General features: G+C 38.8%; 1 protein-coding gene across 2 annotated transcripts; it reads right to left on the bottom strand.

Moving 5' to 3' along the window:
• Positions 1–49,200: 49,200 nt before the first annotated feature.
• CASD1 (CAS1 domain containing 1) lies at positions 49,201–103,312 on the bottom strand. 2 transcript variants are annotated; one of them, XM_052638644.1, is made up of 18 exons: positions 103,180–103,312; positions 95,454–95,550; positions 94,799–94,919; positions 83,067–83,111; positions 81,810–81,872; positions 77,011–77,055; positions 76,442–76,565; positions 75,056–75,270; positions 72,846–73,268; positions 71,721–71,810; positions 66,360–66,479; positions 64,824–64,980; positions 63,348–63,427; positions 60,763–60,864; positions 59,685–59,825; positions 58,884–58,961; positions 56,775–56,867; positions 49,201–50,679 (listed from the first exon to the last, which is right to left on the bottom strand). In XM_052638644.1, exons 1-18 carry the CDS (start codon positions 103,310–103,312, stop codon positions 50,413–50,415), a joined length of 2,394 nt encoding a protein of 797 aa, XP_052494604.1. In that variant the 3' UTR covers positions 49,201–50,412. The 2 variants fall into 2 exon arrangements, with proteins under 2 accessions (XP_052494604.1, XP_052494605.1); XM_052638645.1 differs by lacking the exons at positions 63,348–63,427; positions 64,824–64,980; positions 103,180–103,312 and having other exon boundaries at positions 95,454–95,541.
• Between the last annotated feature and the right edge of the window lie 22,237 nt (positions 103,313–125,549).

Genomic DNA, 125,549 nt, shown 5'->3' with positions numbered 1-125,549 from the left:
TTACCCTGACTCTATAATCACCTATTTGGTTTTAGAAGCATGCCAGGAGTTGTTGCTCAAAAAGAGAACAGTTGCCTGCTGCTGATGACATGAATTAGCTCCAAAACCCCAGGATCTCCTGTGGTAACACTAAAGGCTTAGCGGAGTGTCTTTATAACATATTGGCCTGCTTCATGCATTGTGGACACTATTCAGACCAGTGTGTCCATCAGACAAGCTCAGAGGCTGTCTGGGAAACCTTGTGGTCTAGACCATCTGGAAAATCTTCTCTTAATCTGCTCTGGGCAGATTTCTGTATTACCTATTAATTAATTGCTCAGAGTACACAAATGCTGTGTAAATCTGATTCCAGAATCCAAAAAGATTCCCTGTCAGTGTTGTGTGCAACGACTTGTCTTCCGCTTAGGGGGGCATACTCTATCATGTCCTTGACATTGAAGGTTCTCCTCCCAAGCACTCCTTCCTGGGACTTAACAGAGAATGTGGTGGTGGTGGTTTAGTCACGAATCATGTCTGACTCTTAGAACTCTATATGGACTATAGCCTGCCAGGCTCCTCTGCCCATGGGATTTTCCAGGCAAGAATGCTGGAGTGGATTGCCATTTCCTTCTCCAGGGGATTTTTCCTACCCAGGGAGTGAACCTGCATCTCCTGTGTCCCCTTCATTGGCAAGTGGATTCTTTACCACTAGCACCACCTGGGAAGCCCTGAACACTAATGAGTCAGCTACAGTTTGTGTTACAGTTATCCCTCCAATGGCTGGCAAAAGGGTAAGGTACATAAGGTTGAGTGTTCTCCACAATCTAATGGACAGAAAAAGGCAGGAATGGTATCTTATTCACATTTCACAGAATTAAAATGTTACTTATGTTTTATTGAAACCTTACCACATTATTAATAAATCTCATGTTTTAAAAGGTTGTACATGGGCAACAAGGATTTCCCTGGTTAGATCATCTCACTTTATGTTCCATTAATAGGCTGCAGTTCATTGTAGGTAATTTATCACGTTTTCATGTTGATGTTTATATTTGTTAATATCGTGGCAGCGATGGTGGCATGCTGCTTGGATCTTCTTTCAGGAAAGAGTTTGCCATTCAGCTGCGAGGAGAATGGTTAGCTGAGAGCTTCCAGTTGTTAGCACCTTCAGGATCCGCTTTTGGCCTTTGAACAAAGGCAGAGCCTTCCTGGGCAGCTGCCCTCCAGCCATGACTGAGCATGGTCTGAGTCCTAGGGCCTGGTGTGTGTGTGTGTGTGTGTGTGTGTGTGTGTGTGTGCGTGTGCGTGTGCGTGTGCGCGTGCGCGTGCGCGTGCGCGTGCGCGTGTGTGTGTGTGTGCGTGTGCGTGTGCACGCTCAGTCATGTCTGACTCTTTGCCTGCCGGGCTCCTCTGTCTATGGGTTTCTCCAGGCAAGAACACTGGAGTGGGAAATCTTTATTTTGGAGCTTTCTATTGGAGTAGCAGTGGCTGTCAGATGTGTGTTGTGGTCAGATGCCCTCCTTCCCAATCCTGCTTCCTCTCCACCCCCTTTCCTTTCAGAGATGTCAGATTCCCATCATTGGGTTCAAGATTTTCCCTGAGGTTGAAGATTTTCCTTGCCCAGTTCTGCTTCCATCCCCTCTTAACTGTCACAGCTTTGGTCCTAATAAATATTTGAACTTGCAATTCCATTTCAACATCTACTTTCCAGAGGCTCCAACTGATCATTATAATACTTCTTTACATTCCCAATCACAAATGTGAATCAATGGTTCAAAAATGGCTCACTGAAGAAAAAAAGTGATAAAAAAAATAAGCACCTTATGCCAATAGGTACACACTATAATTCAAAACAATGCTGTGAACGTAAGAAATGATCAGGGCTCCCATTGAAAATATAGACTATAAGTCTCTACTGGAATACATGATTTTTGGTGTGGATTTTGCATCAAAGAAGCCCAAACAGAAAAGTGCCAGCCTTAAAAGTGGATTTTATTGGGTCAGAAATCTGTTCCCTAGTACCTCAATAACTAGTTTGTTGTCTCTTTTGACTAATGTCTGTTTTTGCATCCTTTTCAAACAATACATAATTCCTTTTTAATAAACCAATTGGGAATGAAACTGATTGAATTTATAGATAAATTCAACACAGAAGTAGTGAATTAGCTTGGTTCTCCCCAGAACAGGCCATTCATTTTGGGAGGTAATCCCAGGAAGCCAGAGTATAGAAGCAGAAAGGGTGAGGAGGTTAGGAAGACAATGAAGGGTATGTCATTGAATCTGGCTATTCTCCTGGAAAGCGTAACTCAGTCCTACTGGGATCCTCTAGTGAACTGTGTAGTGTGAACCTCGGAATTTTCCCGCCACATGACAGAAGGTTTAGACTTTTCATTCACTGAATCACCATCTTGTAGTTGAGTTGCTCGGGAGGGGCATTAACTCCCCTGCACTGGTGGGCTCTGGCTGGGTGAGATGCTGGTGTTCTGGAGAAAAACCTGGGGCAGAGCAGCTCAGAGATGCTATGGACACTGGAGGTGAGAAACTCAGAAAGCTGAATGAGCTTTTAGCAAAATGTCTTGATCAAGGATTGTTGACAGGGTTTAAAGGCAGCTATTATCACTAGTACTTATTAGCTGACACTTCAGTCCACAGTCTTGCACGACATGCCAATTAACTTGTGGTATACATGAGACTGTGAGAAGGGGACGACCCAGGATGAGATGGCTGGATGGCATCACGGACTCGATGGACATGAGTCTGAGTGAACTCTGGGAGTTGGTGATAGACAGGGAGGCCTGGCGTGCTGCGATTCACGGGGTCGCAAAGAGTCGGACAGGACTGAGCGACTGAACTGAACTGATACATGAGAGTCATATGTAAGGGAGAATTGCCTGGTCAGGTTTTGCTCTATCTTTGAGGTCTCATGCCTCGATTTTCATGTAGGATTGATTTTCATGTAGAGAAGAGATTACGTTGTGAATTGTGTTGATGTAACAAACATATCCCTGAAATCAGTGTCTTAACACTGTGAAAGTTTACTGTTCAGTCACATCAGAGCCCACCACCCCTATGTCAGCCTTCTTCCATGCATGTATGGTTTGGAACACGTGATATCCAGGACTTCTACAGACTAGGAAATTACAGCCGAAAGGTCTCGTGGATTGTTTGTAAGAGATGGGCTTCGAAATGGCGTCTATCCCTCTTATCTGTACTCTACTGGCTGCTAATATCTTATTACCCAGACATAATCGCCATGGACACTGGGAAATACAGTCTTCCTGTTTACCCAGGAAGAAAAGCTGATGTGGTAAACACAAGCGCTATCCCACAGATGTGGACTGGACACAGCATGTGATCAGTGCTTATGGACTAACAGCTACATGTGAAAATGAAGGACCCATGCAGGTAAGTGGTTCTGTCATCCCGGTGACCTAATTTGTCAAATAGCATTTTTAATTCAGTGGGATTAAAAACAAGAAAGAAACTGCCTAGGTATAAAAATCAAGCTTAAAAAAAACACATTTTGGAGAAATACTGCATTGAATTATTGTAGAAAAATGTGTGATTTTAAGTTCACAGTCCTTATCTGCTATTTCCAAATCCAAAGATATCAATTTTTTAAATAGCTTCATAGAAAATCAATTTAATGATAGAACTTGACCTGAACACAAGTAGGAATGCTTACCCTTCTTAATCCTACTTGGTATGAGTGTTTGCTGTAGGAAGTTTAACATTTGTTATAGGGTATTGCCCTTACCCTATTGACTGTGTTACATAATATAAGGAACATACCTTATATTAATTGTACTTAAAGAATCTTAATATTAAAATATACCTCTTCTCAAGAGTTTTCAGTAATGTATTGTGGACTTACATCAGTAATTTTATAAATAATATATTTACTGACTTTTGTATGACAGGCTTATTTTTATTGCCTAAATTTGGGGGTCCATGTATGTGTCTAAAGCAAATTAAGTACTAAAACAATAAGGCACGATGGAGATAAATTTGTCTAACAGAATAATATATTTTCCTGTTCCTTTTCCCTCCCCCCCCTCAAACCATCTCAAAATTTCTTATTGGATTTAGTATCAGGTCATTTCATTCATTCATTCAGGGAATATTTATTTAGGATCTGTTATGTTCTGGGCATTGACTTATGCTTGGTAAATAAAACGGACACAGTGTGTTACAAAAGACAGTAAACAAAGCCTAGTACACTGTCTGGCGCTAGTTGGTGTTAAATAAATATTTGTTGAGGGAATTAATCTAATGTTAATAAGTAAAGGCTATGAAGGTTAAACGAGTGTTGCAATAGGGAATGAAGAAGGGAGATGCTTAGATTAAATGATGAAAATAGGTCTATCTTAAGCGAAAACATTTAAGATAAAATTGGAAAGATGACATGCCAGTCATGCTTAGCATTTGTATCAGATGAAATAGCATGAAAATGGACCCAGGACACCTTCTTACGCCAGAAAATTTTTAAATGTCCAAAGAATAATGGAGGTTTACCAAAGAGAAATCAGGAGCCAGCTAGAAGGGGCTCACACTGGCCATATATAGGACCATTTGGGTAACAAAATTAGTATAGTAATATAAACTATAGATCAGAGTCCCTGAATCTATACTGATAAAAAATGAGTGAATGCATGCATGCATGAATGAATAAATGCCTCATTACAGTAGAATACCAACTAATGTAGAAGATAATGACGGCATTAGCAAGTCATCATTGTGGAACCACCACAGAGGTAACTGTTTAACACAGGAATCATAGATAATTAAGTAGAAACTACGATCTGCTGCTGCTGCTGCTAAGTCACTTCAGTCATGTCCGACACTGTGCGACCCCACAGACGGCAGCCCACCAGGCTCCCCCATCCCTGGGATTCTCCAGGTAAGAACACTGGAGTGGGTTGCCATTTCCTTCTCCAATGCATGAAAGGGAAAAGTGAAAGGGAAGTTGCTCAGTTGCATCTGACTCTTTGCCACCCCATGGACTGCAGCCCACCAGGCTCCTCCGTCCATGGGATTTTCCAGGCAAGAGTACCGGAGTGGGGTGCCATCGCCTTCTCCGAACTAAGATCTGGAAAGTAGACATTCTAGGGTATCATTGCTTCTGAGTCCTCCCAGTGAACACAGCTAGGAAATACGTAGATGTATATAGGTACCGACGTACATCTCTATCCTCACAGTAAAATAGGATGCTTACATAGTCTCAAAATATCTCCCTATAATGTAATGATTAAGTATTATATTAGTTTCCTGGAGCTGCTCTAATATAGTATCAAAATCTGGGTGGCTTAAGAAAACAGAATTTTCTGCAGGCTAGCAGCTGAAATCTACATGCCAGCAGGGCCATGCTCCTTCCACAACCTTAGGGGAGAATGCTCCTTCCACAACCTTAGGGGAGAATGCTTTCCTGCCTCTTCCTAGTTTCTGGTGGTTTGCTGGCCCTCTTGGCATTCCTTCCTTGCAACTACATCCCTTCAATCCCTGTCGTCACATGGCATTCTCTCCTTCTGAGTCTCTGTCTTTTCTACTCTTCTCGTAAGGACACCAAATCGGATTAAGGGCTGACTCTGTTTCAGTGTGACTTCTGAACTATTACATCTGCCAACAACCTGATTTCCAAATAAATTCGCTTCTGAGGTGCTGGGAGTTAGGACTTCACCGTACCTTTTTATTTCCCCATATTTCATGTGTTAATTGTCAAAATGCTTTCAAGAAGGTAAGACCAAACTATGTTTGTTGTTGTTTAGTTGCTAAGTCGTGTCCAACTCTCTGCAACTCCATGAGTTGCAGCTCACCACGCTCCTCTGTCCTTGGGATTTCTCAGGCAAGAATACTGGAATGGGCTGCCATTTCCTTCTCCAGGAGATCTTTCTGACCCAGGGATCAAACCTGTGTTTCCTGCATTGACAGGCAGATTCTTTGCCACTGAGCCACCAGGGAAACACAGCCCAATACCAAGCTATACTCCAATAAGAAAGAAAAAGATTATAATATCAATTTACACCCTAATCCATGCAAAGGCTGGTTGGCAAAGATGACAATAATGATAATATTCATTGCTACTATTGGTTCTAATTAATATATAATTTTTACACATAAGATTGTTTGTTGCAGCAAAATTTTGAAAGTATTTTTAATACCACAATTAAGAGATTGAATAAATAAATTGTGGTACTTTCCTACAACCAGAATGTAGATTGACAAAGCAATCTTCTTAAAAACTTCTTTTTAATTTTGTATTGGAGTATAGCAGATTATCAACATTGTGATATTTTCAGGTGGACAGCAAAGGGACTCAGCCGTACATACGTATGTATCCATTCTCCCCCAAACTCCCCTCCCATCCAGGCTGCCACATAACACTGAGCAGAGTTCCTGTGCTATACAGTGGGTCCTGTTGGTTATCCATTTTAAATATGGTAGTGCGTACATGTTGATTCCAAGTTATCTAACAATTCCTTCCACCCGTCCTTCCCCCCAGCAACCTGTAAGTTTGTTTCCTAATTAATATTTGCTTAATTACCATTAAAGGTGAACATTTTTTACATAGTGTTCTGGCCATCTTGTTCTTTAAATTTGCAGTCTTAACTCTTTCTAACTGTACAGTTGAATCATGTTAACTGTATTCACATTGTAGTGCAACAGATTTCTGGAACTTTGTCATCTTCCAAAATTGAGACTGTATAATCATGAAACACTCATTTCTCCTCCCCTTGTCTCAGTCTTGGCAACTACCTTTCTACTTTCTATTATGATTTTTTGACTGTTTCATGTGAATGGAATAATATAACATCTGTCCTTTTATGACTGGCTTATTTCAGGTAGCCTAATGTCCTTGAAGTTCGTTCTTGGTGTAGCATATGACAGGATTTCCTTCTTTTTTTAAGGCAGCCTAATATTTCATTGTATATCTGTATCACGTTTTCTTTATCCTTTCATCTGTTGATAGACATTTGATTTGCTTCTACCCCTTGGCTATTGAAAATAATAGAGGAGTGAATAAGTGAATATGGACGTGTAAATATCTCTTAAATATCCTGCTTTGATCAATATATCTTAACAATAACCTTGGCAAAAAGCAGTAACTTTACTGTAAAAAAAAGTCTGAAAGACACTATTTGAACCAAGCTATTAAAGTTACCCATCACCAGTAATTAATGGGGCAAGTTGATACCACATGCTTCCTGAAAGACTGCAACAAAAGAACCACCATTTCTGTGATATTCTTGCCAGAAATGCCTATCCTAAATTTAGAAAAGAAGAAACATCTGATAACACCGAAATGAGGGATGTTCTATGAAGTACCTGGCCTTATTGTTCAAAAGCATCAAGCTTATTGATATATATATCTGAAGAACTCGAGATTAAAAGAGACTAAAGAGACATTACAACCAAATGCAATGTGTGTCTTGAGCTGAAATTCTCAGCTCTTTTAGAAAATAAATTTTATAGCTAGAGAGATAGATATATAGATAGAAATAAAAATTCAAGTGTGATGAAATATTAATGTTTCATAAATTTGAATATGTGGTAAAGTTATACTGTATTTAAAATGCTTTGCAAATCTGAAATTATCTCAAAAATTCTTAAAGATAGCACTAACTAAAATGTTAAGAACGGATAAAAGAGCAAGGGGTTAAATGTAGAGGAAAGGGGAGCAACTTTTGAGAACGCAGATGAGGAAGAAAAAACAGAACTATTTGTCTTTGAGGAATAATTTTGTATAAAGAACTGATGGGATTTGTTGATGACTTGAAAATGTGGGGAAAGGAGGAACGAAAATAATTTCCGGAGCTTTGTCCTAGTTCTTGGGTATATTTTTTATTTACTGAGTTTGAAAAGGTTGAGCAAAGAATATATGTCAAGGATAAAACCAAGAGTTTTGTTTTGAATGTTTTTTTTCCTAATTACAAAGGACAGACAGGTCTTACCAGTGCAAAGAGCAAGGTTAGACATGCTGTCTCAGGAATTTTCTATGCCATTTGCCAAATTTTTGTGTATATAAGTTGGTGGTAAGCCTCTGAAACAAATTCTGTTGGCTATCACAGATAGTAAAACGTTAACTGGACATGTATACTAAAGTGTGGTAATGTCTATTTCAGTGCAAAGTGTTCAAAGGTTCTGTTTTGGATATAGATAATGAAGTCCAGGGGTCCTGTTTCAGGTGAATGTATAACACGGGGCTATCTTAGACAAACCTAAGGAAGAACAAACACATTTCAAAAGTAAATAGTTATGGCTTAATTTATCTGTGGGGATTCCTCATCTGTGAAAATTATTGACAAATTGAAGTGAATAATTAAAATGGATTCCTCTTTGTGTTCAGGGATCTGAATATTAAGATCATGAACCACAGGCCAAGCTAGATAGTTAAGGTCATCTCAATGAATTATTTATTGACTGGACATGGAATTTCTGGAGAGACATACCAGTGCCATTGGTGATACAGCTATCACATAATCATGGATTAGATATACATATGAGGTGTTTCTTAAAGGAGCTTGGATCTATCATGATGACAAATTCTGCATCAGGGTGACTCACAAGCCTATTTTGTGAGAAATGACAAGTGCCTCAATTTTTTTCAACGAGTTGGAAGATGTCTGCTTCAACTGGATTATGCTAAGTATCTGATTTCTTGGTGTCTTTTATCTACTGCTACAGTTCCGCTGTGTAACAAATTACCCTCAAAATGATAAGCGTTTTGGGGCTCACTTTAAGTCAACCATTTAGGCTGGCTTTTATTAGAAGTTTCTTCTAGTCTCAGTTAAATTTCCTCATGTGTTGTGGTGCTGACTGACTACTAATCTAGGATGGCCTCAACTGGTATGGTGGGAACGCTTGGTTTCCTCCAAGTTTATTTCATTTAATTGGGCACTTTTATTCATGGGCATTTTCTGATAGCATGGCAGAAACACAACGAAGTTAGCAGAAAATCTACTTCTTTCAAGCCACACTTTGTGACACAGTTTCTAATATGTCATTTGTCAAAGCAAGTAAACTGATTGAGCCCTAAATCAGAGTAGGAGAAGAAAAGGATTACCCCTATAAGCTTACAGGCATACTAAATATGGTACAGTTATTAACTGGGGCCATTAATATAATCAAGCTACCATAGCCTGCACACTGGCCCTGAATGTTCATGTTCCTTTCACATGCAAACTATACTAAACACCTTTCCAGGCTCCAAATTCTCATCCTAATACAGCAGCAGACTTGAAGTACAAGATTTTATGAGCTACATCAGATGTAGATCACATCCTTGAGTGTGGCCCCTCTTGATATGAAGATATACTAAACTGAGTGATTGGTCTCATTTCCACAGTTTCTCATAGTATGATGAGATAGAGACTTGATAAATACAGTGGGTACTTCTTTTTAAAAGAGGGAAGCATTGGAGATGTATAATAATCAATGGTTTGTTTTCAATTGCTATATAGAAATTATACACTTAACAGCTTAGAATAACACAATGATTTCACAGTCTCCATGAGTCAAGAGTCTGGGTATGGATTAGGTGAGGCCTCTGCCCAGGGTCTCACCAGACTGAACTCAGGGTACTGGCCTGGCTATGATCTCGTTTGAGACTCGGGGTGCTCTTCCAAGCTCATGGATTGCTGGAAGAATTCAGTTCCTTGTGGTTACAGTACTGAAACCCTGCTCTCTTGGTGGGTGTAGGTTGGAGACCCCCTCACTTCCTCAGTTTTACTCCCCGTTCCTTGTCCCTTGTGTAGTTATTCACAATGTGGTATTTCCTTTTTCAAGGTCAGCAGGAGAACCTCTCTCATTTTGAATCTCTCTCTTTAGAAATGGCTCAGACATTATTTTAAGGGCTCATTTAATTAGGTCTGACTTGAGGACAATCACTTTTTCAATGAACTGAAAGTCAACTGGTTAGTCATCAAATCACACCTTTTCCTTAGTCCCCTCTATACTCAATGAGAGGCGATTATACAGGATATAATTATACCAAGTATGAATAATGGAAAATTCTACGTATTACAGTCCTTCCACTAGTTCCCAAAGATTCATGTCCTTTCCAAACATTTGCTTCTTTCCTAGGGGCAATATTCCCGGGAATATCATCCTATTATAGAATCTGTTTAAAGTAAAAAAAAAAAAAGAAAAAATCTCATCATCTAAATCTGAATTTCATGATATTATCAGCTCCAAGTCCAAAATTCATTATCAAACATTATTTTTAAAAGATGCAAATAAGGCTCCTGGATATCATCTATTAAGTGAAGTTCTTGAAGTCTGATTTCTCTTAACCTATGACCCTGTGAAACCAAAGAAATAAGTTATTTTCCCCCAACGCACCTTGGCTACAATGATGAGCAAACTGTAGGATAACAGTTATCAACATTCTGGCTCAAAAGGGTGAGAAAATAGTAGATTAAAAGGAAACATTGGTCCATTAACAGTCCCAAAATCCAGTTGGACAAATGTTTTTTCTTATATTACGTCTCAAGGCTTGGGAAAAATCATATGTGACTCTTGCTTCCATCTAAAAACACTCATTTGAGTCACTCATTCTAATTTCATGAAAGATATTTGAATCACTTATTCTAATGTCGTGAAAGGTAGCATGTATTATCCAGAGAAGGCAATGGCAACCTACTCCAGTACTCTTGCCTGGAAAGTCCTGTGGATGGAGGAGCCTGGTAGGCTGCAGTCCATGAGGTCTCTAGGAGTCGACTGAGCAACTTCACTTTCACTTTTCCCTTTCATGCATTGGAGAAGGAAATGGCAACCCACTCCGGTATTCTTGCCTGGAGAATCCCAGGGACAGGGGAGCCTGGTGCGCTGCCGTCTATGGGGTCACACAGAGTCGGACATGATTGATGCGACTTAGCAGCAGCAGCATGTATTATTAGCCTGCTTCTTGCCAGTAGAATTTGGGAGAAGGCGATGGCACCCCACTCCAGTACTCTTGCCTGGAAAATCCCATGGACGGAGGAGCCTGGTAGGCTGCAGTCCATGGGGTCGCTAGGAGTCGGACACGACTGAGCGACTTCACTTTCACTTTCCACTTCCATGCATTGGAGAAGGAAATGGGAACCCACTCCAGTGTTCTTGCCTGGAGAATTCCAGGGACTGGGGAGCCTGGTGGGCTGCCGTCTATGGGGTCGCACAGAGTCGGACACGACTGAAGTGACTTAGCAGCAGCAGCAGGGAGGTATTAAACAATTTCCTTTAAATTTTATCTTTACCTTTTCTCAAGAACTTAATGGATTTCCATGGATCTCATGGAGATCAGCTTCAGTAGACAAACACCAGATCCCTAGACTCTTTTGAGCTAATCCCTTCTCTATCTTTGATAAAGATAGCCTATCTCATTTCCTGCTGAGATGGCCAAGGGACAGCGCTTCTACGTTTCTTTGAGGCCCTGTGGTTTGATTGGAAAGATCTGGGAGGCACACCCTTAGTCTCTTGCAGTGGTCATTTATGTGACTGAATACATTTAAATTTTTAAAATTTTTTCTTTTTTAGAAAAGCAAAGGGTGTACAGTATAGGAGAGCGCAAGACTTGAAAGTAGACGCATGAGTTTAACTCTGTTTTTACTCTCCTCACTAGCTGTGTGAGGTTCTGTGAAATAGGGGTCTCTGTTCCCTTAGCCATAAAAAGGGCAGGATGAACATCCTCTGGGGTGGGGAGAGGATGCTTGTCATGTGGTGGTAAAGAGTATAGAAACTGGTTCCCTGAGTTCAAATCCCAGCTCAGCCACCTATTAGCCATGGGACCTCAGTTTCCTTTTTTTTTTTCCTTTGCCATCTTTAAAAGAAAAAAAAATTTTTTTTTTTTAAAGTTGGCTGAGCTGAGTCTTATTGCTGTGCATAAGCGTTCTCTATGTGGTGAGTGGGGGCTGCTCTCTAGATGAGCTGGCTTCTACTGTTTGGAGCATGGGCCCTAGGGTGCATGGTTATGGGGTCCAGGCTTAGGTGCCCCATGGCGGGTGGAACCTTCCTGACCAGGGACCTATGTCCCCTGCATTGGCAGATGGATTCTCAACCACTGAACTACCAGGGAAGTCCTGTGACCTCAGTTTTCTTACTTGAAGGGACAAGAGGATATGGCAGTAATACGACTTTAGAGGACCAATTGTGTGAATCAGAGACGTTTGACCATTTGGCTCATCCACCTCTTTCCTTCTGCCACACTTTTGGTAGCCATTTCTGTCTCTAGGCCTTATTTGTCACCTAGAGAGGCTAGAATTTCAAAAGTTAACTTTTAGTATATACTGTATATAATATTTCTTCCCTCAATTTCTCCTTGCTGTCATATTTAACTGTAGGCAAATCAGGAGTATCTCCAACAATTTTTCTTGAAAATCTCCTTATCTCTATATGCAAATTTGTTGCTTGTGAGTTCCGTTTTCCACATTAGTGCAGGACCCAATTTTTCTAAGCTTTCTGACACTGCACAACAAGAATATATCTTCCTGTAATTTCAAATAATCGATTCCTTATTATGTCTTTGAGCTCTCTGTAAATCCAGATTTACAGTAGCTGTAAATGGCAGTTTTGTGAATCCAGATTTCTACTAAAAATCAGTTCCAGGAAGTTGAGTCTTTTCCTATCATGTTCCTCATAATTCTTTCTGCCTAGAAAAAACTTTAAACAGAGTTCTATACCCAGGTTTTAAAAAATGAGGATGTAATCGAATATTTCCAGATAAACAATAGCTGGGGGAGGCCTTTTTTTCTTAACCATTAAATATGCCTCCCTGGTGGCTCAGTGGTAAAGAACACTCCTGCCAATACAGGAGACCAGGATTCAATCCCTGGGTCAGGAAGATCCCCTGGAGAAGGAAATGGCAACCACTTGCCTGGGAAATCCCATGGACAGAGGAGCCTAGTGGGCCACAGTCCATTTGGTCTCAACTTAGCAAGTGAACATGCACGCACATAAGAATGCTGAAGGGAATCCTTTGGGGTGTAATGAAAGGACATTCAACAGTAACTTGAAACCATACAAAGAAATAAAGATCTCCAATAGAGGCAAATACATGGGCAAATTTAAAAGCCAGTGTTACTGTAATTTTGGTTTGTAACATAACTACACTTTTTATTTTTTACATGATCTAAAGACAAATCCATAAAAATAATTATATAAATCTGTTATGTGACATAATAGATAAAACATAGTTTGTCTCGTCAATAGCATAAAGGGGGGGTACTGCTATATAGTAGCAGAATTTTTGTATGCTACTGAAGGTGGTATCAATTCAAATTAAAATGTTTAGTGTGAGTTCTCTTGGTGGGGGGGGGTGTGTGTGTATGAGTGTGTGTGTGCTTGTGTGTGTTAGAAGTTTAGTCTTATCTGACTCTTTGCAACCCCATGGACTGTAGCCTGCCATACTTCTCTGTCCATGGAATTTTCCAGGCAAGTATACTGGAGGGGTTTGCCATGCCCTTCTCCAGGGGATCTACCCAAACCAAGGATCAAATCCAGGTCTCCTGCGTTGTAGACAGATTCTTTAGTGTCTGAGCCACTAGGAAAGACATGAGTCCTATGGTAACCACAAGGAAATATTTATACAATGTACACAAAGTAAATGAGAAGGAAATTAAAGAATTTCACTTCAAAAAATCAACTAAGCACTGAAGAGGGCAGTGATAGAAGAATGAGGAGATAAAAGGTACATGATATGTTTAAAATAGTCCATCCTAAAGGAAATCAATCCTGGATATTCATTGGAAGGACTGATGCTGTAGCTGAACCTCCAATACTTTGGCCACCTGATGCAAAGAGCTGACTCATTAGAAAAGACCTTGTCTCTGGGAAAGATTGAAGGCAGGGGGAGAAGGAGACTACAGAGGATGAGATGGTTGGATGACATCACTGACTCAATGCACATGAGTTTCAGCACGCTCTGGGAGTTGGTGATGGACAGGGAAGCTTGGCGTGCTGCAGTCCATGGGGTCGCAAAGAGTTGGACACTACTGGGCGACTGAACAACAACAATATCTAAAACAGTGAACAAAATGTCAGAAGTAAGTCCTTTTATAAGTAATTGTTTTAAAAGTTAAACGGATTAAACTCTTCAATCAAAAGTCAGAGATTGGCAGAATGAAAAATATTATTCAACTCTATACTGTATACAAAAAACTCACTTCAGATCTAATGACACACATAGGTTGAAAGTTATCAATTGATTTGCAGTCTGGGTGCCAAGAATATTTAATGGGGAAAAGGACAGTCTTTGCAATAAGTTGTGCTGGGAAAACTGGATGTTCACATGCAAAAGCATGAAGTTGAACTCTTACTTTATACCACATACAAAAATTACTTCAAAATGAGTCAAAGACCTGTAACAAGAAGTATACTTTCATTAGATTTATCACTATATTATTTTATAACATATTATGACATAATATAACATATATTAGAGCCTCTATAATTAAAACTACATAGGGCTGTTGCATAAGTAGCTAGTGATACAGAGTAAAAAGTACATAAATTATTACATACACATGAATGAATATACTATACATTATAGATAACATTCAGAAAACTGAGATCATGGCATCTGGTTCCATCACTTCATGAGAAATAGATGGGGAAACAGTGGAAACTGTCAGACTTTATTTTTTGAGGGGCTCCAAAACCACTGCAGATTGTGACTGCAGCCATGAAATTAAAAGATGCTTACTCCTTGGAAGAAAAGTTATGACCAACCTAGACAGCATGTTAAAAACAACAGACCTTGCCAACAAAGGTCTGTCTAGTCAAGGCTATGGTTTTTTCAGTGGTCATGTATGGATGTGAGAGTTGGATTGTGAAGAAAGCTGAGTGCCAAAGAATTGATGCTTTTGAACTGTGGTGTGGAGAAGACTCTTGAGAGTCCCTTGGACTGCAAGAAGATCCAACCAGTCCATCCTAAAGGAGATCAGTCCTGGGTGTTCATTGGAGGGACTGATGCTGAAACTGAAACTCCAATACTTTGACCACCTCATGCGAAGAGTTGACTCGCTGGAAAAGATGCTGAAGCTGGGAGGGATTGGGGACAGGAAGAGAAGGGGACAACAGAGGATGAGATGGCTGGATGGTATCACCGACTTGATGGACATTAATTTGGGTAAACTCCGGGAGCTGGTGATGGACAGGGAGGCCTGGTGTGCTGCGGACACTGAGTCGGACACAACTGAGTGACTGAACTGAACTGATAGATAATATATAAAGCCAATGATGGAGAAAGTGGACTATTCAATAAATAGTACTGGCAAGTAGGTAGTCATTTGAAACAAAATTAAGTTGGAGCCCCTTTTCATGTCATAAGTAGTAGGAAAAAAATACAAGAGATTTCCTTTATTAGTTTGGAGTGGATAAATCTTCTTTAACTATTCAAAATACAAAAGTCACAAAAGAAAAGACTGACAAAACTTTATATGCTTATAAAACGTCTACAAAACAAAAACACCATAAGCAAAGCAAAAGACAGACTGAGAAAATTATCTGTATTTTACATCATAGGAACATGTGAAGAATTCCTTGAAGTTGATAAGAAAAAGACCTACAGTACATTAATGAGTGAACAGTATAATCAAAGTAGTCACAGCAATTGAATTAGTAATTGCTTTCAAATATATGACTAGATGGGACTTTCCTGGTGGCTCAGACTGTGAAGAATCTGTCTGCAAAGCAGGAGACCCAGGTTCAATCCCTGAGTTGGGAATATCCTCTGGATAAGGGAATGGCTACCCACTCCAGTATCCTTGCCTGGAGAATTCCATGGACAGAGGAGCCTGGAAGGCAACTGTCCTGGGGTTGCAAAGAGTTGGACACGACTTAAGTAACTAACATTTTCACTTTTTTTTCACACTGTATCTGGGGTGTAGGCTGTGGGCGACAAGCATTGATGTGTTGTTGTTTGTAAGTATAAATTGTGAGGGTCCCTAAGGAAAGCAATCTGGTAAAAATATCAAAATTGGAAATGCATATATCCTGTGACCCAGCCATCCCACATCTGTGAACTTAACTTTTATACATAGATTCCTATTGGTAGAATCAGCTCAGTTCAGTCACTCAGTCGTGTCCAACTCTTTGCAACCCCATGGTCTGTACCATGCCAAGCTTCCCTGTCCATTACCATCTCCTGGAGTTTGCTCAAACTCATGTCCATTTAGTTGGTGATGCATTCCAACCATCTCATCCTCTGTCATCCCCTTCTCCTCCTGCCTTCAATCTTTCCCTGCACCAGGGTCTTTTCCATGAGTAGAATATGACATATAAATTAGTCTATTCACTATAAGTATTATTTGTAATAGCAATTTGTTGAAACTAATTAATAAGAGAATGGTGGGAGTCGGTAAAGGAATGGTAGGTTGCTGTTGCCATATAGCCTTACTGGGGGGTTACAAATAGTGGGAAAACTATACATGAATAGGGAAGGATCTGCTAGGAATATTGCTAAGTGGAAAAAAAAAAACTACAGAAACCTGGATAGTATATTTTATGTTAAAGAAATGGAAATATGTATTTCCTTGTGCTATATAAAGGGACTTTGAAAGAACACATGAAAATCTACTGAAAGTGGCTACATGTAGTGGGGGAGAATTAGATGAGGAAGAGTGGAGTTAAAAACATTGGGTTGGCCAAAAGGTTTGTTTGGGTTTTTGCGCCATCTTACCAAACACCCTGAGTGAACTTTTCAACCAACCCTAGAAAACTTCTCTTAATATATATATATTTTTATTTTTGAGCCATCTAAATATATTCTCTATCCAAAAATAAATAAATCAAAATAAATAATGCAGGACGTTGACCTTGAGGGAAGATGCTAGGGACATGGTTGGCGCCAGGATACATTCCTATTTTGCTTATCGACACATATCTCCCCTGGTATTTTAAAGACGAGCAGAATGCTTAGAGAGAGGCTTACCAATCCTCTGGTGTCTTCTTTCTGATATCCCCTTATAACTCCATTGGTATTTTCAAAGAGAGCGCCTTGCCAAAGATGAAGTGTACACATGTTTCATGGCGGAAGTGATGGGCAATTTTAATTTTTGTTCCAATAATATGCCTGTTCCTTTTACATGTCTCCACTCAGATAAAATTAGAACTCTGAGAAAAGAATTAAAGATAACCTCTGGTCTCGTAAAAAGGGGATATCAAAGGTTTAAATCTGTAGAAAAAAAAAATTTGGACAACTGTAATTGGTTAGAGAAAAATAAATCACAGCAACAGAAAGTAATCAAATAATATAAAACAGGATGGAGGTAATAAGACTAAAAATTTACAGTTAGCAGTATAAATCAGCTCAGTCCAGTTCAGTTCAGTAGCTCAGTCATGTCCGACTCTTTGCGACCCCATGACTAACAGTATGCCAGGCCTCCCTGTCCATCACCAACTCCCGGAGTTCACTCAGACTCACGTCCATTGAGACTGATGCCATCCAGCCATCTCATCCTCGGTCGTCCCCTTCTCCTCCTGCCCCCAATCCATCCCAGCATCAGAGTCTTTTCCAATGAGTCAACTCTACCAATGAGGTGGCCAAAGTACTGGAGTTTCAGTTTTAGCATCATTCCTTCCAAAGAAATCCCAGGGCTGATCTCCTTCAGAATGGACTGGTTGGATCTCCTTGCAGTCCAAGGGACTCTCAAGAGTCTTCTCCAATACCACAGTTCAAAAGCATCAATTCTTCGGCGCTCAGCTTTCTTCACTGTCCAACTCCCACATCCATAAATGACCACTGGAAAAACCATAGCCTTGACTAGATGGACCTTACTTGGCAAAGTAATGTCTCTGGTTTTCAACATGCTATCTAGGTTGGTCATAACTTTTCTTCCAAGGAGTAAGCGTCTTTTATTTTCATGGCTGCAGTCATCATCTGCAGTGGTTTTGGAGCCCAAAAAAAGTCTGACACTGTTTCCACTTTTCCCCATCTATTTCCCATGAAGTGATGGGACCAGATGCCATGATCTTCATTTTCTGAATGTTGAGCTTTAAGCCAACTTTTTCACTCTCCTCTTTCACTTTCATCAAGAGGCTTTTTAGCTCCTCTTCACTTTCTGCCATAAGGGTGGTGTCATCTGCATATCTGAAGTTATTGATATTTCTCCTGGCAATCTTGATTCCAGCTTGTGTTTCTTCCAGTCCAGCGTTTCTCATGATGTACTCTGCATATAAGTTAAATAAGCAGGGTGACAATATACAGCCTTGACGGACTCCTTTTCCTATTTGGAACCAGTCTGTTATTCCATGTCCGGTTCTAACTGCTGCTTCCTGACCTGCACACAGATTTCTCAAGAGGCAGGTCAGGTGGTCTGGTATTCTCACCTCTTTCAGAATTTTCCACAGTTTATTGTGATCCACACAATCAAAGGCTTTGGCATAGTCAATAAAGCAGAAATTGATGTTTTTCTGGAACGCTCTTGCTTTTTCCATGATCCAGCGGATGTTGGCAATTTGATCTCTGGTTCCTCTGCCTTTTCTAAAACCAGCTTGAACATCAGGAAGTTCACGGTTCATATATTGCTGAAGCCTGGCTTGGAGAATTTTGAGTATTACTTGACTAGCATGTGAGATGAGTGCAATTGCGTGGTAGTTTGAGCATTCTTTGGCATTGCCTTTCTTAGGGATTGGAATGAAAACTGACCTTTTCCAGTCCTGTGGACACTGCTGAGTTTTCCAAATTTGCTGGCATATTGAGTGCAGCACTTCCACAGCATCATCTTTCAGGATTTGAAATAGCTCCACTGGAATTCCATCACCTCCACTAGCTTTGTTTGTAGTGATGCTTTCTAAGGCCCACTTGACTTCACATTCCAGGATGTCTGGCTCTAGGTGAGTGATCACACCATCATGATTATCTTGGTCTTCAAGATCTTTTTTGTACAGTTCTTCTGTGTATTCTTGCCACCTCTTCTTAATATCTTCTGCTTCTGTTAGGTCCATACCATTTCTGTCCTTTATCAAGCCCATCTTTGCATGAAATGTTCCCTTGGTATCTCTAATTTTCTGGAAGAGATCTCTAGTCTTTCCCATTCTGTTCTTTTCCTCTATTTCTTTGCACTGATCACTGAAGAAGGCTTTCTTATGTCTTCTTGCTATTCTTTGGAACTCTGCATTCAGATGCTTATATCTTTCCTTTTCTCCTTTGCTTTTCGCTTCTCTTCTTTTCACAGCTATTTGTAAGGCCTCCCCAGACAGCCATTTTGCTTTTTTGCATTTCTTTTCCATGGGGATGGTCTTGATCCCTGTCTCCTGTACAGTGTCATGAACCTCCATCCATAGTTCATCAGGCACTCTATCTATCAGATCTAGGCCCTTAAACCTATTTCTCACTTCCACTGTATAATCATAAGGGATTTGATTTAGGTCATACCTGAATGGTCTAGTGGTTTTCCCTACTTTCTTCAATTTAAGTCTGAATTTAGCAATAAGGAATTCATGGTCTGAGCCACAGTCAGCTCCCAATCTTGTTTTTGTTGACTGTATAGAGCTTCATCTTTGGCTGCAAAGAATATAATCAATCTGATTTCGGTGTTGACCATCTGGTGATGTCCATGTGTAGAGTCTTCTCTTGTGTTGTTGGAAGAGGGTGTTTGCTATGACCAGTGCATTTTCTTGGCAAAACTCTATTAGTCTTTGCCCTGCTTCATTCCATATTCCAAAGCCAAATTTGCCTGTTACTCCAGGTGTTTCTTGACTTCCTACTTTTGCCTTCCAGTCCCCTCTAATGAAAAGGACATCTTCTCTGGGTGTTAGTTCTAAAAGGTCTTGTAGGTCTTCATAGAACCATTCAACTTCAGCTTCTTCAGCATTACAGTGTTGGGACATAGACTTGAATTACTGTGATATTGAATGGTTTGCCTTGGAAACGAACAGAGATCATTCTGTCGTTTTTGAAATTGCATCCAAGTACTACATTTCGGACTCTTTTGTTGACAATGATGGCTACTCCATTTCTTCTAAGGGATTCCTGCCCACAGTAGTAGATATAATGGTCATCTGAGTTAAATTCACCCATTCCAGTCCATTTTAGTTCGCTGATTCCTATAATGTCGACATTCACTCTTGCCATCTCTTGTCTGACCACTTCCAATTTGCCTTGATTCATGGACCTGCCATTCCAGGTTCCTATGCAATATTGCTCTTACAGCATCAGACCTTGCTCCTATCACAAGTCACATCCACAACTGGGTATTGTTTTTGCTTTGGCTCAATCCCTTCATTCTTTCTGGAGTTATTTTTCCACTGATCTCCAGTAGCCTATTGGGTACCTACTGACCTGGGGAGTTCCTCTTTCAGTATCCTACTTTTTGCCTTTTCATACCCACTCCAGTATTCTTGCCTGGAAAACCCCATGGATGGAGGAGCCTGATAGGCTACAGTCCATGGGGTCGCAAGAGTTGGACACGACTGAGCGACTTCACTGTCACTTTCACTGTTCATGGGGTTCTCAAGGGAAGAATACTGAAGTGGTTTGTCATTCCCTTCTCCAGTGGACGACATTCTGTCAGACCTGTCCGCCATGATCCACCCATCTTGGGTGGCCCCATGGGCATGGCATACTTTCATTGAGTTATACAAGGCTGTGGCAAGAGAAGAGTCTACACATGGACATCACCAGATGGTCAACACTGAAATCAGATCAATTATATTCTTTGCAGCCAAAGATGGAGAAGCTCTATACAGTCAACAAAAACAAGATTGGGAGCTGACTGTGGCTCAGACCATGAATTCCTTATTGCTAAATTCAGACTTAAATTGAAGAAAGTAGGGAAAACCACTAGACCATTCAGGTATGACCTAAATCAAATCCCTTATGATTGTACAGTGGAAGTGAGAAATAGGTTTAAGGGCCTAGATCTGATAGATAGAGTGCCTGATGAACTATGGATGGAGGTTCATGACACTGTACAGGAGACAGGGATCAAGACCATCCCCATGGAAAAGAAATGCAAAAAAGCAAAATGGCTGTCTGGGGAGGCCTTACAAATAGCTGTGAAAAGAAGAGAAGCGAAAAGCAAAGGAGAAAAGGAAAGATATAAGCATCTGAATGCAGAGTTCCAAAGAATAGCAAGAAGACATAAGAAAGCCTTCTTCAGTGATCAGTGCAAAGAAATAGAGGAAAAGAACAGAATGGGAAAGACTAGAGATCTCTTCCAGAAAATTAGAGATACCAAGGGAACATTTCATGCAAAGATGGGCTTGATAAAGGACAGAAATGGTATGGACCTAACAGAAGCAGAAGATATTAAGAAGAGGTGGCAAGAATACACAGAAGAACTGTACAAAAAAGATCTTGAAGACCAAGATAATCATGATGGTGTGATCACTCACCTAGAGCCAGACATCCTGGAATGTGAAGTCAAGTGGGCCTTAGAAAGCATCACTACAAACAAAGCTAGTGGAGGTGATGGAATTCCAGTGGAGCTATTTCAAATCCTGAAAGATGATGCTGTGGAAGTGCTGCACTCAATATGCCAGCAAATTTGGAAAACTCAGCAGTGTCCACAGGACTGGAAAAGGTCAGTTTTCATTCCAATCCCTAAGAAAGGCAATGCCAAAGAATGCTCAAACTACCACGCAATTGCACTCATCTCACATGCTAGTCAAGTAATACTCAAAATTCTCCAAGCCAGGCTTCAGCAATATATGAACCGTGAACTTCCTGATGTTCAAGCTGGTTTTAGAAAAGGCAGAGGAACCAGAGATCAAATTGCCAACATCCGCTGGATCATGGAAAAAGCAAGAGCGTTCCAGAAAAACATCAATTTCTGCTTTATTGACTATGCCAAAGCCTTTGATTGTGTGGATCACAATAAACTGTGGAAAACTCTGAAAGAGATGGGAATACCAGACCACCTAACCTGCCTCTTGAGAAATCTGTGTGCAGGTCAGGAAGCAGCAGTTAGAACCGGACATGGAATAACAGACTGGTTCCAAATAGGAAAAGGAGTCCGTCAAGGCTGTATATTGTCACCCTGCTTATTTAACTTATATGCAGAGTACATCATGAGAAACGCTGGACTGGAAGAAACACAAGCTGGAATCAAGATTGCCGGAAGAAATATCAATAACCTCAGATATGCAGATGACACCACCCTTATGGCAGAAAGTGAAGAGGAGCTAAAAAGCCTCTTGATGAAAGTGAAAGAGGAGAGTGAAAAAGTTGGCTTAAAGCTCAACATTCAGAAAATGAAGATCATGGCATCTGGTCCCATCACTTCATGGCAAAGAGATGGGGAAACAGTGGAAACAGTGTCAGACTTTATTTTTTTGGGCTCCAAAACCACTGCAGATGGTGACTGCAGCCATGAAAATAAAAGACGCTTACTCCTTGGAAGGAAAGTTATGACCAACCTAGACAGCATATTGAAAACCAGAGACATTACTTTGCCAAGTAAGGTCCGTCTAGTCAAGGCTGTGGTTTTCCAGTGGTCATGTATGGATGTGAGAGTTGGACTGTGAAGAAAGCTGAGCACTGAAGAATTGATGCTTTTGAACTGTGGTGTTGGAGAAGACTCTTGAGAGTCCCTTGGACTGCAAGGAGATCCAACCAGTCCATTCTGAAGGAGATCAGCCCCTGGTGTTCTTTGGAAAAAATGATGCTAAAGCTGAAACTCCAATACTTTGGCCACCTCATTGGAAGAGTTGACTCATTGGAAAAGACTCTGATGATGGGAGGGTTTGGGGGCCGGCAGAAAAGGGGACGACAGAGGATGAGATGGCTGGATGGCATCAGTCTCAATGGACGTGAGTCTGAGTGAACTCTGGGAGTTGGTGATGGACAGGGAGGCCTGGCGTGCTTCGATTCATGGGGTCGCAAAAAGTCAGACATGACTGAGTGACTGAACTGAACTAAACTGTGGTCCTAGTGTGATTATATTGACTAGTTTTCTGTGATTATGTTTTCAGTGTGTCTGCCCTCTGATACCTTCTTGCAACACCTACCATCTTACTTGGGTTTTTCTTACCTTGGACGTGGGGTATCTCTTCACAGCTGCTCCAGCAAAGCGCCGCCGCTGCTCCTTACCTTGGATGAGGGGTATCTCCTCACTGTTGCCCCTCCTGACCTTGAACGTGGAATAGCTCCTGTAGGCCCTCCTGCGCCCGCGCAGCCTCCGCTCCTTGGACGTGGGGTTGCTCCTCCTGGCAGTATAAATAGGAAAGAGTAAAACCCCTCTGGCAATATCTGGCCTACAGCTATTCTGTTTGGTTGATTCAGAGTGCAAATTTACACAGTACCTTGCAGGGGACCAGGGTTAAGGAAACATTTTCTCTGTGTCTTGAAAACCAAAAGAACCATCATTCTGGTGTGCCAGGAGTGGCTTGGGGGAGTAAAGACCACGCCAAGATGCTCCTCAGGAACAAACTTGAAATTTGCTCTTAATCACAAAAAATGGGCCATTGAGGACCCAAGTTTCTGCTCTATATAGTACAGACTCAATAGTTTTATTCTGTAAAATGTTTAAAGAAGGTGTAACCAAAAGCCCACTGTGGCACATTGGGGAAAAAAAGAAAAAGGAAAAACTCAATAAAGCTCCCATAGAATGACCAGCATTGAGCACTGTTGTTTCCCTATGTACCCTCCAAGGTAAATTGTTTATGTAATGTAGCCAAAGTAATGGAATGAAGTGATTTGGAATCGCAAACTACACACCAGTCATAAGTGGGAGAAAATCTTGCTTTAAAAAGTAAACTGTAAGAGTTTTTTATATTGCTAAGTCACTTCAGTCGTGTCCGACTCTGCAGCCCCATAGACGGCAGCCCACCAGGCTCCCCTGTCCCTGGGATTCTCCAGGCAAGAACACTGGAGTGGGTTGCCATTGCCTTCTCCAATGCATGAAAGCAAAAGGTGAAAGTGAAGTTGCTCAGTCATGTCCGACTTAGCAACCCCACGGACTGCAGCCCACCAGGCTCCTCCATCCATGGGATTTTCCAGGCAAGAGTATGAAAAGCAGGTCTATTTATTTTTAAAATACTTTTAAATTTGCCTTTTAAGTTATGTATGGCATTTCTTTTGACCAAGAGAAATCCTCTTCTTCTTTTTTAAAAAAATAAATTAGTATCCTAATTGTGATGGGATACTTCGATGCTGGGAAAGATTGAAGGCAGAAGGAGAAGAGGGTTACAGAGAATGAGATGGTTGGATGGCATCACTGATTCAATGGACATGCACTTGGGCAAACTCCGGGAGATGGTGAGGGACAGGGAAGCCTGGTGTGCTGCGGTCCGTGGGGTCTCAAAGAGTTGGACACGACTTGGTGACTGAACAACAACAGTCTCAATTGTGGGATTCCAAGGTGTCTCGGGGGTAAAGGGTCTGCTTGCCAATGCAGGAGACTCAGGTTTGATCCCTGGGTTGGGGAGATCCCCTGGAGAAGGAAATGGCAATCCACTCCATTATTTTGCCTGGGAAAATCCCATGGGCAGAGGAGCCTGGTGGGCTACAGTCCCTGGGGTGGTAAAAGAGTCAGACATAATTTAGTGACTAAACAACATCAACGATCCTAATCCTTTGCATTTCACGTTCTTCTTTTGGCTGTATGTTTAAGCTATTCTTTCTGTATTAGAGATTACATTGAAACTAAGTTGTATTTTTTCCCCTCCTTCCCTTGCTTATGTAAAATTCTACGTTCACTATATTAAGAATTATTCCATATAAGACTCGATTTCCAACTTTTTCTTCCACTCTTCTGCATGTAGCACATGAATTGAATTGTAATCGTCTGGGTTTCTTCATTCCTGTTGACTTCAAACACTTCCCTCATTATTTGCTGTGGTTGCTCTGGAGGTGTGCTGTTCAAGTCTCCCCTCAAAACATATATGGGATAAACCAGTACACAAGAAGAGGAGCTGCCATTTTGGAAGGGGCAAAAGAGCCTGATCAACAGTAGGAGGTGGGGCTCCTTTTCCATGATGGCAGATGGAAAGGACGTGTGTGACGCCAAGGTGACCCACCAGGGTCCCACTCGTTCCTCGCTTGTCCTACTGGAGCGGCGAACGAACATGTGCATCAGCAGTGATGCACTAATAAGGGTATGATTGCCAAGAACTCAGACCCTGCCAGAAGGGGAGTTTGGATCACAGCTCCAGGTAAGCCACCGAGAACTGCATGGCTAAGGGCAAAAGAGATTTCGAATTGGTGGTGGAGAGGGGAGATGTGAGCATAAGCTGTGGCCCAAAGGCTAACTGCAGTCACAAGGACTGTAATGTGTCCTGTTCACTTCTGTTCTGAAAATTCGTCATCAGAAAAAGTGGCCCATCGAAATTATGTAGGACAAATGTGTGGGTGTGGAGGATTCGTGTCCACCACCAGTGGTGAACTGTGGTGGCTGTGGAGGTTCCCTGTTCACATCTCCCTTCAAGAGAACCCGATGTGAAGAAGGTCGTGGTGGATGGTCTGCAAATACAGCTCTGATGTACCTGCCTTATTGTTCAGGCTGAGGTCTTCATTTCCCTGGGCGGCCCCAAGCCAGTAGTGAGCATGATGGGGGTCCATTGGCCAAGCTATTCCCCACTCGGGCAGAATTCCTCTGAATGGGGGATTTTTGACCCAGGGCTCCTCAAAACAGCCCGGTTGAGACTTTCTTAGTGTTTCATACACGCTAACACTCCTCTTACTCAAATTTCTATCCCTTCCCCTTTCCTTTCACAAATATCACAAATACATCATTATTTGAGGGAAAGAGAGTAATAAAAATGGTATAAATTAGATTACTGAGAGAGAGGCAAACTTTTAGTCCCATATGGATAAAGGAAATGAGTAAGCATTTTATTAAGAAAAAAATTGAAAAATGAAAATAAATAATTGTGACTTAAAGGCAAAAAACTCCTTCTCTTGAATTCTTTAGCTATGTATGAATTTGTGTGCTAAGTCCTTTCAGTTGTATCCAGCTCTTTGTGACTCTATGAACTGTAGCCTGTCAGGCTCCTCTGTCCATGGGATTTCCCAGGCAAGAATGCTAGAGTGGGTTGCCATTTCCTCTTCCAGGGCATCTTCCCAACCCAGGGATTGAACCTGTGTCTCTTATGTCTCCTGCATTGGTAGGTGGGTTCTTTACCACTAGCACCACATGGGAAGCCCACGTACGAGTTTCCCAGAGTCTAAATATGATCTTCTCAGAGCACCCTTTCTGACCTTTGAGTGGAAGCTGCTGCTGCTGCTGCTGCTAAGTCGCTTCAGTCGTGTCTGACTCTGTGCGACCCCATAGACAGCAGCCTACCAGGCTTCCCCATCCCTGGGATTCTCCAGGCAAGAACACTGGAGTGGGTTGCCATTTCCTCTTCCAGGGGATCTTTCTGACCCAGGGATCGAACCTGGGTCTCCTGCACTGCAGGCAGATTTTTTACTGTCTGAGCCACTGAGTTGTTACGGTGTCTCAAGTTTTTCTAAAGGGCCAGGAAAATCAAAGCTGTGAGAAACAGAAGAATTTTCCTGACTCCTCCAGCATCCTCTGGGATACAGGAAAAAGGGGGCAGTTGAGACTGCATTCTAGTGGGGAGAGCGTGTTTTAAAATGAAGCCACTTGGCTGGGGCCAGATGTGATCAAAGCAGCAGCATAATGATGTTGCCATGAGAAGCACGTGTCCACAGAAGAGGTCACTGCCCTTTCTGGAGGGCAAATGTGTACCAACATCTTGATGCAGCGGGGTGGCACCTGGTCCTCAGAGCAGTAACCTCCAACGGGAAACAAAACTGGGAATTAGAAAAGGAACCAACACGGATACTACTGGAATTTTTGGTAAAGAAAGAAAAAAAGGAACCAGCTTTGACCGAGAAGGAAGAAGCAATGTAGAGAGAAAGGAAGAGAACGCTTGGCCTTGTTTGTATGAAGAGTTAAGTGGAGGACTCTGCACGTCTGTGGGATATTTTATGAGCTACTCTGGGGATGCCTCTGTCGCGATGCTGGCGTGGTCTGAAGACACTTTATGACCACCGCATTGCCTTGTTCCAAAAAAGGCTGTAAGATGGCTTACAGCACCAGGCAAAATGGAGCCAGATAATATCAAGGGAATCGCTACCCACTGCAGTATTTTTGCCTGGAGAATCCCATGGACAGAGGAGTCTGGTAGGCTACAGTCCATGGGGTCTCAAAGAGTTGGATATGATTGAGTGACTAACACTTTCACTTTCAACATCGTTTGAAATAGGTGAGAGGGGGATAAAGGGGCGAAGAGTGAGGCTGGCATAAGTAACGAAGACCAAAGTGCGCTGTATTCTGGGATGGAGCACAGACTTAACTCTAGTTTTTATCAGCAAGTTTGAAAAGCCCAACTCACAATGTCCATAAGTTAGTGGCAAGTGAACTAACTGTTCAGGAGAAGCACAAATATCCAGTGCGAAGGGCAGAATGAAATAACTCTTGAGAGTCCACATAAAGAGGCCATTGTGCAATGTAATCAACAACATTCTTACAGGGGCACAATGATAAATTTCATGGAACCATTTTGCAGAATGTCCTGCAATGCTGACCAAGGACGATGCAAACCAAGGATGAATCCTGAGGGTACAAAAAGAATTTTCTGGATGCCTGCCTGACTTTAATTCTGAGGTACATTTTAAAGGATCTGAGGAAATAGTAAAAACCAAATGCTTAATGTTCCTTTATACATTTGGCCCAGGGTAAACCCATAGCTGATAGGTAGCTGGAAGTTCAAAACTGGATATCTTCCACATGGAGTTCTACTATTTCAGAGATCTAGGAGGGACGTAGTAAGACAATGGAACGTTGAGTAAGTGTAGGAGTGACACCTTTTGGGTAAATTTAGTAGTCTCAATAATCAGGAGTTTCTGTGGGAGTACTCTAGTGTTTGGCCAAGATTCTCTTTAGGGAAAAAAAAAAGTGGAATATGTACTCTCAGACAGATGGGCCATTTAGGTTCCAAATTTCTGCTCAGTATAACCTAGTCTTAATTAATATTAGTCTGGAAAATGTGTAAGAAATGCAAACTAAACATTGTGGCCATTAAAATTAATCCTCCCCTCCCCTAAGTCCTGAAACACATCCATAGAAAGCCTGGCTTTGAGTCCTGTGATTTCCTGATGTTCTTCCAAGTTAAATGATTTTCGTAATGTACATCAAGGTATCTGAATGAAGTGGCTTCTGTACAGAATGAATCAGGAGCCAAGTGAAATTCAGAAAATACCTTAGTTTACATTTTTGTCCAGTACTCATGTTCTAAAATTTTCTGGCTTGTAGTTTTCCTATATAATATCTTCCGGCATATTGGTTTGACATTTCTATGTAATGGACTGTAACAATTCGGGTTTTATCTTTTGCCTAGATCTTCAGTTCAGTTCAGTTCAGTCGCTCAGTCGTGTCCGACTCTTTGAGACCCCATGAATCGCAGCACGCCAGGCCTCCCTGTCCATCACCAACTCCCGGAGTTTACTCAGACTCCCGTCCATCGAGTCCGTGATGCCATCCAGCCATCTCATCCTCGGTCGTCCCCTTCTCCTCCTGCCCCCAATCCCTCCCAGCATCAGAGTCTTTTCCAATGAGTCAACTCTTCACATGAGGTGGCCAAAGTACTGGAGCTTCAGCTTCAGCATCATTCCTTCCAAAGAAATCCCAGGGCTGATCTCCTTCAGAATCTTAGTAGACCTTTTCTCATCTTGAAATATTTACTTGCAATAGGGAATAACCTCTGTCTTCTGTTACCAGTTAATCACTGAAAGGATATTGCCTATAAGTTTAAAATATACATAATGGCGCATCTCTGGGAACCCTGCCTACCAGGTAATGAGAATTTAGCTAAAGTACCTTTGATTGGCTCACAGGAAACATCCTGACCAGGCCCACCTGTGAACAGTTAAAGGAAGGGGAAATTAACACATCCCCTCTGGGGTTTGGGTGGAACCAGAACTTTAACACCACCCTCTTCAGTATAAAAGAAGGCTGAGTTTTCACCAGGAAGACGGTTTTTTGGGATACTAGCCCACCATGTTCTTAGTCTGCTGGTTTCCAAATAAAGCTATTACGTGCTCAACAACTCTTGATTTACTTGCCTGGCTTTGGTGGGAAGTATGAACTTGGATTTGGTTAACAAATTGACAAAGCCAGTCCGGAGCCTTGCTGCTGGTGGGCAGTCATTCTCAGTTGGGGGATTTTCAGGTAAGTCCTTAATCAGGGCTGCTTGCCCTAAGGGTCTTCCCTTCAAGATCACCAAAATGGACCTGGCAGCCCCAGGGCGTGGCAATGGGAGCCGGGAATCGATATCTAGGAACGGATGGACTCAGTACAGTAGGGTAGGTCACTCTGATATGTGAAAATGAGGGAAGTTCTTTCTCTTCCATTTTGGGTTTTCTTTTCTGGAATAAACCAAACTCGTTTTCTATTTGAGTGGGGTGCGTGTGTGCTGAGTCACCTCAGTCATGTCCAACTCTTTGTGACCCTATGGACTGTAGCCCACCAGGCTCCTCTGTCCATGGAATTCTCCAGGCAAGAATACTGGAGTGGGTTGCCATGCCCTCCTCCAGGGTATTACCTGACCCAGGTTTTGAACCTGCGTCTCTTTCTTCTCCTGCACTGGCAGGCGTGTTCTTTACCACTGCTGCCTCCCGGGAAGCATTCTGTTGGAAAGGGAAAACCGTTCTTGGACTTTACCTGACTTGTGAACAGGTATTTTGTTTCTTCAGATGCCAGCATGTGCATGCTGTTTATTTTGTTTGTCGTATTTCTGTCTTTTAAAAATGGGGAATGTTTCCACTATTCCTGGAGCAAGGTCTCTGAAGCACATTTTGGGTAAGTGACTACAGCTATGAGCCCATGACTGAGAGGAAGGTTTTAGTTGTAACAATGTGTGGCAACAATACCTGGCAGGCTCTCAACAAGGGATTGAGGCATTGTTACCTTGGAATCCTGTGCACCTTGTAATGTCACCCTTGCTGGTCAAGTACATTATTTGTGGCTTCTTGTTTCATTGGTGTGGATCCAGCAGCTCTCCGAGGAGTCATGTTGCCTTGGGGTTAATGTTTCTTGCGTTATGTAAAACCGTGAGACCAAATTTGAGGGTTTATTTAGGGTTTTCTGTTTGGTCTTCAGGTTTTTCATTTTGTCTTGATACCAGTTTTTATTTACAGACTAATGTCAAATGGAGGAAAGGAACAACAGCAACAACGAAAAACCTATCTGTTCTTGTCCGAAAGCGCGGTATTCTCAGGGAGAAGATAAAGTTTCCACTTGGTTCCTAAAATCACCCATAATCCCATCCCAGATTCAGCCTGGTTGGCTAATGTCAAGGCAAAAAGGCATTCTTTCAATGGTTAGAGATGATCAATTGCTCTTTATGGTTTTATAGTGGCCTTTGAATGGCTCTATAGCTATTCTTTGAAGAAACAGGGAAGAAGAATGATGAAATCCTCTATGTGTGGCATTTGTGTTACTACATCAGAAAAGCCAGACAGTCGTCACCTTTATGGTAAAAGAAGTGAAGTGAAGTCACTCAGTCATGTCCGACTCTTTGCGACCCCTTGAACTATAGCCTACAAGGCTCCTCTGTCCATGGAATTCTCTAGGCAAGACTACTGGAGTGGGTTGCCATTTCCTTCTCCAGGGGATCTTCCCAACCCAGGGACTGAACCCAGGTGTCCTGCATTGCAGGCAGATGCTTCACCATCTGAGCCACCAGGGAAGCCCCAAGGGAAAATCTGTCATATATGAAAAAAGAAAGGGTGGGGGGGATGAGGGTGAAGATATGTTGCTCCAAGCTCCGGCTGAGCTGACTGTCCCAGCTCCCCCAGCTGTTATGCCAATATACCCACCCCTTCCAGTGCCTCTTGTTCTTTGTTCTGTCGTTTAGTTGCTCAGTTGTGTTTGACTGTTTGCGACACTGTTAACTGTAGCCCTGTCAGGCTCCCCCATCAATGGGTTTTCCCAGGCAAAAATACTGGAGTGGGTTTTACCTCCTTTTCCTGGGGATCTTCCCGACCTAGGTGTTGAACTTGCATCTCCTACATTGGCAGGCAGACTCTTTACCACTGAGCCACCGATGAAGCCCTGCCTCCCGATCCTGTCCAGTCCCAGTTCCCTACACTGGAGATTAGGAAGTGGTCAGACTGGCTCCACCTCCTCATAGAGTCAATTAGAAAATCCTGTGTTAGTTCCTGGGGCACAGAGACCTAGTCTGGCACCACCTTTAAATGCACCAGGCACTCAGTTTGGACCAGGAGCCACTTTGGAGCAAAGCAATTTCCCTTGTGCTGATATTCTGCAGGAGGTCTTAATACAAATGGCAGGCACCCGGGTTTCCATGAATCCATGGTCCTTTCTCCTTCTCAGACTTGTTTAATTGGAAAGATGGCAGCCCTTCTTAGAGGGAGGATATGCTTATAGGAGCTGAAAGGTCATCAATAAGGCCAGGGAAGAAGTGTACCAGCTCCACCTAATAGACCCAAATGGCACACTGGAAGCGCACTTGCCAGTACCCTTGACCAAGCCAAATCGGAACCCCAGTGAGTGAGGAATGCCCTTATTAGAGCTCTGTCATAAGTTCATCTTGGCAGGGCTTTGAAAAGAGGTACCAGAGCAAAATGGTTTGAACAAAATTCAGGAAATTCAGCAAAAAAACAAAGATGCCTCATTTTTTTTTTAAGCCAGCATAAACCACTTTTATTGCTATAATAAAACTTGAAACTCATGTGTGTGTGTGTTGAAGGGGAGAATGTGTGTGTGCACGCGTGCACTCATGCATACTGTCATGTCTGATTCTGCAATCCCATGGACTGTATCCTGCCAGCATCCTCTGTCCATGGGATTCTCCAGGTGAGAATGTTGGAGTGGGTTGCCATCTTCCCGACTCAGGGATTGAACCTGCAGTGGCAGGTGGATTCTTTACCAAGGTGCCACTTGGGAAGCCTCTGGGGACAGGGGGAGTAGACAGCAATTGCTCTCACCAAATCACTACACAGGACAGCAAAAGGGTGGGGGGCAAGGAGGAGCCAGGGAGCTCTGAGATCAGTAGTGGTTGCTGAGCATAAAAACCAAGAGATGCTGAAGCTATGATGACCAACCTCATTTTCTTGAGGCAATAGGATTTGTCATGATGGCTGGGCTTTCATGGGTATTAAGTGTCTACAACAACACCCTCAATTTAACTTTCAATTAAAGTTTTTAAAATTTAAGAAGTGGTGCCTGGATGGTTATGAGATTATAAGAGTCCCTGAATATCCGTTAGAAAAACCAGGCTATGAAGAAGGCTTCAGAGGTCCCTGCTGGCTTGGGGACAGATACAGGGGATGGTGGGGGTGGGACAGTAGAGGCAAAGACTCTCCCCTTTCCCATTTTAGTTTTGGGTTGGGCTTCTAATTCAACCCAAAGACATCTCTAAACTTGGAGAATAACTTGGCCCTCAAAAGCACCTCAAATCTACTATGACTTTGCAGTGCAACAGCAACAAGAGTGTTTAGAATGTAATAAAACGTTCATCCAAAAAAATAAGATACAGATTTTTGCATCACCTCCCCCCAGCCCCATACACACACATATACCGATTCCTGTTCTAAAGTTAACCCATAACTTGTGCTGTTAATACTTGACTAAAACCTAACTGGAAACTTAGATCCAAAAGACTGAAACTCAATCTTCAAAATGAAAACAGATGAAAACGAGTAACGAGATTTATGGCCCATAGTTCAGGTCAATACCCATGTGAGGAGAAAGGGGATGAGCAAAGCCAGTGACAGAACAGAGTCAGCCAGGGAAGATGTTTCTACAGAGAGTAGTGGAGCATCAGGAGAAGCTACCTGCAGATTTGCTGTGCATAGCTGGAGGAACCAGATCCTTCTATGGCACATCCAAGAATGGGGAGCCCAGGAAGGAGACCATTCCGGTCATTCCAGGTTTAGAAGCTCCCACACAGATCAGGTTGCCATTTGGGGCGATGATGCCTGGATGCTCAGCGGAACCGTAGGCATAGTCTGGGGAGATGGCTTGGCCCTGTGACCCAAATGCATCTGAGCAACCCTTTCATTCCAGCTTTAGGTCACTTCCTGCTCATTCAGTACCCAGCACAAACTTAAAGGGCTTGTTTCTCTCTTGGGAGGAATCAGATTTCTTTCCATCCTCAAGTGCCTCATGTAATGCACCATGCAGGTCTGGCTGCTTTTGGGGAAGGAGGGCTGGGCTCCAGGAAGACGGGGTCTCCACCTGCACTCCCGTGGTGTCGGGACGCAGGCACACTGGGTGGGTTGGTGCTGCAAAGGGTCATGTGGCCCAAGAACGGACCTGCAGGCAGTTCCGCTGCTCTGCCTCACCTCTGAATTTTTGAAAAATATTGATCAGGCTACAGACACTATCCTGATATAGATCCCGAGACCCCTGAAAATACGAAAATGGTAAATTTGACTGCTTTTTCGGGGAAAGTGTGTCAGATATCAGGAGAAAGTTGCAAACGTTAAATGGTGCATTTGGAGTGAAGCTTTCTCAGTTGGTAGACGTTGCTTTTAAAATGTTCAACAGGGAACAATGACAGCAAAAGGAAGATGCAAAGCTAAATGCCATCTTTTTCTTTCATTACTTTCTAAAAGCGAAGTGTAGTTTGATTTACAATGTTGTGTTGGTTTCAGGTGTATAGCAGTGATTCAGTTATACACACACACAGTCACACACACACATATATATTCTTTTTCAGATTCTTGTCCCTTATAGGTTATTACAAAATAATTAGTATAGTTCCGTGTGCTATACAGTAGGTCCTTGTTGGTTATCTATTTTATATAAAGTAGTGTGATTATATGTTAATCCTAACCTCCTAATTTATCCCTCCCCCTCCCATTTTGCTTTGGTAACCGTGTTTGTTTTCTGTGTGAGCAGGTCTATTTCTGTTTTGTATATAAGTTCATTTGTATCTTTTTTTTCCCCAGATTCCATATATAGGTTATAATATTTGCCTTTCTCTGTCTGTTATAGGTCACTTAGTGTGATAATCTCTAGACCCATCCTTGTTGCTGCAAATGGCATTATTTCATTGTTGTTTCATGGCTGAGCAATATTCCGCTGGGCTTCCCTGGTGGCTCAAAGTTAAAGAACCTGCCTGCAAATGCAGGAGATGTGGGTTCAGTCCTGGGGTTGGGACGATTCCCTGGAGAAGGAAATAGCAACCTACTCCAGTATTCTTGCCTAGGAAATCCCATGGGCAGAGGAAACTGGCTGGCTATAGTCCATAGGGTTGCAAAGAATCAAATGTGATAGAAAGACAGCAATCTACAAAAGACCATCAGGGAGTTACTCAGAATTGCATGAAATGTGCTTAAAAATAACTGAAGACTGCTGTCAGACCTCCCCAGATGAGGACTCAACACAAAGGAACCTGCCCCACTGGGGACTGGCAGGTAGACTTTACTCTAATGCCTTCAGCTGCAGGAAATTTCATAGACTTGCCAGTGTTTTGGGTACTTTTTCAGGCTGGTGGAGGCATATCCCATCCAGACAGAAAAAGGCTCTGAAGTGGTTAAAGTCCTGCTTAGGGAAATTATTCCCCGATTTGGATTGCCTCATGCCCTTCAAAACGACAGTGGGACTGATTTTGTCTCCAGTATAATTAAACAGGTGTCTAAAGCGCTGCAAATTAATTAGAAACTATGTTCATTTCAGAGACCACAATCAATAGAAAAAAACCAAGAAAATGAATCATCTGTTAAAAAGGAGCATTGCTAAAATGTCAGGAGACTAATTTAACTTGGCATAAGGCCTCGACAGTGGCCCTGCTATGGATCAGAGTGGCTCCTAGAAGTGGGCTTAAATTAAGCCCCTTTGGAATATGGTATGGTCAGCCATTCCAGGTGTCTGCCTGGGTGGGAGAATCTCTACATGCTCTAAAGACCCAGAAATTGCCAATTATGCTAAAACCTTGGACCCTATAACAACCCCTGCTCATGAGTTTGCTTCCACCAGAAGTAGCCTTTCCAGCTGAAGTTGCTTTACACCCTTTCTGACCTGGAGGCTGAGTCCTTCCTAACACCCGGAGAGAATAAGGGCCTGCACATCAGTTGACTGCAAGGTGGACAGGGCCACACATGCTATTGTTTACCATGTATTCATCTGTCAAGTTGGCTGGAGTAAGCCATGGATTCATCACACTGGGATAAAAAGCAGTACCACTATCGTCCAAAAATGACCCTATTTCTGAGAGGCCTGGAGAGCAGTGGGTTTGTGAACTCTTAGAAGACTACCTTGCTCTCTCTCTCAAAAAAAAACAAGTGTTCATTATAATTTCACTGTAGCTAGAGAAGGGTCAGCATATTTAATTTTGTCCAAATAAATGGCATAGGAATTTATATGTGTTGGGACCACGAACCAAAACCCAAAGTTCGATTAAATTAGACAATAAAGTGCTAAGAGCTTAAACCAGATTCAGATAGTTGTAGATGAAAAAGGAAATAGGGTGGTACTACTGGTCATGTATGGATGTGAAAGTTGGACTGTGAAGAAAGCTGAGCGCCAAAGAATGGATGCTTTTAAACTGTGGTGTTGGAGAAAACTCTTGAGAGTCCCTTGGACTACAAGGAGATCCAACCAGTCCATTCTAAATGAGATCAGTCCTGGGTGTTCTGTGGAGGGAATGATGCTAAAGCTGAAACTCCAATACTTTGGCCACCTCATGAGAAGAGTTGACTCATTGGAAAAGACTCTGATGCTGGGAGGGACTGGGGGCAGGAGGAGAAGGGGACGACAGAGGATGAGATGGCTGGATGGCATCACCGACTCGATGGACGTGAGTTTGGGTGAACTCCAGGAGTTGGTGATGGACAAGGAGGCCTGGCGTGAGGCGATTCATGGGGTCGCAAAGAGTCGGTCACGACTGAGTGACTGAACTGAACTGAACTGATCAAAAGATTCTAAGGAATATTTTCTGTTCAAGGCTGATCAGTTGCATTCTGTAATCACCTCTTTGTCATCCCTTTGCAGCTGGAATTAGGGAGATCTTTGTCCCTTTTCCCACAGGATTCTGAAATGGATCATTGACAGTGGAAACTATAATAAGGAAGAAACTCTGTTCTATTACAAATTAACCACTAACGGGATATTGCCTATAAGCCTAAATTATACATAATGGTGCATCTCTGGGAACCCTACCTCCCAGGAACTAAGCATTGACTTAAAATAGTTTCGTCTGGCTCACAGGAAACATGCTGACCAGGCCCACCTGTGAACAGTCTTAGGCAGTAAGAAATTAACACACCCTTTCTAGGATTTTACCTCCCCCACCCTGTTTTAATATAAAAGAGGCCTGAATTCTTTTTTCTAAAACACTTCTCAGAACTTTAATGGGTTACAGAAAGGAGCAGAGGGTTGTTTGGAGGGGAATGGACTATGCAGGTTTCAGTGAGGCATGGAGACCCTGGGAACTCACCCTCCCTCTTCACAATGTGAATACCTTCTCTTCCTGATGATCTCAATATTCCTTTCGCCTCTCTCTGAACTTAAAAAAACAAAAACAAAAAAAAAACACTTTTATATTGGAGTATAGTTGACTAACAATGTTGTGATGGTTTCAGGTGAACAGTGAAGGGACTCAGCCATGTATACACAAACTCCCCTCCCACCCAGGCTGCCACATAACATTGAGCAGAGTTTCCTGTGCTATAGAGTAGATGCTTGTTGCTTATCCATTTTAAATACAGCAGTGTGTACCTGTCCATCCCAATTCCCTAACTATCCCTTCCCCCTATCAAAGAAGCCTGAGTTCTAAATCAGAGAAGATGGTTTTTTGTGACATTGGTTCATTGACAAGTAGTTTATCATCTTCTCACTTTGCTGGCTTTCCAAATAAAGTCACTATTCCTTACCCTAGCAACTCATCTCTCAATTAATTGACCTGTTGGATGGTGAGAAGTATGTGCTTGGACTTCTTAATGTACGTTTTCTACTCTTCTTTTGTATGTCTTTAAATCCTTTAATCACCTTAAATATCTTTTGACATATGGAGTTGTTATTCAGTCACTCAATCATGTCCAACACTTTGCAACCCCATGGCCTCCATCACCCCAGGCCTCCCTGTCTATCACTAACTCCCAGAGTTTGCTCAAACTCTTGTCCATTGAGTTGGTGATCCATCCAACCGTTTCATCCCCTGTCATTCCCTTGCCCTCCTGCCCTCAATCTTTCTCAGCATCAGGGTTTTTTCCAATGAACTGGCTCTTTGCATCAAGTGGCTAAAGTACTGGAGCTTAAGCATCAGTCCTTCCAACAAATATTCAGGGTTGATTTTCTTTAGGATTGACTGGTTTGATCTCCTTGCAATCCAAGGGACTGTCAAGAGTCTTCTCCAGCAGCACAGTTCGAAAGCATCAGTTATTTGGTGTTCAGCCTTCTTTATGGTCCAACTTTCACGTCTGTACATGACTACTGGAAAAACCATAGCTTTGACTATATGGACCTTTGTTGGCAAAGTGATGTCTCTGCTTTTTAATAGGCTGTCTAGGAACAAGCATCTTTTATTTTCATGGCTGCAGTCACCGTCTACAGTGATTTTGGAGTCCAAGAAAATGAAGTCTATCACTGTTTCCATTTTTTCCTCATCTATTTGCCATGAAGCAATGGGATTGTATCCCATGATCCTAGTTTTTTTGAACGAGTTTTAAGCCAGCTTTTTCACTCTCCTTTTACCTTCATCAAGAGGCTCTTTAGTCCCTCTTTGCTTTCTGCCATTGGGGTGGTGTCATCTGCATATTTGAGGTTACTAATATTTCTCCTGGCAATCTCGATTCCAGTTTATGCTTCATCCAGCCCAGCATTTCACTTCCAGTCTGACATTTCGCACCCAGCCCAATATTCTGCATATAAGTTAAATAAACAGAGTGACAATATACAGTCTTGAGTAAGAAAGTGAATTTATTGCCCCCACTCAGACTCAGGTTCAATCCCTGGGTTTGGTAAGATCCCCAGGAGTAGGAAGTGGCAACTCACTCCACTATTCCTACCTAGAGAATCCCATGGGTAGAGGAGCCTAGTGGGCTACAGTCCATAGGGTTGCAAAGAGTCAGACACGACTGAGTGATTACCCATGCATGTACACACTCCCATAATTAAGCAGTTGTCTCTGGACTATTTAAAGACTATGTCTATCTCTCCTTAGCAATGTGAAATCAAATATTACCTTATTCTAATATTTTCTGAATTAAAATATTTGTTTTATATTCTATTAATCTATATAGTCCACATTAATAGCTAGAGCTTAATGTGTCTATACATCCAATTGTTTCAATACAATTCCTACTCCTTCCACTGTATGTGTGTGTTCCTTCCATTATTCTATGTAAATTCTTTTTTGGATAGCCATGCCCATACATTACTTTTCTACAGTTTCCCTTTAAACTTTCATAATCTCTAAGTGCTCCAGCTCTATTTCCCTTGTGCGTGAATGTGTTTTGAAAGTGCTGGGCCTTTTGGTCTTCAAGTAAATGTTTTTCCATTATTTTTTCTTAGTGATAGTGTCCTGAGGTGAGGATGAGATGGAAGGAGGTGAGGTGGGTTCTTAATTCTAGTTTACCCTGTCTACATCAGAGATGGCTGTCACTATTTTTCTCCTGAATCACTTAGGAAAAAACTCGTCTTGCTACTCCAAACCTATCTAGTCTAGTCTCACAGAGTACAGTATGATCCTGTTAATCAGGGCTTCTCTGCTGGCTCAGATGGTAAAGAGTCTGCCTGCAATGCAGGAGACCCAGGTTCAATCTCTGAGTCAGGAAGATCCCCCGGAGAAGGGAACGACAAACCGTCTTGAAGATAATGAAGACTTTGTACAAAGACTGGCAAAGACATTTGAAATTTCTCCAACACTGAGTCTCAGCCTAGCCACATTCTACAGTATGTGGCTGCAGAACATATAAGAAATACTAATCTTCATCTACCCTATGAGATTTTAATTTCATTGACCTCATTGGCCAGAATCTGATTTAATATGCAACAGTGAAAGAGAAAGGAAGAAGAAAATGATCTAGATAATGATAAAAGCAAAACCAGATATTTCCAGATTCTAGAGGGGAAATAAGAGCCTGAAAAGAGGCGGTAGCAACGAGAGAAGAGAAATATGAGGACTGAAAAGGATTTAAGAAATGGATTGCATGGAATGTATGAGAAAGAATCAAGAGTTAGATGATTCCTAGGTTTTCCACTGCAGAGAAAGAAGGACGGTGCTACCTTCCACTGAAGGAGGAAACACAGGAGAAAATGTTGGCTGCTGTTTTCTGAGGGGAGGTGAGGAGAACATAGAAGATGCTCTCAGTATTATTTACCTTGTCTGGAGAATCCCATGGACAGAGGAGCCTGGCGGGCCACTGTTCATGCAGTCACAGAGTCAGACATGACTGAGCGACTCACACTGATCCTATGATTTATGAGACAAAACAAAACATACTGACCTAGTTATGAAAAAACTACGGTCAAAAATCAAGTACTTTGATTAGAGAGTAAAGAAAGCTAAGAATTAAAGAAAAAAAAGACCCACAACTACCAGATAACCTTTTTATTTTTAATGTAAGATGGTGTAAGCCTTTAATATAACATATGTTTATAATATTGGAGATATTTTAAATTTGAAAATAAAAAATGCAAAAGTTTTTCTTTGTTGGTTTACCTCGAATTTGGAAAAAGAATCTTGGTACCATTTTTTCTTAAGATGTAAAAATGTCAGATTTTTTTTCCATTATGATGTTTAGTAAAAATTTTATCTTTGAATCCTTTAAAGACAAAGCATTTCATTTTATCCTGTTTCATATTTCCCCAAATTCTTCATAATGGATAAGATACCTGTATAACTTTTATATTTTAAAGCAACTACTCCTGGTGTTACCTAGAATTCAGGTATTCCGATTTTGTTGTATTTAGGGTTTGGTACCATATTGAGTGGCAGCCATATAACTTGCACTTTTCCCTCATAGTTCACTTGTACTATCACTATTAATATGAAAAGGAAAATGAATAGTGCTTTTACATTTTATAAAATTTAAGACAAGAAAGAGTTTTCTAGAATTTAGTCTTCAACCCTATAATTTTGGGAAGGTAGGTGCCAACTGTTCCCTCTGTAGTAACCATTTTTAGTGTAAGAAAATGAACCAGAATAAATATGTTGCCAGATACATTTCTCCAAATCTCAGCTATCCTGAGAATGAACAAATCGAGTCATATATTCAATCAGTTTTGAATGTCTTTGCAGAGAAATATTCAAACTGGTAAGATGAGTTGAATAGCCAATCAAAACAGGCCATCTTTATTCCAGTCTTTGAAACCAGGCTAATGGTCATTTTCTCTTGAATTATGAAAAAATTTTAATTTCTTTCGATAGTTCTAAAGAACTCTAAGTACAATGCCATGTAACCTTTTTTTATATAGCAGGCTCCCATATGATACATCCAATTTATCAAAGAAAACACTGACTTGTCCATAAGATAAGCCACCAAACACTCCCAGTTTATGATATCAGTGACTGTATTCATCCTATATCAAATTTTAGGATTTCCTCAATCAATCAGTATATCATTTTCTTATAATGAATAGGACATTGGTATATTTCTGAGTTGGTTACATTAGAATTCTCAGTGTAAGCACAAATATAATTAGGTGGCCATATCTTGATATACTGAAGGAGATAAGTTTTCCTCATTAGCTTTCTATTTTCAAAGCTTATTTTTTGGCATGTAATTTCTGGTACATTCAATGGATATGATTTTAAAACTTACCATCTGTTACATATTCTGATGTAATTTTTTCATTTAATATATACCTGAATTTTGCAGCATGTATTATTTAATAAGTTTTCATTAAAGTCCAGTTGAAATTTCAGGCTTTCATTTAATTCATTAATCTGATTTTTACTTATACTGGCATCCACATATACATTTTTATGTACTGGAAATAATTTTTAGTAGGGTTGATTTCATAATGGTTTTTGAAGTGGCATTTTTAAGTAGTTTTATGACACAGTCACATTTTGTCTGAACACAGAAGAATATTTTTTACTTCCACAAAAAGCACAATCTCTTTTTAAAATACATAGCCTTCCTAGTTTATCTTTTCATTTTCCACTTTTGGTAGAGATAGGATTCCAAATAATTCCCACTACTATAACAAATATAATAGCATAAGTACAATGACAGATTGCAATTGACATTTTTCCCAGCATAAAGTAAGAGAATGAAAAATAGTAGAATGCACAGCAAGTCAGAGCCTGTTCTACCTAGTATGGCTAGCACTCAGGAATGCAAGTGACTTCCATCCAGGCCGCAAAAACCGTTAGGCTCATTTGTTCAGTTCTCTCAGACTCTTTGCAGCCCCACGGACAGTAGCCCACCAGGTTCCTCTGCACATGGAATTTTCCAGGCAAGAATGCTGGAGTGGGTTGCCATCTCCTACTCCAGGGGATCTTCTCGATGCAGGAATCGAACCCAGGTCTCTTGTATCTCCTGCTTTGGCAGGCAGATTCTTTACCACTAGTGCCACCTGGGAGGCCACACAAAGACCCTTATTTGCTGCAGAGTCACAGGTTATGTGCCGTGTGACTATTTGCACTCATTTTTCATCTGACCATGTAAGTGGGTTAAATTTTTTATAACAGTATTCAAATCAATATCCTAAAACTCAAATAAAGCATATTTTTAGCCTCTTGTCCAAATCACTAAGAAGGCAGCTGGGAAACTAATTTTCCTTTTCATCATTTTGCAGGGCTGCCCACCTGCCCTGTATGGGATTAGTACTTGATACTATTTCTGTAGCTTTTATTAATTAGTTCATTTGGCAAGTAATTATGAGGTATTATTCTAGGAGCTGTGGATACCATAGGGAGTAAAATAAAAACCTTGTCCTCGAAAGATTATGTTCTAAGGAGGGGCGAGATGGAAGCTGAGAAGCATAGCTATGTAAAAAGAGGAAGTATGGCAGACCTACAAAGAAAAAAGCTGACGGGTACCATAATTCAAGAAAGAGCCAGCAGACTTCTAGAACAGGGTGATCACATTGGAGATGATGAAACGTGGTTGAATTACTGAATTATGGAACTATTTTGAAGATGAAAATAACAAGATTTACTAAAGTATAAAACAAAAAGTCTAAGAGTTGAAGTGTTTTGAACAATTGAACAATGTAGTTGCCATTTGCTGAGAAAAAGACTGGGTGTTTTTGTGTGTGCTGCAACTACTGAAGCCCGTACAACTAGAGAGACTATGCTCTGCAATAGGAGAAGCCACTGCAATGAGAAGCCCCCACTCGCTGCCACTAGAGAAGCCCCCACTCGCTGCAACTAGAGAAAGCCCGTGTGCAGCCATGAAGATGCAGCACAGCAGAAAAGGAAAAAAAGCCAGGCCTCTTAAAACAAACAAACAAACAAACAAAAGACTATGAGTGTTTTTGTTTGCGGCCAGTAGTGGAGAAGCTTAGCTTTAGACCTGTTAAGTTTGAGATGTCTTTTGAATATTCAAATAGAGATATTCAGGTATCTAGATTTGAATTTCAGGGAAGAAGTTCAGACTAAAGACATAAATTTGGCTGGTAGACATCAAAATACATCCAGATATAATGTTTAAAGCCATTTGACTATTTATACTCACTCCTTGGAGAAGGCAATGGCAACTCCAGTGCTCTTGCCTGGAAAATCCCATGGACAGAGGAGTCTGGTGGGCTGCAGTCCATGGGGTCGCTAAGAGTTCGGCACTACTGAGCAACTTCCCTTTCACTTTTCACTTTCATGCATTGGAGAAGGAGATGGCAACCCACTCCAGTGTTCTTGCCTGGAGAATCCCGGGGACGGGGGAGCCTGGTGGGCTGCCGTCTATGGGGTCGCACAGAGTCGGACACGACTGAAGCGACCTAGCAGCAGCAGCACTCAATCCTTAGGTAATATCACCTGAAGTTCTGAGGACTGAGCTTTGGGGAACTGGAGTTCAGAGACTGACAGAATGAAGAGAGTCTAGTATCTAGGACTGTGAAGGAATGGCTGCGGAGGTAGTGGGGAACAGGAAATGGTGACATCCTGGAATCATAGTGGAGGAGCGGGCAGTACATTGTGTCAAACATAGGTTAAGTAGGGTGGAGCCTAAGAACTGATCAATAGATTCAGCAATATGCAGGCTCTTGGTGATCTTGACAAGAGGCAATTCAGGTCTGTAGGAGAAGATAAATGAAGCTGTAGCTTTGGGAATGCTAGAGACAGAGGAATTTTGTTTTTAAGATGGCAGAAGTAAAACCAGAACTCCTTAACTGATGGCCAAGCATTTCTAGACCTACTTTGGGTATAGCACATGACTGTATCCATCTTGACACTGGAGTTGCAATCTTACTGAAGGAGTGGAAAAAAAAAGGACAATATAATGGAACCAGGTAAATAATGCTAGAATAGTTGAAAAGAATATAAACTGTTGGTTTCACAGAGGATGTGGAGTTTAAATTCTATGTTAAAAAAATTGGATTTAGGTGGATGAGAGAGTGGGGACTAAGGAATAGTACATTTGGGGAACAGTAAGACTGGTCTGGCTGGAACGCATATTAAGAGATAAACATGGAGAACTTTCACCATCAGCTAAGTTCTGGCTTATTATTTTGGCAGTGGAGATTAAAAAATTTAAATAATCCATCTGTGGTAGCTGTATAATTTTTAAAAAATTCTTAATACTTTTATGATCCTTTTTAGCAATTTTCATTATTAAAAAATCCTCTCAACAGACTTCCTTGATGGTCCAGTGCTTAGGAATCCGTGAGCCAATTCAAGGGACTTGGGTTCAACACCTGGTCTGGGAAGATTTCACATGCCGTGGGGCAACTAAGCCTGTGAGCCCCAACTACTGACTCTGGGAGGCATAGTGAGAGAAGCCAGCACAATGAGAAGTCCACACACGGCAAGGGAGAGTAGTCCCCACTCACCCAGCTAGATAAAATCCCCAGTGAAGCGCTGAAGACCCAGCATAGCCAACAAGAAATAAAATTAAAAACCAATTCTCTCAAATATCTTCTATGGAATAGGACCACTAGGTATTAGTGCGTGCATGCTAAGTCGCTTCAGTCTTGTCCAACTCTTTGTGACCCTACGGACTGCAGCCCACCAGGCTCCTCTGTCCATGGCATTCTCCAGGCAAGAATACTGGAGTGGGTTGCCATAGCCTCCTCTAGGGGATCTCCCCGACCCAGGGACAGAACCTGCACCCCCTGCATTGGTAGGTGGATACTTCACCACTAGTGCCACCTGGGAAGCCCAGGTATTAGTGAAGTAAATGATAATACAATCAGCTGAATTTTAAAATATTATGATCACCCTTAAGGATGAAGATTTTGCCTGCACATGACAATCACTTCCAGGCAAGCATTTCCTTTTAAAATGTTGATCTACTCCATTTTTATACTTAAGAATGGCATTTTTAAAAGTGTTTCATAAATAATTTTTCATAAAGTTTTGTATAAAAATAAATTTTGTATAAAAACAGTGAGTTTTTTAACTTTTTAATTTGGATCCATTTTGTCTTTCTTCTTGAATTGCTGTTGCTAAAACTTCCAAATATGTTGAAAAAAAGTGGCAGGGAATGGACATTCTTGTCTTGTTCCTAGTCTTAGAGGGAATGCTTTCAGCTTTTCACCACTGAGAATGATGCTAGCTGTGGGTTTGTTGTATATGGTCTTTATTATATTAAGTTCCCTTTATGCCCACATTCTGGAGAGTTTTTATCATAAATGCGTATTGAGTTTTGTCAAAGTTTTTTCTGCATCTATTGAGAGGATCATATGGTTTTTATTCTTCAATTTGTTAATATGGTGTATCACACTGACTGATTTGCAGATATTGAAGAATCCTTGCATTTCTTGGATAAATCCTGCTTGATCATGGTGTATGTTCCTTTTAATGTGTTGGTGGATTTGGTTTGCTAGGATTTCGTTGAGGATTTTTGCCTGTATGTTGATCAGTGATACTGGCCTGTAATTTTCTTTCTTTGGTGGTATCTTCGTTTAGTTTTGGTATCAGGGTGTTAATGCATTTCTAAATGTTTCATACAATTCACCTGTAAAGCCATCTGGTCCTGGACTTTTGTTTGGAAGTATTTTTAAGCACAGAAATTTAAATCTTATTTCTTAATCTATTAGATAATTTATACCTCATAATATATTCAACTCTACTCTTAGAAAATAGCCTCTTACTTATACTACCTTATCAATCTAACTTTTAAGCAAGTCTTATCATTCTAATGTGTAGTATATAGGACACTAGAAGGGATTTCATTAAAATATCAGAATGGATTTAAAGTGTGAGTGTATCTAGAATTTTGGTGTCAAAATCAATTCTGCAGGTAACTATCCAAGTTGTTTTAATCAAGAGAAGCTGTTGAGTCCCATTTTGTAAGTCAAAATGATAGTGTACTAATGATTTAATACTGCTAAACAAAAAAAATTCCAATTTGGCTCTCAAGCTTACTAGATTGTCCCTCCCATTTGTATCCATCTGCGGCAGAAGAGGCATTCTCCTAGAAGTTGCATGTTCCTTGACAAACTGTCTTTTATTAAGTCTGTTTTATGAAGGTTCTACTCTAGGTCCTATGGTTATTTAATAGGCTTAATAGTTCACACATATATTGAATATTTTTTACAATCTAGTTAAAAAATATAATAATCAAACATATATATGCTTATTGTTAAACTTAATTTTACAATGCTTAAAAGCCTCCTAACATTTGAAATAATATTCACCCATTTAAAAAATTTTAACTGGCAACTTGTCTTACAATGGAATGGTAGGGTAGAAATGTTGTATTATACTAGCACCTACAGTAATAGGATTCACTTCATAGGTACAGTGAATGGTTTTATGTGAAGGCTTTGAATATTTTTAATAATTTTTTTATTGAATGATAATTGCTTTATCGAATTTTGTTTTCTGTCAAACCTTAACATGAATCAGCCACAGGTATACATATATCCTCTCCCTTTTGAACCTCCCTCCCATCTCCCTCCCATCCCACCCCTCTGTGCTGATACAGAGCCCCTGTTTGAGTTTCCTGAGCCACATAGCAAATTCCCGTTGGCTATCTATTTTACATGTGGTAATGTAAGCTTCCATGTTACTTGTTCCATACATCTCACCCTCTCCTCCCCTCCCCATGTCCATAAGTCTGTTCTCTATGTGTTTCTCCACTGCTGCCCTGTCAGTAAATTCTTCAGTACCGTTTTTCTAGATTCTGCATATTTGCATTAGAATACGATATTTCTCTTTCTGACTTACTTCACTCTGTATAATAGGTTCTAGGTTCATCCACCTCATTAGAACTGACTCAAAGGTGTTCCTTTTTATGGCTGAGTAATATTCCACTGTGTGTATGTACCAGGACTTCTTTATCCACTCAACTGTTGATGGACATCTAGGTTGCTTCCATGTTCTATTGTCAATAGTGCTGCAATGAACAATGGGATACATGTGTCTTTTAAATTTTTGGTTTCTTCAGGGTATATGCCTAACAGTGGGATTGCTGTTTTATTCCTACCTTTTAAAGGAATCTCCATACCATTTTCAATAGTGGCTATATCAATTTATATTCCCACCAACAGTGCAAGACCAGTCCCTTTTCCCCACACCCTCTCCAGCATTTATAGCTTGTTGACTTTTTGATGATGGCCATTCTGACTGGTGTGAGGTGATATCTCATTGTAGTTTTGATTTGCATTTCTCTAATGAGTGATGTTGAGTGTTTTTTCATGTTTGTTAACCACCTGTCTTCTTTGGAGAAATGTGTTTTTCTGGTATTGAGTTCTATGAGCTGCTTGTATATTTTGGAAATTAATCCTTTGTCAGTTGTTTCATTTGCTATCATTGTCTCCCATTCTGAGGGTTGTCTTTTCACCTCACTTATAGCTTCCTTTTCTGTGCAAAAGCTTTTAAATTTAACCAGGTCCCACTTGTTTATTTCTTTTACTCTAGGAGATGGGTCATAGAGGATCTTGCTTTGAGAGTTCTGCCTACATTTTCCTCCAAGAGTTTTATAATTTCTGGTCTTACATTTAGGTCTTTAATCTATTTTGAGTTTATCTTTGTGTATGGTGTTATGAAGTGTTCAAATTTATTTTACATATAGCTGCCCAGTTTCCCCAGCACCACTTATTGAAGAGGCTGTCTTGGCCCCATTGTATATTCTTGACTCCTTTGTCAAAAATAAGGTACCCCTAGGTGCATGGGTTTATTTCTTGGCTTTCTGTCTTATTCCATTGTTCTATATTTCTGTTTTTGTGCCAATACCACATTGTCTTGATGACTGTAGCTTTGTAGTATAATTTGAAGTCAGGGTGGTTGATTCCCCCAGTTCCATTCTTCTTTCTGAAGACTGTTTTGGCTATTCAAGGTCTTTTGTGTTTCTGTATGAATTGTAAAATTTGTTGTTCTAGTTCTGAGAAAAATGTCATTGGTAATTTGATAGGGATCACATTGAATCTGCAGATTGCATTTGGCAGTATAATCATTTTCACAATATTGATTCTTCCTACCCAGGAACATGGGATATCTCTCCATCTGTTTATGTCATCTTTGGTTTCTTTCATTAGTGTCTTATAATTTTTTGTGTACAGTTCTTTTGTCTCCTTAGGCAAGTTTATTCCTAGATATTTCTTTTTGTTGCAATGGTGAATGGGATTGATTCCTTAATTTCTCTTTCTGATTTTTCACTGTTAGTGTATAGAAATGCAAGTGGTTTCTGTGTATTGATTTTGTATCCTGAAACTTTGCTAAATTCACTGATTAGCTCTAGTAATTTTCTGACACTGTCTTTCAGGTTTTCTATGTACAGTATCATGTCATCTGCAAACAGTGAGCGCTTCACTTCTTTTCCAATCTGGATTCCTTTTCTTTTTCTTCTCTGATTGCTATAACTAGGACTTCCAGAACTATGTTGAATAATAGTAGGGAAGGTGGACACCCTTGTCTTGTTCCTGATCTTAGGGGAAATGCTTTCAGTTTTTCACCACTGAGAATAATGTTTGCTGTAGGCTTATCACATATGGTCTTTACTATGTTGAGGTAGGGTCTTTCTATGTCCATGTTTTGAAGAGCTTTAATCATAAATGGGTGCTGAATTTTGTCAAAGGCTTTTTCTGCATCTATTGAGATTATCACATGGTTTTTATCTTTCTATTTGTTAATATGGTGTATCACAAGGCTCTGAATTTTTAATGCTATTTTGGTTATTCATACAAATGGGAAGGTTTGACAAAGGCAACAGGGGAGGACTGGGGTAGACTGAGTAAGGCAAGTGCCTTTTGAAGCCAGAGGACAGATTTTTCAACGTGATGTAATTTATAGAAATTCTGGGTTTCACAGAACCTGTGATTTTCTCTAAATTTTAGCATATCTAAATATTCTGTTAAACATCTTTCTCTGCAGAATGGTATGATTGAGTAATGCACACAATCATTATGTGAGTCAATGCAGAAAAAATATTAAAATATACCATACATAGATGCTAACATTGTGGCAACTTAGAGCACAACAACCTCTTATCAGTAAAGACTCATTAAAAAAATCAAATACAAATAGAATATTTCAATCAGAAATGTAATTAAAAAAATTTTTATCTGTCACTGTTTTATTTTATATATACATTAAATGAAAACATGTGAAGAAATAGGGCTCACCAGTTAAGTTTTAGGCTTGAGTTCAAATAGGGAAGAAAACTTATATTCACTTGGGTATCACTATTAGAAGATATAAATGCTTCTAAAAAACAAATACTAGTCATCATTTTTTTTCAGTTGTTTCATCAGGAAGAATCTTTCTCAGGTGATGAAACTTACAAGCTAAATTAAAACGCACTCTACTCACTGGCAAGCCACACTAGCAAGAATGATGTGATCACAGTACTTGGAAGTTTTTGATTTATAACTATACTATTCTCTACTTATAAGCCTGCGGTCTAGGAAGCAGAGCAATGAATCATTACAATTGTCTATCTGGGAAATGTCAAAAGACTAAGTAAGGGCAGAAGAAGAGAGAAAAAGAAAGAACACACATCTGTTTGAGAGACACTCCTCAATTAATGGAAATATATCATTAACACATAAATCCAGTGCTAAAGAAATACTCCAATTTTTAAATCTTCAAGTAACATTACTAATAAAACAATGTTTTAACTCATGAGTAGAAAGGGCAGATTACCCTCTAAAGCACTGATAACTAAATTATTCTTTAACTATCACTGTGACTTACCCATATATGCTCAGAGGTTAAAAAAGTAAATTTAAACTGAGGAAATGAATTATAAGACATTTGAACCAATCATTAATGGATCCAGCTTTTAAAAAAACCACATAGTTTAATTGATACTTTACAATACAAAAATAAGCATCCACAGAATGTTTATTTACTGTTTAAATTATTCCATATTTTCATATACCATGAACAAAAAATATTTTACCCCATACACAGTAACAGCAAACAAGTGCAATTTTTAAAACATTAAAATCTATAATCAAATCTGTACAACAGATAAATAAATTTATACCTCTAACAGTTAAGCCTGTAACAGAACCAAAAACAAACATTGCCCAAGGTGACCAGTTTACTTAAAATTCTACTTATACATCTCAAACATATCTTGAATCTTTACTACACTGCACACATTTAGATTGATAAATATTTTTTTAAAAAATAGGAGGGAGTAATAGGAAATACCAAAATGTTATAAAGAGCTTCCAAACATTGGAAATAATATACAAAAACTAATTAGATGGGGGAAAGCATATGTGATGCCTCCACAGGGTAACTGGCATTACACTGGTGCAGCTTAAGGAAAGGAAACAGGTGCATGTTTGGACTGGAAAGAAAATTTGGCTTTTTATAAAAAGCTACAATAGCATCAATGACAAAACCCTGTCATCAAGCCTAGAACAACTCTGGGACAAAGTGTACAAAGATTTTAGGCTTATATACCTGAAAACCACAGTTAGGAAGAAAAATCATATCAGGAAACATAATATCAGAACATGAACAATAAAAGATATTGTTTGTCATTCCACATCATTGCACATATAAGGAAACAACACTGCAATCTTTCTTGAGTAAGAAAGTTTTCGATGAAGTAGGAAGTTCAATGATGAATATAGGTGCATATAATTTTTATTACCATAAATTTAGTAAATATCAAAACACTCAGTGGTGTTACTAAGCTAATTAAATTATCTGTATTTTTTACTGGAAAGGTAGTTATTTCCCTGCCTTCATATGTTGACTTAAAATCACTTATAAATGGAAATGCAGATCCAGTAGGAAAGACTTTTCACATGCAATCCTATACAATGCACTCTGCTTCAATCTTCTTCAGTATTTCACACTGTATATGTACATTTCCAAAATATACAACCACACGTGTTCAACAGATGTCACTGAGCTATCTTCTTGCCACACAAATTTTATTTACATATACATTTACAATACATCTCCAGATAGATGCTGTTCTCCTCTAGGTAGATTCAAAGTTAATCTGAAGAGTTTTAAGTTCTTAGAATCCTAATGTCTTGATTTATCTTGAATGGATGATAAGACGAGGAGTCCACAAAAAAATGCAGCTATACATGCCAATCTTTTGAACAGAGATGAGTTATCTTTAGGAATAATAATCTGTGCAAGATCATTAGTGATCTGAGAAATTTCATGTGCCACACAAACAAATATGAAAGTGCTGACAATAATGTTGAGCATAGGGTTTCCAGGTATGAGTACCAAGATACCCCTTGTGTCTGCTGCCAGCCATATGTGATATTGGCAAATAAACAGCTGGAAGGAAAAATATTTCGAGTTAGGTATTTTCAGGAAGTCCATAAATATATTATAGATTTTCCTAATTAAAACATATGATAGCATAATTATTTCACTATTGGCCTTGAAAATCTATTGTCAAAATGCCTATACCACAAAGTAAACTACAGATTCAATGCAATACCTATCAAGTTACCAATGCCATTTTTTTTGCAGATCTAGAACAAAAAAAGATCTTAAAAATTTTATCGAAACACAAAAGACCCCAAACAGACACAGTAATCTTAAGAAAAATGGAACTGGAGAATCAGGCTCCCTGATTTCAGACTATACGACAAAGATACAATAATCAAAACAGCATGACACTGGCACAAAAATGACATGACAGTGGCACAAACACAGAAATATGTATCCGTGGAACAAGACAGAAAGCCCAGAGGCGAACCCACACCTACCGTCACCTGATCTATGACAGAGGAGGCAAGAATACACGATGGAGAGAAGAGACCCTCCTCGGTAAGTGGTGCTAGGAAATCTGGACAGCTCCATGTACAAGGATGAAATTAGACCACAAAAATAGACTCAAAACGGATTAAAGGCCTAAATGTAAGATCAGGCACTATAAAATTCTTGTAGGAAAACACAGCAAAAACACTTTGACATAAACCACAGCAAGATCTTTTTCAATCCACCTCCTATAGCAATGAAAATAGAAACAAAAATAAACAAATATGACCTAATTAAACTTAAGAGCTGTTGTACAGCAAAGGAAACCATACACAAAATGAAAAGACAACCTACAGGATTGGAGAAAGTATTTGCAAATGAAGCAACTGACAAGGGATTAATCTCCAAAATACACAAACAGCTCATGCAGCTCAGTATCAAAAAGCAACCCAATCAAAACACAGGCAGAAGATCTAAACAGACATTTCTCCAAAGAAGATATACAGCTGGCTAAAAAACACATGAAAAGATGTTCAACATCACTAATTATTAGAGAAATGCAAATCAAAACTACCATGAGGTATCACCTCACAACAGTCAGAATGGCCATCATCAAAAAAAATCTGTAAACAATAAGTGCTGGAGAGAGTATGGAGAAAGGTGAACTCCCCTACACTGTAAACTGGGTACAGCCACTATGGAGGAAGTACGAAGGTTTCTTAAAAAACTAAACACAGAGTTGCCATATGATCCAGCAATCCCACTCCTGAGCACATATCCAGAGAAAACCACAATTTGAAAAGATACATGCACACCAATATTCAGCACTATTTACAAGAGCCAGGACATGGAAGCAGCCTAGATGTCCAGCAGAGGAATGGGTAAAGAAGATGTGGTGCATATTCACAATGGAGCATGACTCAGCCATATAAAAGAATGGAAAAGCACCATTTGCTGCAACATGGATGGACACAGATGGACTGATACTGAGTGAAGGAGAGGTCAAAGAAATTCTATATATAACAAACTTATATATAAAATGGAAACAGAGCTACAGATGTAGAAAACAAACGTATGGTTACCAGGGGGTAAAGAGGGCATAGGGATAAACTGGAAGATTGGGACTGACATATATACACTACTCCATATAAAACAGATAACAATTAACTACTATATAGTGGAACTCTACTCAACACTCTATAATGACCTATGTGGGAAAAGAATCTTCTCTAAAGGATTGTATACCGGATTCATTTTGCTGTATACCTGAAACTACCACAACATGGTAAATCAACTATATTCCAATATAATTTTTTAAAAAATCCCACAAACAACTCAGTCAAAAAATGGCAGAAGCTCTAATAGATGCTTCTCCAAAGAAGACATACAGAGGGCCAAAAAGTACATGAAAAGATGTTCAACATCGCTAATTACCAGAAAAATGCAAATCAAAACTACTACGAGGCAGACCTGGGGAAAAGACTGGTGCTGAACGCACAGAGCCAGCCTGAGGAGCTGGAGTGTGGTGTGGCTGTAACGGTGGGTGTTTGCAGAAGCATGGGCCTGCTATAGAAACGAAGGGCCACTGTTAACTGTTGTGTGAAGGGTGGGGCATCCACAGCAGCCTCCTGCTCCATGTGCTGGCCCATGGCTTGCCTCCTCCGCCTCCAGGAGAGTGTGCCCCAGCTGCCACTGCTTCAGGAGACTCCTGTGTCAACCACCACCTCGGCAGGCCCCAGGAGCAGATGCCAGGGGGTTGCCCACATGCAGAAGTGGGGCTGAAACCACAGCTGAGCTCCAGAGGCCAAGCAACTTAGGAAGCAGGACTGAATTCTCTCCCCATAGCTGTGTGAGAGATGGAACACCTCCACTGGCAGCTCTGTAAATTCAGCACCTGTGGGACATACAAGTAGACAAGAGGTGCTTCTGCCGCTGGGAGGGCTCTGACCTCAGCAGCTGTGGGCTCTGCGGGTACACGTGCATAAGGGCTGGGCTAGGCCAGGGTATGAGATGTCTCCACAGCTCCCACCCTGGATTCAGAGGCATGAGTACTGCGGTCCTGGGACCTGAGTGGACCCAGATCCTGCGCTGGTGGCCTTGTGGAGATAACACTCCAGGGACACCAGGGCCACGGCTGACATTCCCACTATTGAGGCAGAGCCCAGGACAGTGCCAACAACAATGCATTCCGTGAGCCCTGACAAGTGAAAGGTGACACGACAGAGCACACTCACTGGTGCACAGCTCCTGCAAGGAAAATCAGTGGCTCCTGTCCCGGCGGGAGAGCTCCAGTGCCTCCTACCTCACACTGCAGCTCTGAAATGCAGCTCAGAAAAGCATCTGGGGGCCTCTAGGCCAACAACTAGGGAGCAGATTCTGCCCCTGATAGGGCAGCGACAACTACAGAGCCAGGAGGAGACCCGGTTCAGTCTCCAGTACAGGCTCTGGCCACCACAAGTCACACCTCCTATCAGAAGGATAATGACCAGTGTAACTGAGCAAAGAAGTGGCAGGCTCCGTACTACAAATAGTGCTTGTACCAAAAAATACTAAACCCACGCAGGCTACATAGGGACGCACCTACAGAAAAATAGACCTCCAAGACCATAGCAGATGACTGTTCCTCCTAAACTCAGACAGCAAGAGAAATATGCAAAATAAAGAAGCAGAGGAACCACTCCCAGTTAAAATTAAGAAAAGAATTCCCCTGAAAGAACAAGCAATAAAACAGACCTCTTCAGTCTAACAGATACTGAGTTTAAAAAGGAGACAGTGAAAATACTGAAGGAATGAAGAGAGGCTATGGACAGAAATGCAAATTATTGTAAAAAGCGACTAGAAGCTATGAGGAGAAGCCAAGAAAAATTAGAAAATTCATTTGCATAGACAAAAGCTGAACTAACTGCAATGAAGAGCAGAATGGATAATGCAGAAGAAGGAATAAGTGATCTAGAAGAAAGGATAATGGAAATCACCCAATTATAATAGTGGAGAGAAAGCCAAATGAAAAAAAAAGAAAGCAATGTAACAGACTTCTAGGTTAAGATAAAGCATGCCAATCCACAAGTAGGGATCCCAGAAGGAGAAGAGACAGAAAGGGGATTGAAAATGTATTTGAAGAAATTATTGCTTAAAAATTGCCCAAACCTAAAGAAGGAAGCAGAGCTATCTCAGGTACCAGAAGTACAAAGGGTCCCAAACAAGATAAACCCAAACAGACCTATTTCAAGACATAACTAAAATGGCAAAAGTTAAAGAGAAGATTTTAAAGGCTTGTAACAGAAAAGCAGAGAGTTAATTACAAGGGAACCCCTATAAGGTTTTCAGGTAATTTCTCTACAGAAATGCTGCAGGTTAGAAGGAAGTGGCAAGGTATATTAAAAGTCTTGTAAGGCAAAATCCTGTAATGTAGGATACTTTACCCAGCAAGGTTATAATTTAGAATAAAAGGAGAGAGAAAGAATTTCTCAGATAAGCAAAAACTAAAAGAATACGGCAACACTAAACCTATCCTAAAGGAAATATTGAAAGGTCTTCTCTAAATAGAAAAGAGGAATCTATAGGGAAGAAAAATATCACAGTTGAAAAGTAAATCTCTTAAATAAGCCAGTAGAAAGATTTTAAAAAACTTAAAAATTTTGTGAAAGCAATGATGACCACATGGACACCAACAGGTTGAACATGAAGATGTAAATGAGGACATCATAAAATGAGGGGGAGGAGAGTAAGAAAATATAGACTTTTTAGAAAGTGTGTGAGCCTATACGACTACCAGTCTAAACCAAATAGATACAGGAAGAAGTTAACATACTTGAAAACAGAGCAACAGCAAATCAAGACACAATAGATTCACGAAAACCAAGAAGAGAACATGAGTATAATACAAAAGAAAACCATCAAACCACAAAAGGAGAAACAAAAAGAGACAAAGAAGAAATATAAAACCAACAAGAAGACAAGGTTTAAAATGGCAATAAATAACATATCTATCAATAATTACTTTAAATGTTAGTGGACTAAATGCTCCAATCAAAAGACACACAGTGGCAGACTGGATTAAAAAAAACAAAAGCCTAAAATATGCTGCCTTCAAAAGACCCACTTGAGGACAAAGGAAACTTAAAGATTAAAAGGGAGGGGATGTAAAAAGATATTTCATGCAAACAGAAACGACTAGAGTCACAATACTCATATGAGACAAGATAGACTTTAAAACAAAAGATATAAAGAAAGATAAAGAAGGATATTATATCATGATACAAGGACCACTGCAAGGAGATACTAACAAACATGAAGAGAGAAACTGACAGGAACACAATAATTAGAAGCCTTTAACACCCCAGGCACATCAGTGGACAGATCTCTGAGAGAGAAAATCAATAAGGCAACAGAAATGCTAAATGATACAATAGAATAGTCTGACTTAAATGATACCTTCAGGACATTACACTAAAAAAAAAACAGAATACACATTCAAGTGTCCATATCATCCAATAATTCCACTTTGGCATATAGCTGGAGAAAATGATAATTCAAAAATATCTAGTCTCTGCAGTACTATTTACAATCGCCAAGACACAGAAGCAACCTAAATGTCCATGGGCAGGTGAAAGGATAAAGAAGATGTGGGGTGTGTGTGTGTGTGTGTATGGAACATCAGTCAAAAGAAAGAATGCAATAATGCCATTTGTAGCAACATAGACAGACCCAGAAATTATCATACTAAGTGAAGTAAGCCAGACAAAGACAAGTATCATATGATACCACTCACATGTAGAATCTTACAAACAAAACAAAAAGAATGAACTTAATTCCAAGACAGAAAGAGACTCACAGATATAGAAAACAAACTTATGGTTAGTTACCAATGGGAAAATGGGGAGGTGATAAATTAGCAGGTTGGGATTAACACACTATTATATGTAAAACAGATAGCAACAAGAACCTAGTAAATAGCACAGGAAGTATACTTAATATCTTATAATAACTTATGAGGGAAGAGAATCTGAAAAACAATGTGTAACTGAATCACACAGAAGTCTTTCCCATTTTAAAGACAACTTAATACATATTATAACTCTAAAATGTATCTTTTATGATTAAATGAATTCTACTATTTTAAAATGTTCTATTTCAATAATAAAACTCAGAATACACTAAATGTATTTCATACCTACTTTAAACTGATTTTGAGGATAAATTCATATTAGTTACTGCACACAAATTAATGAGTTTTAAAATTTCCCCAAACTTTCAATAAGAGTGAATTTTATTATGATAAGCATCAATAAACTAAATTCCAGCAATATAATACTTAATTATGAATGAACAACAAATCAAAATCCTCTCAGCTTGATTTCATTTATGTCTATTTACAAATTTCATTTGTATCTATTTCATTTTTTTTCTCTTCCTATTCCTTCATCTTGGCTGTACTTGAAAGACAAAATAAATATGTGAAAGTCATCTGTATTTAGCTATTTAAATAAGACTTTAAAAGCATTCTATAATACTGCTGTTGAAGTTCAAAGTTTCTTGCCTATAATTTCATAAAAATAGCTTTGGTTTAAAGAAAAAGTCAGTTACACATCTATATATACATTTATATACACAGCTCCATAAAACACTGGGTAGTATAAGACAGATCAAAATATTAATATACTAACCTCTAATGAAATTTTTCCAAACCAAGCAAAAAATGAACTGTAAACTGAACGAGCATACCCAGGGATATTCCTTATAAGGATGAAGGCTAAAATCTAAAGAAAAAACACACAGGCAAATGTTAATAATCTGCTTATTCAAAGAATTTTGCTTTCTTTCAAGTGATAATTTTATTCTTTATGTTACTGAACTTAATAGACTTTTTTTTTTCCTCAATAGATGAAGTATTTGCAAGTTATTTTTGATCTAGAGTCTACTCAAACTGGATTTCTGAGCATGTGCTCTATATAGTGCAAACAAGGGCAGGCTTTATATGGCTGGACAGTTTTATTTTATATGTACTAGAAAAAATATAAACTCATCTTGAGGACCTTTGTGTAGAAAGAAATGCTATATTTATGTATCAAAATTAACAAAATTCCATGATATGATTTTGCTTCTAAAAAGTATTCACTCTGCTGGGAGCTGCTCACCCCCATCTTTCTGCTCTCTTCAAGGCTCCTTCTACTGCCAGCAACGTAAATGTGGGAAAAAGTAACTAAGGAAAGATGAGTATGTGGCATGTAGTGACCAGGAGTGAAAGTGACGGCTCAGCAGGGTTTATGTTAGCCTTCTTCTATGAGCAGTCGCTCTCTCCCTTAGCTACTCTTACGTTGTTCTGTATTGGTGTCATGTTAGTGGAACAGCCCCCTTCCTTCCATGTTGCTACAGAAATGACATCAGATACGAAATACAAAGTGTTACTTGTAAGCATGACTTCTGCAGAAGTCCTGAAAATGCTATATTAATATAGTACAATTTTTAAAATAGCATTGTCAATTGTGTTTGGAGAGTTGGTCATACGCTTAGTTCTACTGACTATATAGAGGTTTAAGATGGATGAAATAGTTTCTTCATTGAAGAGAACTTAAAACCTAAAAGAAGATCCTCCAGAAATCCTCCCTGTTCCTTCCTGTTGAACCATAGTTTTTAGGCTTTGGCTTAGACATAACTTTGTCCAAGAACCTTGCTCTGATATCAAGATGGATTAGGAAGAAATCCCAAATGTTCTCAAGTGCCCTGTACTTAACTGTCACCACACTAATCACAAGGCCCTACAATTACCTGCAACCACAGGTATCTCTCTAAAATGCAAATTTGATTTGGGCTGCTGAGCAGCCTCGGCCCACCTCCCAGTCACTACACATACTTCTTTAGACTCTGGCTCTCTGCGTTCCAGCCCCAGTGGCTTTCTTCAAGTTCCCTGAATGGGAATATACTCTTCTCTACCCACATGGCCTAAGTTCTCACTGCCTGCCTTCATTCCTCCAATCTTGGCTTAATTTTTCCACCCCTCTTTGGCTGCACCTTATGGCATTCAGAACTTCCCTGACCAGAGATCAAACCTGCACCCCCTGCAGTGGAATCCGAGTCTTAACTGCTGGACCACCAGGGAATTTTATCAGGGAAACCGTCTCTGAATCCTAACTACCTTCACTCCAACTCCAACTAGGTCATATACCCTTACTGTATTCCCTTGTAGCGTCATGAACTTCTGTTCATGATTACTTGGTGATTATATGATTACTATTTGCAGCTGAAGAATACAGGCTCTGTGCGGGTAGGGACCACGTCTGCTTTGGTCGTCACTATGTCCCTCAGCATAATATCTAGCACACAGAAGTATCAAAGACTTGTTAACTGAATTTTAGAAACTGTTAAATGAATAACTGTTCAACCATATTCCTGTTGGGCTGTAAGTTCTGAGGGCAGGAACTACATGCACTTCTGACCTGTAGCATGGTTCTTAACACACGGAAGGCCATTAATAAGTAAGGCCAGAAACAAGTAAATGGAGAAATCTGAATAAGTAAATGATGAAAAAGAAAACAGGAGAAATGAATGAACATTTTCTAAGTGCTTATCAAGTGATAAACACCAATCATTTCTATACATTTAATAATAACATTTAATAACCACCCTTCAAAACAGATTTTAGTATCTCTACTACAGAGGAAGGTAGGGCTTAGAAAGATATACTACATTTAATAGATTTCAATTTAAAAGTTGTCTTTAAAGACTCCTGTTCTAATCAAAAATTAAGAAAAATTTCTCTAAATAAAGATAATTACCTGTACCACAGAAACGGATGGGTGGAGTTCATTGCACTCTGCTTTGTTTTTACAACTGCTAGCCCAGATGGAATAGGTCTAAAACAAAAAATTTATGGATCACTTCACAAAAATGGTTATGCCTTAACAAGGCAGCACTCAATTTTAAGAAGTTTCTTTATAACATACTTCATAATTTTTTTAATATTTCTTTTTTTTTTTTGGATGTGGACCATTTTAAAAGCGTTTATTGAATTTGTTACAATATTGCTTTTGTCTCATGTTTTGACTTTTTTGGCCAGGAGCCATGTGGGATCTTAGCTGCCTGACCAAGGATCAAACTCACACCTCCTGCATTGGAAGGCCAAGTACTAACCACTGGACTGCCAGGGAAGTCCAACATTATACTTCATTGTGCTATTAAAGTTCAGTAAAAACTGTACACAGGTTTGTTCCTCTCTCATTTTGGCAAGCTCAAATATAACAAAGTAGAGAGAGAGGAGCGTAAGTCTGTGTTTTTCCAGAAATAGTGATCATACTGCAGTGATGGCTCTTTCTGTTAAATATCTTATATTTTTTCCCAAACTTATTACAACTTTTAAAATTCCTATTTCATTGAGATCTCAAGTTATTCTTCATATTTAACACATATATGTTTATATTCTCTTTAGAATTTATGTTCAATTTAAAATAAGAAAGAGATATTTCAAAAGTAAAATATTTTATTTATTAAAAATAAATGATTAAATTCCTATCTCTTAAAGTTAATTTTCTGCACCATTTGGGATTTTGGAAATTTAGAAGATTACATGTGAAACTTACCAAGAAAGAAACTACTGAAATAAATAATAGAAAATTTGAAATTTTGCTTGAAAAAAGAGGTTCACCCTTTCCTTCAGAAAGTATTTGGCGCTTCTGCAAAGCCAGATAAATGAAAGCAAACAACATTCCATGAAAGACTACCTGAAAAATAAGGGGGGAAAACCTGTTTTAAATAGCTGCTTTTCAATAAATAGCAAATATACTTGGTAAAGGAGTACCATATGTATAGAAGTATATAGGTTAAAAGCTTAAAGATTCAAAGTTTCTATGAAGAACCTAAACATCAAGAAATGAGGTCAAGTCAATGATCATTGGAAACAATTTGCAATGGACAAGCAAACATCTCTTGCAATGACAAGATAAGCTGGCTTACTTCAAGGAGTCTCAGCAGCAAGTAAAGAAATAAAGACATTTTATATATCTGGATGAAACCATAATTGGAAAAGATGCATGCACCCCAGCGTTCACTGAAGTACTATGTACAACAGCCAGGACATGGAAGCAACCTAAACACCCACCAGTGGGTGAATGGGCAGAGAGGTGGCACATATATACAACGGAACATTACTCGGCCATAGAAAAGAATGCCGCTTTCAGTCACAGTAATTCTTGCCTGGGAAATCCTATGGACAGTGGAGCCTGGTGGGCTGCAGTCTATGGGGTCTCAAAAGAGTCGGACACGACTTAGAGACTAAACAACAAGAAGCAGCCCTGGGTACATGTTGCCAAACTGCTATGATACTCCTGACTTTAAACCTTTCCCAACATTTAAGAATTTTCATTTAAAAACTGACACACTGTAAATCAAGTATATTTCAATCAAAAAATAATAATCTTTAAAAGACCAGATGAATCAAAACAATAACAATAAATGTTAAGATAACCTGTGTAAAAATAAAAGAGTATTTTGCTCACTGCAAAAAAATAAAAGAAAACCAAAGGGTGGGCTGGATTGCTTTGATTTACCAAATCAACATGTTTCCTTATTTCAAAACCAAATAAAAACAGATTACATTTTTCCAAGTAAATTTTAAAAGTATAATTTGAAATGGGAAAAGAGCACAAGGTAAATACATACATAACGGTCTAACCTCCATCTGAACCACCATTCATATACATTGCCTTTCAGTTCAAAACACTTGGACAATGGCCAAAGAGAAAAGATCTTCTCAAATGCACCCTGAGAAGAGGAATTCAGAAAATTAAGACGGTTTAAGTCAATACTGGCTTTTGGAATTCTATTATAAACTGTAATTTTCTAAAGTTAAGATTTTATTAAGGTCATTCATAATTTTAAAATTCTATTTATTTCATATCAAAATGTCATTTCATTTGAAAAGAAACTTATTTTACTAATGGGTAGTAAAGATAACAAAACATTTTTGTTAACTTACTTTCATAGCACATGAAAGGCTATTGAGACTGTAAAATCAAAAAACAAAACAAAACAAACCCCAAGTTGGTAATTGGAAAGTTATTCCATTTAATCTAGTGTACAAAAGAGCTACTATTTAATGATCAAAACACAAAACTACAAATTACTTCAGCCAATATGGTATCAATAACCTAAAGGATGATGGTTAAAGTTATAGTTTTTCTTTATGTAATGTCCTTAATAATCAATCTATAATGAACCATATGAATTAAAAAGAATCCTCTGAATTAGTCACCTTACTCAATCAACTATACCCAAATGCCATTATTAGACTTTGAAACAAAGCTTACAACTTTACTCTGGTCATTAGTGAATGTACCTTCTTATTGATCTGACAGTCTGGAAAATCTGGGAATGAAGGGGCAGAAGTCTTGGGTACATTTCTGTACATTAATGAAGTCTTTCAAAAAAGAGAACAAAACACTCAATTTCCAGACTAAAGAATGACAACAAACTCTATTATGGAAACTCCATTATGACACATGATGCCATGGCATTTAAAAAAAAAATTGTGTAACTTCAGGTTTTTAAAGGCTAATAAAAAAAAGTAAAACATGAAAATAGTATTATGTTTTAGGTAATACCAAATCTTTAGGTCAGAAGAACTTTATTATTTTAATAAATTGCAAAAGTCTCCATTTAGTCACAGAATTTAAAATGCTAGTCACTTATAAAAATAGGTTCTATCAAGGTATATGTCTCAGGATGATTATTACCAAGACCTGCAGTATAAAGTGTATACCTATTATATCACATTTCTCTATTTCACCGATATGTATTAGACATACAGGATTCCACAGATCATGTATCAAGTTTATTTCTCATCAAAATTTGTATGTAATCAATAAGCAAGTATTTAATGAGCACCCATCTGCACAACACACTGGGCTGTACTAGGCAATTTCCTTTTTTTTTCTGATCCAGTAGTCAATACTGTTTCAAAGGTAAATCTTAATTCTTTTTGTGAACTCTTGGTCTGTCTTCCTTTCCCTCCTTCAGATGAACCAGGGAGTCTTGGGAATTTTAATGAATAATTGTCAAGTGGCAATGGCAACCCACTCCAGTACTCTTGCCTAGAAAATCCCATGGACAGAGGAGCCTGGTGGGCTGCAGTCCATGGGGTCGCAAAGAGTCAGACACGACTGAGCGACTTCACTTTCACTTTTCACTTTTATGCATTAGAGAAGGAAATGGCAACCCACTCCACTGTTCTTGCCTGGAGAATCCCAGGGACGGGGGAGCCTGGTGGGCTGCCGTCAATGGGGTCGCACAGACTCGGATACGACTGAAGCGACTTAGCAGCAGCAGCAGCTGTATGACACTTAACTGGCTATTTCTTTAATATTTGACTATTGTTTCCTTATTACTCTACATATTTCCTGCAAAAAACCCTTAAAAGTCAGGCAGATGTAAGATACTTTATTTCTAAGAATGAAAATAAACAGGAAAGCCTATAGAAAAAAAAAAAAAAGAAAAGCCCTCTATAGGAGTTTACACACACACACACACACACACACACACACACACATACACACAATGCTCATATGGCATTTTCATCTGGTAGAGTTGAATACAAGACAGTGTTGGAGATGGCAGTAAACTACAGAATATATCACAACTAAATGCAATTAAATTATTGTTATAAATATCATGCCGCCCAAATAATAAGTCTGTCTGATGGACTGACCAGCAGGTAGCAGTTTGCCATCTTGCAAAAAGAGTTAAGAAAATCTCAACCATCAAAATAGGGCGATAAAAGGTTAGAGATATACTACATACAAGCAAGCCACTTTGCCCCTGAGTTGGCTTTATCAACAGCCAAAATTCTGCTCTATGAAGTTATGGGAAAAGTCAAGTAGCACTTGGACGCCATGAATAATGCACAGACCAAGCTGCAGATTCTGTCAAGAGAATTTTGATCTTCACTTTGAGCAGTGTCTTATGACAGGCGTTCAATAAAAGTTTGATTGATCAAAGTCAAGTAAAATGGATTGCGAACAACTGCCAGAGGAAGAGCTTTAAATTGCTCTTCCAACAAAAACAGAGGTAACAAAAGTAGATAGGTCTCAAAAGAACGACACTGAGTAGTCAACTACAGAGTGACACTTTTATTACAGTCATTAAAAAGTGAAGCTTAAGAAAAGCTCTGATTCTTCTCTCATACTTTAACACATTTGAACTTTAGAATAAAATACAACAAAATATAAACCAAAAAGGACAATACAAACCTGAGAATATGCCAAAAAACATATACATAACAGCAAGAAGGCTAGTTTCAACAGTAAGCCAAAATGCCACAAACAATTTCCTAAGAGAGAAAATATTTAATTTACTAAGAAATGTAAACTTACATTAGAAAACATGCTAAATACTCTCTATTTAACATATTAATACCCTGCATAGTTCTTTATAATAATTTAAGGCTGCCTACAGGATACACAAAATATATCTAAAATTACAAGTGGGACACAAAGGAAGAAAAGATGGAGCATCCTTACTAGGAACGAGGCTACAACATTGATCTGATACCCCATATACTTGATATTTAGCCACTATAAATGCATTTGAAAATACATCCCAGATTCAATTATACTGTTCATTATTGGAAGTTACAACAAAACTTGGAACAGGCTCAATGTAATTCTAACAAACACTCATGTTTAATAACTTTGGTAATACTGCTGAAACATTACAGTTTTAAGAAAGGAGCTTAAGAACTTCCCAGTGGATTAGTTTAATCTATAAGATGCATTTTAACATATGCATATTTTAAGTTATGTGTTCACAGTTTATACATATTGATTATCATTTTATAAATATGCAGGGTTTGTGTTGAGGAATTAAACTACAGAGACTCCAAGACACAAATGGACTTCATTGAAGGCTGGAGCTTAACTCTTTCCTGAAAAATTATTTGGTATTATTAATAGAAGTCGACAGAAAATATTTTTTTGATATATAATATTTGATTGAAAGACCTAAAAGACATTATTAAAGACAAAAAAAATTCTGTTTCAAAAAAAAAAAAACAACAAGGTTTAATTTTAATGACATGATCTTGATGGAGAAAAGCATTAGGATCAATGACTGTGACCTTACTTTGAACATTCATCAGACCTATCTGTCTAAAATTTGAAGATGACACCTTGTGGGCACTTACGTTTCCTTAAACATAAAACAGGTTGATAATAACTGCTTAAAGGGTTGTTTAGAAGATAAGCTATACTAGTGATTTTTAAGCTTGTCTGACACAAAAAGCCTTTTTGCAAATGAATGTCTACTCAAAATCTACACACACACACACACACACGCACATGCGCACACGCACACGCACACAGACACAGGATCAAGTAAACCAGAGATGCCAAGACTGAAGCAGGATGTGTGGCTCTCTGGTGCGCTCCATTCTGGCTCCATACAAGAGAGTTTGAAAATGGCTACACTAGCTGATATGTAAAATGGCTTTGAAAGTTTAAAAGGAGAAAACATAATATAAATGCAAACTATTATTCCTCACTGCTAATACTACTTGAACCACGTAACTTTCTAGAAACATAATTTAAGAGCAAATTTTCAAAATATCAATGCTACATATAAATTTAAACTGTCAATACATCTCAATAAAAATAACAGCCGTTAGCAACTAAAAAGAAACTTGCACTGGAAGAATATATTTATTAACATTAGTAAGAAAATATATTTACCGTTTGCTTTTTTTTGGATTATTTGTGGCCATAGTGCTAAAGTAACATATATGACCATGAACCATACAGTGACCAAGGGGACAAAGTAATAGAACTGATAAGGCCGATCCATTACTATGCATAACACCACTACCAGGAAATTGAGACGAAATAAGACCTATTAAAAAGGAGAAGAAAATGGATTTCACTTTGAAAAGTAGACAGATTCTTTCTGACAGAGTATAAATGTTTAAGACTAAAATCATAACTGTACAAGTACTATTTACTAATCCTTAAAAAATCATATTTGTTCTAAAATCATTGTAAAGAGTTGAACATAAAACATTTATGCATCATTTTATTAACTGGATCCCAGCAAAGCACCAACCTGAGCTGTCCTCTGGCTATAAGTGTCATCTTGTTAAATGCAGGAAAAGAATCATAAACCTCCTTCCTAGAGCTACAGTTTATAAACAAAGATTACGTTATCTCAATGAAAGAATGTCCATTTGATCTCCATTTGATGTTGATGTATCCCATTTGGTATTAAGTTGAAAGTTTTAACAGATACAAAATAATATTACTCAAATTAAAAAGGGTCTTTGAAAAACAAAAGTATCTTCGGGACTTCCATAACAGTCATTTCAGATGGTGTGATGTCAAAGAAAACAGAATTTGAGCAGATTAATATTAGAGCTTTATCACTTACTATGTGACCTTTTTAAGTGAAAGTCGCTCAGTCATGTCTGACTCTTTGGGACACTAGGGACTGTACAGTCCATGGAATTCTCCAGGCTAGAGTACTGGAGTGGGTAGTCATTCCTTCTCCAGGGGATCTTCTGAGCCCAGGGATCGAACCCAAGTATCCCACATTGCAGGAAGATTCTTTATCAGCTGAGCCACAAGGGAGGCCAAGAATACCGGAGTGGGTCGCCTATCCCTTCTCCAGCGGATCTTCCTGACCCAGGAGCTGAACCAGGGTCTCCTGCATTGCAGGCAGATTCTTTAGCAACTGAGCTATCAGGGAAGCTTAGGCAAATTATTTAACCTCTCTGAGACTCAGTGTCCTTGTCTGTAAACATAAAGATCATAACTCAGGATTGTAATGAAGGGTAAATAGAACATTTACAAACTGCCTAGCACAATGTAGAAACTTAATAAATCTTAATCTTCTTCTTAGAGAGAGAACACACAGCATATTATAACAATCCCAGGTAACTGTACATTTCTACAAACTAAACAGGGAGGCCTGGCATGCTGTGATTCACGGGGTCACAAAGAGTCGGACGCGACTGAACTGAACTGAAAGTGATTCAGCAATGTTTTCCCCTGTGTGCATCTCTTATACATTCATCTAAATTCTGTTTTTCCATCCCTCAGTAATAAATTACTTATTTTGAATTATTAACCATAGAACATGGAAATAATACAACTTTAAAGTGCTATTTCACAAATTCAAATTACTTCAAATTATTCATGGCCATATTTATATTTTCTCAACAGTCAGGCACAAAAGCACGTTGAAATGAAAGAAAAAGAATAACAATGCATTCCTACCTGACATACTCTATGGATTCCAAAGTCTCCTTTGACCCAAAAGTATGAGAAATGCCCATACCCTGTCTGAAATAGATACGCAGCAACCAGAACCCGAATGTGCATGTACACAGGCAAAAACTGTGGAGAAAAATAAACAGGTCAAATACATGTCGGCGTTAACTATACCTAAATAATCACAACCAGTACATTTAACCAAGATAATGGAGCATTATCACCATTCGGTGTTAGCACAATGAATAGATTTATTCTCAAAAATTAGGCATCATAGCAGAGGTTAAAAAAAAAAGTAGACTCTGGAATCTGATAGACCTAGATTCAAATTCTGGTTCTAACAGTTATGTGACTTTAGAGTTTTCTAAACTGCAAAATGAAAGTATCTTCTCCTTTCTCAAAGGGTTTTGTGAGAAATGAATGACAATAAATGTGAAGCGCTTTACACACTTCATTCAATTTTAATTAAATATATGATATCCATAATTATTAATCATCATATATGCTGAACATGAGGTCGCTCTGGAATTCACATTTTCTCAATAAGAAGATTAAAAAACCAAACAAAATCCTACATTTTTGGCCCCCTTAACCATATGGAATTTAGGCTTGTAAATAAAATTGTCATGATTACTTATTATTTAGCAAAAATTATACATTTAAAAAATATATGCAAACATAATTCAGAAATATTATTTCCCTCCTAATCTTTTATAAAACCATTTTATTTTTCCCTCCTTTGATGTTTCATCTTTACTATGATTTTTCAAAGCATCACATCTTCACTTCTGTCTAAGCTGAATGAAATATATTTCTCATCTATATTTTATGGGAGTCACTGGAAATATTATTTCATTTACAAGTCCAAATTCTCTTAACCTTAAACCACTGTCATTGCACCTCTCCACGACGTATTAGTCCCTTAGTTGTCTATTCACTATTTCGCAATACAGGTAGTGTGCTGCCTTTTAAAATGATCTTTAAAAGACTTGTTCAGTGACATCCAACATTCGTAATAAAAGGCTATTCTTTTATGAATAATTACTAAATCTATGTAAACATTTTTTTTTTTTTGCTTCTATTTGATGACTCATCTGATCATTCTGTAATTATCCAGCATTAACACTGGTTATGGCCACTTTAGCCAAGTGTTTCTTCCCCAAGTGATACTTTGCAGGATAAAATAACTGAGCAGATGCCTTAAACAGATTTAATAAGGCCTTGAACATATGCATCTTTTGTATGTATCCTTGAATGCATCCTTGAACATTTCTTTTATCTTTTCTGAGGGATAACTTTTTTCTGGAAGAAAACCCCCGATTATAATAAAGTAAAAGTTCTTCAATATAGCCTCCACTTCAGCCAAACTTAGATTCTCTGTCTCCTAAACTGGCCCTTCTTGTGTTTTTCTGTCGCCTCTCCTTTGTTTACCTGCTCATTCTACCCTGGAATGTTCTCCTAACCACATGTTATTTATACATATCCTATTCTTCTCAAGAGCCCTGGTGACATTTTCCAATCTTTTACTCTCAGATGAAAGTCATTTCTTCTTCCTTTGAGGTCTTTTAGCACAAATATCTACATATCAGATTTTTTATTTATTGCTCTTCATCATTAGTTCTTTCTAAATATCTTATCATTAGATCGGAAATTTTCAGTGCAAGTATAACATATTAGAATCATGGGGATGAAGGTGGGAACGCAGGATTGAAAGAGACTTAAAACTGTTCTAATCCAAACCTGTATCTTTACTTTATTCTTGATTGCACTTTAAAATATTTCCTTCAAGTATTTGAGCACCTTTTAATAGTGGAAAACATACAAATTCTTAAGGCAATCCATTCCATTTTCAGATGGTCATTAATTGCTATAAAGTTCCTCGTCATGAACAACTGAAATCAAACTGTGTAAAAGCTACCAATTTAAGCTCTCTAGGACAGTGCTGTACAATGAAGTAAAGTGTGAGCCAGGTGGCAAATTTTTCATGTGGCTGCCAGACATTTAAACAGTTAAAAGAAATAAGTGAAATTAATTTTAATAAACAAATTTTATTTAACTCAATATACCCAAAATATTATATCATCCCAACATATACTAAGACATTTCATATTTTTACATACTAGGTTTGTGAACTTTGTATACATTTATCAAAATGAATCATACTTTATCTTATACATATTTCACATTTCAGAACATCTCAATTCTGACTGCACTTCAAGTGCTCAATGGCCACCTGTTGCCACCAAAATGGACAGCTTAGCTCTAGAGCCACATGCATGCCCTTTATCACTTTTACATCTGATTGCTCTGTAAGCATTTATAAACAGAGGTCAAACTGAGGCTAATCATTCCCAATTATGTAAACCACTCTCCATGAAACATGCTTTTGAGCCCCTTCAAGGATGGGTCTGGGCCTACAATGTTGAGACTTAAGTTATATTTAAACAGGAAACGCAACCATTTAAATGGAATTAAACACTATCACAATTTGCCCAGTCTCTGCCAATGCTGCATTATTGCCAATGTTGTACGATACTTTTGACTTTTTAAAGATAAAGCCAACAGAAGAGTTGCAAGAACAGTGCAACACACGCCTGTTTACTATGCTGAACTACTTAAAAAGCGTGTTGCTGCCACATGACACCATCCCTAGAAACTTCAGCAACTATCAGTATCACCGAAGAAAGAACAGTTTCTTACATGACTGTATTACCATTATAACACCCAAGAAATTTAATATGAATATAACAGCATCCACGTACAATCCATATACAAATTTCTTTGATTGTCCCAGCAATATCCTTTATTATTTTTTTTTTAAATTTAGGAACCTTAAGAATCATACACTGCATTTAGTTTCTATTCCTCTTTAGCCTCCTTTAATCTGAATTGTTTACCTTTTTTGCTTTCAGGAGTCAAATACTACAACAAAATGTTAATATTAAAAATGTATTTAGTATCCAACTTCATCAGAATTAGTAATGAGGCTGACTTCTGGTTCTGTTCTTTTTCTAGCCTCACAAATTTTCCCTTAAGACCTTCTTATTCAGGTGCCTTCAGGGAAGTTACTTACAAACTCTCAAAGAAGAAAAAGCCACAATGGAACACAAAGTCATCTACCGTATATATCTAACTTGCTGTACACTGTATATTTCACAGTATTTTATCTATATCTGATATGTTATGTTTTAAAGGAATTTTTATACCAACAGTTGCAATCTGCCAGTCCACCTGGATTATTTCAATAATTCTCTGTAATTTTTTACATAGTTTCTATTTTATTATAAAAACACGGTACAACTAAAACTTGACATGTTTTACTCAAAATATAAAACATTAATAAGGTAATTAAAATAATCATGACAATTAAAAAGTTTTTTATGAGGGTAATTCCACAAATATCCAAGAATCAAGTCCCAAAATATGTTATAACCCATGCTGATAATGCTTTGCCAAATGTAGATACAGGTAATTTTTAACCACAAAATTCTATATAAAAGAACAGGGGTATGTGACTCATCACAAATGATCTTTGTATCTTTCCAGAATATAGATATTTTAAAAGTGTAATTTAGAATGAATTGGGATGTAGTTTAAGACATATTAGAATGTTAACTTAGCAAATGATTATAACAGAATGCCAAACTGCTTTCATCCCTTTATGATCCAAATGCTTTCTGGAATCACTGAACTGAAAAACTGAATCTGCCATCAATACGTTCTGATTTGGGTTTTTTTCGTTTTTTTCTTTTTTCTTTTTTAAACAGTACTATTACTCTTTAATATGTCAGCAATTAATTATGTCTTTGAGTGGCATTTTCTTAAAACCCCTTCCAGATCCTCTCAAATCTTTCCCCACCCCCACCCCAAATTAATCTAATCTTTCTTCACGTGTCAGAGCTATTTCTACGACTGGATATTCGTGTTTGCTTGCTTTTTAGAGAACTCGCTAAATTCATCCCAGCTTCTGAACCGGGCTTGTAAACGAGCCCTTCCCATCTTCCCATCGTCTTGCTCTGGGTCTCTCTTGCTGCCTGGGCTCTCCCACAGCTGCTTGAACTTCCTAGGGCCCCTCCAGCTGCAGCGCCGCAGGAGCGTCACTGCTGTCACAAACACGCAGATCACAGCTGCACAGCCCCAGTTTAAAAGGTGAGCTTCTCCCTCTGCCTTTAGCATTTCAGCAAGTCATTCATAAAATTACCGGCAATTTTCGAAAATAGAGAGACTTAATGAAGAATAACATGAGTATTTTCTAATTGTTAAGAGATATCTGATGAACCCCAGTATTATTTATCTTAACTGCTGCTATGGAAATTTTAAAACACTCCTTTCTGGCAAATCTCCCCTGTTATCTCAACATAATATAGATTCTATGTTAAATTACTGTTTATAGACATGTGCTTTATATAAGCAAATAAAATAAAAACCAGTTCATGTTCAATAGTTCCCAAATTATGAAAGAATCTGTTAAATTTTTAAAACATATTTTATAGAAATCAAACAAAATTTTATTTCTATAAAAACAAATTTTATAGAAATCAATTTGTACCGTTACTTAAAAAGTATGATAAGTGGTTATTAGATACCTAGGTTCACTCTTAAAAGCTTGTTTTAACTGTAGCTCTATTATTACAATTCTGAATACATTTTTTCCTACCCCTACCAAATCTGGTGTCCCCAGTTAATGAAAATCCTAAGTCTAAAAGACTTAAAAAAACACCTACTGTTGAGGGAAAAATTATTTTGGCCAGGTACAGAGGGCACCAGGTGAGCTAAGAAAGGGTCCTCCATCTCATGGAAGCGGTTAAGACTTAGGAGGTATGGAACATAATACATGGTCAAAACAGCAGATCATCAATATCTGAGGATTCTGACTACTGAGGCAAAAGAGTTCTACATTTTTAAACTTTAGAAGTATAAAAATGGTTGGTCAAACTTGCTAAGATACAATGAAGTGTAGAATATAAAATATAATCATCTAATCGGATTTCTTTTAATAGTAACTTGCCTATTCTAAATCCTTTGCAACTAAGTATCATCTAGAAAGTCTCCTAATAAATTAGTTTTCTAACAGGATGACATGAAACAATACCCTTGAATGATTGTTCCTACTACATCAAAATTAATGTCAAGTGAATACAAACAAATTACTGCCTTATCTTTTAAAAAATAATTATTTTGCTTTTAAGTATAATCCTTCTTAGATCAGGTGGTAGGAGAGAAATGGGAAGACAGAAAGATTGGGAGGGAAATAAGATGGGTCTCTAAATGGTAGAGAAAATAAAACACAAAGAGTTGGTGTCCTGAAGGAAACATTAAAGTGACATTATTTCCTATATTCTCTGAACTTAAATTTGAAATACTTACTGTACTTGCTCCAGAGATATGATAAATCAAAATCACAAGTTGCATCCAGCCTTTCCATTCATCTGTTTGTTCTCTATTTAATACTTTAGTCTGTGCAAAATAATCAATATTTGTTTTAAAACTCATCAAGAAGCTATTATTTAGACAGAATATAGTAAGTATGTTAAAATTTTTCTTATAGGATATAAATTAATCCTTCTTTCAAAATAACCTTGGGGGAAAAATAGTTTAAGACTGTCATTTAATTTCTTGATAGTTCTTGATATACTATTTAAGTATAATATGAATTTAAAAATGAATATAAAAGAGATTTTAAATATTTAAGTTGATACATATGGTTTTATATTATTTTTTAAACTGTGACAGATATCTTTATAAATCCAAAAAATGGCATTTTATAATTTTCTTTAAGAAAATCTTAGACTTTCAGTTAGAAAAAAATCTCATAGTTCTCTTACACTGTACTGTGAAGAAAAAAGCTCCATTATCATACTTTATTTTCTCTAGAATAGTCCCACTGGGGATGAAGAAGTGATTAATCATCCTCATATGAAAGTTATTTCTTACAAAAGAATTTATTAATTCAAATAAATCATGACTTATAAAGGAGTTACATTTATATTCTGAGCAATTACAGCAAAGCTAAAATAGGCATTCAGAACACTTTTTAACAGTGCCCACATTATTATGTAAGTTCTAATTTGTGTGTGCATGCCTGAGTGTATAAATATATAAATAGAAAAAGTGTTTATTAGTGTAATTATATGCTTTTAACTTATAAAAGATAATAGTATCTCATGTTTGTGGACCATCAGAAAGTGAGGAGCATCTCTACTTTTTCCATCCTCAGGCAGGCAAAATAACACCAAGTCACGATATCTTTTTCACAGTCATTATTTTCCAACTTTTCAACAATCTCTATGAAACTGAACTTTCTCCAAACTGTTCCAAAAAAGCAACAGTTAAGAGTCCACTAAGTGACGTACAACTGCAATATTCCTTTATCTTCTTCTATATATGTAAATGTTTGTATATGATGGCATGATAAATAGTATTAATTCTTTAATCCAGACTTTATAATGAGATGAGAAGGATAACATGAACTAAAAAGAAAATGATTCTTACCTCCTTGGTATTTTCATTGTAAAATACTCCCAAAACCAAGATGTAGATAATTGGAATAAAGAAAGTTGAATGTGTATAAACTTTGTTTTCCTTCATAAATAGATTTGCCCGGTCACACATATAGAAATAAGCCATAATCAGGCCAAGTTTGCAGAAAGACTGTAAAAATATTTCTAATGGAGACACAGAGGGATTGATAATATTTTTCTTTTCTTCTCCACTTTCCAAGTCAGTACAAGGCTTATTCTTCCGATGAGCATTACGATGAATTATATAAAAAATTAAATATCCAATAATAGATAAAGTGAAAAAGCAAGCAGCTAGCTTCTGTATGAGAGTAAGAGGAGGCCGAGGTTGACAACAGGAACCATCTACAGGCTTCAAAATCTTATTGCAATACACGTTCATAAGAATCATTGCACTCTGTGAACAAATCAAGTGATTTCGTTATTATCTTGTCAGTAATGTATTTCCCATTAGGTTTTCTCCTGTGAATACAACTGACTTTTTAGCACTGAAACCAAAATGCTTTTGTACTTTTTACTACCATTTCCCAAACAATCATGTAAATAATGATAGTCCTTCAATCTAAAAATAACTAGTTCAGGGTTTTTCAAACTTCTTGGGTTATGATCCATAGTGAAAAGTTCATTTTATAATGTGACTCAGAATATATATACATACATACATGTTTCATATATATATGAAACAATACCCATCCTTACTACTTGGAATGCATCTGAGTTTTTTCCATTCTATTCTTTAAAAAAAGATAAAAATACAGATTTCATGACTGTTAATGGGCTGTGACTTTTGGTTACAAAAACACTAACAGATGTCAAGGACCAAAGAACTGTAATTAACAGATGTTCAATACAGAAGATACCAAGATACTTAAGGTACACTTCCAGTCCTTAGATAAGAAAAACAAATGTAGAGTAACTGCCATCAAAAATGATTAACTCTTAGCTAACAATATTTATAATATGCCTTTCATTTGGCTTACAAGTTTATGGACCACTTGGGATTCAATAGTTTTAGTGTTTCTAACTTGAAGTGGAATCTTCAACATAGTTTTATCATAATAAAATATTCTAGGCAAGCTATCAGGAGCCGTTCTAGCTGAAGGTTCAGTCAAATTTAGTTTTATGAAAACTTCATGGTTCTAAAAACCTTTAGAACTCGAAAGCATTCAAAGCATTCAGCCATTTAGAAAATCTCATTCTCTCAGCTTTAAGACTTTAGAAGATTCTGAGCCTGGAACTCTTGCAGACACTAGTCTACAAACTCTATTCCAAGGTTCATAACCAGTTCTAGGGAGTCCACAAAGCCCTTGAAAAAGTACGGAGAAGTGTTATGTGCGTGTGTATGCAAATATGCATTTTTCTACAGGAGAGGAATGGAACAATTACTCTTTATCAGATACAAGGGTTATGTGATACTCAAAAAGATTCAGGACCACTACTTTACCTGTTGCACTATGTGTGAAAATTTATAATTATCCAGTTCTCTCTTGTATTTAAACTACAATCCCTTTCCACCCATCAGTCTGGAGTTGTTCAGTATCTACTCTGTATCATGACTAATGCTTAGGGTATCAGAATTAGAAGGAAATAATAAATAAAATGTTCTCCATATTAAAATATGCTCTTCGCGGAAGCTTAATTTTATTTTAAGGTTTAAGGCAAAGAGAACATGGAGCAGTAGTTTTCAAACATGAATGTAACGAGGACTTAAAAGCTTTTTAAGAGTATCTAGCACTGACTAAATGAAGCTGCATTTCCTTCCTTCCATAACCTTCTTCCTTAGAGTATATGAAAACTCTTACATATTCAGCGAGGTGATGGAAAGTCAAATTATTTCTAGATCTATGTCTAGACAGAAAAACTGAAAATAACTGACTGCAATTCAGTTCAGTTGCTCAGTCTTGTCAGACTCTTTGCGACCCTATGAATTGCAGCACGCCAGGCCTCCCTGTCCATCACCAACTCTCAAGAGTTCACCCAAACCCACATCCATCGAGTCGGTGATGCCATCCAGCCATCTCATCCTCTGTCGTCCCTTTCTCCTCCTGCCCCCAATCCCTCCCAGCATCACAGTCTTTTCCAATGAGCCAACTCTTCGCATGAGGTGGCCAAAGTCCTGGAATAGTGATATATAGCTATTGGTTAGATATTACAGTCCCTACTGACAGATACAAGAATTCTTACAGTTTCTCTGCTTGATTCAGGAAGATGTAAGCCATCCAAAGATTCCATGATGGTTTCTTGAGCAATCAGTTTGGAAACACTGAACACCTTAACATTTGATTTAGAGTTTCTGGTGCTGCTATTCAAAATACTGACTGCAGCTTCATTGTAGGCATCTATCTTCTCATTAGTGATCATTTTCCTATTTTCACTTAATAGATCTTCATAAACAGGATCTGCACATGAAACATATTTTAAAAAATACACTTAGAAGTCCCTACTGGTAGAAATTATAATCATGCAAGTTAGTTAACTGCATTTCATATTTTGTTGTTAAAGTTGAGAATTCCAAGCACCTAATAATTCATTTTTTTTAAACAGCTGACCAAGATTTTATAATAGATTTCCTAGCTTATAGTCAAATTTTGAATCAATCTATACCTCTCTTCAAATTAAAAGACTTTTATACCTCTTCTCTCTTAAGTACACAACTCTTAGGAAACATTTTTATGTTCCAGCATGTCTTAAGAGTTTGAAAATTTTGGATGCTGGATTATATCAGGTAACAGGAATTCAAAGCTGGATTATGGAAGATCGCCTAATTAAGAATAGCAGTCAATCTTTTTTTTTCCCTCCTGTTGCTGCTTATTTTTGCAAACTTTATTCCCACAATTAGGAGGTAATATTACTAATGATCAAAGCTTTTTACCACTTAGCATAATCATTTAACTTTTTCTCACTTTAGTAAGAGAAAGGTTAATGAGTCTGTAAATGAAATAGTGATTTTGGAAGAGATTATTACCATCCTTGTTATTTCTCTCAGTTTGACATTAAACTTGGAAATAATTATAAGAGTTTCTAACAAACAACTTAAATTGCTAAAATACTCAAGCGTTTCATATTGTGCAGGGCATTAAATAATGGACATTCAATAAACTGAAGTGAGTTGATCTAATGTCAACTTTTTCTTAAAGAATTTCATTGCCAAGTACAAACTAGATGGTTTGAATTTAAATATATTCTGTCAATTCCAAAGAATGTTTACTTCCAATGAGTCTAATATCATGAACCAGATAATTTTTTCTATATTTCCCAATCACAATAAAAACTTGATAAGAAATAAAATCAAAGGCAAGCATCTAATTTGCCTTTAGGACTTATTCTCTTTGTTATGTTCTATTCTAACTGCTGAGACTCCTTGGAGAATTTATTTATTATTAATTTTTTACTTATTATATTCATTAGTCTGTCTGTTCCTTAAGTTCAAAACAGGAAACCAAATAGCTCAAGTTTACTCTAATTTTGCAAACATTTATTCTCATAAAGTAGTAACTTTGCTTCTTGAAATAGATAATAGAAACCCAAGCCTCAAAACAGATACAAATGACATTTTTTCATTACTTTTACCTTGTAAGACCCAATAAACATCACTAGTCTTTGCCAGTTTTTCTAAAAGTGGTGCTATGGAGGTAATATTCATTTTATATTGGGAAAGCGCTTCATTGCTGCCATTGTGAATCTTGATAGACCACTAAGAGGAAGTAAAAATTAAGCATTAATTCAGTATTTATCACAGGAAAATGAAAGTATATAATTTCCTCTATTGTAAAAAAGGTTCTCATTTTAAGAGAATTTCCATTTTTATTCAATATTAGAATAAAATACGGTCAATTATTTCATGAAATACATGAAGGCAGTTACAAAGAGCTGATAAAAAATTAGACTTTCAATGTATAACATTCAAGAAAAAAGAATATAATTTTAGATATAAAAATAATATTGACATTTACCATCAAATTTCCTAAGTTCATTCAGATCTTTATTAAAATTATCAGTCTAATTAATTACAAGAGAAATAAGAATTAAAATATAAGTATAATCAAGAATTCTATTTAGCATAAGTTAATTCTTTCTTAGCATGTTCTTAAGTATATGAAACAAAAATCATTTATGTAAGAATACAGATAATAACTTACTGTGGCAGCTCCTGCTACAATCACATGGGGCTTTGTAACAGAATCCTGAAGAAAGAAAAATCTTTATAATAGTGTTATAGTTAGTTCAGGAGATTAATACAAGTAATGTTGCTTAACTTTTTTCCCTTACGTTCTTCTTCCATTTAAATGCATTTTAATTTTCTAGGGTTCCTATTCAGATTCTTGTCACAACAAGATGGACATCCTATGCTGCAAACCTTACATGGCTGCATGACTACACAGGATGGCATGAAGCTTGCATGGCTAATTCTTTGGTGTTCTTTAAGATAAAACTCGACATTCAGAACAGTTAAGATCATGGTATCTGGTCCCATCACTTCATGGCAAATAAACGGGGAAACAATGGAAACAGCAAGAGATTTTATTTTGGGGGGCTCCATAATCAGTGCAGATGGTGACTGCAGCCATGAAACTAAAAGACAAATACTCCTTGGAAGAAAAGTTATGACAAACCTAGACAGCATATTAAAAAGCAGAGACATTACTTTGCCAATTAAGGTCTGTCTAGTCAAAGCTTTGGTTTTTCCAGTAGTCATGTATGGATGTGAGAGTTGGACTTTAAAGAAAGCTGAGCACTGAAGAATTGATGCTTTTGAATTGTGGCATGGAGAAGACTCTTGAGAGTCCCTTAGACTGCAAGGAGATCCAACCAGTCCATCCTAAAGGAATTCAGTCATGAATATTCATTGGAAGGACTTATGCTGAAGCTGCAATTCCAATACTTTGACCACCTGATGAGAAGAACTGACTCATTGGAAAATACCTTGATGCTGGGAAAGGTTGAAGGCGGGAAGAGAAGGGGACAACAGATGAGATGGTTGGATGGCATCACTAACTCAATGGACATGAGTCTGAGCAGGCTCCAGGAGTTGGTGATGGACAGGAAGGCCTGGCGTGCTGCAGTCCATGGGATTGGAAAAGAGTCAGACATGACTGAGCGACTGGACTGAGCTGAAGAAACCCAAACCAAAAAAAACACTACTAAAATCTAATATGGCCTAATATTCTGAATTCTGAGTAAATCGTGTAAAGCTCTAGTATATTATGTCAGCCAATTAAAAAGTATCTTTGGAAGCCTACAGGGTACACAGATACAGTGTTAAATAAAAGTAGGGCTTTAAGGAGACAAGATCTTTTGGGTCTGGTATGTATTTAACAAAGTTAACTGACTATGATAGACCATAATGTGGGAAAAAAAAAAACAAGGAGAAGTTTGGTACAAATCCTCACCTAATGCAAACTGTATTATTTATAATACTACCAATTATATAGAGGCTTCCCAGTTGGTTCAGTGGTAAAGAATCCACCTGCCAAAGGAGATCCCTGGGTTGGGAAGATCTTCTGAAGGAGGAAATGACAACACAGTCCAGCATTCTTGCTAGGGAAATCCCATGGACAGAGAAGCCTGGCGGGCTACGGTCCATACGGTCGCAGAGACACAACTGAGCACACACACACCAACTGCATACTGCTTGGTAATTTACTAAGTATTTCTCTTAAATTAGCTCATTTTAATATAGATTCATGCCACTTGTGAGACAGGCAGGGAGATTACCTATGTATACATATACATATGTATACACTGTTTTTTAAAAAAGGCTATAGACTCAGGTTTATAGGTATTGCTGAGGCCTGGCAGAGACAGAACCAGAACTTAAGTCTCTGACTACTGAGTTCAATGCACTTTTCACAACACAGAAGACCTGATATTACGATCATGTGCACAAGAAATGATCAAAAGAAAGAAATCAGAAAACATCCAAGCCATATACAAAAAGAGAAGTGACAGTCACTGTGTCATTATGACGGTAAAACATGCTAAGCGTAGAGAACTATGAAAGCAGAGAAACATAATCACAAAATTAGTCTATTTCCAGGCTAGCATGCCCCATTTTATATTGCTATTTTACTGAAACTTTTTCCTCATCCATAGGTGGCTCCCTTTCTCACTCTTCATGGCAGCTATCCCAAATCATACTAAATATTTTTCTTACACAGGTCCCGCCTGCCCTCCTCCTCACTTTTGGCCTAAAGCCTAATCCTCAAAGGTAGAGAAACACAGAACTCATCTGGTCTGTGCGCTCTTGCCCACCTTGCTCCATTCTCACAGCTTTGTCCATACACTCACACAGTCTATCATCTTCTGATAGATGGGGAGTTAGACCAGATAGGTCGCTATTCTCCTTAATGGCTAAACGGTTACTCTTGAGTCTGTATCTCCTCCCTTTTTACATCTGGAGCTATGTCTGTAAGTTATCTTCTCAAATTCTGGAATTATCCCTTTCATCCTCTTCTCTTCGTCCTTCTCTCTGTCCACGAAATGTCAAGTCATCTTTATCCTCAAAAAATGTTCCTTCAATTCTGTCTCGCTCTCAAATGCTTCCCATTCACTCTTGACCAACAGATTACTCGGAAGGGCGCTCAGCTTTCACTGTGCTAATTTCTTTCTCATTTATGCCTCAACTTATCATGCTTTGATTTTGAGTCAGTAATCCATTAAAACCTCCCTCAGAGCCCATTAATGAATTCTGAACTGCCAAGCCCTGTAGTTGCAGTCTAGCCTATACACTTCCTAAAGTGACACTACTGTTCACTTTTAAAACTCTTTCCTTCCCTGTGTGTTATATTAGCTATTCTTCTGCTTTTGTTGCTTTACCTCTTTTATCACCTTCTCTCAGAATCTTTTCTGTTTCATTCCCACATTCTCTTCTTTAATCTACACTTGCTGTCTATTGAATTATTTCCATTTAAGTCGCTTCAAATATCACCTCACTTCATACCAAGACTCCCCAACTGGTCTCAGTAACTCAGACCTAATGCTTACCATTTATCTACAGAAGAAAATCTAAATTGCTGGTTTCCCTAATTACCCATATCTGCCAAATCATCTAGAAGCTCTTTGAGGACAGGAACTCTGTTATGTTAATCAAAGTATCAGCAGTGTTTAGCCTGAGGCCTAAAATATGATATGATTTATAAATATCTGTTGGATAACAGTAGTTATTTAAATTCAACTTTGCTTTTATGCCTCTAGGTATCTGCGAGGTTATTTCAGTTCACATCTTTCTAACCCAATGTTGTTCTCATCTCCTCTGTAAAGCTTTCTTAGATCTTCACCTATACTCTAAACAACTCTCATCCCAAGTGCCTCTGTCCATGGTGCTCTCACAGTTCTGTGTGGCCAAGTCTATTGTTACCCTTCATATTATCATGTCATCATTCATAAGCAAGTCTAGTCTATCTTTTAGACTGCATAGTCCTGGAGGGCTGAGACTGGGGCTAATTTCTAGCCACATTCCTAATACTGAGAACAAAGCTAGTTATAGTACAGACATGATAAAAATATGTATTCTCAGGATTCAGCAGCTTACTATGGAAACAGTAAAAAACACATGAATATATGCATATAAACATACTCCTTGAATAATTAAAACCAGTCAACTAATCAATCTCAGGTAAGTACATGACCATTTATCCAATAAGCTGAATATTTCCTCTCCCCCAAGAATCAAAAGGAGTTTTACAATAGAACCTAAAGCTCCAAAATCAAGTTCTAGCAAATTATAAGAACAGAAGATCTGAATATGCAATATATCTTCAGCTTAGTCGTAACAAAGGTTTTTGTGATCTTGCTTGAGTTCTAAATTATATTACACTGATGTTGTTTAACTGTGAATTTCTACAACTTTAATGGATATACTTTCAGGTTCAGCATAAATATAAATCACATGTTTAAATCATCTGAAATACACATAACATTATTCTTATTTCTGGACATTTAAAAACATATTATTAAAACAAAACAAAATTACGTGAGATCCAAATTTTCCAGAAAGTTGAATTCTAAAAGTTGTCTGTATGTTTGTTTTTTGAAAACTTAAACATTTTCTCAAAGAAGCAAGGTTAAAAATGTTGACTAGGTTCTCACTGGATCCTACAAAATTCTATTAAGGTGTTACAGTTGCCGTATTAAAATACTTATTGTGAAAAGAAAGAAAAAAAAATACCATTGCAACACAAGTAATTAAGCAAAACAAGGCCAACAAAGTCGAATATTGTTTTATCCATCCCCAATGCAAATACCTCTGGGAAAGGATACAGGTTTAATTAAAGGATTGACAAGGAGATGTATGGAGACATTGTGGGAATTCTAAAGTGGACTTGTGAGAAGTTAGGGGTTTTCTGAGGTTAACAGCATTCTTGTCTTCTAATTTATCTCCAAACATTATGAGCCAAAACACACCAGGCTTGACTTTTAGGTCACAAATATAATAATAAAAGGGAATAAGGATATTAAAAAAAATTTTTTTTTCACAAGTATCAGGACATAAAAGTTTGAAGAACAAAGTGGAAAAATGCTCAAGAAAATGTGTATTGTGATAGAAAGATTATCTGAGTTTGAATTAACTGAGCTATGGCAACCTACTCCAGTATTTCTTCCCTGGAAAATTCCAAGGATAGTGGAGCCAAGCAGGCTATAGTCCACAGGGTTGCAAAGAGCTGACCATGACTGAGCATGCAAACACCCACAACAGTAACAGAAAGCTTTAAATCAGTAAACTGTGGTATAAGCCTAATCACCACAGGGTTAGAATGGTAATGTCCAGAGACACTGGATCAAAACTTTGTTTTCTCTGTAAAGTGACAATTAATCTAGCATGGTCAAAATCAAGAAGGTTGGTATAAAGTAGAGGAGAGTAGGACAGGTGAGTGTAGGAGAATGAGCTTTCAAAATTTGACTCCTCAAAACCAGCAAGGCCATATTTTCAAATACAGACCTCAGTCCACACTTTGATACACTGTTTCATAGAACCATTAACCTCTGGATGCCACAGAAAATCCTAAGAGAGAAATGTAAGAAAAGAAGTCAAAGAAAATACTATGTCCACCATTCAAAACAAGCTTTAACACATCTCTTACAGAGTAGTTAAAGGGAAAACACTACCTTATCTACGATATCATCATCTCTCATCCCAATTTGGCAAGCCTCACAATAGTTCTCTGTATGTCCACTTTTGCTATTCTCTAGAATATTTCCACACCTTTTCAACAGAGTAATGTTTTAAAATTTAAAATCTGATCTTGCCACATCCCTGCTTAAGTATTTAAGAATTTTCAATCAATTGCCCTGAGGATAAGTCTCAAAGTCCTTAAAATTCTGAGAAGTTGTAGTCTTGGCCTCTGCCTAGATAGTCTGCCTTTTTTCTGCCGCTTTCCCGCTTGTTCTAACCATACTCTTGGTTTTCCTTCGGCTCTTGGAATGCTCTACATGTTCCTTTTTCTCCAGGGCTTTGTTCCTGTTCCTTCCACCTATAATGCTCACAAGCTCTTCCCGTCAGTCTACCTACCTCCTGCTTACCCTTGAGGCCTCCGGTAAAGCATCACTTCCTCAAGGAGGAAAACTACTTTTAATTCCCTGTTCTACACATTTATAACGTCCTACTTTTTCCTTTTTGCCATCCTTAGCTTCCCTGGTGGCTCAGACAGTAAAGAATCTGTCTGCAGTGCAGGAGACCTGGATTCGATCCCTTGGTTGGGAAGATCCCCTGGAGAAGGGAATGGAAACCCAGGATTTTTTCCTAGAGAATTCCATGGACAGAGGAGCGTGGTGAGCTACACAGTCCATTGGGTCGCAAAGAGTCAGACACAACTGAGCGACTAACACTTTAACACTTAATCCCATGTTTAAATGCTCACAGAAGACTATAATGACTTGCAAGCTCCACTGGATAGATCTAGGACACTGCTGTCTTGATCCCCATCTGTATTCTCAGGACCTAGAAGGCACTGGGAACTCAGAAAATTCATATAATGTTCTCTTATGAAGAGTAATCCCAAATACACACTGGTGTCAAATTGACATACTTCTTCCTGGACAGAAATCTAAGAGACCAGATTTTCTATTACACAAAACAGCGCGCGCATTACATGAACTTACTCTACCTGCCGTCTCTCAATGCACTACATGTACATGCACATTAACCAGCGAATAGTTTCAACATCATAGCACTGAGCTTACTATTATATGAACTTACCACTTTAACTGATGCACTCTTGTCTTCAAAAGGAATGTTTCCATGCTACCATAATGAGGGAGAGATGACAGAAAAATATTAATGCACAGATTAATTTTATGTAAATAATTCCTCCTTCAGCTGCTTTTGTTGGTTCATTTATACACCATATCCCAATTATCTACCTTCAACCCCAAGGGGAAAAGATCTGTATAGACTACCCCAAAATAAGTGATACTGTTTTAAAAGAGACTTTTTATTTGTGATCTTCAACATCTTAGAGGTAAAGATAAAACTCCCACTATGAATAAGCAGGTAGGCGAACATGCCTACATAAATTATCTTTTTGTCAAGCTTCCCAAGATTCCAATTTAGTCCGAGTATTATCATCTATGGCAGAGACCAGTTGCTGCCCTGTATTTCCCAAATCCCTTCCAGTTAGACAGGACCACATGACTAGTTCTGGCCAATGTACTATGACTAGATGTAATGTGGGTCACTTAGAGGCTGAAGTTCCCAGGGCAATTCTGCTCATCTGGTTTAACCTGATACAGAGACTGAGGAGGTTGAATGTCCCAAATGGAACAACTAGAAAACAGTAAAAATTCAAACAGTAAAGACCCCTGAATGACTGCAGGGAACAAAGCCCTTTGTCCCAGGTGGTAGGACAAGAAGTGCTAAGTATTAAGACTGTGATATGGATTTATTGCTGTAGCAACAGCTAGTCCATCCTCACCACTATACTAATGAAGACCCTGCCTAAACGTGAATGGATACATAGGACTCTAGGTTATTAAAGATTTCACTCTGAAGATGGTACATAGTCTAGTTGTAGACAAAAATTAAAATCCAAAGACTATAACTTCTTATAAAAAGTTTCATAAAACTGTTTCATAAAAAGAAAAAAAAATCATTTCATAATTATTCAGGATGGAACAGGGGTAGTTAATAAGAAGCTAACTGTCTTCCTAAAATCAAAGTTGAAACATTTTCATTAACTAGACAGATAGTATTTATATTAAGAAATAGTTTGTTTCTATGAACAGGCTACATTTTAAAATTCTTGTTAGTCCTGTTTAAGCATCTTTTCCTAAAAGGGCTTAAAAAAAAAAAATCGAGTTGACTTACAGTGTTGTTAGCTTCAGGTGTATAGCAAAGTGAATCAGCTATACATATACATTTATCCACTCTTTTTAAAGTTAATATGTTGTATATATAGTAGTATGTATATGCTAATCCCAATATTCCAATTTATCCCTTCTCCCTCTTATTCCCTGGTAACCGTAAGTCTGTTTTCTACATTTGCGACTCTACTTCTGTTTTTTAAATAAGTTCACTTGTATTCTTTTTTCCCAAAAGGACTCTTGAGACCATTAATTCAATAGTACTTGTGGTGATTTAGTTGCTAAGTCATGGACAGCAGCCCACCAGGCTCCTCTGTCCATGGGATTTTTCCAGGCAAGAATACTGCAGTGGGTTGCCATTTCCTTTTCCAGTACTTCAAGGTATGTTATACGAAAAGAGTTTCCTTGGTCAAATAAGTCTGGGACATCGGGTCAGAGAAAATCGCACAGGTGTTCTCCTCTTCCTATCCCTTTAAAAAAGTCTCCCTCTGAGATATAGTGTGTCATGAAATATTTCTCCTTTTGGCATGGCACAGTTAATTCAGTCAATTCAATCTCTTCATTATAATATAACATCTGCTATATGTAAAATAACATATCACATATATGTAAGTCACAAGTCATAGTAAAAATAAATAAGCACTCATGAATCCATGGCACAAATCAGTGTTACCAACACACGAAATGAGCTATGTTGGCTTCTAAATTCCTTTCTTCACCCAAAAAGAACAATCATCTTAAATTTTATTTTTCTTTCTATTTTATTATACAGCTTTGTCACACATATATGCATCTTTAAATGATACACTGTTCAATGTTGTTGGCTTTCACTCCATTTTAATTTTGAAGAATTTCAGACTTACAGCAAAATTGACATCCTTTACCAATTGTCAGTATTTTCTACACTAATTTCATGTGTCTCTATGCACCACATATACTAGTTTTTCTGGATGTAAAAGTAAACTGCACACATAGTAACATTTCACCCTTAAATATTTAAACACATATCTTTGAAGAATATGGACATTCTCTTGCATAACTGTAATACTATAGTCCCAAAGAAGTTGACATTGATAAAATATTATCAAATCTAATAATACAGTTCATGTTCAACTTTCCCTAATAAAGCCTTTGCTACAGTTCTAATATTTTAACCTAGAATTCAATAAAAGCCAGGTATTATGTATATGACTGAAGACAAGATGGTGGAGAAAACCGACCTTGAGTCTACCTCCTCTCACAAGGACACCAAAATCACAACTAATCGCTAAACAACCATGGATAAAAAGATTGGAACCTTTCAAAAAAGATATTCTATATCCAAAGACAAAAAGAAGGCCAACAAAATGGTAGGAGAGTCACACTTGTGATATAATCAAATTCCATATCCTGACCCACAAACTGGAGAATAATTTTATCACAGAAGTTCTCGCACAGGAGAGAGTGTTCTGAGCCCCATGCCAAGCTCCCCAGCGCAGGGGTCTGGTATTGAGAGGAGGAGCCTCCAAAGCATTTGGCTTTCCCAGAAAAGGGGCTGATTACAGGAGATCCACAGGACTGGGGGACAGACTCCACACATGGAGGGTGCACACAAGGTCCTATAAGAACAGGGACCCAGAGCAAAAGCACGGACTTCAGAGGGGACTGGGCTGGACCCACCTGCTGGTCTTGGAGAGTGTATTATGAAGGCATGGGGCAGCTGTGGCTCTCTCTAGTGTCCTGAAAGCTGGCAGTGGTAATATTGGGGAGTGTTTCTCTACTTGAGCTCTCGTTAGAGGCAGACATCTTACGTGGGTAATTAGCAGCAAGACCACACCCTGCCCAACAGCCTGTAGGCTTTGAAGTTGGAGCGCCTCAGGCCAAACAATCCACAGGGCAGGAACACAGCCCCACTCATTAGCAGTCCCAGTTCAGTTCAGTTGCTCAGTTGTGTCCAACTCTTTGCAACCCCATGGACTGAAACATGCCAGGCTTCCCTGTCCATCACCAACTCCCAGAGCTTACTCAAACTCATGTCCATCGAGTATCTTTCCCAGTATCAGGCTCTTTTCCAATGAGTCAGTTCTTCACATCAGATGGCCAAAGTATTGGCCACTCATTAGCAGACAGGCTGCCTAAAGACTTTCTGAGCCCATGGTCACCTGTAGACATGGCCCTTGACACAGCCCTGCCCACCAGAGAACCAAGAACCAGCTCCATTCACCAGTGGGCAAGCAACAGTCTCTCCTATCAGGAAGCCTTCACAAGCCTCTAGAACAGGTTCACCCACCAGGGGGCAGACACTGGCCTCTCACCAGAAAGCCTGTACAAGACTCTAGACCAGATTCACCCACCAGAGGGCAGACACCAGAAGCAAGAAAACTGCCATACAGCACCCCATGGAACTGAGTCTGCAAACTCAGGCCAGAACAGACCTTGGCACCAGCTGGTCACTGGACCTTGGGTAATGAGAGGGAAATGCACTGCTTGGACACAGAGGGCATCCCCTATTGGAGGAAACTTCTCCAAAACTTCCACATACATAAAAATACAAATGGGAATTTAGACAAAATGTGGTGGCAGAGGAATATGTTCCAGAGGAAGGAGAAAGAAAGACACCCAAAATGACAACTAATGGCATGAAGACAGGCAATCTATCCGAGGAAAGAGTTAAGAGTAATGGATGCACAGAGCAGGAAGGTACAAGAAGTTTATAGAAGAGTCAGAAAATACCAAGAACAACCAAAGAGATGAAGAATACAACTGAACTGAAAATACACGAGAAAGACTCAACAGCAAAATAAATGAGGCAGATGAACGGATAAGTAAGCTTGAAGACAGTGCTGGAAACTACTGCTATGGAAGAGAATAAAGAAAACAGAACGAAAAGAAAAAAGGACAATTTAAGAGACTTCTGGGGCTCTGTCAAATACACCAATAACATAATAGGGGTCCCAGAAGGAGGAGAGAAAGGGCCTAAAAAATATCTGAAGAGACAATAGCTGAAAACGTCCCTAACACGGGAAAAGAAACAGTCAACAAAGTCCAGGGAGCACAAAGTCCCACATAGGATTAACCCAAGGAGGTACAGGCCCAGAAACACAGTAATAAAACCAATAAAAATTAAAGACCAAAGCGAAAACATTAAAAGCAATGAAGGAAAAGCAACAAATAACCAACAAGGGAATCCCCATAAGACTATCAGCTGATTTTTCAGGAGAAACTGTACTGGCCAGAATTGAGTGGCATGATATATTTAAAGTGATGAAAGGGATGAAACTACAATGAAAAAATACCCTACCCAGCAAAGGCCTTGTTCAGATTGGTTTGAGAAATCAAAACTTTAGAGATAAGCAAAAACTAAAAGAATTCAGCACCACCAAATCAAATGCTAAACAAACTGCTCTACATGAAAAAGAGAAGGCAACAATTAGAAACACTAAAATTACAAAATGGGAAAGCTCACTGGATAAATCAAACATATAGTAAAGGAAACTACCCTCATACAAATATACTATATAAACCAGTAACTGTGAGAGGTGGAAAGCACAAGTTCAGGATATTTGAAATGCATCTGAAATTAAGAGATCAGCAACTTAAACAATCGTATATATATATATATATGTGTGTGTGTGTGCATGTGTATAGAGATTGCTATATCAAAACCTCATGGTAACCACGAGCCAAAAAACTGTAAAAGATTTACATACAAAAGAGAAAAAAATCCAAGCACAGCACTAAACACAGTCATCAAATCAAAAGAGAACAAAAGAAGGAAGAAGAAAATGACCCTAAAAAACAAAATCCAAAACAGCAGCTTCAGCTGCATGCAACAAATTCTGGTATAGTCTTTTTTCATTTTTATTCTGTTACAAATATTTTCTAATTTTCCTTGTTACAGCTTCTTAGGTACACCCATCATTTAAAAGGGGTCACTTAATTTCCAAATACATGGGCTTTTTAAAAGTACCTTTGGTATTAATTTCTTATTTTGATATTAATCTCTCATTAAATCCTTTCTTCTCTGCAATCACCCTCTGTGTTTTTTGTTTTCTGACTTTATTGAGGCTTTCAATGGCTAAGCCAAAGATTTCTCTTGGTAAATGTCACAATGCACTTGAAAATATGTGGTTTATTTTCAAATATCTTTTTTGATATTGACTTCTAACATAATTTCACAGTGATAAGAGAACAGTCTCTGTATGATCTCAATACCTTTAGACCATGAAATTTTTGTCATCACAGCCCCTACTGTCAGTATTTGTACTTTTCTTTCTGACTTACTTCACTTAGTATAGCAAACTCTAGTTGCACCCAGCTGCTGCAGATGGCATTATTTTGCTCCTTTCCCTAGCTAAGTGCTATGCCACTGTACCTCTGTGCCACATCTTTACGCACTGCATTCGTCTGTCAATGGGCATTTAGGTTGCTTCCATGTTTTGGTTATTGTGAACAGTGCTGCTATGACAGATGATGTATCTCTTTGAATTATATTTTTGTCTGATAGAACATGCCCTCACACCTTGCACAAAAATAAACTCAAAATGGCTTAAAGACTTAAACATAATGATACCATACAACTCCATGATACCATAAAACTCCTAGAAAAGAACATAGGCAAAACATTCTCTGACACAAATCTTATCAATATTTCCTTAGCTCAGTCTCCCAAGGAAATAGAAACAAAAACAAAAATAAATAAATGGGACCTAATCAAACTTGGGGCTTCCCAGGTAGCTCAGCTGGTAAAGAATCCACCTGCAATGCAGGAGACCCTGCTTCAATTCCTGGGTCAGGAACTTCCTCTGGAGAAAGGTTAGGTTACCCACTCCAGTCTTCTTGGGCTTTGCTGGTGACTCAGCTGGGAAAGAATCCATCTGCAATGCAGGAGCCCTGGGTTTGATTCCTGGGTTGGGAAGAGCCCCTGGAGGAGGGCATGGCCACCCATTTCAGTATTCTTGCCTGGAGAATCCCAATGGGCAGAGAAACCTGATGAGATATAGTCCATGGGGTTGCAAAGAATTGGACAGGACTGAGCAACTAAGCACAGCACAGCACAATCAAACTCACAAGCTTTTGCACAGTAAAGGAGACCATAAACAGCATGAGAAGACAGTGCTCCAGGATGGGAGAAAATGATGCTGCAGACAAGGGCTTAATCTCCAAAATACATGCATGATAACAACAACAAAACACCAATAATCCAATAAAAAAATGGGCAGAAGGCCTTAACAGACATCTCTCCAAAGAAGACAAACAGATGGCCAGTAGGCACACGAAAAGATGCTCAGCGTCATTAATTATTAGAGAAGTGCAAATCAAAACTACAGTGAGGTCCCAGTCTACACCAGTCAGATGGCCATCACTAAAAAGTCTACAAATAACAAATGCCGTAGAGGATGTGGAGAAAAGAGAGCCCTCCTACACTGTTTGTGGGAATGCAAGCTGGTACAGCCACTATGCAGAACAGTATGGAGGTTCCTCAGAAAACTAAATTGTCTTTTAATAAAATTTTGTAAGCTTTCTGCATACATACAGATGGAGGCTTATTTACTAGGCTTATTCCTATGTACTGTTTTTTAAAAATTATTATTATTGCACAGAGTATATTTTAAATAACATTTTTGAACTCTCTATTCCTGACAAGTAGATATGCAATTAATTTTTAACAGCTTTATTGAGTCAGTACAATCAATTTTCATATATTTATCTTATAATTAGCTATATTGTTAAAATTTTTATTATATCTAGTAAATTTTCTATAGGTTCTTTGGGATTTTCTATGTAGATAACTGTATTATAAAATATCAAGTTATTTCTTTCCAATCCTTACATCTTCAAAGTACCACCTTTCTTTGGCTGAGAGAGAAAGAGTTAATCACTCAGTCATATCTGGCTCTTTGCTATCCCATGGACTGTAGCCCACCAGGCTCCTCTATCTATGGGATTCTTCAGGCAAGAATTCTGGAGTGGGTTGCCATTTCCTCTTCCAGGGGATCTTCCCAACCCAGGGATTGAGCCTGGGTCTCCCTAAGGATCTATAATACAATACTGAATAGAAGCAGCAATAATGAACATCCTGAGTTTAATGGAAATATGTCTACCAACTTACCACTGGAACATTTATTGTAGGCTTTTAGAATTTTTATCAGAATAAGAATATAAAGGAGCTTACTTAAAAGAGAGAGATGGCACCAATTCCCTGATACTGTTAGGACTTGGTTAATGGACCAAAATGTGATCAAAATAAGGATTTCATGTGTGCTTTGAAAGATATTCTCCAATATCTTAGCATATTCTTTAAGTACTGAGTTATAAGTTTATAAAATCAGCATACTAACAGCCTATATTTACTCATTTACTTGCACTATCATTAATTACATGAGTAGTGAGTAATTCTCCCACTATGGTAGACAGCCAGTCTGAAATCAGTCTGAAAAATCTGTGTTTAGCTGACAAGTTTAGACTACTTATATTGTTTTGATAATAAATGTTTCCATCTTAATTTTTGATTTCTAGCTCCCTCACACATATGTATATTTTATATAAACATAAAATTAAACAGATTTTTAAACATGTAATATAAATGTATATGTATGTATTCACATATGTGTATCAGAGTACACACATACGTGTGTGCTTATGTATGTATGTTTATGTATTATATTTGATATTAGATGAATTTGGTTTCATTTATTTTTTCTTCTTCTGGTTTGGAATTACCCACCCTAATTCTATCCTTCCAGTCCTTGCCCTTGGAATAAAGGTCATCTTAAGTTCTAAGTTAAGATGATACCTTAAAGTGTAAAGAGGACATCAGAACACTTTAATTGTGTTCATCTCTCTCTGACTTATATGCTATGTCAGTTCTTTAGTACTGTGTTTTTGTAAAGTGTAAAAAGATATTATTTGACATAGTTTGTTTAGATTCATACACGTTTCTTATTTTCTTTAACCATTAATTCGGATCATTTTTTTTTCTGAATCATTTCCCTCCTTGAAGTTTATTCTTTGGAAAACTCTTTAGTATAAGTTTATACTGCAGTAAGCCCTCATAGTTGTTGTTTATTTTAAAATGTCCTATAATTCAAGAATAGAGGAATTCGTATGTTAGGGATACAATTCTAGGTTAAAGGTTTCTTTCTATCAGAACTTTAAAGCTATCAGTCTACTGTCCTCTGGCTATCAATATTACTGTTGAGAAATATGCTGGCTCAGAGCTTTGTTTGCTACGTACAGGGCATTGTAGCTACAGGCATCTATCTTCAGGGCAACCCAAATCTCTATTGCACACTGACTGTTATCGTTCCCATTACTGGATTTGCCTCACAGTTTGTTCCTTTTTTCTGGGGGATGTATCCCCCATTTCAAAGTCTAGAAATACATCAACAAGTATTTTTTAATCTAGGATCTAGTTGGTTTGAGGTGGAAGGGGCCCCCAGAGTATCTAGCTTGCCCTCTGGCTGGAAGTAACACAAACAGCTTTCTTCATTGCAAGACTTCTTAAGTTTTTAATATCCTAGCCTAAACTAAAACTACCTAGGAGGAGGATATGATATCCACCTCTGCCCAAACTTATTTGACCAGAGCTTCTTACAGAACTAGTCTTCCACAAAATATAATTTGAAAAAAAAAAAAAAAAAAAAAGAATCCTGCTCTAAAGCTTCTTTTAAAAAAATTTTCCTCAGTACAGAAAAGAAATTTTAAAAAATTATCTTCAATACTTAAAGAATCCCATTACCAAGGCTAAAAAAAAGTAATCAAATTTCACAACATGCCAGGCTATGTTGTGAAATATGTAAGAAACATATTTAAAAATAATGATAACACACAATCTCTGTCCTCAAGGTGTTCAGAGAGAAGAGAATAAGTAAAATACAATTTAGCAAATGCTCCACCAGTAGTTTGAACTAAATAACTGTCTCTTTAAAACTATAAAAAACTTTCTTTGCAAAATGTATATAAAATAAAATGCATCTTATTTGATAATTGTGGGATAACCAGGAACCCCTAGAAAATAAAAATTGGAAACCTAGTGCTCAGGAACAACATACCATATTGTAGCTACTTCTGGCCATGGACTAAACCATTATAGATTTTTTTCAACTAACTGTTGCCAAATGCATTATTCCAATTTTCAAATCCTCTATTCTAAGCCTAGAAATAGTAAAACTATTTTTTAAAATTCAGATATCTATTTTTAAAATGTTTACTGAGGTTTTTTTACTTTAAGCTGTAAGAATCTCGTCATTAAACAGTTTCAAATCTTCTGTATAGTTTTGTATGTATAAATACGAATGCAAAATACATTCATAGATATCAAATAAAATGAAAAGTTTACTTTGTTATCTTCTATTATTCAGCTTTAAAATCTACACTAGCTTTTCCTAGTTGAAAATCGCTACTGGATTCTTCTTACAAGAGTTCCTAAAGCCTTTGACTGTGTGGATCACAATAAACTGTGGAAAATTCTGAGAGAGATGGGAATACCAGACCACCTGACCTGCCTCTTGAGAAATCTGTATGCAGGTCGGGAAGCAACAGTTAGAACTGGACATGGAACAACAGACTGGTTCCAAATAGGAAAAGGAGTGTGTCAAGGCTGTATATTGTCACCCTGCTTATTTAACTTATATGCAGATTACATCATGAGAAACGCTGGGCTGGAAGAAACACAAGCTGGAATCAAGATTGCCGGGAGAAATAGCAATAACTTCAGATATGCAGATGACACCACCCTTATGGCAGAAAGTGAAGAGAAACTAAAAAGCCTCTTGATGAAAGTGAAAGAGGAGAGTGAAAAGTTGGCTTAAAGCTCAACATTCGGAAAATGAAGAACATGGCATCCGGTCCCATCACTTCATGGAAAATAGATGGGGAAACAGTGGAAACAGTGTCAGACTTTATTTGTTTGGGCTCCAAAATCACTGCAGATGGTGACTGCAGCCATGAAATTAAAAGACGCTTACTCCTGGGAAGAAAAGTTATGACCAGCCTAGATAGCATATTCAAAAGCAGAGATATTACTTTGCCGACTAAGGTCCGTCTAGTCAAGGCTGTGGTTTTTCCTGTGGTCTTGTATGGATGTGAGAGTTGGACTGTGAAGAAGGCTGAGCGCCGAAGAATTGATGCTTTTGAACTGTGGTGTTGGAGAAGACTCTTGAGAGTCCCTTGGGCTGCAAGGAGATCCAACCAGTCCATTCTGAAGGAGATCAACCCTGGGATTTCTTTGGAAGGAATGACGCTAAAGCTGAAACTCCAGTACCTTGGCCACCTCATGCGAAGATTTGATTCACTGGAAAAGACTCTGATGCTGGGAGGGACTGGGGGCAGGAGGAGAAGGGGATGACAGAGGATGAGATGGTTGGATGGCATCACTGACTTGATGAACGTGAGTCTGAGTGAACTCCGGGAGTTGGTGATGGACAGGGAGGCCTGGCGTGCTGCGATTCACGGGGTTGCAAAGAGTCGGACACGACTGAGCGACTGAACTGAACTGAACTGAACCATCATCATGATGAGACTACTTAGTTAGCTGTGAAGTCCCCGATTTTTCAGTTTCCTACCACTGGACAAGGTGATGTGTACAGGCAGATTTTTATCATAAATTAACGAGCTACTGCCCTACAATTCTGAACTTTCTTGTACTTTACTTTTTTCTTGTTATTCTCCACTCCCAACCATATGCAATTAAAGACAGAAATGAGAACTTCAGATCACTTAAAAATGTATTAAACAGAAAGATACAATGAAAGAGTTCACAAAAATTAACTAATTAACAAATTAACATTTAGAAAGATGTTCGTCCTTGTTAGTTTTTTAAAAGATAACATTTCTAAAATGAGAAATTAAAAAGAGCAGAAATTTGTCACACTGTCATTTTAATTATATAGCATGAATGTCCAGTGCCAGAAAGGTTACAAAAATTAGGTTCCAATGTACATTGCTAATTACAGTGTAGATTGAAAGAATAATATAATCAATAATTTTTAAAGTACTATATTCTTTAACCTAATATTTGCACTGTAAAGATTCTATCCTAAGGAACTAATTTAAAAAGCAAAGTTCTCACACAAAAATGTAATAAAAATGTCCTTTTTAAAATCATAAAATATTAAAAATTAGAAAACTACAAAACGTTAAGAAAAGGGAAGATTACATAGGATCACATTATATCCACTCACTAGTATATTGCCATTATGAAGATACTTAACACTGATTTATAATAATATGGTAAATTATGATAAGTGGTAGCCAAGAAGATATCAAATTGTACATGCTAATCTATTACAATTTTGTCTTTTAAAAAAGAGACTGAAAAGAAATATAGCAAAATATTAAAAGGAGGATAAGGGATATTTCTTCTTTATTCTTTCTAAAAAAATTTTTTTTAAGTTTTTCCATGGAAAGAATTTTAATATTTCTGAAAACAAAAAGTTTAAGTCAATAAAAGGTTTGCCAATACTTTACCCACCACTTCTTTTTCTTATGGCTCCGTAATGGCAAATTGTTCCCCGTTCCCTTTCCCAAAACCAAACTAAAAATTTTATACTTTCTTTTGTTCACGTGAAAGGGCACACTTCTCCTGTAACTATTCAGTTGCCTAACTGCTAAAACAATACCCTAATGAAACAAATAGACAGATTTTACCTTATTTCCTTCTTCTTTGAATTGAGGATTAATTATTTTCACAAAAGAATAAAATAACTGACGAATTCTGGAATCTCCAATAAATGCAATATGTTTATCTACGAGGCAGTTCTTTGCTTCACTGAAATCAACAAGGAAACATCAATTAGAATACAGAAAATCAGCCCAGGCATCTTCAAAGCACATAATTTGTGAACAAAGTAGTACAGGATTATTATATACAGTTATGTTGTCATTTTAGAAACAGGTGGCCAGGTTTGTTTAACCTACCAGTTCGTGTATGATTGATTAATTCGATTAAGTGTTTCATATGTACTTGAACCACAGTAACTGCTTAATACTCACTCTCTCAGAAAAACTGCAAGAGGTAGCTATCCGAGTCCCAAAGCAAAAGTCTTTCATTCACAGGCTATTGCCCTTGGCCCCTGGTTTTCTCTCACCTGAGATAAAGCAGATTGGTCCAAAGCTTTCCCTAATGCTTTAGAGCAAGAATACTCCTTTGGACTCACCCCCACTCCTGCCCTGTCAGCACTTCTCTACCATCACATGGAGAAGCACCATCTGCCACTTTCTTTGCTCTATTAACACTTCTCTACCAGATACTAAGACCCATCTTAGCCAAGAAGAAAAAACATAATAAATGAAGAAACTTTACCTGATTTTGTACTTATGCATCATACAGCTGTGAGGCTGCCAAACTTTCTCTCCAAGAAATCTGCCACTTGAGAGAAGGTATTCACATGAATCATTGCCTGTAATAATTAAACACAATAATGTTGCTAACAATAGTTATATTTTTATACGTTGGCTGTCTATCCCATTTTACCCTTGGAGTTGAGAGAGCACAGAGTTTTCTACACTTCACTGTACCCTCTAGGTACATACGACTCATCCTTAAGAAGCAGAGCAACTATTAATATATTAATATTGAAGTCAATGAGAGGCACTAGTACAGATAAATCACCTAGAATATTCTTCATCCCCGATGCTATGGCAACGCTTTGGCAGTCCCTTCTACTGCAAGTTTCCCTCCAGGGACATCTTGCCTCAAAATAGCCTTTGTATCTGTTTATCACTTCTACTTCTAGTTGGGAAACAAAAGTTTCAGGGATAGAAGAGAAGACTCTGGAAATGACTTCCTAGTCAAGTATTACAGTACTTCGTGCATTAGTACATCAGAAACCTGGTAAATATTGAAGTATTTTATAAATCGACGCCCTGATTTTTTACAACTTCCCTGGAAGGAAGTGGGCTATATCCCTACTCTGTAAAAGTGCAAACAGAGAAAGACTTATTAAAAACTTCTTAAAATGCGTAATAAAATGTCATCCTTTTACAATCTCACAAAGACTTGTAACACTGTTAATCAAAAGATGGCTGAAGATACACATGATCAATTACCAGTAATAAATGCTATTATTAATATCCATCCTCTACTTCTCTCGACTGTCTCTTGCCTCCACCGTCAGGATGACAGCAAACTCCTCCCACTGTGGCTGGGAGAAGTTTCAAACAGAAAATCCCATTTCTGCAAACCCCCTCACTCCTGTGTAAACTGGGACAGATGGTTACCCTACTTCTTTTGGCCATGTTACTGTACATTAGCTTAATGTACATGACCAATGTATGTGGTTAAAAAGGGGGTTGGAAGCATCAGAAAAGTTCAAGTATATCAAATGGACGAGGGAGAAATGAGATGTGTACATTAACTGTGGGGTTACAGTTAATGTGCTTTTAAATTTGATCTCCAGTTCTTTACCAGTCAATAGCAATCTATTTGTTTTACAAATAGTTAAGGTCAGGACGGAGAATCTGGTAAAAAGAATACTACAGAACAAAATGGTGGAGATAGGAAAGAGCCAAAGATATTTTAAGTACAACACATCTCTCTTCTCCATCCAGTCGTCTGGACAACACACAGATAAAAGGTGATACAAACACAAGGCAAGTAAGCATAAACAATGAAAATGTTGATACCACAGTGTCATAAACTCTAAAACAGAACAGGGAGGAAAGTGAAAATAGTACACCGTTCTGTTGGTGAAAACTGGATAAGGAAAGTAGATGATAAGTTATTATATTTTTGTAATTACAGATGTAGCCTAAGCAGTTTTTTCTGTATTTTAAAGATTTTTTAATAACATCTCTCTAAGGAAACTATAAATAATCAGTTCTTAATTCTTTTCAATTATCAAAAACTAATGCTAGTTCTAAAAAACAAAATTAAGTTACATAAACAATCACGGAGGAATAAAGAAAGGACTATAGAAACACACAATTATTTCCTAAAAACAACACTGCTGCTGCATTTTTAAATAATGGCCATACAGTAAAATCCTATTAAAAATCCAGTAAATGTTTAAAATTAGGATGAAAATTCCATATTTACAGCACTTCTACCTCTTTAAATACATCTATTAAACCAAGCAAAAAGTTAGTAACACATTTATTTTATTAAAAAGTTATATAAGACATTTTAAACAATTGGCATTCTGTAAAGTTTTCCTTTCTTCATCCCTTCTTCTTATTGCTGTTACTTGACTTCTGTTTCTTAATAGAAGCTGGATCAATTTTCAGTGTGTTCGATTATGCTATTTGTTTAACCATCTCTAGAGGTTATTGATATGATTGTGTGGAGATGGAAGTGCCACACCAGTGTCTTAAAATAATCAATTTTCTCCACCAGAAAATGTGTGTGTTAAAATGCCAAATTCTTCTTTCCCTCTTTAATATTACTGCTCAGACATTATTTTTCAGTAGTTCAGCTGGTAGAAAACAAAAGCTCTAATCTCAAGACCCCACATTAGAAAAACCTCATACCAAGACAGATTTAAAGTTGTCACTAGCCAAAAGACATTTTGAACACTGCATTTTAAAAACTAGCTGGTCTTTCTGGGAAAAATATTCAACTACCATATTAAGGTAGTTGAATAAATGCTAGTTAATAGTGACTCTTCATAATATATGCAAATTAAAAAAAAAACAAAACACCTTGTATCTGAAACAGTCTCTGTAACTTATCAGTTAAAGTGAAAATCACTCAGTGTGTCCGACTCTCTGGGACCCCATGGACTGAGGCTTGCCAGGCTCCTTTGTCCATGGACTTCTCCAGGCCACAATACTGGAGTGGGTAGCCATTCCCTTCTCTAGGGGATCTTCCTGACTCAGGGATCAAACCCAGGTCTCCCACATTGCAGGTGGATTCTTTACCGTCTGAGTCACCAGGGAAGCCAGTTAAGGTCTACTCAAAACAGAAACTACACCAGCTATTTTAGTAGAGAGAATGTAATATGAAGAACTGTTAGGAAAGTAAAAGAATTGCTAAGTAGATAACTGAAAAGGTAATGAGGACACAGACTTTTACATATTTGTCAGCAAAATAATAAAAATAGTAGCACTAGTAAATACTATAATATCTGATTAAAAATAAATTAACTAGTTCTAAAAAAAAAAAAAAACTCCGCAAAATTCTATACTCTAAAACTAGTTCTTTTCCTGGGAAGGAAACAGTTTTAAAATCAAATCACTAAATGTAAATCTAAATGTTCGATTAATGTGACACATTTATTTTATGTATACTAGCTACATGTTAACATATGCTGGCACATTATTTTCCTTTGAAAATTTACCCAGAAGAACCCCAAACAAAAGAAAACAAAATACTACAGTCATTATTTTCAATTGCTTCATATAATTTTGATAGCTACCTTAATACAACCAGTGAGATGAAAGTTGCCAAGTGCTCAGATAAATCACGTTAGAACAGAATTTTTAAAAAGAAAAAAAAAGCAACTAATGGGATAGAATTATCTACTCCAGCTATCTCTAATACAAAGATTATCTAGATGAATGGCTGTCTTCCCTTCATTCTGTTATCTTAAGCATAAGCATTCTCGTTTGTCAATCTAAAGTCTCAGGTTTTTATGCATGATTTTTCTATAATAGAAAGATACTAAGAGCAGACAAAGTAAGTAAACAAGTTAAAAAACAAACCTGAAAAAAAAACAAGTAAAAAAAACACCTGACCTGCTAAATAAACGGAGGCTTATATTTGTCATCGAATAGAATACCTCTGGCACACTGCACCTTTAGACTGAATCATCTTGACAAAGCTGTATGTTTCTTGCTAACAACCATGAAAATACCAGATCATAAAGTTTACAATCTGATCTGCAGAATATTTTATTTGTCCCACACTTAGCAAGTTATACTTCTGTCTGTGTTGAAAATCACCATTTACAATTTTCTTTAGATAAGCTAGGAGTGCCTCTTTACAAGAGTGTGTCATGTAGATCAGGATTTTTCTAGCAGCCAAAGAAGGGAAAGCCTGAGAGACCAAACGCTGCTTCTTGTTTTAATTTCTGAAGCTTTGAACTCATTTTTCCAAACCATGCAGTATTATTTCATATTTGTATTAAATATGCCTATGACAGAAAGGAATTAGAAGTCAATAAAACCAAGACATTTGAAGCAAGTTAACTTTATCAATTAGAAAATCTAAATTTAACCAGATTGGAACTATTCTTAAGGCTACTGATACTGGCTTCTTATCCCAGAAATGATGCCTTTAGTCTATAATCACAATATTCATGGATATCTTGTGATTCCATAATGGTAAAATTTACAAAAAAATGTAACTAAAAGAATAACTACTTTTTAAAATGTCATTTTTTATGTGAAATAATATTAATAATGAAAAAAAAACACAAAACACTACTTTCTAAAATTAAGATCAGAACATGCTCTTAGAACATGAAATTCAATTAAAACCAAAAGAACCAAATGCAGGGAGGCAAAGAGAAGGAAATTAGGACTTCAAAAGTCAGTTTATCCAATAACTGTTACAGAGTTCCTACTATGTGTTAAGCTCTGATGATTTAAGGATGAATAAAATACCCTTGGAAGCTCAAAGTTTATGTGGGGAGGTCAGATACAAATTATTATAATACAAGATGGTAAGTCTGTACTAGTCACTGTAGAAACACTGAATTCCTAACCTCTATGCTGGTGACATCTGAACCAGGATTTGAAGGAACAAGTAAACAGGTCAGATTCTGAAGTTTTAGACATGTAACTCGTTGGACTGTGAAGAAGGCTGAGCGCCGAAGAATTGACGCTTTTGAACTGTGGTGTTGGAGAAGACTCTTGAGAGTCCCTTGGACTGCAAGGAGATCAACCAGTCCATTCTAAATGAGATCAGCCCTGGGTGTTCTTTGGAAGGAATGATGCTAAAGCTAAAACTCCAGTACTTTGGCCACCTCATGTGAAGAGTTGACTCATTGGAAAAGACTCTGATGCTGGGAGGGATTGGGGGCAGGAGGAGAAGGAGATGACAGAGGATGAGATGGCTGGGTGGCATCACTGACTCGATGGACGTGAGTTTGAGTGAACTCCGGGAGTTGGTGATGGACAGGGAGGCCTGGCGTGCTGCAATTCATGGGGTCGCAAAGAGTCGGACACAACTGAGCGACTGAATTGAACTTTTAGAAAATCACCATTTATTGGAAAATGAGTAAGACAATTTTTGGCTGGCACTGTGAGGTTGAATTAGTATTTCTAAATGATTTAACCCATGTTCTGATGGAAAACACTTTCTCACTCCTTTTATACGTTACTACTGTCTAAGAGGCTCCAGAAAGGCAGAATATAACATAATGGTATGAGACATGACTAACTGGGTTTTAAATCCTAGCTCAGTCAGATTAATGGTGTGTCTTTAGGCAACTTAACCTCTCATGCCTCATCTTTAAAATGTAAATAATACTGCAATTCTCTGAATCTAAGACCACTGATTATAAAATACACCATTATTTTATATAACAGTAGGGAAAATGTTATCAATTAAACTTGGACATGCAATCAAAGTTTTAAAAACTCATCTTGATTACAGATATTAAAAATGGTGGGGGCAGGAAGTGGGAAGTATTTGTATCTACCCATAGGCTGGTTGCAAAGACAAATTAAGATTTAAAATCCTTAGTAGAACAGCACCTGGCATATAATAAGTGCTCAATGATAGCATGTAGTTTTGCCAAGCTTTGTTTTCTGTAGTGTGCAATTTTTTACTTTCTTTAGCTTGTAAAACAAGAGATACTGAATCTGTGTATTTCAATTGCATTCACTCTCCTGGCCTGAGGCAAACCCATACTCACACACTGGAGATTTTAATACACAGCCTAAACCTCTATATGTAACATAATGTCCTTTCTTATTCTAAAGATTTATGATGCTGTGATTCAAGTGTTTGATTATCCTTGTGTGAAAAGCATTGCATCTGACTGTTTCACACTGCTAAAGCATGAGGCTGGCTAAAAAGTTTCTGGTAAGATCATTTCTCTCCCCCATCTCTGGCTCACGTTCCTGACATTCCGCTTGGGCATGTACACACACCAGGTGTACTGCTTCACACTCAAGACACTGAAGCACCTACAGAAGCTGCTGCTGAGCTTCTGGAGGAGGCTTTATAAACAATCCCAGATTGCTACACTGACTCTTAAGGTTCCACCTGACATTCTATTTTCCCTGCGGACGACAGATCTTGAAAGGATGAAATTTATAATCTAAATATAGCAATTAGGACCACGTTTATCAAAAGACAAAAACACAATTAAAAAAGGGAGGGGGGGGGGTAGATGTTTAGCTCATAGGAGGACCATGCTGTTGCTGTTGCTGTTAAGTCGCTTCAGTTGTGTCTGACTCTGTGCGACCCCACAGACGGCAGCCCACCAGGCTCCCCCGTCCCTGGGATTCTCCAGGCAAGAACACTGGAGTGGGTTGCCATTAGAGGACCATAGCACACACTTATAAAAGTTACCTCCACTATCACATACATAAAATTGAGTTTAATTACTATCATCTTGTAACAAAATAGCATAAAATGTCAGTGGTCAGAAATTTTTCTTTAAAGTGACAATAAATGAATGCATTAAATTGCTAGCTTTATTTTGTATATGAAAGTGTTGGACTTCTCTTACAGCAAATGAACCGAAGTCTTGCCAGGTCATGTGAATGTGATCTATGGGAAGCTGGAGGAAAAAGGCCAAGAGGGTATAAGCAATTTATCTTTTTCAATCGATTTCGTGTATTTATATAAAAGGCTATTCAGCCAGTACAGTACTAGAGTGTAAGATTTTTAATTCTCAAAGCATCGCAGAAAACAAAGTGGCACAACCAATCAAAATATCCTTTACTTTTAAAGATTTCCTAAAATAAGAAGCGAGTTCGGATTCCAGTGCCCCCTTTACTGGATATTTTGCCAAAGTAGGTGTGAAGCTAAACGGGAAACACCTTAAATGCGCACCTATTACACATTACCTTTTGACCAGTTATCTCACAATCACCAAGAGCAGTCCAGATAATGGCTTCAAAACTACAAGAACCACAAACAAGAGATCCTATCTTTGTTAATTTCCCTCAGCCTGTCAACCTCTATCCTAGTGACATTCTCACAGAGAAAATTAAGGGGGAAAAAAAAATCAAGGACAAGTAAATATCCCTTGATGACTGAAAAATAACACGTTCTGAAATAATGAGGTCATATTTCCTTACTCTTTGCACCAATTTCAAAACCCACAGCGAAGGCCTCCTCTCTCAGACTGCTTCCAACTTGTTTTCCTTGCCCACCTCAACTCCTGTCAACCCGTAAGTTCTTTTCTAATATCGGCAGCAGTGTCTTCACTTTGTAAAAAGTGTGCAACCAGACCCCTTTAAACGTTTCTGAATCACAAAGCCTGGGTGACACCTCCTCCATTTGGCCAAGGGCATCTTCTGCCAGCTGTCAACTCGGCGGCAAAAGAAAATGGGGCAGCCCTTGCCGCTGTCCAACAGCTTGGCCCCGCTGTTCCAGGGGCAGAAACGGGATAAAACAAAGGCTAAAAAGCCGGGCACCTAAGGCGCAGAACTGGGCGACCCCACTTGGAGCCGAGGTGCCCCCGTGGCGGGCGGCCTTGGCCTTCAGGCGCGCTGGGCTGGCCCCCGAGGGCCGCCTGCTCGCCTCCTGCACGCGAGCCCCGGGCCTGCCGCGTGTCCCCCGGCCCTGCCCGCGCAGGAGCCGGGACCCCCGCTACCCGCTGGGCCCGGCCTGGGCGGGCGCCCCCGACTCCAGCACTGGCGGCCCGCGGTGGGGGTGGGGGGGCGGTGCCCAGGACCACGGGCCCTCGACCCGCGGCCGCCTGAACTGGGGTCCGCTCGGTCGGCCGGGGGCGCCTGGCCCGCCGCCCGGGCCCCTGGGGGCTCGTGGGGGTGCCGCCTGCCCCGCCCGCTGGGCGCGCCGGCGGGCGGCCGCGTGAGCGTGGGCGTGTGTCGGGCGAGGGGGCGGCCTCCAGCCTCCGCGTCGCCTCCTCCCGCCCCGGCCGGCCCGGGCAGGGGGAGGGCCCGCTCACCTCGGTAGCGGCGGGAGGCGAGGTGGCACACCGCGAGCAGCAGTACGGCCACCAGCGCCAGTACCTTGGCGCTCCTCACGCTGAAGTAGTGGTTGATCTCCCGCTTGCCCAGGTTGTAGGCCAGAGCCGCCATCTTGGTTCCTCCATGACAACAGTGCGCGGCGGAGCGGGGAAGGGGCGCCGCACAGGGGCAGCACTGGGGCCGCCGCCGCCGCAGCCAGGCGAGGAGCCGCCGCCAGCCCTCGGGGCCGCCGCCCGCGCCTCCCGCCGGGGAGGCTGAGCCCGCGGCGCCCCCGGCCTCCTCCTGCCCCTCCCCGGCCGCGGGCGCCTCGGCGGCCTCCCCCCAGCCCCGCCGCCGCTGTTCCGCCGTGCCTTTCCCCCAGGCGCCCTGGACGCCTGTCTCCTCCCCTTCCTCCTCCTCCCCTTTAGCCTCCTGTCTTAAGAGAGGCTGCGCTTGCGAGGGGGGTCCGGTTGCCCAGTCCTCCGGGGTCCCGGACCCCAGACTGTCCTCAGGGGTCACCGGGTCACCTGCGGCAGGCGGCGGCGGCGGCAGAGACATGGGGATGTGAGGAGAGGGGACCAGGCTTCCACCCTAGCCCGAACGCGACTCCTGGGCTTTTAATTAGCTTACTGGCGGCAACCTGAGCCCAGGTTGGGGCAATAGAAGTACGGTTCCGGAAGAAAAGCAAACATCGTTCCCCTCCTTCCTGCCGCAACACACCTGTCAACGAGCTTTCTACTCCCTAAACCTGTCTAGCAACTTCAATTTCACTTTTCACTTGCATGCATTGGAGAAGGAAATGGCAACCCACTCCAGTGTTCTTGCCTGGAGAATCCCAGGGATGGGGGAGCCTAGTGGGCTGCCGTCTGTGGGGTCGCACAGAGTCGGCCACGACTGAAGCGGCTTAGCAGCAGCAGCAGCAGCAGCAAACCTGTCTAGCAGGATGCGAAGGCCACCCCAGTGTCACCGGGGCTTATCGTCAGGCTCTCTGGTCAGTCTGGATGCCCCCCAGATGCAAGCCAGGTGTAGACACTGCGGACAGCCTTAGCACCATCCCACCTGTATGATGACCACTCTTAACTCACTCTTCGGAAGCCCATTTCTCTTGAAAACTGGAAAAAAAGAAAAAAAAAGTCCTGGCTTTACCCAAGTCCAGTGAGCCAAAGTATATCAAAAGTACAGAGTGCTTCCTTGCTCAGTCGCTTCAGTCAAGTCCGACTCGTTGAGACCCCGGGAACTTATAGCCCACCAGCTTCCTCTGTCCATGGGATTCACCAGGCAATAACACTGGAATTTACTCCCTTCTGGAATGAACAGAGTAGAAGGTACAAAACGAGCCTCGCTTGATGTAGGTGTTGGTGAGAAAAGAACTCCACTTTTTTGTATTTACATGAGCGTTGGCTAGGTGGTTGGGCCAGAAGTCAAAATGTGTTCTCGGGACCGTCATTCATGCTCCTGAAGTTGGTTAATGTGGTTATCAAAAAAGGGAGCACTCCTTTGCCTTTGTTAAATGCTCCTTAGTCCCCCACTTTATTTATTTCGTTAGTTTTCTGGCTTCCCCTGTGCTGCCTTCCATGTGGGAATGCTTATTTACTTTTGCTTCCTTTTCTGCTTGAGTGAGTTCCTGATTAGTTAGGGTGTTTTCAGGTGTTCTTTCAACTTTCCGGTTTAGCCATTCCTGAACTTGTATAGATCCCTCTTAAAGTGTTCGATATGATGGGACTGTAGAGATCTTGTCATCCCAATTCTTTTCATCCAAGGACTCTTTTTATTGTGTTTTTATCTATGGACCCCATATCTTAAAAGATTTTTGACACTTAAATGAAATCACATACGTCACTGTCATGGATGTAATTCTAATAAGCAATAAAGCTAAATAAGTGTACAAACACTAGGCATTGTTCCCTGGAAATGGTTGCTTAATTTTGGCTGTCTTTCTTCTGATCCAAGGTTGATCACATGCTGGGAGAATTAAATCAGATATTGCAAAAAAAAACACAAAAAACAGATAAATAACTCTGCTAACAGTATACGGTCTACCAAATCACATCTTGGAAATTTCTATGATGTCATCAACAGCAAATTAGAATTTCTGATCAGCACGTGATAACCAGTGTTAGCCTGCAGGGTTGATTTAATGCCTGCCAAAAGTAAAGAAACTTGACATTTTATTTAATTGCAATTTCCAGAAGGCTTTCTGAAATGTTGTAAATAGCTTGTGGCCCCCCTTCCTTCTCTCCAGTTCAGTTAAGCCACTCAATTGTGCCCAACTCTTTGTGACCTCATGGATTGCAGCACGCCAGGCTTACCTGTCCATCACCAACTCCTGGAGCTTACTCAAACTCATGTCCTTTGAGACAGTGATGCCATCCAACCATCTCATCGTCTGTCATCCCCTTCTCCTCCCACATTCAATCTTTCCCAGCATGAGTCAGTTCTTCACATCAAGTGGCCAAAGTATTAGAGTTTCAGCTTCAACATCAGTCCTTTCAGTGAATATTCAGGACTGATTTCCTTTAGGATGGACTGGTTGGATCTCCTTGCAGTCCAAGGGACTCTCAAGAGTCTTCTCCATACCGCAGTTCAAAAGCATCAGTCCTTCGGTGCTCAGCTTTCTTTATAGTCAAGCTCTCACATCCATACGTGACTCTTTGAAAAACCATAGCTTTGACTGGACGGGCCTTTGTTGGCAAAGTAATGTCTCTGCTTTTGAATATGGTGTCTAGGTTGGTCATAACTTTTCTTTCAAGGAGCAAGCGTCTTTTAATTTCATGGCTGCAATCACCATCTGCAGTGATTTTGGAGCCCCCCCAAAATAAAATCTCTCACAAAGTTTCCATTGTTTCCCCATCTATTTGCCATGAAGTGATGGAACCAGATGCCATGATCTTAGTTTTCTGAATGTTGAGCTTTAAGCCAACTTTTCCACTCTTCTCTTTCACTTTCATCAAGAGGCTCTGTAGTTCTTCGCTTTCTGCCGTAAGGGTGGTGTCATCTGCATATCTTTCCTTCCAGTTTAAAGCTAATCCTTCTCTGCTCTGAATCTCTTCCTGTCCCCCTTTCTTGGGAGTGTTGATGACTCCATCAGTTATCCCTATGTCAGTCATTCTCTTTCTGTGTCTTCTTTAAACTCTTCCTCTCTCCTGGACATTTCCCTTCTACTAATAACTCTGTTTTGTTAGTGAAGCCCATCCATGGACTGTGTTTCTTTGTGTTTAACGCTCCATCTAGTTCCTTCTCCGACAAGCTCTAGGAAGAATAATGTTGACTTTTCAGTCTTCACTTGCTCGACTCCCATTCTCCCTTCTAAATAACTCAAATATGTTGCCTTCTCTCCATCCCCTTGTTGTTGCCTTGCTTAAGGCATGATACCTTGCTGGAATTTTTTATCCGTTAAACTTTTCTCTCTCATGTCTGGCTCAAAAATTCAATCTTACAGCTTCCTGCCATTCCTCTAACCAGACTGAACTTTCTTAAATATAATAATGCTAAAAACTAGTTAGTGGCTCCATGTTTATTTGCCAGAATGTTAACTAATGCTCAGCAGATTATCTCAATGGTAATAATATAAAAAAAAGGAAACGATCTAATAGGAGACAAAATGAAAAATACTGACCACACTTTACTCCTTCCCTTCTATTTTTTTTCCTTTTTAACCAAATATCTATTTCCTGTTGTACTACAGGAGGTCATGAGGATAAAGAAGAGAGGAAACAGGTTTGAAAAGGACCAGCACCATAGGAGAAGCACAGTTCTGAGGTGAGAATATTTTGATAAAAACTGTTCCTGCTCTACTGTGTCCGTTTTGTTGGGATTTTAAAATTTGGGTATAATTGACATTTGGCATTGTATGAGTTTCTGGCGTACAATGTGATTTGATACTTGTATATACTGCAAAATCGTAACTGGTTAACATTTGTCACCATGCCTACATACATAAAGAATCTGTCTGCAATATAAGAGACATGGAGATGTGAGTTCGATTCCTAGGTTGGGAAGAGTCCCTGGAGAAGGAAATGGCAACCTACTCTAGTATTCTTGCCCGGAAAATCCCAGCAGAAGAGCCTGGCAGACTACAGTTCATGGGGTTACCAAAGAGTTGGACATGATTGAGTGACTAAACAGCAACATACATAGATGGTTACAGGATATTTTTTCTCATGATTAGAACTTTTAAGATCTACTCTGTTAGCAACTTGCAAATATGCAATGCAGTGTAATTAACTATACTTTCATTCTGACTTGAGAAATTCTTTCTCTTCTTTTCCCAAATTTTTTTCTCCTCTTTCATCTGTGTCCTTGATTGTATCAGTAAAATTTCATTTGAGAATCTGGTATCATAAGTTTCCCTTCTTTATTTTTACCCATAAACTGCTCCCTCTTCACTGTTTAGCCAGCGTGTAAGCTCAAATACTTCCTATTTGAAGCATCTTCCTTAATTCACCACGCAATCTCTTCTCCCTTAACTGTCAAACTTCTGGCATGATCTTTTTTCAATTATTTATTGGTTCTTTAAATACTTGAAAACTGACTTCTGCTCCTATTACTTTACCTACACTACTTTCTGTAGCTCTCATATTATCCAGCCATACTAAAGTACAAGCCAGAAAACATTATATATCCATTGCTTTTTTCTTACTATTAATATTACTCACTTAGCTTGAATACTTTTTCTCCTGTACTTCATATGCTACTTATTTAAAACCTTTCTTCTTCCCCCACCTTCAGCCTTAGTAAGGTGTAATTGACAAATAAAATTGTTTATAGGGTACAAAGTAGTGATTTGATATAACCATCCTTTGTGAAACGATTAACACAATCAGAAGAACTTTCTCCTATAAAGACCTGTGCCAGGGGCCAGCGTGAGGAACTCCGCCCGTGGCACAGGTCATGAGAAAGGAGCCTTGGCATACGCAAAGGCGTGATCAAGCCTGAGGAAACCCCCTGTTCCCGAGCATCTACCCCCAAAACCAGAGTCTATCTACTTTACTGTTTCATGCTCTCACCTACACCTCTGAGTTTACAGGGGGCTGACCCCCATTACCTCTCTCGGAGAAGGAGTAAACGTGCAGCTCCAAGTCAATAAAAATTCCTGGGCATGACAAGAGTGTTTCAATTTATGGACTCCCCTGAAGGTTATCTAGCCCACCTGTATAGGTTCGTCCGGCCACATGTGATTGTTTACAGCCTCCCGACCGTGAGAGGCACGAGATGTTTTAGACTTACTAAAGGCAGATTCTTTTGGGAAGTTAGAAATTATTAGTATAGTGGGTTGGTTAGGAATTACATTGGTGAAGGGTTTTTCATTTGTTGTGCCAATAATTGCTGCTAATTCCCTGCCCTGGGTGTGACAAGGGTATCTCAGGTCAAACCTCTCTGCTGACAGACTAGCTTGTGTGACAGGATTATCCATACTCCTGCCACTATGCACGTGTTTGTTTACTACCTCTCAACCATAAACAGCACAGAGAGTTTGGGAGTATTTTGAGAATCTTAATTAGCCTAGGGCTTTTCTCATTGTTGAGTCAATGATTGCCGCCAGGCCTCCATATCCTTAGGCACCTGGGAATATATTAATCAATGTATTTGGAATATAGAATAGGAAATATAGTAGTTTTTAAGGTTAGTTGTACTAGACTTTTTGAGTTAATGGATTTTCTCTTTTGTAATAGATCACTGTACTTTGTTATAAATCACTGTGTCCTTGCTATGTAAAAATGTAACTTTATCACTATCTTAAGACTAAATAGATCTTAAGGGGAACATTGATGAAAGGGTTTTCATTTGTTGGGCTGATGTTTGCTGCTAAATCTCCATATTCCCTGCTCTTATAATGAATATAACTAATGTATAGGAGAAATAAGTGTTAACCTTTAAGCATATAGGAGAAATAAGTGTTAACCTTTAAGATTAATCATGTTAACCTTGGGTTAAATAAATTCGTTTCCTGATTGTGACTCGCTACACCCTCACCCTATAGGAATGCAACTTTATTTGGAGGGTGGTGCCTGGTTTAAGAAAAAACACCCTTGGAAAAAATAAGTCTTTTGATTATCAGAAAGAAAGGGTTGTAAATGTCAGCAAGCCTCATGGCCAGAAGATGATTAAACCCCTAAGATCTTTTTTTATGTAAAGCACCTGATTTTGATAAAGGTCAGGACTTCTGACCCCCGCGTGACTCTGTATTCATCCCTATGTGTAACAAAAGGTATATAAGCAAACCTAAAAAATAAAGAAATTGGATCAGTTTCCGGAAAGACTGATTCCCCCATGTCACTTCTTTCTTGCTCTCCGTTTTTCTGGCTGAATTTCCATCTGAAATGTGGGTACTCACCAAGCCTGCTAATTTTGCCTGGGCTTCTAAGATCGGACTGGGGAAGCCTCAGTGCCTCCTCTCCTTCGGGAGAACGGAAAGATGCCTGTGGCCTACGTAGGTGGTGATTGGTATTCCATGTAAACCAAGTTATTCAGCCTCTTTTTCTCTGCTAATTTTCTAATCCCTCTCTATCTGTAACTAAATAAGTTATTTCCAAGAACACCGACTCCGTCCCCACCTTCGAATCACCCTGGATCCACCGGGGCTGGACACCAGCAGACCTGCAACATTTTGCCTCTTCGCCAAGGCTCCTTGTGGGAATATGGCTCTTTCCCCGCACAGGGTTTGTCGTAGTACTTTTGTTTCTGGGTATGCTTCAGTATGCATGCAGCACCAGACAGCACCCAATCAGAGCAGGTATTATATCTTCCTTCCTTGCGCATGTTGTGTTTATTGGGAAACTACCAGTTCTTTTGGACTGTATCCCACTGTGCCTTGTAATCTACTCAGTTATTTTGTTTATCTCCCTCTTCTTCATTCCTTTCCCCTCCAGCTTTTGTGCAGTGGGGCACAGGGAATTAGTACTTTTTGTTTTATTTGTAGGGAAAACTTGTGAAAGACTTAGAAATATACCACGATATTAGGGTTGTCTTCAATGGGAAATTGGGCATTGTCCAGCTTATCTGCTTCTGTCCGGTCTTTTATTGTCTTTGAATTATTTTGCATTGCTGTAAGTTATATAATACTTATAGTAATGCAAATGATTCTTGTCCATAGAAATGCAAATTGTATCTCATTGGGATTCAGTTGATTATTGCTCTGTGGATATTGAGCAGTTTTGAAGTTTTACATTTGTTAAGCAAACTTATTTCACCATTCCTAATGCCCAGATATATGATTCTTTGAATTCTCTTTTGAACCAGTTGTAATGTCTTTCTGGTTCATTCATTAATTAGTGAATTAAATTAAAGCTTTGACACATGTTAATTTTATGTTATGAAAATCATGCTATATTCTCTTCTAAAAATTATCTTTTAATACATGAATATGCCTTCAACTTAATAAATATTAATATTTCTTAAGTTCAGATCAAAGATCATTTTAATGAAGAACATTGGAAAAAATTGAGACACCTTTCTTAGAATTTTTAAGACTATAGGATACAGATGTATTTTCCAAAGTGAATTTGGCTTGTTTGAACAAATGAACAATTTCCTATGCAAGACTGAAAAACTTGCTTTTATCACAATGAATTTTAATATTGGCCTTTTGATTTTTTGACTGAGTGCACCTCAAACAAAACAAAAGCCAAATATCTGATTTGTGTGTATTTAAATGTCAAAAAAACTAATACAAAATAGTAAGAAATTATGAAGTATTACACCGTTATTTTATTACATGCTTTTAGTTTTGTGTTTTTTTTTTAATCTGGAAGATTATACAGATGTCAGTAATCATTTGGAAATTGTATAAAGTAAAAGTTTATATACGATATTGTATTGTAGTCTTCAATATCATGTGTAAGAAACATATCCTGGTTGGGAAACAGCTGGAAGTCAACTTTAAAGTCTCAGGTCCTCTCTGTCTAAATTCTCTGTTTATCCCAATTATATTCTGGTTCTCACACCATTTCAGCGTCTCTTTGAACTTTTCTTCTGCTACCAGTTGTGGTGTTTTCCACAGTTATCTGTACTATTGAGAAAGCTCTTCATTCCCTACCTTGGTAGAATCATTCACTTCACTGTTTGCACAAAGGTGAAAGCAGAAGAGATAGGGGAAAAATGAGGACAGATCAGAGAGGTTTTAGTAGTAAAACCTGACAGAACATGCCAGTGAATTGCTTGTGGGAAGATAAGGGAGGAAGAGAATCTGGGGTGATTTCTGTTTCTGCTTGAGCAACTGGTGGCTTCAGGGATCACTTACCTACGTGGGAATGATTGTCAGAACAGTTCTTCAGTTTCTTCTTATTTACATCAAAGCCCAGACAATCTAATACATATTAAATTTTCACATGTGAAATTCTGCCCTGCGCCTCCGCCATCTTCAGTACCCTTTCTCCAGGACAGAAATATGTATCATCCACTTTATTCCCAAATTACACAGTTTCCTTTCAGGTGAAATCAACGTTTCCTATCAACAGTTAACAAATAAAGGGAGGCAAGGATGATAGTACAACAGTAATTTTGCCCTGAGTCTTACTCAGTGGCTGAGACAAATTCTCCTTTCTGTAGAGTACTTGTTTTAAATTAGCTGGAAATTCACAGTCCACTGCTTTGAAAAAATCCCTTAGGGAAGGCAAATATGAATAACTCCCCTTTGTTTCTAAGGTGCAGGATGTTAACCATTGATCAGATCAGAGTGGGGCAACTTAAAGAGAAGAAAAAAATTCTAAATGACCTGCCTGGTTTCCCATAGCCTTCTGGCCCAAGGGGTACTGACATTTTTATTAAACAGGTTAAGGAAAACAGTAGAGGTTAATTGACTTAGTGGTGTCTCAGCTGAAACAGACAACACTGCCCAAGGCCTCAGGTAAGTCTAATGTTGTTAGCAGTGTTCTGGCCTTCCACTTTACACACTCTCACCTTTGAACGTCCATAAACAAATTAGGATCGCTTCGTGTATAGTGCTGTGGAGCTCACAGAGATGTGTGAAAATGTATTAGGTAATGTCTGTAAAGCACTTTAAGTGATTTATTCTTTAGCCAGTTATTCCTAAGGGATACTTTGTCTCACAGGCTTCTAATTGCCATCTATTAGATGATAAAGAGCAGTCTTCAACGAAATACTTGGTGGGTTGCAGGAGATGACTCATAGGTCTTTTACTCTGTGCACACAGAATATAAACTTACATTTCCCATCATGAAATTCTGCTTTTCTAGCTAGCATATTTTTTGAGGTGACATTTAGATATCATTTTTGGTTTGCAGAAGTGGCAGGTATAACTTTGTGATTGTTAGTGGAAAGTTTTTACTATCGGAGTAGAATAATGTAGTTAAAAAAAAAAAGAAAAGCGTAGGCTTTGAAAGAACATTCAGGGTTTGACACCTGGATCCACCATTTACTAGCTAAACAATGTGGCAAATTGTTTTACCTGTTGAACTTCAACTTTCTTACTTGTAAAAAGAGGATAATAAGACCTATCACTCAAAGTTGTTTTTATGACTAAGTGAGTAATGTATAGTTTTTGACACTTAGGTAATGCTTAATAAAAGATTCCTTCTTCCTTCAAAGTTCACTGTCACTGGTAAATTTGCCAGAAGTTTTCTTAAATTTGTTCTCTACTGGTTAGCATATGTGCCATGGAGACTGAGTGTTTAATTAATAGAAAATAGCCAAGTCAAACATAGATACACTCCTTTAGATTAAATAATCTTTAACCAAAGTCTGTTAAATAATACTCCAGTATGATAATGAGAGGTCCTATCACCCATCTTTTGCCTTATTTATAAATTTTTAATAATTTCTGCTTAACAGTCTGTTCTTTTGATCATAAATAACCTTTAGAGATTTATTTTTGATCGCGCACACAAAAGGCTGGATTCATTATGCTTTGGAGTGGTTGTTTATGTAGTTCAGCCAAAGGTATTAACTGTCTGTGTATGCCTACTTGAGTGTTCAGTACTGAGCAACCGTAGAGCCAAAGAATTAAATTCTGCTGAGTTTTTTCATTAAGAAATGTAAGATTCAAATAATTTAAAAGGATCTATTATTTTCTTCTATCCCAAGATTAGGAAACCAAGCCCAAGAAAACCTATCCACCCAAGACCAAGAAAACCTATTTTACTCATGGCTTACAGATTCTGGTGAACTCTTTTCCACTTTATGTTCCAAGTATGCTGAGGTTCTGGAGAAGGAAATGGCAATCTACTCTAGCATTATTGCCTGGAGAATCCCAGGGATGGAGGAGCCTGTTGGGTGCTGTCTATGGGGTCGCACAGAGTCGGACACGACTGACGCGACTTAGCAGCAGCAGCAGCACGCTGAGGTTCCTGGCCAGCGGTAAGTCTGTTGCTTCTGACTTGTGCGGCTTTAACCATAAAATAGGTACCAGGCTAGTTTTTCTAGGTGGGACTGTAGGCATTGCTTTCACATATAAAATACAGCACTTGCTTGTTAATGATGGGGTTTCCATATCTGATTGTAATTTATTTTCAAATATGACTCCCAGGTCTGAGTTTGTATGATGATGTCAAAGTCTTCAGTGTTGCGTGCAAGACATAATCTTTTAATAAGAATTTGAAAGGAAGAGGAACCAGAGGTCAAATTGCCAATATCCGCTGGATCATCGAAAAAGCAAGAGAGTTCCAGAAAAACATCTATTTCTGCTTTATCAACTATGCCAAAGCCTTTGACTGTGTGGATCACAATAAACTGTGGAAAATTCCTCAAGAAATGGGAATAGCAGACCACCTGACCTGCCTCTTGAGAAATCTGTATGCAGATCAAGAAGCAACAGTTAGAACTGGACATGGAACAACAGACTGGTTCCAAATAGGAAAAGGAGTATGTCAAGGCTGTATATTGTCACCCTGCTTATTTAACTTATATGCAGAGTACATCATGAGAAATGCTGGGCTGAAGAAGCACAAGCTGAAATCAAGATTGCTGGGAGAAATATCAATAACCTCAGATATGCAGAGGATACCACCCTTATGGCAGAAAGTGAAGAGGAACTAAAAAGCCTCTTGATGAAAGTGAAAGAGGAGAGTGAAAAAGTTGGCTTAAAACTCAACATTCAGAAAACGAAGGTCATGGCATCTGGTCCCATCACTTCATGGGGAATAAATGGGGAAACAGTGGAAACAGTGTCAGACTTTATTTGTTTGGGCTCCAAAATCACTGGTGATTGCAGCCATGAAATTAAAAGACGCTTACTCCTTGGAAGAAAAGTTATGACCAACCTAGATAGCATATTGAAAAGCAGAGACATTACTTTGCCAAAAAAGATCTGTCTAGTTAAGGCTATGGTTTTTGCGGTAATCATGTATGGATGTGAGAGTTGGAATATAGAGAAAGCTGAGCGCCGAAGAACTGATGCTTTTGAACTGTGGTGCTGGAGAAGACTCTTGAGAGTCCCTTGGACTGCAAGGAGATCCATCCAGGCCATCCTAAAGGAAATCAGTCCTGAATATTCACTGGAAGGATGACTGCTGCTGAAGCTGAAACTCCAATACTTTGGCCACCTGATATGAAGAGCTGACTCATTGGAAAAGACCCTGATGCTGGGAAAGATTTAATGTGGGAGAAGGGGATGACAGAGGATGAGATGGTTGGATGGCATCACTGACTCAATGGACATAAGTTTGAGTAAACTCTGGGAGTGGGTGATGGACAGGGAGGCGTGCTGCAGTTCATGGGGTTGCAAAGAGTCGGACAGGACTGAGCGACTGAACTGAACTGAAAGGAAGACAGCTGCTTTTGGACCTATGCAAGTAACTTTGGAGACTCAGTAAAGATATTTGGTTCTAAATTCTGAAGGAACTGAAAGTTAGGAGCCATTTTTTAAAATGTTTCATTTGATGTTGAAAGTTAGAGATCTCGACATAAATTGTTAATCCCAAGTAAAGGACTTCTTCATGAAAGGATCAGAAAATAGGCAGTTAACAAATAAATGCTGTCGGTATTCCAAACCAAATAACTATAGTTAAACTTCCCATATCAATTCATTTAGCTTTATGTACATATTTCTTCTTCTGTTGTATCTTGGGTCATCAGTCTGCTTTCATGAAATCATCTCACTCTGAAAAAAGAAAAGAGTCTTGAAAATCTCAACTCATTCCCAAATATGTCTGACAGTTGTGCAAGCAATGTCATTTTTATGCTCGAAAGTTGTTACTCATGAGCCTATTCATTGAACTATCATCAATTAAGAGTACAAAGTATATTCTTTCCCATGAGATTCTAAGATTGTCCTTTGCTGAATATTAAAATTTTAACCTGTGAGCCTTTTGACAAGCATCAGAAGATAATAGGAGTCATCTGTCAATGAGACTAAATGATTATGGTTAATATATTGTGGTAACTAACAATGTCAAAGCTGAAGATAGCAAAATTCTTTACTAAATGTAGTATGTAATTTTTTGTAAGAATTTGATCAGTGTTTTTCCTGCAGGTAAGAACATGTTATAGACAATGACAGCACTGACAAATCTCCAGGACCTTCCAATTCATTTTATAATGCATACAGTCTCTGAAACATATGTGAATAATATTTTGTCTATATAAAAATTTACCCTTTAATGTGACCACTCTTTTGATTGGTTCTTACAATATAGTTGAGCTAATCTAGAAATACAGAACATGTCAAGAAAACAATTTGGGGGCATCATCTCTTTTTATAACGCAAAAGAATAAATCATCATGAATTTCCAGGGATCTTATGGAGAATTTCAAAGAAGTTTTGTTTGTAATGAAAATCCTGAAAATTTGATTTTTCTGAATATAAGATATTGTGGGAAAGCAAAATCAAGAGAGTTATCAGAGGACATTAGATAATTTATGAAGACAGGATCAGAGGTGCCTGAGAAAGATAAAGTTGGCTAACTGTTAAGCAAACTGACAATACAATACAATATTCTAAATAAGAAGAAAGTAACACAATTGAAAGGAATCTTAGCTTTTTCAGAAATGAGGAATGTTATGTTTTTGTTGCCTAAAAATAAAGTAGTTGACAAAGTCATTAAAAAACACAGAAAACTGTTCTATTAGAATGTGAAATTTCCAAAATGCAGACAGATCACACGGAATGTAAAAGTGTAGCTATTTAGCACTGCTTGTAAAGAAGAGACTAAAGAGTTCAAGACAAATTTGAACTTTTAATATATAGAAAATAAAATTCTATATTTACATTCAGTCAGTTCAGTTCAGTCACTCAGTCGTGTCTGACTCCTTGTGACCCCATGAATCGCAGCACGCCAGGCCTCCCTGTCCATCACCAACTCCCGGAGTTTACTCAGACTCATATCCATTGAGTCAGTGATGCCATCCAGCCATTTCATCCTCGGTCGTCCCCTTCTCCTCCTGCCCCCAATCCCTCCCAGCATCAGTCTTTTCCAAAGTCAACTCTTCACATGAGGTGGACAAAGTATTGGAGTTTCAGCTTGAGCATCAGTCCTTCCAAAGAACACCTAGGACTGATCTCCTTTAGGATGGACTGGTTGGATCTCCTTAGAGTCCAAGGGACTCTCAAGAGTCTTCACCAACACCACAGTTCAAGAGCATCAATTCTTTGGCGCTCAGCCTTCTTCACAGTCCAACTCTCACATCCATACATGACTACTGGAAAAAACATAGCCTTGACTAGACAGACTTTTGTTGGCAAAGTAATGTCTCTGCTTTTCAATATGCAATCTAGGTTGGTCATAACTTTCCTTCCAAGGAGTAAGTGTCTTCAATTTCATGGCTGCAATCACCATCTGCAGTGGTTTTGGAGCCCCAAAAAATAAAGTCTGACACTGTTTCCACTGTTTCCCCATTTATTCCCCATGAAGTGATGGGACCAGATGCCATGATCTTTGTTTTCTGAATGTTGAGCTTTAAGCCAACTTTCCCACTCTCCTCTTTCACTTTCATCAAGAGGCTTTTTAGTTCCTCTTCACTTTCTGCCATAAGGGTGGTAACCTCTGCATATCTGAGGTTATTGATATTTCTCCCAGCAATCTTGATTCCAGCTTGTGCTTCTTCAGCCCAGCGTTTCTCATGATGTACTCTGCATAGAAGTTAAATAAGCAGGGTGACAATATACAGCCTTGACATACTCCTTTTCCTATTTGGAACCAGTCTGTTGTTCCATGTCCAGTTCTAACTGTTGCTGTAGAATTCTATTATTAAAATTCTAGTATTTACATTAATATTATATTTAACAGTAAAGAATTCATGAACTCCCTGCCGTATTTTTTAACTTTTCTTATAAATAAACCCATCAAGACTGAGTAAACTTTGTCAAAATTTGAATCCATTTCATTATTTCTAGTTTGAGACAAATACAGTTTTTTTCCTAGAAATGTATGTACTTTTCTATATTCAAGATTATTCTTACACAATCCTTTTTTGGATTAAGGAAGAAACAGAGTTTTAAAGATAAGACGACTATTTTTTCTTGAAAACAAAAACACATTTCACTGTCTTACATTCAGTTGTAATTTCCTGCTAGTATTGCTTTAGCAATCTTTGACTACCTATTGGTTCATGACTTTCAGTCAAATTAACTGACTTCTATTTCACAGAGAAAACTGGAAAGGAGTGTCAAAGAATCTCATGCACATCAAATTAACAAAACTCAGAAATACACACATAAAATCCTCTACAGTCCCCTACATCCATTTTCACCTTATAAATTAGCAAAATTAATATAATCACTATCATGGCCAACACATTTAGCCACCATAAGAAACAAAAACATATATATAAATATAAAAATATATATATGTATACATATATATGACAAGAGTGAACGTCGACATTCTAGGAATCAGCGAACTAAAATGGACTGGAATGGGTGAATTTAACTCAGATGACCATTATATCTACTACTGCAGGCAGGAATCCCTTAGAAGAAATGGAGTAGCCATCATGGTCAACAAGAGTCCGAAATGCAGTACTTGGATGCAATCTCAAAAACGACAGAATGATCTCTGTTCGTTTCCAAGGCAAACCATTCAGTATCACAGTAATCCACGTCTATGCCCCAACCAGTGACACTGAAGAAGCTGAAGTTGAACAGTTCTATGAAGACCTACAAGATCTTTTAGAACTAACACCCGAAAAAGATGTCCTTTTCATTATAGGGGACTGGAATGCAAAAGTAGGAAGTAAAGAAACACCTGGAGTAACAGGCAAATTTGGCCTTGGAATACGGAATGAAGCAGGGCAAAGGCTACTAGAATTTTGCCAAGAGAATGCACTGGTCACAGCAAACACCCTCTTCCAACAACACAAGAGAAGAGTCTACACATGGACATCACAGATGGTCAACACCAAAATCAGATTGATTATATTCTTTGCAACCAAAGATGGAGAAGCTCTATACAGTCAGCAAAAACAAGAATGGGAGCTGACTGTGGCTCAGATCATGAACTCCTTATTGCCAAATTCAGACTTAAAGTAGCGAAAACCACTAAACCATTCAGGTATGACCTAAATAAAATCCCTTATCATTATATAGTGAAACTGAGAAATAGATTTAAAGGACTAGATCTGATAGAGTGTCTGATGATCTATGGAATGAGGTTCATGACATTGTACAGGAGACAGGGACCAAGACCATCCCCATGGAAAAGAAATGCAAAAAAGCAAAATGGCTGTCTGGGGAGGCCTTACAAATAGCTGTGAAAAGAAGAGAAGCGAAAAGCAAAGGAGAAAAGGAAAGATATAAGCATCTGAATGCAGAGTTCCAAAGAATAGCAAGAAGAGATAATAAAGCCTTCCTCAGCGATCAATGCAAAGAAATAGAGGCAAACAACAGAATGGAAAAGACTAGAGATCTCTTCAAGAAAATTAGAGGTACCAAGGGAACATTTCATGCAAAGATGGGCTCGATAAAGGACAGAAATGGTATGGACCTAACAGAAGCAGAAGATATTAAGAAGAGGTGGCAAGAATACACAGAAGAACTGTACAAAGAAGATCTTCACGACCTAGATAATCACGATGGTGTGATCACTCACCTAGAGCCAGACACCCTGGAATGTGAAGTCAAGTGGGCCTTAGAAAGCATCACTATGAACAAAACCAGTGAAGGTGATGGAATTCCAGTGGAGCTATTTCAAATCCTGAAAGATGATGCTGTGAAAGTGCTGCACTCAATAGGCCAGCAAATTTGGAAAACTCAGCAGTGTCCACAGGACTGGAAAAGGTCAGTTTTCATTCCAATCCCAAAGAAGTGAAAGTGAAGTGAAGTGAAGTCGCTCAGTGGTGTCCGACTCTTTGCAACCCCATGGACTATAGTCTATCAATCAAGCTCATCTGTCCACGGGATTGTCCAGGCAAGAGTGCTGGAGTGGATTGCCATTTCCTTCTCTAGGGGATCTTCCCGACCCAGGAATCGAACCCGGGTCTCCCGCATTGCAGGCAGACGGTTTACCATCTGAGCCACCAGGGAAGCCCATCCCAAAGAAAGGCAATGCCAAAGAATGCTCAAACTACTGCACAATTGCACTCATCTCACATGCTAGTAAAGTAATGCTCAAAATTCTGCAAGCCAGGCTTCAGCAATACACGAACCGTGAACTTCCAGACGTTCAAGCTGGTTTTAGAAAAGGCAGAGGAACCAGAGATCAAATTGCCAACATCCGCTGGATGATGGAAAAAGCAAAAGAGTTCCAGAAAAACATCTATTTCTGCTTTATTGACTATGCCAAAGCCTTTGACTGTGTGGATCACAATCAACTGTGGAAAATTCTGAAAGAGATGGGCAAACCAGACCACCTGACCTGCCTCTTGAGAAATCTATATGCAGGTTAGGAAACAACAGTTAGAACTGAACATGGAACAACAGACTGGTTCCAAATAGGAAAAGGAGTATGTCAAGGCTGTATATTGTCACCCTGCTTATTTAACTTCTATGCAGAGTACATCATGAGAAACGCTGGGCTGAAGAAGCACAAGCTGGAATCAAGATTGCTGGGAGAAATATCAATAACCTCAGATATGCAGAGGATACCACCCTTATGGCAGAAAGTGAAGAGGAACTAAAAAGCCTCTTGATGAAAGTGAAAGAGGAGAGTGGGAAAGTTGGCTTAAAGCTCAACATTCAGAAAACAAAGATCATGGCATCTGGTCCCATCACTTCATGGGGAATAAATGGGGAAACAGTGGAAACAGTGTCAGACTTTATTTTTTGGGGCTCCAAAACCACTGCAGATGGTGATTGCAGCCATGAAATTGAAGACACTTACTCCTTGGAAGGAAAGTTATGACCAACCTAGATAGCATATTCAAAGGCTGAGACATTACTTTGCCAACAAAAGTCCATCTAGCCAAGGCTATGTTTTTTCCAGTAGTCATGTATGGATGTGAGAGTTGGACTGTGAAGAAGGCTGAACGCCAAAGAATTGATGCTTTTGAACTGTGGTGTTGGTGAAGACTCTTGAGAGTCCCTTGGACTCTAAGGAGATCTAACCAGTCCATCCTAAAGGAGATCAGTCCTGGGTGTTCTTTGGAAGAACTGATGCTCAAGCTGAAACTCCAATACTTTGTCCACCTCATGTGAAGAGTTGACTCATTCGAAAAGACTCTGATGCTGGGAGGGATTGGGGGCAGGAGGAGAAGGGGATGACCGAGGATGAGATGGCTGGATGGCATCACTGACTTGATGGACGTGAGTCTGAGTGAACTCTGGGAATTGGTGATGGACAGGGAGGCCTGGCGTGCTGCAATTCATGGGGTTGCAAAGAGTCAGACACGACTGAGCACCTGAACTGAACTGAAGACTAAAAAATCTTATAATTTTCATGGAAACACAAACTTCTCTGGATAACCAAAGCAATCTTGAGATAGAAAAACAGAGTGGGAGGAATCAGGCTCCCTGACTTCAGACTATACTACGAAGCTACAGTTATCAAGATAGTATGGTACTGGCACAAAAACAGAAATATAGATCAATGGAGCAAGATAACAAGAGAAAGCCCAGAGATAAACCTGTGCACCTATGGCCACCTAATGTATGCCAAAGTAGGCAAGAATATACAATGGAGAAAAGACAGTCTCTTGACTAAGTTGTGCTGGCAAAACTAGATAGCTACATCTACGTTCTAACGGAATGCAATCAGAACATTTTCCTAACACTATATACAAAAATAAACTCAAAGCAGAGCAAAGGAAACTACAAACAAGATGAAAGACAAGAATTGGAGAAAATATTTCCAAGTGAAGCAACTAACAAGGGGTTAATCTCCAAAATATATAAACAGCTCAATATAAAAAAAATTTAAAAATGTGTTGAAGAACTAAATAGACTTTTCTCTAAAAAAGACGTATAGATGCTCAACAAACGCATGAGAAAATGTTCAGCATTATTGCAAATGAAAACTACATTGAAGTATCACCTCACCTTGGTCAGAATGCCCATCATCAAAAAATATACAAACAATAAATGCTGGAGAGGTGTGGAGAAAAGGGAACCCTTTTGTACTGTCCATGGAAATATAAATTGATCCAACCACTATGGAGAACAGTATGAAGATTCATTAAAATACAAAAAATAGAACTACCATATGGCCCAGCAATCCCATTCCTGGGCATAAACTCAGAGAAAAACCATAATTCAGAAAGGTACTTGTATCCCAGTGTTCATTGCAGTGCTATTTACAATAGCCAGGATGTGAAAGGAATGCCCGTGTCCATCAACACAGGAATAAATAAGCTGTGGTACAACGGAATATGCAATGGAATGTTACTAAACCATAAAAAGGAATGAAATTGTGCCATTTGCAGAGATGTGTCTAGACCTAGAGACCGTCATACAGAGTGAAGTAAGTCAGAGAGAGAAAAGGAAATCACTTACATGTGGAATCTAGAAAAATGATATTTTTTCAAAGCAGGAACAGAGACACAGGATATAGAAAATAAATGTATGGATACTAAGGAGGGAAGTGGGGGTAAGATGAAGTGGGAGATTGGGATCGACATATATACACTTCTGTGTATAAAATGGTCTTCCCAGGTGGCTTAGTGGTAAAGAATCCACCTGCCAATCTAGGAGACACAGGAGTTGCAGATTTAATCCCTGGGTCAGGAAGATCCCTGGAAGAGGAAATGGCAACCCATTCCAGTATTCTTGCCTGGAAAATTCCATGGGCAGAGAAGCCTGAAAAGCTGCAGTCCATGGGGTCACAAAGAATCAGATGTGACTGAGCATTCAAATGTATAAAATAGATAACTAGTGAGAATCTGTTGTATAGCACAAGGAACTCAGTGCTCTGTGGGGACCTCAGTGGGAAGGAAATCGTAATCTAAGGTTTTAGAGTTAAATAAGGATCTTAAGTTGACAGGTAACTATTTGCTGCTGCTGCTGCTAAGTCGCTTCAGTCGTGTCCAACTCTGTGCGACCCCATAGATGGCAGCCCACCAGGCTCCCCCGTCCCTGGGATTCTCCAGGCAAGAACAGTGGAGTGGGTTGCCATTTCCTTCTCCAATGCATGAGAGTGAAAAGTGAAAGTGAAGTCGCTCAGTGTCCGACCCTCAGCGACCCCATGGACTGTAGCCTACCAGGCTCCTCCATCCATGGGATTTTCCAGGCCAAAGTACTGGAGTGGGGTGCCATTGCCTTCCCCTTGTAACTATTTAGAAAATCACTTATCAGAATTATAATTTAAGAATTTATGTAGACCATTTGTATTTATATAGCTTAATGATTGGGACTGAGAACTGAGATCCTCTGTATCAGTTTAACATAATATTTATTCCAGGACATTCTTGTCCAGGAATATAAAAGCTGTAGCCAATTAACAGTTTCACTACTTGCTTCAGGAAATTCCTGAAGAGCGATTTATCTATACAGTTTGTCCATCTGGCCAGACAGCTCTATCTCCTGTCAGGATAATAGACTGCTCACTTGGCCAAATAGGTAGCTTATAAAAAACATTATTATGACTCATGTCAAGAAGCTGACTTACTTTGTCTCTCAATCCTAAACTGTTATGTCAAGGACTGTCCTACCTTCAAGCATTTAAGCTCAGATCCCCCAGTCCTTCCCCAGTCTCCCCATTTGAGACATCCTTAGAATCTCTCAAGGTAGTGTTCTCCCTTACTGCAGTGGGCCTAATAAAATTAACTTTGATTGATAAACAGAAACTGTGAGTTTAATAAATGTGCGTTGCTTTAAGCTGAGAAGTTTGTGCTAATATCGTTATGCAGCAATAAACTCATAAGACCATGTTGATAAAACCAAGGGAGCATTGTTGCTGTTTTCAACCCAAAAGTTATTAAACCAGCCTTGTTTATAAAAGACTAAACCTTATTACATGAACTTAAGTTTTTATATTGACCTGCTTCTGCTATTGAGGTTTCTGTAAGATTCATTTTAAGACCTAGTTTTACAAGTTTGATTTATTTCCTGAGAAATATGGGAATAATTAAGTTATATAAGTGCTTTTTTTCTTTATGAGCTAATTAGAATGGCACTATTTGTATTTGAGAGACTTTATAGTTTATATATTCTAGAGACAGGAAAACATCAAAAATGATGAGAGGCAAAGGTCTTTCTCAGTGACATACACAGACTTGCTGAGAGATTGCAGCTTGAGTTCTATAGTTTCAGTCACAGATTAACATTAAATGCAGAACCATAAATACTCATTAAAGCAGATCTCAAGGGATGTTCTACTTTCAGAGAGCGTAAAATGTTTTCTTGAGTGAGTACAGTTCACATATACTCCTGAACAAACAAATGCTAGCAAACCAGACTCTTTATCATCTCTTGCCTGTTTGTTCCCCATTATATACTGAGCAAGATCACCTAATGATGAGATCATAAAAGCAGATTCCCAAATACCATTTTTACAATGAGGAAAAAATTGTTTACTGTGCATAAATGAACACAAGATGCTTGCTTGACTATGAAATCAAGACTGTCCCAGTGGTCCAGTGTATCAACTTGGTCCATGGGTGCAGCTGTAAAGTTAGACAAGACTTGACTAGATGAATAGCCTTGGCCAAGAAGGAGAAAAAAGAAACAAAAAGTGTCTATGGTTTACTCAGGAACAATGATTTAGGCTGTTTTGATATCAAAGAATTTACATGGGGAGTAGGATGGGCAGAGGGGCCATGTTAACTGATAACCTCGAACCTTGTCAAAAAGTACAAGTGTATATTTGCTGAATGTGTTAAACTATGCTTCTTTTTTTAAAAGGTAAAATTACAGCTTTCACACAGATCTAAAAATGAGCTGATGTTAAAGATTTAATTAGGGCTTCCCTGGTAGCTCAGCTGGTAAAGAATCCGCCTGCCTCAGAATCAGACTTCCTCACCTAACTGTTCCCCATTATATTCTGACAGAGATCACCTAATGATGAGATCATAAAAGCAGATTCCCAAATACCGTGGTTACAATGAGGAAAAAATTGTTGGCTGTGCATAAATGTACACAAGATGCCTTCTTGACTATGAAATCAAGACTGTCCCAGTGGCCCAGTGTATCAGCTTGGTCCATGGGTGCAGCTGTGGAGTTAGACAAGACATGAATAGATGAGTAGGCTTGGCCAAGAACCAGAAAAAAGAAGCAAAGAGTGTCTATGGTTTACTCAGGAACAATGGTTTAGGCTGTTTTGATATCAAAGAATTTACATGGGGAGTAGGATGGGCAGAGGGGCCATGTTCACTGATAAACTTGAGTGTTAAAAAGTGCAACTGTTTCTTTGCTGAATGTGTTAAACTATACTTCTTTTTTAAAAGGTAAAATTACGGCTTTCACACAGATATAATAATAAGTAGTTGTTGAAATTTTAACTCATTAATGGGAAACTGTTGAGGTATTATAAGTTCAAGGTAGGATTTTAGAAAAAGATATTTGCAAATCAGGAATATTGAAATAAATGTGCAAATCAAAGTAATATTGGGTAGAACTTGCACAATTATAGACAATAATTATTGTGCATTGTTACCAGTTATCTACAACTTACAGAGCTGTAAGATAACTCAAGAATAATGAAAGGCTAGAATCAGATACCTGGAAAGATGTGATCCAAATGATACATACTCTTTTACACTGAAGCATAATTTTTTCCCTACTGTGAGCTTGACTGGCTTAATAATGGGAAAAGGAGGCAAGGCAGACTTGAGATCTGCTTTGGGAGTAGAAACTATGCATCTGGTAGTTGCTCAGATGTAGTAGTGAGTGGGAAGGAGACGTCAAGGGTCATTCATTACATGTGTGGTGTTTGCCATGGGGTTCAGTGGTTGCTTCACAGGGGCTAGGGTAATAACCTGTAGGGTGTTGGGGTCAATGAAAGGAAAAACAAGAGAACTATCTTAAGAAGGGGTCATTTTAGAAATGCACCTTTTGTGATCGTAAAGAGGTCTTTTGGTAGTGATGGGGAGGATTGCATTATCCTTAGAC

This window comes from Budorcas taxicolor, chromosome 4 (genome assembly GCF_023091745.1).
Source record: "Budorcas taxicolor isolate Tak-1 chromosome 4, Takin1.1, whole genome shotgun sequence".
NCBI lineage: Eukaryota > Metazoa > Chordata > Mammalia > Artiodactyla > Bovidae > Budorcas > Budorcas taxicolor.
This window is presented reverse-complemented; position numbering and strand designations above follow the sequence as displayed.

What these genes read in the sequence shown, in the direction of transcription:
- CASD1 (XM_052638644.1), bottom strand. Translation starts at nt 103,312, where the DNA reads ATGGCGGCTCTGGCCTACAACCTGGGCAAGCGGGAGATCAACCACTAC. An exon ending in CGCCTCCCGCCGCTACCGAG is followed by an intron (nt 95,551 to 103,179) that starts GTGAGCGGGCCC and finishes TAATTATTACAG; the next exon opens with GCAATGATTCATGTGAATAC. An exon ending in TTGGAAAAATTTCATTAGAG is followed by an intron (nt 50,680 to 56,774) that starts GTTAGTATATTA and finishes TTTTCCTTCCAG; the next exon opens with CTGTTTATTTGCCAATATCA.